Source organism: Neltuma alba, unplaced genomic scaffold (genome assembly GCF_004799145.2).
Source record: "Neltuma alba isolate B1F8T4 unplaced genomic scaffold, ASM479914v2 tig00010742_pilon, whole genome shotgun sequence".
NCBI classification, from domain to species: Eukaryota; Viridiplantae; Streptophyta; class Magnoliopsida; order Fabales; family Fabaceae; genus Neltuma; species Neltuma alba.
Window position 1 is genome coordinate 68,615 of NW_021635569.1, and position 143,451 is coordinate 212,065.

The 143,451-nt window shown below is 32.9% G+C and overlaps 12 protein-coding genes, 1 long non-coding RNA gene, 2 other non-coding genes and 1 pseudogene across 28 annotated transcripts; 9 read left to right on the plus strand and 7 right to left on the minus strand.

The window, feature by feature from the left end:
- Positions 1-5,730: 5,730 nt before the first annotated feature.
- Positions 5,731-9,757, minus strand: LOC114758683 (uncharacterized). Its single transcript, XM_028947756.1, has 4 exons — positions 9,633-9,757; positions 9,436-9,513; positions 7,459-8,910; positions 5,731-6,736 (listed from the first exon to the last, which is right to left on the minus strand). Exons 3-4 carry the CDS (start codon positions 8,877-8,879, stop codon positions 6,154-6,156), a joined length of 2,004 nt encoding a protein of 667 aa, XP_028803589.1. The 5' UTR covers positions 8,880-8,910; positions 9,436-9,513; positions 9,633-9,757; the 3' UTR covers positions 5,731-6,153.
- An 8,097-nt stretch (positions 9,758-17,854) lies between these two features.
- On the plus strand, positions 17,855-21,040 carry LOC114758685 (magnesium transporter MRS2-5). Its single transcript, XM_028947757.1, has 6 exons — positions 17,855-18,002; positions 18,766-19,353; positions 19,617-19,687; positions 20,290-20,418; positions 20,501-20,845; positions 20,975-21,040. The coding sequence occupies exons 2-6, from the start codon at positions 18,924-18,926 to the stop codon at positions 21,038-21,040; spliced, it is 1,041 nt and encodes a 346-aa protein (XP_028803590.1). The 5' UTR covers positions 17,855-18,002; positions 18,766-18,923.
- A 60-nt stretch (positions 21,041-21,100) lies between these two features.
- LOC114758691 (uncharacterized) lies at positions 21,101-21,916 on the plus strand. Its single transcript, XR_003741835.1, has 2 exons — positions 21,101-21,208; positions 21,312-21,916. It is a non-coding gene; the product is annotated as an uncharacterized LOC114758691 (long non-coding RNA).
- A 2,073-nt stretch (positions 21,917-23,989) lies between these two features.
- On the minus strand, positions 23,990-35,369 carry LOC114758686 (probable inactive purple acid phosphatase 1; annotated as a pseudogene).
- Positions 35,370-38,798: 3,429 nt separating this feature from the next.
- On the plus strand, positions 38,799-38,872 carry TRNAN-GUU (transfer RNA asparagine (anticodon GUU)). Its single transcript has one exon. It is a non-coding gene; the product is annotated as a tRNA-Asn (tRNA).
- A 385-nt stretch (positions 38,873-39,257) lies between these two features.
- LOC114758679 (ureide permease 1-like) lies at positions 39,258-43,647 on the minus strand. Its single transcript, XM_028947748.1, has 7 exons — positions 42,996-43,647; positions 42,037-42,175; positions 41,638-41,812; positions 41,062-41,096; positions 40,875-40,975; positions 40,328-40,702; positions 39,258-39,721 (listed from the first exon to the last, which is right to left on the minus strand). The coding sequence occupies exons 1-7, from the start codon at positions 43,230-43,232 to the stop codon at positions 39,569-39,571; spliced, it is 1,215 nt and encodes a 404-aa protein (XP_028803581.1). The 5' UTR covers positions 43,233-43,647; the 3' UTR covers positions 39,258-39,568.
- Positions 43,648-44,787: 1,140 nt separating this feature from the next.
- LOC114758687 (epoxide hydrolase A-like) lies at positions 44,788-53,464 on the minus strand. Its single transcript, XM_028947758.1, has 4 exons — positions 52,994-53,464; positions 51,043-51,284; positions 50,093-50,300; positions 44,788-44,844 (listed from the first exon to the last, which is right to left on the minus strand). Exons 1-4 carry the CDS (start codon positions 53,462-53,464, stop codon positions 44,788-44,790), a joined length of 978 nt encoding a protein of 325 aa, XP_028803591.1.
- An 8,324-nt stretch (positions 53,465-61,788) lies between these two features.
- On the plus strand, positions 61,789-63,103 carry LOC114758688 (G-type lectin S-receptor-like serine/threonine-protein kinase LECRK3). The gene is made up of 2 exons (XM_028947760.1): positions 61,789-62,014; positions 62,397-63,103. Exons 1-2 carry the CDS (start codon positions 61,789-61,791, stop codon positions 63,101-63,103), a joined length of 933 nt encoding a protein of 310 aa, XP_028803593.1.
- A 16,339-nt stretch (positions 63,104-79,442) lies between these two features.
- On the plus strand, positions 79,443-84,292 carry LOC114758681 (uncharacterized hydrolase YugF). 4 transcript variants are annotated; one of them, XM_028947751.1, is made up of 10 exons: positions 79,443-79,816; positions 80,586-80,680; positions 80,762-80,859; positions 80,960-81,009; positions 81,610-81,720; positions 81,859-81,948; positions 82,209-82,301; positions 82,581-82,676; positions 83,532-83,597; positions 83,795-84,292. In XM_028947751.1, exons 1-10 carry the CDS (start codon positions 79,619-79,621, stop codon positions 83,939-83,941), a joined length of 1,044 nt encoding a protein of 347 aa, XP_028803584.1. In that variant the 5' UTR covers positions 79,443-79,618; the 3' UTR covers positions 83,942-84,292. The 4 variants fall into 4 exon arrangements, with proteins under 4 accessions (XP_028803584.1, XP_028803585.1, XP_028803586.1 ...); XM_028947752.1 differs by having other exon boundaries at positions 81,622-81,720; XM_028947753.1 differs by having other exon boundaries at positions 81,625-81,720.
- Positions 84,293-85,688: 1,396 nt separating this feature from the next.
- Positions 85,689-87,827, minus strand: LOC114758673 (PLASMODESMATA CALLOSE-BINDING PROTEIN 3-like). Its single transcript, XM_028947741.1, has 4 exons — positions 87,509-87,827; positions 86,990-87,229; positions 86,815-86,851; positions 85,689-86,294 (listed from the first exon to the last, which is right to left on the minus strand). The coding sequence occupies exons 1-4, from the start codon at positions 87,558-87,560 to the stop codon at positions 86,015-86,017; spliced, it is 609 nt and encodes a 202-aa protein (XP_028803574.1). The 5' UTR covers positions 87,561-87,827; the 3' UTR covers positions 85,689-86,014.
- Positions 87,828-97,515: 9,688 nt separating this feature from the next.
- LOC114758697 (uncharacterized) lies at positions 97,516-99,862 on the plus strand. 2 transcript variants are annotated; one of them, XM_028947776.1, is made up of 6 exons: positions 97,516-97,562; positions 97,628-97,743; positions 97,827-97,899; positions 99,249-99,300; positions 99,414-99,483; positions 99,590-99,862. In XM_028947776.1, the coding sequence occupies exons 2-6, from the start codon at positions 97,636-97,638 to the stop codon at positions 99,677-99,679; spliced, it is 393 nt and encodes a 130-aa protein (XP_028803609.1). In that variant the 5' UTR covers positions 97,516-97,562; positions 97,628-97,635; the 3' UTR covers positions 99,680-99,862. The 2 variants fall into 2 exon arrangements, with proteins under 2 accessions (XP_028803609.1, XP_028803610.1); XM_028947777.1 differs by having other exon boundaries at positions 97,642-97,743.
- Positions 99,863-100,932: 1,070 nt separating this feature from the next.
- On the minus strand, positions 100,933-104,247 carry LOC114758695 (14-3-3-like protein GF14 iota). The gene is made up of 7 exons (XM_028947774.1): positions 104,104-104,247; positions 102,924-103,230; positions 102,431-102,518; positions 102,238-102,347; positions 101,993-102,141; positions 101,435-101,481; positions 100,933-101,320 (listed from the first exon to the last, which is right to left on the minus strand). Exons 1-7 carry the CDS (start codon positions 104,174-104,176, stop codon positions 101,312-101,314), a joined length of 783 nt encoding a protein of 260 aa, XP_028803607.1. The 5' UTR covers positions 104,177-104,247; the 3' UTR covers positions 100,933-101,311.
- An 8,144-nt stretch (positions 104,248-112,391) lies between these two features.
- Positions 112,392-114,485, plus strand: LOC114758689 (putative pentatricopeptide repeat-containing protein At3g01580). Its single transcript, XM_028947761.1, has one exon. The coding sequence runs from the start codon at positions 112,392-112,394 to the stop codon at positions 114,483-114,485; it is 2,094 nt and encodes a 697-aa protein (XP_028803594.1).
- Positions 114,486-122,984: 8,499 nt separating this feature from the next.
- LOC114758694 (putative pentatricopeptide repeat-containing protein At1g26500) lies at positions 122,985-126,644 on the plus strand. Of its 8 annotated transcripts, none has more exons than XM_028947771.1 (4): positions 122,985-124,695; positions 124,912-124,972; positions 125,659-126,017; positions 126,115-126,644. In XM_028947771.1, exon 1 carries the CDS (start codon positions 123,048-123,050, stop codon positions 124,554-124,556), a length of 1,509 nt encoding a protein of 502 aa, XP_028803604.1. In that variant the 5' UTR covers positions 122,985-123,047; the 3' UTR covers positions 124,557-124,695; positions 124,912-124,972; positions 125,659-126,017; positions 126,115-126,644. The 8 variants fall into 8 exon arrangements, with proteins under 8 accessions (XP_028803604.1, XP_028803602.1, XP_028803606.1 ...); XM_028947769.1 differs by lacking the exon at positions 126,115-126,644 and adding an exon at positions 125,133-125,198 and having other exon boundaries at positions 125,659-126,088; XM_028947773.1 differs by lacking the exon at positions 125,659-126,017.
- A 754-nt stretch (positions 126,645-127,398) lies between these two features.
- Positions 127,399-127,471, plus strand: TRNAA-UGC (transfer RNA alanine (anticodon UGC)). Its single transcript has one exon. It is a non-coding gene; the product is annotated as a tRNA-Ala (tRNA).
- A 535-nt stretch (positions 127,472-128,006) lies between these two features.
- On the minus strand, positions 128,007-133,554 carry LOC114758692 (probable methyltransferase PMT5). Of its 3 annotated transcripts, XM_028947763.1 has the most exons (9): positions 132,735-133,554; positions 132,430-132,565; positions 131,993-132,233; positions 130,979-131,210; positions 130,606-130,769; positions 130,188-130,491; positions 129,758-129,890; positions 129,199-129,407; positions 128,007-128,336 (listed from the first exon to the last, which is right to left on the minus strand). In XM_028947763.1, exons 1-8 carry the CDS (start codon positions 133,241-133,243, stop codon positions 129,258-129,260), a joined length of 1,869 nt encoding a protein of 622 aa, XP_028803596.1. In that variant the 5' UTR covers positions 133,244-133,554; the 3' UTR covers positions 128,007-128,336; positions 129,199-129,257. The 3 variants fall into 3 exon arrangements, with proteins under 3 accessions (XP_028803596.1, XP_028803597.1, XP_028803598.1); XM_028947764.1 differs by lacking the exon at positions 128,007-128,336 and having other exon boundaries at positions 129,327-129,407; positions 129,706-129,890; XM_028947765.1 differs by lacking the exons at positions 128,007-128,336; positions 129,199-129,407; positions 129,758-129,890 and adding an exon at positions 130,022-130,089.
- Between the last annotated feature and the right edge of the window lie 9,897 nt (positions 133,555-143,451).

The following is a 143,451-nucleotide window of genomic DNA, read 5'->3' on the forward strand; positions in this document are numbered from 1 at the left end:
TTTGATTATTGTTGAGAGAATATCAATAAGGTTTATTTGAAAAAAAATTCATAAACACATGAAATAGGTTTTAATCAAATCTCAAATTAGGTTCTACATTGTGGATGGGTATTATTATTATTTTTTTTAAGAGAATCTAATAGTAAATTATGGGGGGAAAAGGTCAAAATGCATGAGCTACGCAATCTATGCTATCTCCCTCAATGGTGATTACAATTTATGAATCCCATATACCTTAACTCGAGCAGCATTGGCCAAGCACATTTTAATATATCTTTGCTTGGGAAAAAATTTGTATTTTCTGTACTTCCTGTAATTTTAATAGAATTTAAACAATAAAATAAAAATTGCACGTAATTTTGGTAAAAATTGAGAAATAATTTATATTTGATTTCTGAAGAAATCTCTAACTTAATTTACTATAGTATATTATATAAAAAAAATTAAAGTTATTTTTGCCCTCAAAGTATTCACAAAAGAGTTGTAAGTATTTAGAAGTTATTTTTTTGTCTCAATGTTAAAGTGTTAAAAAAAGAGTTAAAAAAAAGAGAAAAATGTTTACTATTTCAAAAAAAAATTAACACTGACTATTTTTTTAAAATATATATATTTGGATGATACTGAGTATGAAAAATAAAATTTATTGTGAATACTTTGAAGGTAAAAGTGACCCTTAATTCTATGTAAGATTCATAACTGCAGTAAATTATGCTATTTTATTGACTATAAATGATGCAGTTTATTCGGATTTTGTGCAATGCTGAGGTTCATGTCTTATTAGTATTGAATTTTAGTCTATCTAACTATCGAAGACTAGCATCTAGATAGATGATAAGCTTTGGACCACTGAAAATCTAATATATAAAATCCAAAATAAATCCTATAGTGTAACTTAATTATCTGATTTTGTAATCTGTCATGGGACCTACACCTTATTTTTACCTAAAAGTTTTATAAGCTTTAACTTTACACGCGACCAAGAATATTTCTTTGCATATTAGGTACCAAGATTAAAAATTAATTAAAAAAAAAGAGATAAAGCATGTAATAGATCTTCACTTTGAAATATTCATATAATAAAGTATATATTCATAGAGTACATCAATTTTCAAAGTTCTCAAGTTGGAGAGCATATTTCATACACCTTCAATTCATTTTATAATACTTGCACTCTTGTCACTGAAATATTGAGACTTAGAGGTAGGTTTTAGGTTTACTTTTATTTTTGTTCTTTTGTCCTCACAAATACAAGAAGGAACTTTACTGTCAACTTACCTTAATGAATAGGATATATTATTACTTTAATATTTTTCTTACAAAAAATCACATTCAGTTTGTTTTATTTAAGCTGAATTACACTAAACTCTAATAAATTTTGAATTATCTTCAAATAAAGCCTCTAACTTTTAGAACTTAACAACTAATCCACCTAAGCTTTCAATTTGTATGGATAGTTATCCCCTTAATTTGTATTTTTGTGTGTATATAACCCTTCAAACTTTGGGTTATATGCATATAAACCCCTTAACCTTTAATTTATGTATAGATAAATAATGAATAAGGCTAATAATAGAGGTGTTATTTGTATAAATATAAAAGCTTAGGAGAATTTATTGTAAAGTGTCAAAACTTGAGAAAATTATCTATCTATATAACACAAAGTTTAGGAGATTTCATTTAATTGAGCTTTCTTGATTTCAAATCAATATCATCCTAAAATCTCCTCCACCCAAGCCGCATCTTTTCACACGGCTCCACAATGGCTCTAGACCCAATTAACTAATCATAAGAAGTTTGTGGCTTGAGTGCCCCAAAAAAAAAAAAAAGGCTATCTCAGCTTTTGGATGAGCTTATTGATATGAAAATATAAGGGTTAGGCTTTGTGCTAGCCAATAATCCTGAATCAGCCTAGTTCCTTGAACTAGGTTTTCTAATTGGTTCTATTGTATATCTTTCTCTGTTCTTTTTTCGAATGCCTACTTTCTTCCTTACGTATTCTCTTGGAAACATGCCCAAAAAAAAAAGAGTTAAAAATTTGTAAATACCAAATAAAAAATATTAACAAAAATTTGTTGTTATTTGCAAATTCAGTGGTATCGATATTAAATAAAATATTGTTACCAAACCTGATTGGGAATTTAGTAATTTTCAGCTTCCTTGTTTTGTCATTCTCCCTATTCTCTTTCCCTTTTCTTTTTTTGTGGTTGCAGCCAAATAGGAGGGGAAAGAAATTACAAAGAATAACAAGCAAGAAGAAAAATCATAGTAATCAACTGAGCCCATAATCAAAGCTCCTTATATCCTATTCAAGTCTTCTTCGTCTCCCTCTAATTCAAATTTAAAATTCAAACTCTCAAATAACTTTTTTCATAAGGCAAGATAGGAGCATTCTCATCTCAAACCCTAGTTCATTTTCTCCTTCCAAGATTCCGTTTTTTCTTTGTCTAGTCCCATTGTTTGCTGCTTCTTTAACTCACTCTTTATCTTCTCCTAAATAAGGCATTGGATTTTAGACGTCCAAGAACTCATGCCTTTTACTTTTTGGTAATGATTTTTGCTCTTTGAAACGTGAAGCCTTCTTTCCTTTCGTTGTTTTCTTCTCCTTCTGTTGGTTTAATTTGGGTTGGGATTTTGTTTCTTTTTTCAGTTACGGTTTAGTTCAAGAAGAGACCTGGCAATTCCTTAATGTTCAAGTAGCGACAACCTTGAGGAATACTAAATCCATAAAGCACATGTCATTTTCAAATAAATTATAATCATTTTTCATTAATGTATATACTATTTCTTGTTATACATAAGGAAAAGATACATTGTTAATCTCAAGTTTAGACTTGTTATTTCCAGTAAAGATGTATTATTTTCAAATAAATTATGGTCATTTTTAATTAATATACATGCTACTTCTTGTTATATATCAGGAAAAGTTACTTTGTTAATATCAAATTTAGACTTGTTATTTCTCAACTAAGACTTGTCATCCTCAGGTAAATTGTTGTCATGGGCTAGAGTCAAGTAAAAGAGTCAACTTATATTTTTGTTTGCATTATAAAGCTAAGAATTCTTTGATGGCCTAACGGTCATTTTTTTGGTTGGCCCAAATGACCAAGGGGTTGTGAAATCAAATTCTACCCCCGCCACTTTGAACCAATATTCTCCGATGCAAAAAAAAACTGTGACAAAAAAACTCTACCAACAGCCACCACACCGGTACCCAGCGGCTGCTGCAGGCCGCCAGCCATCAGTGAGGGGCTGAGCTTTTTTTTTTGAAAAAAGAAAAAGATAAAGAGCATTTTTGTTATTTCACAGAATTTCAAAATTCTAATTTGGGAAGGACTTCCCTCTCTGCCATTACATTTTCTTAGCTTTTCAAATTAAAATACTATCTCCGGTCCTAATTATAAAAGCTAGTTGACTAATTTGAAGAGATTAAGGAAAGAAGTTAAGTTAGTTATTCGTAATAAATAGGTAGTGTCTTTTCTAAAATATCCTTATTAATCAAGTGTATTGGTTAGAACTGTTATTGTTAGAAGGAATATCTTAGAAAGAAATCCATAAATATGAGAGATAAAGTGGATTTGGGTCTTATATTTAGGACTAAAATAAAAGTTAAACAAGGTCTTATATTTAGGATTGGAGGTAGTATCACATTTCCACCTTCTTTACCTATCATTTTTCCTATAATTTTTTGTCCTTCAAATTTGCTCTTATTTTGATTTTGATACATTAAGTTTTAAATAATGGGTTTTAGTCTCTCAAGTTTTTTTTATTTAAAACATTGGTTTCAAGAACCTATGTTTTAAATAAAAAGAAACTTGATGGACTAAAATCAAAATGAAGACAAATTTAAAAAATAAAAAAAAATATTAATCCTAAATTTTATATTAGACGTTGGATAATGGATACCAACATATTGCCTACAAAAAAGCACTTTTAAAGCATATTGACAAAAAGTTACGCAAGTTGCTTTTGGTGTATGCTTTGATGACATTATTAAATACTTATTATGATCTAATATGAAAAGGATATACAACTTTTATGAGGCCGTTCTCCTGGGATATGTCCATGATTAAAAGTTAAAATTCGCCACAAAAAAAAAAAACCAAAGTTAATATTTATGAAAAAAAAATTCAGTTGTGAAAAAAAAACTATGAAAATTGAATCTTTGAATAGTAAAACAAAAATTAAATGTTAAAATACTAAGTGATTGTTTATTGTAGGGATATTCACAAAATGGTTCAAGACTGCTCCATCTCAGTGAATAGTAACGAGACAGGATTTTTGTTCTATGTCCCGTCCTTTTCTGTGGCTGTTGGGATTGGAACAGGACGGGACGTTCTATCACTTTTTTTTTAAAAAAAAAAAGTATTGCAAATTGTGTTAAAATTATGGGTCTTTTTTTGTTTTTGAATGTTATAGTGTTTATTTTTATTGAGTTTTTGCAAGATAAAAACACTTAAAAAAATTATTATGCAAAAAGCCTAAATTACAAGGAAAAAAATCATACCTTTAACAATAAAAAAATCACTGGAAAAAAAGCATTAATATTAATTTAATAAGTAAATTTTTTTAAAATAAATAAATATCTTGGGATGAGAGGATCACGTCCCGCATCCTGTCCCATGCTAATTACTACCTCTAATTTTTAATATAAGATTTTATTTGACTTTTATTTTGATCCTAAATATAATATTCCAATTCACTTTGTCTCTCATATTTATATTTTTTTCTCAAAGTAATCCTTCCAACAATGGTAGTTCTAGCCAATACACTTGATTAGTAAGGATATTTTAGGAAAGACAATATCTATTTGTTATGAATAACTAACTTAACTTTTTTTCTTAATATTCTCAAATTAGTCAACTAGCTTTTATAATTAGGACCGGAAATAATATTATCTTGTTCTGTCCTGTAGCTATCCCATCTTGAATTGATCGGGACTGGAATGGGAAAATGGGGATAAGATAAGTTGAGCACTCCTGATTTATTGTTTTTTCCTTTTATTGATGTGCAATGCCACCTCAAACTTTATCTTAGTGCGTCTGGGATCAAATGCCTGCGTGCTTTTTAACAGCCAAAGGCTTCCTTTTCCATAATTTTCTAACTTGACGAGATGTTTTGAATTGGCCCCTTATAATAATTGTTATTTTCAAATTTGCCCCTTAACTTGACCCGTTTTTATCGGTTCTTTCCTGAACGATTGCTCAGTGGGCATTTGAGCTCCCCCACCCGTTCGCTCTTTTTTGTTTTCTGAGTTTGGTCATGTATTTATTATCTATAAGTATTCTGATATTAAATACAAGAACTAGTAAAAATAATTTTTTTAACATAAATATAATATTTTAATTCACTTTATCTTCCTTTTTTTTTTTCAATTTTTTCTTATCAATTATACATATTAAGAAAATTCTTCATTAAAAGAGTACTAACCGGTACACATAATTAAGAGAGGTTTTCTAAAAGAATTAATACTTTTTTTTTTTTACGAACAACCAACCTAATTAATTTTCTTAATTTCTACAAATTAGTTATCAAGTTCTTATATGCAGGACTGGAGAAAAAAGTTTTCATTGTAAGAAAATAGAAATATCCACAGAAAATAATAGAAACTAATGAGATATTTCATATTTCATCTGAACAAATGCACTTCATCTGAAGTCCTTCTTAGGCGTAAATGTATACACAGAGGGACAGCTCTGTAGTGAGCAGGCTATCCATGTGACAAAGATCAAATGAAGTAACAATGAATTGAGAGTTCTCACATAAAATCAGTTGTCTTTTGTTAATCTACAGTAATTTTACAATGAGAAGTAAAAGGATCTGAAAACTTCAGAAATTTTTTTTTACAAATTTAGTTCTACTTGCATCTCTACAAGAAATATCATTCACAGTTCCTTGTGGCGAATGGAGATCAGGGTCCGAAAGAAATCATCATCATCATCTCCATTTCCTCTTCAGAACAGCAAGAAAGTAGCAATTAAAAGACGAGGAAGAAAAGGTAGTTTCTAAAACGCAGGTGACACCCAGGATTCTCTTTTGATTACACAATCTAGAGATGAATCCTATGGGTATGGGAAATGGAATCTGATCAAACCTAAATACCTGAAGACGGTAACTAAACCAAAAACGTGTATGAAGTCTATGAAAGTCAGTCCCTCAACAACAGCAACAACAAAATTTGCCCGACGAAGTTTTCTCAGGGGTTTTATCAAATGATTGGTGTCTAGGACTATCTGTCTGTGAACAACAATTTTCTCCGGAACAGCAAGACCAAGAGCAACAGTGGAAACAATTGGAAGTTGAGCTGGATGTCTTTTCAGAGGCTTTATCAAGAGATTGGTGTCGAGTATTATCTGTCTCTGAACGGCAGCAGCAAAAGCAAGACCCAGAGAAACATTGGAACCAAATGCAACAATGGGAAGTTGAGCTGGAATTCTTTTCAGAGTCTTCATAAGATCGCTGTGGAGGACTGTATGTCAGTAAACTCGAACATTTGCCCCATGAACAGCAAGACCAAGAGCAACATTTGAAGCAACTGCAACAACTTGAAGTTGAGCTGGAAGTCTTTTCAGAGGCTTTATCATAAGATAGCTGACGAGGACTATCAGTATGTGAACAACAACGAGTACAACAAAGCCAAGAGAAGCACTGGCACAAATTGCAACAATTTGAAGTTGAATCTGAAGTCACTTGAGGACTATCTGTCTTCACAGAATTATGATATTTCACTTCTGATAAACTGAAACAATTTCAAACAAGTTAAATCAATGAGCTTAAATAGATTGAGGAGAAACTAAAAGGACTTCCTTGAGAATCGAAGGACAATTACACCCTATAAAGTATGTACAGGGATCAAATCAGATAACAAGGGCATAATATTGACCAAAAGGAGATAAAATTCCAAAATACGTTGAACAAAATGAAATAGAGAAGAGAGAAAAGCGAAGTGCTATAAAGGCTTTGAATTTGATGTTAAAAATGTCTCATAGGGTGGACCAAAAGAAACATACACAGGAGAAGCATGCCAACAACAGCAGAGCGCCAAACTACATTTCAGGCAGGAACAGCTAGGCCATGAAAGGCAGCAACTTGGCAACTTAAAGCGGCAGAATTCCTGACTAGAAATGAAACAGCAGCATAATGGTTCTTCCTGCTTCTTTTCTTTGCAATGCACAGAGGTTCTTGTTCTGTATTTTCGGCTGAAGAGGTTCTTGTTCTTAGATTATAGACATACAGTAATGCATGCACATTTTGTGGTATGGGAACAGATGCTCAACATAGAAACATAGTGACAAAATTGACATTTAGGTTCTATCTACTCTTATACTGTTGCAGGATAATAAAGGTATACAAGTTTCTATCAATTAGTGCAAATCACAACTACAGGAACGTGCATTACATGTTTATCACATATTTTGTGGAAGTGAAATATAATGTAAATGAAAAATGAAATAGGCTCACATTGGTAGAGCAGAGGACTGCGCTCCGATTCCATTGCCATGGGAGTTGTAACTTACGGCTGGATGTGAATTCTTTATCTTGTTTTTGTTTTTATCAAGGCTTCTTTCTAACTCGAAATCTTCATCTGACATTTCAGTTGTTTGTGAGCCCTCTATCTCAACGCTCTTTCTGCAGGTGTCTCTGTCCTCTATTAGAACCGAAGGCTGTGGGCTAAACATATTCAACTCACCAGATTTAGTCACTTCAACAGACTTGCGCAATTCAGGGGCTGTAAACAAATGATCTCTGGCAAGACTATGGTTCCCTAGTTGAATGCTAAACAATGACTCATCAGAATCATTGGTCCAATCCATAGGATTTGTATTGATTGCAAAAACTGAAGATGGAATCCTGTAGGAATCATGTCCTGATGATCGATCCATCACTTGGACAGGGGGGGCAATAGTTGGGGACATGCTCACATGACTACGGTTCAAATTGTAACTTGGAGATGTTGATGCACGAACTGTGAAGTCCTTGTCAGGTTCAGAATTGATAGAGCTCTGATGAGAGACATCACTTTCTTCATCTTTTGATGCAAATTTAGATGATGAAGATTCAGCAAAGGTACTTTTTCTAGTTTGGAAGAAATCATTTGATGATGATTCTGATGAAGAGGAAAAACTCGATGCTTCATCTGGAACCAATATGCTTTTAGTGTCATTGGGATCTGTTTTTAAGTAATCATTGTTGCCACTTCTTGATATTTCAAAGTTTTTTCTTTCACCTCCAGTGCTTTTAGACCTCCCATGAGAGACAACACTATCTTCATCTTTCAAAGCAGATTCAGATGCTGACCATTTGACCAAGTTAACTTTTCTAGCTTGTAAGGAATCATTTGATGCTGATTCTGATGAGGAGGAGGAACTTGATTTTCCATCAGGAAACAATATGCTTTTAGTGCCGTCGGTATCCATTATCAAGTAACCATTGTTATCATTTCTTGATATTTCTGGGTTACCTCTGTCACCTCCAATGCTTTTAGAGGTCCCATGAGATGCATCTATCTGTACACCTTTTGATGCAGATTCTGATGCCGAAGATTTGCCAAAGTTAACTTTTCTAGCTTGGAAGAAATCATTTGATGATATTTCCAACGAAAAGGAAGAACTTGAGGTTTCATCTGCAACCAATTTGGTTTTAGTGCCGTTGGTATCTGTTTTTGAGTAATCATTGTTAACACTTCTTGATATTCCTGGGTTTTCTCTTTCACCTCCAACCTCAACACCAATTAGCTCTTCTGAATCCACACTGCTCTCACGCCCATCACATGCCTCGTAATTTAAATCAGAAAGATTACCGGATCCTTTTCCATGGGGAGTTTCTGAAGATCCTTTTACATGCTTGTCATTTGTGTTCTCATTAAATGTCTCCGTAAGCATTACTGATCACTTTCTTGCCCTTTGATAACTCCTGCATGAGTGCATGAATGCATAAATTACTACTGGTCATGTTCCAAGTCCTCAATAAGTGAAATTTGCTGACCTTATTCTCACTTTTTAGGTCACATTAGTGTGAGGAAAAATGAAATAGACAACTGAAATTTCCAAGTTATGGGTAAAGGATCATTTTATTTGAAAAACAATAAAAGAAAATGAAAGAAAAGCAAAAGAAATAGGTTCAGTCTCAACAAAAAACTATGCAAACAACAATTCTTCATCCAATCGAAAGCAACCTCAAAAAAAAAAAAAATATCAGGAAATATCAGGGCTTCGCACACAAATCGTTTACGGCATCCCAGTATCCCATTGCAAACATTTCAATGGAGGAACGTAAAATCCCATCGGGTGGACGGTTGTTCCACCGCTTATATTTCATTTCTTCTCTAACGCAACTTCGTTCAATTTCAAATACATTTCCCTTATTTTCTCTCCCAGTTGTAAGAAGCAACAATCATAAAAGCAAAAGGGACCCATAATATATGTCAGAGTAACTTACTGAGCACGTCAAGCCGCAAAATTTCATTAGCCGGAAGCGGCACCGGCCAATCAGCAGTCTCCTTATACCAATTCCGATCTACAATTCGCAACACATTTCCCCAAATAAATTGGAAAACAAAGTTGAAGTGTCGAAATTCAACATGCATTAAAAATTTGGACAGCAATAACCCCGCAACTTCAAAACCCAAAACGTACCGGATAAAACACCTCCCTATTGGTTACGGAGATTCGTGGGAGATTGACGAATCGGATCAAGATCGATTGAGAAACTAAATTTCTGCTGAAGATATGTTCGAAGCTGTCTGCATACTTTCCTTTGTTGGCTGCATTTCACCCTCGTAACGAAATTGGTTGTGCAAAATTGGGCTAACATAGCAACGCCAGCTCGGAACTTAAGACCATGTGGAGGATTTGACGAGGAAAAGCCCCGCGGAATCATCGGAGTTTCTGATTCAGTTCTCTGAGTAACGGCTTCTGCGTTTGGCGCCATATCCACGACAAACCCACTCGGTCCGTCTTTGATCGGGGCCTGGGTGTCGTCGAACGGTCGAAGGAACACGCGCTCCCCCCCACCCCCTAACAATTTGTACACTCATTTCTATTTTATCAGAGAAAATCAATGGCCTGCCCTTGCTTGATTGGAAACTCGATCTAAAGATTGTAACTCAATTTTCATATTAAAATATTGATTCTTATATTTTAAAAATAAAATTATTAAGGAATTAATATTTTAAATGATTAAACATAATTGAATCAACTCCGCCTATATTGTATAGCCGGTCCCAAGCCCGGATAAAGAAGGAGAGTTGTGTTAGGCGCTCGACAGCCAACGTAAAAACCCGTCAAACATCATGAACATGGATCAACGAAGTAATTACGCTAATGCTAGGTCGTTGCCCAGAAGTGACGCGCTGTATGGCTCGAGTACAGTGAGAAATGAGCTAGAGTCGCTGCATCGTCGCCTGGATGTAGTGTTAAATGAGCGAGAGCTACCGCACTCTCTTGGACGGAGGCAGCTAAAGAAGTTAGTTCATGAGACTGAGATTAGATTTGGCACTTGGAATATTGGGATGCTGAATGAGAAATCTATGGAAGTAGCAGGAGTTATGAGGGACAGAAGGATTAATATCTTGTGCCTCCAAGAAACCAAATGGACTAGAGAAGCTGCCAAGGAACTTGGAGAGTATAAACTTTGGTATACAGGAAAGGTGAGTGCAAGGAATGGGGTTGGTATCATCGTTGATGGAACATGGAAAAGAAACGTGGTACAGGTTAAAAGGTTTGAGGACAGAATAATATCGTTAAGAGTAATTGTTGGAAAAGATACTATCAGTATTATTAGTGCCTATGCACCTCAGGTTGGGGCAGAGACACACCTTAAAGATAAGTTCTGGAAAGATATGGAGGGGTTGGTTCAAAGCATACCACTCGAAAAAAAAGTTTTTATCGGTGGGGACCTTAATGGATATGTTGGTAAGGAAGCAAGACAATTCAGCAGGGCTCATGGTGGTTTTGGTTTTGGGGAGCTTAATAGTGGAGGACGATCTATTCTCGACTTTTCTCTTGCATATAATCTTAAGATTTTCAACACTTGTTTTAAGAAGCGAGAGGAGCATTTAATCACGTACAAAAGTGGTGTCTCAAAATCACATATTGATTTCTTTTTGGTTAAGAATCCAAACAGAAGATTGTGTACTAATTGCAAAGTGATTCCAGGAAATGGGGTGACTGCCCAACATAGAGTACTTATTCTTGATGTACGTTTTAAGAGTACCAAGCAAAAGTACCATCTAGTGGTAAAACCCAGAATTAGGTGGTGGCAGTTAAAGGGTGAGAAACGAGAGTTATTCAAAAGGACCCTTTTGAAGGAAAGGATTTGGGAGTCGCAGGGAAATGCAAACATGATGTGGGAAGAGATAGCTACAAGGGTTCGTTTGGTAGGTAAAGAAATTTTGGGAGAATCCAAAGGTCCTGGTCAGAGAGATAAGGAGACTTGGTGGTAGGATAAGAGTGTGCAAGAGAAAGTCAAACAGAAAAGAGATTGTTTTAAGGCCATACACTCGTGCAATAGTGTAGAAAATCGGGAAAAGTATCAGTTGGCTAAAAAAGAGACGAAGAAAGCAGTGAGCGAAGCACGTACTAAAGCTTATGAAGGGTTTTATCAGGAGTTAGGAACAAAGACGGGAGAAAGAAAATTTACAAGATTGCGAAGCAAAGGGAGAGGAAAAAGAGAGATCTGGACCAAGTAAAGTGTATAAAGGATAAAGATGGTAAAGTGTTAGTTACTGATGGTGATATTAAGGACAGATGGAGGCTTATTTTTACAAGTTGTTTAATGAGGGAAGCAATTATGCGACTCAGGACTTACAGGACTTGCAAATTAACGAAGATGGTCGGAATTTGACTTTCTACCGCAGGATCCATATCGGAGAGGTTAAGGCAGCTCTTAAGAAAATGGACAATGAAAAAGCCGTTGGGTCTGATGGTATCCCTATTGAAGTTTGGAAGTGTCTAGGAGATGAGGATGAGGTGTGGCTAACCAAGCTTTTTAATGAAATTTTACGCTCTAAGAATATGTCGGATGAGTGGAGGAGAAGCATTTTAGTTCCTATTTACAAGAATAAAGGAGACATTCAAAACTGTGCAAGCTATAGAGGGATAAAACTTATGAGTCATACAATGAAGTTGTGGGAAAAAGTGATGAAATATAGGTTGAGGCTGGAGACTTCTACTTCAGAAAACCAATTTGGATTTATGCCAGGGAGATCCACTTCGGAAGCAATCTATTTACTAAGAGGGTTAATAGGAAGATATAGAAGTAAAAGAAGGGATTTACATATGGTCTTTATTGACCTGAAAAAGGCTTACGATCGTGTGCCAAGAGAAGTAATGTGGAAGGCTTTGAAAAAAAAGGTGTATGGGTTGCTTATATCAAAGCCATACAAGATATGTATGAGGGGGTAACTACCAGTGTAAGGTCGCCTGGAGGTGAGACAAATGACTTTCCTATTCAGATTGGCCTACATCAGGGATCTTCTTTGAGTCCGTACTTGTTCAATATTGTTCTGGATGGTCTAACTGAACCTATTCAAGAAAGAAGCCCTAAGTCCATGCTTTTTGCGGATGATATAGTTCTCATGGCGGAATCAAAAGAAGAGATTAATACTAGATTGGAGTTATGGAGAAGGACTTTGGAGTTAAAAGGTTTCCGCTTGAGCAGGAACAAAACAGAACATATGCATTGTGATTTTGGGGGGAGGCAAGGCAATGGGGATTTGGAGGTGAAGATGGGGGAGCAAATCATTCCTTAAGTATCAAAGTTTAAATACCTAGGATGCATTATACAAGAGGATGGGGAAATTGATGGAGACGTTTCTCATAGAATACAAACTGGCTGGTTAAAGTAGAGGAAAGCTACCGGAGTTATTTGCGATAAGAAGGTATTTGAGAAACTTAAAGGAAAATTTTATCGGACTGCTATAAGACCGGCTATGCTGTATGGTAGTGAATGTTGGGCAATAAAAAAAAAACAAGAGCACAAAGTTAGGATAGCAGAAATGAGGATGTTGAGATGGATGTGTGGTCATACAAGAAAAGATAGGATTCAAAATGAAAATATCAGAGCAAAAGTCGGGGTGGCACCTATCCAAGAGAAAATGGTTGAAAATTGCTTAAGATGGTTTGGACATGTGCAGAGAAGGCCATTGGAAGCCCCGGTGAGGAGGGTGGATCAGATAAGATGGAGTCCCATAAAAAGGAACAGAGGAAGACTAAGAAGAACGCTTAATGAGGTCATTGAACGAAACCTCCTAGTCAACAACATATCTAAGGACTGGGTTGTTGACAGAACACGATGGCGTCGTGTGATTTATGTAGCCAACCCCACCTAGTGGGATAAGGCTTGTTGTTGTTGTTGTTGTAAACATAATTGAATCTCAACTGAGTCAAAACTATCAGGATTAAGGAGCACTGAAATAAAATTTTGCACTGAAATAAAATTTGATTAATTTTTCTTTTTTATTATTACGAGGGGTATTTTAGAACCTTTCTTTTCATGACATAAGAGGTAAAGCAATGTTTTTTAATGGTTAAACATTTTTATCTCTAATTTTATTAACAAGTCTTTTAAAAAAGTGTATGTAATTATATATATTTTTAATATACGTAAACAATATTCAAAACACTTTATAATAAAAAAACTAGAGGAAGAGCCCATGTATATACGCCCTGTTTAAAATTATAAGTCATTTTTAACTAATTTACATTCTTAATAATTTAATTAATATCATTAAATATTTTTTTGTATTTATCCTCATATAATATAGTGTCTCATATAAGAAATATGAAAAGGTCTGATGCTCAATTTTTAAAACTCGAGTAATTTTTAAAAAATGTTATTAATTATATTTTGAAAATTCAAATATACCTTATTTTAAAATATAATACTTCACAATAAATGTCTTCTAATTTGGGAAAGTTGGTTAAATATCACTATTTGACAAATTAATTAGAGAATAGGACTTGTAATATGATAGTAAAATATCACTATTGTGTGGGGCCTTAAGTGTCAGCAAGTACGATAGTAAAAAAAATTACATTATCCTGAAGATGTTAATTACATGTGACGAGTGCTAAATATATACTACCTCTCGTTTTTAATATAAGTCCTAGTTTAATTTTTATTTTGATTTTAAATATAAGACTCTAATCCACTTTGTTTCTCATATTTATGTATTTTTTTTCAAGATAGTCTTTCTAATAATGATAATACTAACCAATATACTTGATTAGTAAGGATATTTTAGGAAAAACAACATCTATTTATTACAAATAACTAACTTAATTTATTTTCTTAATCTCCTCAAATTAGTCAATTAACTTTTATAATTAGAACCGGACATAGTATAATTGATGCTCATTTGAATATGACTAATTACATATTATGGATTTGTATATGACTTATTACATATAATTTAAATTAAATGTTGTATGCAAGTAAGCATTGGCCATATGCCTATTTACATATGGGTTTATTGTAACTTATTTGTAGAGGATGTAATTCTCTCTCAGTTTTGTGCTCTATATCTTCATCTATGTGTAAATATCTTCCACTTTGCCTATAAAAGAAGATGTATACAGCTCCCATTCAGTGGATGCAATTTTTTTTAGTTGCGTGAAATGTTTTCTCAACTATGTCCAAAAATGTTCAAAATGAAAGACAATTTGCGCACTGCTGAGCAGCTGAAAATGAGTTGCTTCTCCTTAATAACTTGGGTACAAAAACAAATTTTAAGCACCTTTGCAATAAATATTTTAATGGGTTTTCTTTTCAGCAATTTTTTATGGATTAACCTTTTTCTTTTACATATTAACCTTTTTGTGATTATGGGTGTGTTTGGGTGACACCCCAAACCATGGTTTGGAGACCCAAACCATGGTTTGGGGAATAATCTACCCAAACACCCCCTCCAAAAACCAAAACCATGGTTTTGGGTCAAAACCATGGTTTTGGAAAAAGCAAATTTTTTTTGCTTTTGGAAAAAGAAGGGAGAGTGTGAGGGCCTATATGATATGTATCTTGTTATTTTTTTTATAAACATATTTTTTTATAAATATATTTAAACTTATATTTTATAAATATATATACACATTAATTATTTATTAATTATATTATCTTATGTATTATTAATTATGTTGGTAAAAAACATATTATTAACAATTTTATTCCTTCAAATTAAAATATATCATAAAATCTATTTTTTTTTGTAATTATCATATTAACTTATGTCTTTTTTTTAGTAATTTGTATATATAAAAAGTGCTTCTGATAACAACTATCCAAACACTCTCACTTCTCAGAATCACTTTTTTACAAAATCTATTCTTCACAGAATCTATTTTTCCCAGAATCTATTCTCCAAAATCACTTTTCCAAACCACGGTTTGGTTTCATCCAAACACACCCATATTTAAAATATGGGTTAAGATGCAATCAGTATTCTAAAATATTTTCTCGAGTACAACCACTACCATAAAGTATTTTGTAATGTATTCAGCATCTTAAAATAATTTTTTAAGTGCATAGCACAGTGAATTATTTTTTGCTGCATTTAGCACCTTAAAGTAACTTTTAAAGATGCGTCCAACATTCAAAAATATTTTTTGGTACATTTAGCACCAAGACAAAAAAAAAATATTTCAGGGCCCTGGATGTACCTAAAAAATATTTCAGGGTGTTGGATGTATCACAAAATATTTCAGGGTGTTAAATACACTCTAAAAAATATTTCAGGACACTAGATGCACCTTAACCCTTTAAATATTTTATGTATTTTAATTATATTATATTATTTTAACTATGATTGGTTAATTTCAATTTAGTCACATTAAACCCTTGTCTTGATTGGATGGGGTTGGTTTCTAGTAGCCCAAAAATACTTGTAGTTTAATGATATAAATGTTTTTTTATATGCCTCTCGTCCTATTTCAATGAATATGTCATTTTATTATTTATTTATTATTGTGTTGACTATTAACTTTATTTTTCCTCTAATCCATAATATATTATAAGTTATAAAAAATAGTTTGGTCCAAAATATAAGTCATTATATTTGAAGAATAATTAATTAATATTTATTTGTTAATTTTGTATCTGTAATTAGTGTTTAAATGCAACTCTTTATGTTTCTCTCTCTTTCCTTTGCAGTTTCATTCAATGTAGGTAAAGTCACAAAAATTTTCAATTTAAAACGTATTTAATGAGTTAATTACCATTTTTCATTGTGACGAATTAGATGAAATATATTAAACAAGAATACACTCCTTTGATCTTATTTATAAGTCACTTTCAATATGTTTTACATTGACAAAAAAAAACTTAAACTGCATTAATCTTCATTTAAAATTTAACAACATTTTAACTTTATTTTCATTTAATATATGTTATACGACATGAAAATAAAGTCAATACAATAATAAATAAAGAATAAAATTATGAAAAAAATCACAAAAAAAGACCATCAAAATTGAAGAATTATAGATATGGACTCGTTTACAAAAATTGTTATCAAAACCTATACTATTATTGTCAAAACCTGAAGTAATATTGTAGCAGGTCCCTATTTAAAATTTTTCTATTTCAGCGGTCTTTTGTTATGATTTTTCTTAAAATTATTCATATGAAAATTTTTTTTCCCTACTTTATAATTAAGATCATTTTTTTTTGTCTTCCTCTCCTATTAGGACTAGAGGAGTAATTACAAAGTTATTGAATTTCAAAAAATGATAGAAGTGAATAAATTGGACCCGAGGACTAGATGACAAGTCACGGTTGGATTGTTCTTGGAAGCCCATATATCCCGGCGAATGCTTATGACCACCAAACCGTTTAAAAAAGCCAATGAGAGTTATTTTCATAACTCATAGAATCATAAATTCAAGTCCCATTACTAATATAAAGATCTTGTTAATAGACAATTTGTATGTTGCTTCTGTAGGCACTCTGTGAACCTAAAATGATATAGAAACGCAATTCACCTAAATATTTTGGTACAACAAAATACTTGTTTGAGAAAAATGCCATAGAAGTCATTTTAAAAAGGAGGGAAATGGACAAATTTACTTATTATAATATTAAAAAAAAACCAGACACTATAATACTATATAGGGAAAAATGCGTATAAATTTTTAAAAAAACGGAGCAAAAATGTCCACGCCATTAACTGCTTCAACACGGACTGTTTAAGGAGAATATATTAACTGAAAAATGCTTATGCTGGTGCATACATGTCATAATAGAACGCCTTCGAGAGATCAGCCCTAGTGAACTTTTTCGGCCATGGCGGAGATGGAGAAGTAGAGAGCGAGCGTGGTTGAGGAGACGAATGGCAGCAGCGAGGAGGGGAGGCTCCTGGAGGGTATGGCTGATTGGGGAGGAACATGAAGAGAGCTGGTTTTGCTCTTCAAAATTCAAAATCGAGCTGAAAGTGAAGTGGCATGTTTTTACTGGAGGACAAATTACGTTGACACGATATGGGACTTTAAATAAATAAATAAAAAAGTTAGGAGAAATTGTAAAAAAAGATTTTGAAATTGTAAAAACACAGATAGGGATCATTGACAACTTCACTATAGCTTTTCACAATAATAATACGTTATGAAGTTGTCAAAACTGAAAGTGAAGTTGTCAAGGGTTCCTATCTGTGTTTTTGTAATTTCAAAGTTTTTTTTTTGTAATTTTTCCAAAAAGTTGCTGTCATCTTTCAGAGTTAACGAAAATGACATTTTTACTTTGTTTTCAAACGTTGATGGACATTTTTGTCCTAACATTGATAAATCTGTCTTTCCACCCCATAAAAAAAATGACATGGGGTCTGTCTCCTCGAGGCTCGCTTCCTCACGCACGGCACGCGCGCAGTGGAGCCGATTCGCATTTCGCACACCATAATTTCAAAGCATCCAAACTGAGAGGTACACTGTGAGCTTTTGTGCGCTGCCAGATACTAATTATCAAGTTTGTTTTTATTATCGTCAAGGCAATTCCGTTTCGAAGTTCCATTTTGTAAGGTAATCCATTAGTACTTGTTGAGTGTTTATTAATATCAGTGACTATTTTGTAAGTTATGTTTCCTCTTTAAACTTTCCTCTGGGGTTTCTTTGATTTCTCGCTGCTTCACTGGTGCTCTTTTTTTTTTGACGGCGTTCTGTCTTTTGCTCTGCTTCCTTCATCGACGTTATGAAAGCATATAATTCTTGTCTGAAGCAATCAATCAGAGGAACTGGGTATCGAAATTGTGAAATTTAGGATTTGTTGGGTGTCGGAGGTTTCCTGCAACCACTGAGAATCGAACTTACTTCCTTAGTCTGACTTGTCCTTAAGCTGATTGTCAGTCTAGGTATAGAACATTGACGGTTAGTTGATGCTCATGAAATCAAATACGGGTTCCTTGTAGACGATAGGATTAATGTTTTTGTCTGCTTTCCCATAATCGCAGCCATTGTTAACTTTGTAACAACTCTAAAGAAATGGATGAGGTAACTCTGATCGTTAAGACTGAGTCTTGCTTATTTCTTCCTCCACTCTCGATGCACCCCTTCCCCCTTCCTCTACCGTTTTCGAGAAAATGGATTGACTAGGTAAACAGTGAAATGTTTCCTTAGATTATTCACCAGCTAGTAAAAGCAAAGCCCTACCCCCTCTTTCCTCATTTCAGCGGGGATTAAAAAGATTATGGTTCTTTGTTTCTTACATTTGGTAGTTATTTTAATATTTTAATATAATTCCTTGAACTAATTAGCTTATTGTTTCAATCCTATATTTCGATCTTAGGGGTCACTGAGAAATGCACAAGAGATGGGTCATATCAACTGGTAGTTTTGGGTAAAAATCATTTTGTGTTGCTAACTTTGTACTGACTAAAAATGGGCACTGCCATAGCCGAACACACATCAGATCAGCAGCGCAAGTAGTTGTGAAAGGAAACTCCAATGGAAGAAACACGAGGCCGGGCTTATCCATCCCGTCAATCTGAATCTACCTCATCTCATGATGGTGGTGCAAGATCTGACGTCATTGGGCATGTGAATCATGGGTCTAATGTAAGAGGACTGAAGAAAAGAGGTCATGGAAGTCGTTCTTGGATAAAAATTTATCAGGATGGAAATTCGAAGACTGTGACACTTGACAAAGCTACTATTATGAGATGTTGCTCATTGCCTTCCAGAGATCTCCGACTATTGGATCCTATGTTCATTTATCCATCTACCATATTAGGACGGGAGAAGGCTATTGTAGTCAGCCTTGAACAAATCCGATGTATTATAACTGCTGATGAGGTTTTTCTAATGAATTCCTTGGATGGAAGTGTTGGCCAGTACAAGTCAGAATTATGCAATCGGCTTCAAAAAGAAAAATCTGGTAAGGATGTAGTTCTTTCTGCTGCCAAATATTGACATTTGGATGAGGCGGACTGGTGGGAAAAATAATAGAACTCGAGACTAATAGAGTTATCCTGTGGTCATATCTGTTTTGGTATTATCAGGGATAGAAGTAAAATGATACTGGAAAATTTGATTTCTTGCCTAAAGACAATATGTTTCCAACAAACCAACCTATGATAATGGCTTTGGTGGAGGTAGCAAGTGCATGAAATTGCTTATCGTGTTGCCTTTTTGATACAGATGATCTGCCATTTGAACTCAGGGCACTGGAGCTGGCTCTGGAGTTGACATGCTCATCTTTGGATGCCCAGGTGAATTGACCTGTACCTCTAATTATTGAAGGGACACCCAGAATATAGACTTGATGAATAATTTCTACGTGTTTACTTTTTATATAAAAATAGCAGCAGAGTTGATAGGCCTGTTAGTCTTGTGGTTTTGTGACTATGGTCTATATCATGCATGGTAAAACATTTATTGGCGGGATTTTATTAACTGTCATATGAACATCCATTTCCTGAAAATTCTAGATGACCCAGAAAACCTAATATTGAATGCTCTCTTCTGTCGTTCTTGTTCCTTTTGCTTTATTCAAGATCTATGCTTTGTTTTCTGTCCTTGCCTGTTATGAGGTGCATAACACTGTACTGGCAAGAAGGGGCAGTCATACATGATCCCTGTCATGTTCCCCTGGTTACTATTGGTAGTCTTGTTGACTACTATCACTGCACCACTGTCTCAATCTTTACCACTGAGCTTACCCCGTTTTACCAAGTGAATCTATGGCCTCACTGGGTATAACTTGAGTTTCTTTGACTTGAATTTAGCATATAAGTGTTATCAGTTACCAGCTTTAGTTAAGTGACGATTTCATCTACATCTTCTCACGTTAAGAAGGCTCTGGATTTTATAGGTGAAGGAACTAGAAATGGAAATGTATCCTGTACTAGATGAGCTAACCTCATCCGTCAGTACTCTTAATCTAGAACGTGTTCGGAGATTTAAAGGCCACCTCCTTGCATTGACTCAACGAGTCCAAAAGGTTTATAAGGATAATTTTCTTGCCCTTGAATGTGATATTTTCTCCTATTGCCTGCAACTAGTAATCTGTGTTTGATTCATAGGTTCGTGATGAAATAGAGCATCTAATGGATGATGATGGGGACATGGCTGAGATGTGCCTGACTGAGAAGAAGAGACGATTGGATACATACCCTTTAAGTGATCTTTTCCTTCAGACGCATTTATCAGGATCTGGAACAGTGATTTCAAAATCAGCTCCTGCTTCACCAGAGCGGACCTTGAGTGGCGCTGAGGTGTTGCAAAGGGCTTTCAGCAACATTGGAAATTCAAGTAAATATGGCAGCTTAGCTGGTTCATCTGATAATGAGGAAAAGATTGGACCACTTGAAATGCTGCTTGAAGCGTACTTTATTGTCATTGATAACACTCTTAATAATTTATTTTCGGTAAGATATATCTGAGTTTCTTGTAGTTCTTAAGTTTGCCCATATCGTAAAATTACAGTATCTTTATGCTGGATTTTATAGCTTTTGTAATAAATAATGTACTTATAAAGCTTGACTTTGACCAATCAGCTGTTGGGTAAGAAAGTTGCTTGTGTGACTATCTTTGCTCTTGTGGCCTCTGAATTTTGCTACTGAATTTTTTTCCCCTGCACGTCATGGTTGATGCAAAAATAATCTGTCCATGAGATGCATAATTTATTATGTAGCGTGCTTTGTGTAGATGCTGAAAATATTTTTCTTTTGTTGGTGATGCAGCTCAAAGAATATATTGACGACACTGAAGATTTTATCAATATAAAATTGGTAAGCCGTGATTGACAAGTTTAGCATTCTGCTATCTATTCCTTTTCTCTTTCACAATATAAATTATCTACCAAATAAAATTCACACTCAATATATATGACAGGGCAATATTCAGAACCGCCTAATACAATTTGAGTTGCTTCTAACAGCAACTACATTGCTAGCCACAGTATTTGCTGCTGTCACAGCAGTTTTTGGAATGAATTTTGAAACCACTGTATTTGACCATCCCTCTGGATTTCACTGGGTTTTGGTAGTTACTGGAATTGGCTGTGCATTAGTATACTTCTCCTTCCTATTCTATTTTAGGAACAAGAAAGTGCTTCCAGCATAAATTGTAACCTGCTGTAAATAGTAAACACTATACTGGATTGTATATCTAGTAAAACCGAGTCGGTCGCAGAACTCCATGATGAACGATAGGACAGGACAGGTTACACCAGACTCATCTATCTGGTGTTGATGGAAGAAAATCTACCCACAGCTTTAACAAGTTGGAACATGGCATGTATGAATTGAAACTTTCAGCCATCTCACCCCATTCAAGTTGCTAGAGTTGTACTTTGGCAACTATCCTTTGTGCAGGCCAAGATGGCTCTGTAATCCCTTGATATGCTGAAGGAGTCATAGACTTTCCCATCCCTGCTCTTTCTGTACTCAAACAAGAGATTTCAACTGTCAAATGCAGTGAGTTTTACTAACCCATAATCATAGTCTTTAAAGATACTCCATTTGGTTTTGAGAGTAGTGAATGTTGAAAGGCTTGCTCCACCACCACCTGTATGGTCCCATTTAAGGGTCGTTTGCAAGAGAATGAGAGAATTCGCACTTGACTGAGGAACAAGTAATGTAATCAGTGACATGTAAAATGGTGCTTTCATACAATGTCAAGGTTCCAACATGTGCAGGAGTCAACTATGCATAAAATGTAGAGTATCACATATTCACTTGCTTCCTTTGAGGGCATGAAGAAATTTTTTTTGGGGGGGGGGGGGATTTTAATGAGCTTGATTTACAAAATCAAGAACCTGTTTGGTTGGGTGTTTAAAAGCCCAAAAGTAGCTTATTTGTGGCCATATGCCCGATCGAAAAATTTGGACCTATTTGTTTGAGCTGTTGAGCCATCTGACGTATGGCCAGAAAGGAGAGTGAAACGCAGAATCTCCATAAGCCAGTATGAGGAGTTTTTTCTTTGGCTTCATTGTCACACTATATTGACTTAGTTCCTTTCAAAACCATTTTAGACCATATTAGATGGTTTTAGGCTCACTTTTTACTACAAAAACGCTAAATTTTGGATTTTTACTGTTCATCGGGTAAAAATCTAGTTTTTCTAGCCCAATTTCAAAAATTCATAATTTATTCCACAAAAATCCAATTGTGGTGGTTCAAAATTCTACTTAAAACTCTTTAAGTCCTCTTTCAAGGAAAAATAATCTCATTATCCAATTCCTTATGAAAAAACGTCAGATTTTTGAGAAATGCAACACTGTCCATTTGCCAAAAATCCTTTTTCCCATATTCTGACCTTTAACTTTGAAAAATTATTATAAATCGTATACTGGGCCATTTTTAACGTATTAGCTATCAAATTGAAGCTCAAGATGTTATCTTTCATCATGTCAAATTTCGTGACTAAACGCGTTCGGGAGCATAATCAAAAAGTCGCGTGAACCAGACAGTGTCAGTGTGCTTACAGCACTATTAGTATAATATGTACATAGCCAAAATGAGTTCACGAATTTTTGTGGCTAAACCCCACAAATTATCCTTCAATTTGCAGCTTTCCCTTGGAGGATTCAGGCACTAAAATGTTAGGTTGCATTTGGGGAATGAGATTTCATTAAAATCCCAATAGCAAATTAACCAACTATAGCACCAACAAACATCATCAACATGCACAATTATATTAACTACTATTGGTGAACTAGCATGTTTATCATTTGGCAAACTCAAACATGTAAAGGCCAAAGTAAGAAAGTGCAAAGAGCAACCACATTATAATAAAAAAAGTCCAACCACATAATAGCAATTAATCATGCAATAATCAATAATGCTAAGTTAGTATTAGTAGCTAGGTTTAACTTGCTACCTTGCTCCAAAAGCATTAGCTTTCTTTCCTTCTCCTCTTTTCCTTCACAAATATCAAACCCTAATAATGCAATCCATCAAAAAGTGCAGCAAGAATCATTAACCAACTAAGAAAAAGCAAGAACATAAATAAAAATGATTCTTGATCCATAAAACTCCTTCTTTTGTTCATCATTTTTGGAGTTGTTTCTCTTTATTCCTACATAGTTTTTCATGTAGATTCCAAATATGTGCTTAGATCTAGGAAAATAAAACTTCTTCTTTTAGCTACCCTTTGACCGAACCACTAGAGGATTTGAACCAAAAATCACAACTTTGCTTTAAAGCTTCCAACACTTGTTCCTTTTAGTTTACCCTACACCATTTCTTATTTTAAGCACTATAGAAGCCTTAAAACATTGAAAAACTCATCTTATGGTTCAGTCATTAACTTGGCCGAAAAGAATACTCAAAAAAACAACCATGAAAAATGCTTTAAAACAACTTATAATCACTTGCAAACACTAAAAACTAGTTTGTGTTGTTGTGTCTTAACAAGTGTGATGAACAAAACTCCCTTCCCCTCTAAACAATCAGTTCGGCCAGCATCAAAAGGAGAGGAGAACAGATTTTTCAACCATAAAAGAGAAGGAAAACAAGGCAAGAACACATCTAGGATCAAGAACTCACCTTAAATCTTTGATTGTATGACCAAAGGTGCTTGCTTTTCCTTGCTTTTCCCTCAAGACTCTCTCTTTTCTCTCCTTTCCTCCCTTGGCCGAACAAGCATCTGAAAAGAGGGGAGAGAAGAGCTTGTTTAATGGTTCAAAATATCTCAACCACCATCTTTAATGAGAGTCCAAGTGTCATTATCCTCTTTAACCTTGTTTTCTCTTTCTTAATTAACAAAATCCAAAAGAAATTAATTATCAAAGTCAAGATCCTCTCCATTTGAGGAGTGACACTTGACAAATTCAAATCCTCTCTTCCAAGAGCTTGACACATGACTCAATATGATCCATCTGATTTGCAAGACACTAATCTTGCTTTATTAGTGTACTTTGGCTCTGGATTTAACTTTCTTTCTTTAATTACAGTAGCTTGGCCTCTGTAATTATTTTTTATCAGATCCATAAATTATTTTCTTTATTTTTTACCTTCCCAAATTGCCCTCTTTGTCTCAAATTTAATTTCTCAATAATTAAATAAAAAGGAAAACTATTTTCCTTCTCTTTAGTGATTTTTTCACTTTTCAAAGGAATTGGGAAAAATCTTAGATACTTGAGGGTCTTCATTTAATTCCATAATCCCTTATAATTTCTTGGGGTCTCATAGGAATTTTCTTGGAATTTTATTCTCCTTAAAAATATTTATTTGGAATTTTCCAAATAAAATCCCTTAATTAGCCTAAATCACTTTTAAATTCTCTTATAAATTATATAAGGGTAATTTGGTCATAAAACCAACTTTATAATTTCATATAACTCTCAAAAGATTTTATCCTCATTTTTCCTTAATTTTCCAAGGCTTGAAAATATTTTTCCTTATTTAAATTTTTGACCAATTTTCCTTAATTAGTCAAATTTCTATAATTGGCTTGGAAAATTATTGGAATTATTTTCCACCAAAATTCTCCTTATTACTTTTAATCCTCAATAATTTGAGAATATTTCTTATTTCTAATTATTATAATGCTGGATGTGACATTCATCATGCTTATGACTGTTAAAATAATTATTATTTGTGTTAGAAATATAATTTCTCTCTCTCCTTCCGTCATTATTAACACTCATACCTATTTTGATAATTTTACAAACTAAACTTTCTTTTATTCAATTATCATTCAAATAATTTTTTATCCAACCTAATTTTTACAAATTATAAAATCCAATCCAAGTACAAGTTATATTACCCAATTTAATTTTTACCCAATTTAACTTTTTTAAAAATCAAGTTGACAATAGATTATTTTTTTCAATCGCCAATCCAAATAGACCTTAAAGAAGTGGGATTAAAAGCTTTTAATTAATTTTTATTACTTTTTTATTTTACATCTTTTTTTATTAAAATTTTAAAATCTTACTTTTCCAATTTTTTAAATTCAGCACATCAAAATTTTCTCGTTCCTTCCCTAAATTTTTAAAATTGACTGACCCTTCTCTACTTATGTTTAAATTTAAATTGATGTTCTATCAAATAAGAAATACTGTTTTGGTTTGCATGAGTAAGAAATGCATTTATTTTAGAACGGCAAAAGCTTCATGAGCCAACTATTGTGCTTGAGAAGCTATTTCCGTCTAAAGTATATGACTAAAGAGTCATGAGTATAATTATATCAAGGGAGGTCAGGGTAATATATGGCAACATTTTTTTTTTCTCACTGGGGGAATAAAAATGGACTAAGAGCATGATGGAGAATCTAAATGTAGACCAATATATGGCCAATGGAAGATGAACATTTATTGGAACCAACTTCTGAAATATTTATCATAGTTATTGGTCGTGTTTGTAACTTATATATTAAATCCTACTAATATGATTTGAATCGTATTTAAATCTTTTCTTATTGAGAATTATAATTACATAACAGTCTGCCTTAACATTTGGCTTAACTCCACATGGCCACATCTACTTAATGCTTGATTTTGGCAACTATGTTCCCCAAGCCTAAAGGTCCTTTTCCATTCCCACAATCAGACTTTATAGCCTTAGATTTACCAAAATTTTAACAATACTTAGGGAAAATTGTTTTGCAAATATTTATACTCTTTTTAATTCTTAATTTGGTACTTGTACCTTTTTCTCTCTCTATTAAATTTTTTAACTTTGCTTTGTTAGTACTATTAGCTCCTGTAGAGGACCTAACAGAGAAAAAAAAAACAGCATAAATACTAAATTAAAAACTAAGAAGGGGAAATCACAAATAAAGACCCTCGAATTAGCAAAATCACTCTATGGTCACCTGAATATGCTAATTACTATGAAGGACCCGGTCTCAAATTGTAATTATGAAATCATGGCTAAATTACCAAAATACCCCTCTTTAATTTTTTTTTTTTTAAAAAAGAAAGCCACTGCCTCACTGGAATCCGGCCACCGGTGCCGGAGCTCCGGCGGCCGCTTCCGGCCACTGTCGGCGGCCGGACGCCGGGGTCCGGCCGCCGAAGCTCCGGCGCCGGCGGCCGCTTCCGGCGGTCTTCCTTTGTTTTTTTTTTTTTGAAACTGTTTTTTTTTTTAAATTGGGGGGAAGTGAGGTTGGGGGGATTTGATCCCCCAACCTAATGCTTCCCAAAATAAGGAATGACCATTGAGCCAACAAATTTTTGTTAACATTATGATGCAAAAAAAAAATATAAGTTAACTCATTTACTCTTGTTCCAGGTGATAACAACAATACATTTGGAAATAACAAGTTCTGATTGTAAAATAACACGTCTGGAATAAAAATTTAACAATATGTTTTTTTTATAACAATAAATTTTATTGCAGGGAATAACAACAATACATTGAAAAATAACAAGTTCTGATTATAAAATAACAAGTTTGGGATTAAAATTTAACAACACGTTTTTTTTGTAACAACACACTTTATTTCAAGTGATAACAACCATACATTTAAAAATAACAAGTTCTGATTATAAGATAATAAGTCTGGGATTAAAATTTAACAACATGTTTTTTTATAACAACACACTTTGTTTTAAGTGATAACAACAATACATTTGAAAATAACAAGTTTTGATTATAAAATAACAAGTCTGGAATTAAAATTCAACAGCACTTTTTTTTATAACAATTAATTATTTTATACTTTTGGAAAATAAATTATTTATAACTTATAAAAAGTACTTGTAATCTATTTAATTTGCTAAAAAAATAATTTTTATCTCCAATTTATAATCAGAACTTGAAGTATAATTTTTTATAGATTAAAAATACTTTTTTATTGTTTAAATTTATAAATAAAATTTAGGGAAAATGGCAACACACTTTTTTAATTTTTTTTAAAAAGTTTTTAATCTATATATCTATACAACTTATTATAAATCAAACTACTTCTTATAAATTATAAATAGTACAATTTATTGTGGATTAAAAATACTTTTTGACTACTTAAATTTATAAATGAAATTTATCTCTAATTTATAATTAAAAATACTATTTTATTCTTTAAATATAAAAACTATTTTTAATATTTAAAGAATGAAATAATATGAAATTTATACTATGATTAATAAATCAAAAATGCCTTATTATAAATACTTTATAATTTATAAGAAGTAGTTTGATTTATAATGAGTTGTATAGATATACAGATTAAAAAGTATTGTTTTAGAGAAATAAATATATTAAAAATATTTTTTATAAGTTATAAATAATTTATTTTTTAAAAGTATAAAATAATTAATTGTTATAAAAAAAACGTGTTAAATTTTAATCCTAGACTTATTATCTTATAATCAGAACTTGTTATTTTTAAATGTATTGTTGTTATCACTTGAAACAAAGTGTATTGTTATAAAAAAAACGTGTTATTAAATTTTAATCCCAAACTTGTTATTTTATAATCAGAACTTGTTATTTTTAAATGTATTGTTGTTATTACCTGCAATAAAATTTATTGTTATAAAAAAAACATATTGTTAAATTTTTATTCTAGACGTGTTATTTTACAATCAGAATTTGTTATTTCCAAATGTATTGTTGTTATCACCTGGAACAAGAGTAAATGAGTTAACTTATTTTTTTTTTTTTTGCATCATAATGTTAACAAAAATTTGTTGGCTCAATGGTCATTCCTTATTTTGGGAAGCATTAGGTTGGGGGATCAAATCCCCCCAACCTCACTTCCCTCCAATTTAAAAAAAAAAAACAGTTTCAAAAAAAAAAACAAAGGAAGACCGCCGGAAGCGGCCGCCGGCGCCGGAGCTCTGGCGGCCGGCCGCCAACAGTGGCCGGAAGCGGCCGCCGGAGCTCCGGCACCGGTGGCCGGATTCCGGTGAGGCAGTGGCTTTCTTTTTTTAAAAGAAAAAAATTAAAGAGGGGTATTTTGGTAATTTAGCCATGATTTCATAATTACAATTTGAGACCGGGTCCTTCATAGTAATTTAGCATATTCAGGTGACCATAGAGTGATTTTGCTAATTCGAGGGTCTTTATTTGTGATTTCCCCAACTAAGAAAGTATAGTTATTTATAAAATTGTTTTCTTATAATATTTATTAGATTTAGTTTGAAAAAAGACATGCCAAATCAGGTCAAGATATATAACTATGTTAAATGTAAGTTATACTAAATGTCTGCCAAACATGGTACCCTAATCCTTTGCTGACTAAATTTATTGAATACTACGTTCAGTCCTTAATATAAGAGTTAGTTTGACTTTTAATTTGATCCTAAATATAAGACCCAAGTCTACTTTGTTTCTTATATTTATCCTTTTCTCTTAAAGTAGTCTTTACAGTAGTTGCATATGTTAAAGATTCTATCAAATAGTAATTCTAATCAATATACATGATTAGCAAATGTATTTTAAAGAAGACAACACCTATTTATTACTAATAACTAACTTAACTAATTTTCTTAATATACTCAAATTAGCCAACTAGTATTTTGAAGTGCACAAGGATGAGCAAAACTTACCTGGCAAATGGGGCATGTCCTCTCATAGTTGTGGACATGGCCATAGATGGCAATGTCCGCCTTGTACTTCTGCCACAGCATTTGGAGGCTGTCTTTTCCCATCGGCTCTCCAAATGATCCCTCCATTGTATAACAGATACAAGAATAGTAACCAAGAACTCTATGTGCTAGGAACACAAGCCAAGGTTGTTTCTGTCTGTCCACTAATGCAAAACAATGTTCTATGAACTTGTACTGCTCTGTTCCCTCTCTCAAATCGTGCTCTGTGTCTGCGATACAGAAGCGGAACATCCCATAGTCAACTGAATACCTGGAAAAAAAACAGAAAGAAGTTCAACCTAAAGGCTTAAACAACCAAGGGGGAAGCCTAAGGATGGGTCAATTATAACTGGCGTTTCACATGAAGTCTCACTGGAATTGAAAAGCAGAGACTTGTAAGACCTGGTATTGGAACTCGATTGTTTTAGTCTAACATCATGTCAAGGATGAACCAAACTTAAAATCTTTAGTTCTTACGGCATGTGAATCATCATTTTATTTTAAGAATTCACTGGGCGTTTAAAGAAACACTGGTTCAACAGTTAGCCCAAAACTTGATCCCCAAGAACATTAGTAAATCTTCTTTTTTAAAATAAATAAATAAATAAAGGCTTGAAAGAAACAATGGTTCAACAATCTTATTACTTTTACCCAGGAAAATAAACCTCTTTTTTTCTTAAAAGAAAAAAACATTTCCTATCACTTTTGCATATGTCATCCTAGGCGTCTCTTGTCCATGGCAAAACCTCCTGAAATTAAGTTTCACTTCTCTCCTGACTCATATTATTATTACTTCAATCCCATTCTTTATCATTCTCTTGTTTCTTATAATACATTTTCAAAGAGTTCGTGTTTTACTGATTCATAAGAGAATCCATATTTTTTACTTCAAAAATTTCATTCAAAAATCTTTGTCATAGAAACACTTTGCCTAGTAAAGTACCTGTTGGGAGTTGATTCTACAAAAAAAAGACCTATGATTTGTTAAACTCACTATAATCATTATTCAGTGAATTTTTTTCTTTTGCCAACGATCATAATGCACTGCCAATGGCATCATGAGAGATTAATCTACTTGAACTTGAATGGACCTACCAACTGACATAGCAGAACTTAGCTCTGTTTGAAGCTGGAACATAGAACATAGTCTGTGCCAACACGCCACATTCTCCACCAGAGTCCATGTTCTGATAAAATGATCCTGTCCCGGGCCAGTCTCGCTCATGATTTCCACTGTAAGGACGTAAAACCAATGACTTCACAGCATAACCCTTTGAATAAAATAAGATACCTTCATTGGGAGTATGTTGGAAAAATCCTCGCAACCATGTAAGGCACTGCTGATGCAATTGGCTCCACCTGTGCTGTGAATTGATCCCACTGAGAAAGGTACCCATTTGCATAACATATATCTCCAATATGGAATACCATGTCAATTTTCTCTAAATCTTGGATGAGCTGCTTGGTAGTGTTAAGTAAGCCAGGCTGGAAATTGTTGTATTCATTGGAACCATCCGCTTCCTCCTGTGGGGTTAATTGTTAAATATGTCATATATTGGAAGCACTCAAAGGAGTGCACAATAAAAGAACAAAGGCTCACAGAGTTGATGAAGAATGAAGAAAACACGTGTTCATCACCTTTTTTCTGGTTAACAGTTATACTTTTTAATATGCAATTAGGTAAAACTTGGAACTGGCACTACTGAATAGCAACATTTGAAATGGCTGAACAAGATAAGCAAATATGGGCTATGAAGGGAAGAATGTGCTTGGAAAAAATATCTAGGAAAGAAGCGCAACATACGGATGCTGTTTAGGTAAAGATCTAGGAAAGGTTTGTTAAGAAAAGAGGAATGGGAAGGGGATGATAGCAGAGGGTGAAATAGGCTGAAAATTGGAGAATTTTTGGGCGAGGTCTATCCCCTGAAAGACTTTGTAAGTCTTTCTTTTTGCGTTTTATTATAGGTTTTATCCCCTCAAAGACTTTGTAAGTCTTTCTTTTTGTGTTTTACTATCTAATGCTGGAAACCCGGGTTTCCATCACGGGTCATAATTTGTACATTAAAACTACTGGGGTTTAAAATTACTTTATCAAATAAGGGATAGAAATTTAGCTATTGCATACAAACTAAGCCGTAATAAGGTAAGATTAACATACATTTTGTTGGGTTATCAAAACAAAAAAAAGCATACATTTTGTTGGGCCATAGTTCCCTCAAAAAACAGTGTGTATAAATCCAGGGTCACGCCATCCCACTGTTCTAGCTGGTGCACCTGGGCATGCATTGATAACGTAAGTATGTGATAAGCAGCATTTTTGAACGAATTTTCTACCAAACTAGCGATGCTGAACAAAAAGGAGGAATAAAAGGAACAGATATATAAATATATATATATATATATATATATATAAACTCAATATCAAAATCAATATTCTAATAATAATCAAGGATTGCAATATAGTGGACTATGAGCTAACATAACCATGGTCCCAAAAGGGTTTATTCAAATCCCTAATTAAATACCGAGTTACCCCCCTTATCCTATTACAAACCTTAATTCCCAATTAAAACCTACATTGTCACGTTAAGAAATAAACAGATATATCTTCTCATAGCGCCTTACCTAGGCTTTTGAGGAAAATGATGATGCTAATAATAGGGTATGCAGCCTGTAGAAAGGGAATTAGATGAACTTTCAAATGAAGGGTTCAAGCAAAGGAGATTTATCATGCCAGCACAAAAAAATTTCTACATTAAAGAAATAAAGCACAGAATGAATGTCTCATTTCCTTCTCTTCCGAGGCTTGCACCTAGGCTTAAGCTTTTGGCTCACTGCAATCTCAGGATTGGTCCTTCATTGAAATGAAGTTCACAGCAACGTAAGAGAGGGCTGGGATTTGCACAAGCTTCAATCCCTAAGGGCATTTGATGAAGGCAAGTGTTTAGAGATGAAAAGCTCTTCTTGAGCATGTGTTAACAGTTTAATCTTTAGGTAAATTTCTTCTTGACAGGGTCAATTTGGAGATGCAAAGATGTACAACTAATCAGAAAATCTCCCAATTATGAGATCGTGTAATAAATAACTTGAGTAGGCCTTTAATGAGAACATAACACACAAGATACTCATATAATGCAAGGGTAAAATTGAAAACTATAATTATTCTTTGCATGATACTTATTGATCCCTTGCTTGTGTTCAAAATTTAAGATTGATGGACCATTAACTACATATTCAATTAAATACTTGTACTTTTCCCACATATAGAATTAAAGATATAAAAAAAAAAAAAACAGGTTGTTTTCAATCTGGGCAACTCATTTTAGCGATGTTTAAGTTGTCTTCAATTTGAGCACTTTTGTTAGGAAAGGCATTGTTGCACATAGCCTGAAGCATTTGCAAACTGCAATGACATTGGAAAATTCCTAAACAAAATTTGTTTTCTTTGGTTATAATAGTGGAAAACATAAAATGAAGGTTTTCCAAAATACATAAAGTTGCCAAAATTTTCTTCTCCAGCAAACAAAATTGATTCCTCTCTACCTTAAGTAAGGATCTTCCAATTTTTGTAACATATGGCATGGTCACAATGTCAACTTTAAATCTTGAGTCATACACTTAGAGCAGAACCTCAACTAAGAAAGTCGAAAGGAAAAAGTTTCCTTACAACATAAGCTGTCACGTGTGAAAGTCAGTGTCCCAGCAGGTGAATGAATATGATCCCTCCCTTAGGACCCCACTGAACGAAAGGCACAGCTTCATTTGTCCCATATCCGCTTGTCCATGTAACAGTAATCTGGTTTTTAAGCACAATAAGTTTATACTACAATTTGATAGAAACCTTAGGAAGAATATGCCCCCCCCCCCAAAAAAAAAAAAAAAGTGAATGGAATATATGGGAAAAGATATGATTTCACTGAAACCAACAATAGGCAAGATATGGAATGCTTTCTTTCTTCATGTCTATTTTATAGAGTAGTGTACTTATCCTTTGTATATGATGAGTGTAAAATGGATTTTTACCTCATCCCATGACTTTCCTGGTGCCAGCCGAGGATAAACTGGTGCATTTGGATTCACAAAAGCCACTTTATCAGACACAGTTGGCTGTAATGCAATTTATAGAAACAATAACCCATTTAGCTATATTATGTTCACTGGGCATAAAATGTTAACAAGTTTCTAGAATTGAAGAATCCAATCCAAATGTTGGCTAGAAAATTCACAAGTCTAAACGAGTATATGACAGAAATAAAATTCTATAAATGCGTAAATCGTAATGGTTGGCTCCAAAGCAGCACTCAGAACAAAGAAATGTCATTTTGCATTCATGATCTACCATATATCAGTGAGATAACGTTAATTTTGATTCTTGAGTAATTAAAAGCCTTTGGAATCATGATATTAACGTTAATTTTGATTCTTGAGTAATTAAAAGCCTTTGGAATCATGATATTATCATTGTTAGTAATCTTGCTTCTATCAAGCTGCTTCAAAGTAAAAGATATTTATAACACGTTTGATTTGGTGACTGGTTCAACAGTTGCTAAACTCATAAATCCTGTAATTTATTGGCCTGAGGCAGGGGAGATGTTATTCAATTGATCCATATAGAAATCAGAAAGCTTCTGGAAAAAAATGAAAGAGTGTAAGAAAAGTCATTACGACTACATTATGTACAAAAAATAACATGCACTTGCAATTTGAACATATAACACAAATTCTGGCATTATTCAGAAATGTACGCCAAGCTAAAAAGAAGTCTACTTCGAATTAGTTGGTCCACAGATTATGGTTTGCAACAGAAACAACAACTCTTGTTGGTCAATGAAAACTTAAACTGAGGATGAGCTTACATTTGAGAAGCCACCAGAAAATATTGCAAATGAGAAATCTGATCTCTGGTTAATCAGCTGAAGCCTCAGAAATCCTTTCCCATTTATTTTATACTGGGGATTGGAGTAATTTGCATATTGGAACTGCAAAAAGGAGGATCTATCTTTTAAGATTATCAGAGATATTAACCAATCATGGTTCTTCACCTTATAGCTTAGACTTTGAGGTTGAAATTGTCTTTAACAAGGTATCGAAGCATTCATGAACAAGTAGTAGGCATGATAAGTCTCTATTTTGTCCACTCCTCAAACCCTAAATGATTAATAGTAATAGATGTTATGTGTACCTTAATGGGTGCAGAGCACGGTAGTGGTGGATAAACCCTACGATTTTCTTCTGGACATGCTGAAGCACTATAGGTTAAAGAACAATAATGATCAGTGGAAACACTTCACTGAAGAAAAGAAGAAGCTAAGATAATTACAAGGAATATTCAGGCTGAAGTTTAGAATTAGACGGATCCTGGTATACCTAAAATTTGCAGGAGAAAATACACCAACCCAATCATCATTTGATGGAATAGGAGAGCTATATGCCATGGTTACCCGTTCTGTAGTTTGCCCCTACAATATGATAAATTTGCACCAGCATTAAATGATATTTGAAATGGCACGCGGAAATATAGACAAAAAGTTGGTGATCGCCAAGAATACGCACAAAATGAACTGCCTCTAAAACTCCTGAAACTTACCTCTAATCCAAGAACTGCTGGAGATGCTTTGGTAAAAGCAGGGTCAAGAAGGGAAATTGTAGCTTTATGAACAGCAATTTTTGACAAAGGTTGATCTCCATGTGAAAATGCATAATGATGCATTGAACAAACTAGAAGAAGCGCCAAGAGGATTTTGGTACGTAAGTAAACCCGTTTAAGTATATATATCCGGGACTAAATAATACCTTGTGAATACCACATGGATTCTCCCATTCCACCCACTATCTGAAAAACAAACTTAAAGTGAACTACCAACTTGCTTTCCAAGTCAAAGTGGCTCATAAATACGTTAGGGTGGATTCTGGTACGTAAGTAAACCCGTTTATATATATATATATATATATATATATATATATATATTTTGGGGTCTCTCTCTCTCTCTCTCTCTATCTATCTATCTATCTATCTATCTATCATTATGTATATATAATGGTTAAGATGTGTGTGCTGGGTATGCGCTAAAACATACAAGGAATCGATTCCTCGAATATCTCATCGTCAAAACTTTTCTAATAAACAAGACTCCTCAAATCTGAATAGTCATATATAATCTAAACGCAACAGAAGTTTGCTTTCTCGTCATTATTTCTTATCAATTACTATAAACCACAACACCATTTGTAGTCAATATCTGGGTTTACAGAAGTCAAAACGATCATCTTCATGATGCAAATATAAACTCCAGTTCCAGAAACTTCACCTACACTTCAAGCTGTGACTATATCAAGCATCTTCTACTTCCTGCAATCCCTTACGACCTTATCCCACCAAAAAATTGGGTTCTTTTTGGGTGGTGTTTGAAAAAGTATATGACTGAACAAGCAGAGAGTAATGTGGATATGGAGAGAAACAGAGGAGGATGAGAGACGCTGGGGCGAAACTTCTCCTGTTTGTTCAGCCCAAATCCAAATGATGGCTTTGTCTTTTTCCCTAAGGACAAGACAAATACAATGGGGTATTTTTTTTTGTTTTTTGGCAAGAGGGAATCTTCGGGAAAAAGATACTGCATATGCCAACTCAGACCAAACAGTCCAGTTCCTGAACATTACGCCGCGCAATACACCTACTACAGCATATTCCAGTGATCCAGTAAGTTTAGAGTTACAACGGCGGGTGGTGAAAGTTTAAAGCAATACCGGAGTTATCAATTAAAGCCACCGATTGGTAAGAGTCTGATTTATTGCATACGTTTTTATTCTTTTTTTCCCATCAATGGCATGGAGTGATTTTCATGAAAGTACCTGTTTTGTGAAGAGTATAAAATGCCAACACAAATACTAATACGCACAACAATACGTTGCAGCTTATTTCTGAGAACTGTTCCATGTGTCTCCACATGGCTTTGTGGGATCCATTGATAAGAATGAGTGTCATTCCTTTTCTTATTCATGGAAACAGGAAGCTTCTCCCACCAAAATACAAATCGTGCGCTATAAAGGTACAAATTACATTCATAAGAGTTACAATTTATTTTTTTGCAATTACAAAAAATTAAATATCAACTCTGTTTAATTACAAACCAAATATTTTCAAGCTTCCCTCTAGAATTCATTGCTTTCCCATGATCTAGATATAGAGATTTTTTCAATGAAAATGTGTTTTTATTCCATGCACACAACTATCAAGCATGCTTTCTATTATAGAACGGATGCCTATCTTAGGATGGAATCCGGGACTAAATAATACCTTGTGAACATCATATGAAGTTGAACATCCAAGCCCCATCCTAATCCTATTGGCCCTTTTTTTTTGGGGCCCCAAAGTTGAGTGAGGTCACTTCATTTCTAAATTTGTTTAAAAAGGCAATAGCTCCGTCCTTAAAAAAAATTGTTTTCTTCAAGGTCAAGGTTTAGAATTCCTTTTCCAACTTTAGCAAACTTTATTTAAGGTTTGACACCGAATTTAAGGTTTACCCTTGCTTGTGTTAACTTTGTTTTTTCATATAGCACTTAGGACAAGTCAAATGTTTTAAGCAACATCATGGAAACACTAAGCTATAGTAATGCCACTCCATAACTTGTTTAGATTCCTCGATGGAAGAAATGAGCAGAATATCACATTGAATCCTACAAAAGTCTATCATTGATCATGACTCAAGTAATAACAACATCTCATACAATTTCATTCAAAAAGAAGCACATGATTATCAAAGTAGTAATAGTTGTTTCAATTACTTCACATTCGAGAATGGCATTAGCACCCTTTTTGAAAAACGTTGCTACACTTACTGAATCAACATTATGTGTAAGTGAAATAATATATATACAACAAACAAAACACTGCAGATCCCAGCCACAACAGTTGAAAAGGCACATTACGTTCAAGTTACTTTTCTGCAGCTAAGCCTTACAGAGGTGCCAAGGTGGGTCATAAGTATAGCATACAATGTAGAATACTTGTTTTCATATAATATGGACACATCTTTAAAGGTTTATATTTTCACAAGAAATTAGAGATTATTTCATGATATAACCAAGCTCCACTTCATTACTTAGAGCATTTAATTTCATTCAAATAAGTAAAGTTCACGTTGGGATTCCTTCTTGTCATGCAATATTCTTGTGGGTTTCGAAGCTTAGAAGGGACTTGAATATTTTATACTTAAAATTTTAGATCAAGAATTCAGTTAAACTGAAAAGAATTATGGGGACCATGCTTTCTCTCTAATGCTTGGAACCATGGAATTGCAAAGGGGAGTTCATGTATTTATCATCAAAGAGAGTGAATATATTATTAGATGAATACAGAAGTTTTCAAAAATTTTACTATGGACTTTCCAATTACTTTGAAGACAGTAATTTGTTCATTGTGTTGTTATTGCTAAGCAATAACTCTTGGCTGCTTTTCTCCTAGTTAGTGTTTGAAATCACTATAGTTAATAAGTCAAAATTTCCTCAAAGTAGAGCATTTTTTGGTAATGCGGTACCATCAGGGCCAATGTCACCAAAGTTCTATCTGCTTGATATTCTTCTTTAATTTTTCTCTGGCAGCCAAAATTAAGAGGAACTTAGCAGTAATTCAGGCTTCTGGTATAGAAACTAAGCAATCAATTTCTCATTGTCTCACCAATTAGTTAAGTGGATTGGGGGGGAAAAAAAGCAGAAGGAAAAGGAAGAATGGGAGAGAACAGGAAGGAAGGTAAGTATGCCGGAAAATTACAGACCTTTTTCATATTTTGGCAAAGAAGAGATCACTGCGAAGAGAAAAGGACTAGGAAATAGAAGACAGACAACTGAGAGAATGAGGCGTGATTACCAATGGCGATGCAATGAAGGCAAATATGAAGAACTGATAATAAAAAGTTGACAACATTTTCATGCAAAAAAGGAAATCAAAGAAACCAAAAACCGAAAGTAGAAAGTAAGAGAAACGGGTGAGAAGGATAGAAGGAGAGGATGGAGATCTATAATTCTATATCACCTTGCGATGCTTGAGAGAGAGATTTTGAATTTTGGATCTGAGGTGTGAGGAGGATGGAAATAGAAAGGGATTATGAGAGAAAGGAAAAGGTCTTGGGGAAGGGAAAAGAACAAAGGAGCATCAAAGACGCTGGAACCTGAAGAGAAATCAAAAAGTTATTTAGAAGCCCAACATTTGTAGGAAATACTACGACTTTCTGTCTTTCTTTCTGACAGCATTCGTTAGGAAACTTTTTTACAGGACAAAATATTTATGACGGGAAGATATTATGTGTTCTGAAATTTGAATATGAAGACATGCACAAAACCACATGCATGCATTAAATGAACTCACTTAAGCAGAAGCTCAAGGTCTATATTATTTTAATTAGACTGGCTTGTGAACAGTGATTTGTGTCTTAAGCTATTGATAAACCATTTTGGATATTAGCTTAGTGGAAGAAATTATATTAATATATTGATATCTATATACCGCGTGGTTGCTCATTCTTGTGTTCTTCCCTTTTTCTCTTGAGCCTGGTTGTTACTTTGTTTTTTCATAACATGACTCTCAAAGTGAAGATGCTAAACACCACCCTACTTTAGATCTTGCAAGCGATTTACCCCCATTTTAATGCCCATGTTTCATAAATAGGACAGTTCTGCTGATGCCATCTCTGTGAATGTGTAGCCCTTTTAACTGTGAGCCAGGAAAAACAGAAGGAAAAGGGTTTTTAAAAAAAAAGGGAAAAAAAGTAAGCTTTTAATAATTAGTGGCCTCGACTCCGAAGGAATTACTTTATATACTTACTTTGACGTACTCCCCCAGCAAAGCTGGAATAGCTCAGTTGGTTAGAGCGTGTGGCTGTTAACCACAAGGTCGGAGGTTCAAGCCCTCCTTCTAGCGTCTTTTCTATCTTTTAACCTTTTTTTACACAGTTCATCAATTTTGATCCCTGTTCTCTATTAATCCATAGTCCTGTTTTACCTAATGCTTTGAGACTACACGGCGGATTATATCACACATTGCTCTTAAAAACTCACTATCAAAGCATCTTCTCCATGATCGCCACTCCAAGTTTCCATTTTGTTTACTTTCACTATCATTTTATTCTTCATCGTCATCAATTCATCCGTGTCTCTTTCTCCTCCACTACCTCCCTCCATTGTACTCATATATCACTATTTCTTACCCCATTTCACATAAATCTAATTCCTTTCTCAACTATGTCTGCAAAGAAAGCCACTGATCGTGGAATAGCAAAAACATTATCTAAGGGCACCCAAAAAAAGAACGAACAAAACGAGAATAAAACATCAACATTGAATAAAATATTCCTGATGTTGCAACTACAACTAGAAACTTCCAGTCGCGCTATGTATAGATGAGCAGATCTCAACTTTGCTGTTCCCATTTCTGGTCAAGAAAGAACAAGAAAGAGAAAAATTTGCTTTTCTTTGTAGGATGTAATTTCTTCTAGTAATTAGCACCAGCAATCGTTGTGGATGCTTCTCCCTTGCCACAATGAAGCCTTGCAAAAACTCGTGGATATGAATATGTGTGTGTGTGTGTGTGTGCGCGCATGACATGTTGCCTGAATAATCATTTACGATGCCCTGAGGATGCCATGAGTACTCCAACAGCAGCGACAAACATGAACAACATGCTACCTAGCAGTATATACGTTCTTCGCGATGATTTGCGATATTCCCCAAACAGAACAATGCCCCAGAAAGTGCTCACAAGTGGAAGTGCCTGTTGTAACAACAACATACAGATTCATTATGTGAGGGTATATGAGTTGTAAGGCAAGCAAAAGCCTGCTTTATAAGTTACGGACGTAATCTTTAAGTTATGTACTTGACCATTTATGTCAAACACACTTTTTATCAGGATCCATCATGTATTGGCTTGGCATATTAATTTTTGAAGAGTATGATCTGCTTCAAGATATTCAATTGCCGTTTAAAGTATCACTGGAAATATGATAAGATTGGGCAGAATGAAAAGGAAGATAGAAATCAGGGTAAGATCCAGGCTCACATGTGGTTCCTTTGATAGAAATGAAATGAGATTCTTTGCATAAAATTCAAAGCATGCAATCTCTATCATATCAATCAATATTATCCCCATTTAATAATTTTTATTTTTATTTTTTTATCCAGGGACATAAAAGTTATTTCCCATCCAAAAAGTCACTTTTTTTCATTTCATTCCCTTTTTCACTCCATTTTATTCTTAAGAAACGAACAAGGTCTCATATTGACATAGGCAAATCCCACTTCTATTGCTATAACTTTCTTCACTTCATCTCTTCCCATGATTCAAAGAAAAGTGGGTCTGTGACAAACAGTATAATACCTGCACAGCATCTGCTGCAGCATATCCTGCAGCTTGACCTCCCATAAACTGGAGACCGTCCCCAAAACCACAAAGGAGACCAGCCAAGAAGGCCCAACCTCTTCCATTCCAGTCTCCTAGATAAGCCTTCAGTGATGACTTGGGTAAGTTCAAGACAGGGTAGTAAAGGAAGGTGATGTTCAGAACGATGGCAATCACGAAACAAGAAACTGAAAAATAGAAGAAGGCAGTGTAAACACTTAAATGGGAAACCCCTTTCTTCAAAGTGTGCCACTGATCATTTGTTGCCAAGTTGAAAGCCGGTGAGAACAAAGAGAAACAAACTCCAGCAAAGAATGTTATAGCCAATCCAACCACAGTGCTCTTCCCTAAAACCTGGAGGATGAAAGTTACAGATATGAGTGACATCTTACAAAATATAACCATGAATGTAAAAATAATGAATGAAACTTTAAGCTTGATTTGAGATGCTATGTGCCTTCTATGATGTAACTATATAAAGAAAAAAGGTTAGCTAATGCTGTTTTAACAAAACGTAGCCACCTGCCTTGATTGATCTCCTTTTCTCAAGCTCTATAAGGAAAGCTGCAGTTCCTGCTTTCACTTTGTTTGCAGAACCACTTCCTTTCTCTATATCATTTAATTTGGCTGTATATAATAATAAATAATATTTAGCATGTGTCAGATAAATGGAACCACAAAATTGATAAATTTGCTTCACCAATGCTTCTTACCTCCGGTTGCTGCTGACAATGACGAAGCAACATTCCTGGTAGAAGGACAAATTGTGGTAACATCAGCGCAATACTACCAACATCAGTTAAGAATTAACCAAAAAAAAAAAAAAAAAACAACAACAACACAGAGACAATGATGGCAACAACAGTTAAGAACAAGAAAAAAAACAACACAGACACATTTTAGCACAACTAAAAGAGCTGAAAAATTCTAGCCAAAAAAAAAAAAAGAGCTGGAATTAAGTGTTCCAATGATTAATATATCTTTGGCAAACAATACTGAATGACAATTGCCTACTAACCACTAAACCCATATTAAGATAAATGCTCCAAGTCTGCAACCAGTATTCTCAAAATCAGCTAAAGCACCTCGTCATATAATTTCCCCTAGAAAAAGCCTAACGCAAAGTATAGAACTTTTCCCCCTTTTTCTTTATATGTTCTTTTACCTGTCAAGAGGGGAAGTTATAAGGACGAAAAAGTGTAGGATGAAAAGAAACTTAAAAAGGTACTTATGAGCAAGCGAGAGGCATAAGTCACATCCCAATTAAAACTGCAAACAACAACACATACATAGCTCCGTCTTTTTGATCACTTGACAGACTATTGAGCTTGGCTTTATTATCAGCAGTGTTAGACGAATGAACAGCAGATCCTAGACAAACGGCAATCAGAAAGCAACCAACTCCAGGAAAAAGAATCTCAGCCTTATTGATTTTGTCATCCAAAAAGTAATTCAAAGTTGTTCCTGTTAAAATCGGAATAAAGACAGCATGGCAAAATTTAGTGTTATGGCAAACTGCCCATTGTTACTAATATTGAAAGGACAAAAAGTACAGTTTTGTCTATGTCATAACCTTCAGAGCCCACTAAGCCTCTCGTTCTTAAGAGACATGTTTGTGCATTTCATTTTACTTTCTTCTTTCTGTTTCTCATTTTTTTTCTTTTGAAGAGCTTATCAAAGTGAGATACCTATAACAACTGTTATGCTCGATGTGATCACTTCCACAACTGATAAACCGACGAAAGCCCAGGCATATTGTGTGGACAGATTTCCAAGGCTCAGTACAATACCACCTCCCATTGCAAACAAAACAGATGGCCAGTTGTCCTGCATCAAATCCCTTAGCAGATTCACAAACCAGTTGTAATCAATGATGGTGAACTTCAGATAAAGTTCAAGGATGAAAAAGTTGCTTTCTAACCCAATAGTTTTAAAGATTATTCATATTAAACTCAGTAGACATTTATGAGAAACTCATCTTAATAGCATCAATATGACAGCAATTATGTTTCTATGTAGGATTATAAAGTTACTTTCCCAATTAAACTTTTGTTATATGATACAGCTGCTGACATAGTGGTTGGTTTTCAGAAGACATATAAGAGGAAATTGAGGAAGCAACCAAGGGTAGATGAAGGGAAGCCCACTGGTCAAAACAATTATCCTAGAGTTCCAGAAAATGAGGAGCAACTCTGATTGACTGCTGGCTACCTATCTTTTGGGTCTGAAACCTTGTAGGGGGTGTAGGACTACTTTTGGGGACGTATAAGGTTTGTAATGGAAGGGGAATGCCCTTAGGACAGAATTGAGAAGAGAGTTGGTGAGGGAGAGACCTGGCCTCTCGAATGCCATGGGAGTGTCACTGAGCTAGCTGTGGTTACTTCTTTTTTTTATTCTGTGTAATCCTGTGTTGTAGAAGCTGTCATCGTTGTTGTGAGTCTATTTTGGGATTAGAGGGAAATAGGGCTTTGGCTTGAAGCATTGAAGCTTGTTGTATCTTTGATTCAGTTCTTGAATATTAATATCAAAGCCTCAGGATTTTCCCCATTTATTGTTCGCACTGTTGCATATTTTGGCTGGTTATTTCTGGTTTACTCAGTATTTGCAGCAGGGTCACAACATTATACAATATCCGATGGACACAAACCTGTGCAAGTTGATCTAAGAAATTCGGTTCATTGTGCGAACTCTGACCTATCTGACCGAACGTGAAAGCAATGATAACAGCAGCCAAGAGATTGGTGATGGAGTAATCAAGGTAAGTATGCTGAGGAAGACGACCTCTTCTCTCTAGAAGAGTCATAACAGCAGGCCATGTCCCCAAGAAGAGAAGGGCCAAAAGCATACACACTATGGCACCTCCCTTGCTCTCAACTAAATACATTGCTTCAAATTTCAAATTTTCCTCTCAGATGTTGAAGTTATCAAGCTGAGAAAAAACCAGAGAAATCCTTAACGCAACATGAATAAGCCTCACTTCAGCAAAATAGCAAAATAATAACAAGTTTTACTAGAACAGAATTGTGCCTAATAGGATCCCCAACAGCAAATTCACAAGTATATATTGGGCTCGAAATTCGACCAACATGCAAAACTAAAATAGAAAAATTCCAACCCCGATATAGAAATGAATCCGCTGAAACAGAAACAAAATCATGATTCATAACTGAGTTTTCCACAAATTAACGTTAACCACACAGGCATAAGTGGGACAGTGTAAATCACAGAAGCAATGTCTTCAGAAACGAACTCAAGCACGAGCACATACTATGATAGTTGTACAGAAAAACTTCGACGTAGAATTTGGAAAGCGGAAAAGAACCACGTAAGCCGGAACCCAAAATTTGAACCGAAAGAAACCAATAAAATCAAACTGAAAACACAGGCCGATCACACGATGAACCAAAATGGATCCCACATCCCAATCACAGCGAGAAAATCTCCAAGACTCCAACTTGCCCGGAAAAAATGAAAAAGGTTTCAGAATCTTACAGATACTGAGTGTGTATAAGGAATGATTCAAGTATTAAGCGGAGAAGAAAACTGTGAATGAAAATGAAAAGAGCGGACCCAGAATTCAGACAAAACCGCAAGTAACAATGGTGGCCGCGTAAAAGTCAACAAGACAGGACGAGCCCAAGAAGGTGGAATCAAAGGTTGGTTAGGAATCTCGAGGGTGGATTCCATGTGGATATGCAAGTGGGAATATCCTTTAATTAAAGAAAACAAAAGGAATAAGAAAATAATCCTTCTGTCTCTTATTCATTCACTCTCCACTCTCCAGGCTGTCATGGTTCATACAATTATGGAAAGTGCAAACTTCGGTGATAATTATTAAAGATTCCCTCGTAAAATAATAATGCTCCTTCTGATTATAAGTTTTGAATAATCAATTCACAAATAATAAATAATTAGTTAGAAAAATAAATAAGTTAAAAATATATTTTTATTTTTAAATATGTCGTTATAATAAATTAAAACAAGCATAAAAAAGAATGCATGAAAAATTATGATAAAAAATAAATAATTAGAAATAATATTAAAAAAAATCTATTAAATGTCAGGATCAACTTAAATTGAAACTTATAAAATGGATCACACTTCTTTTCAAATTTAAAAGGTAAAAATAAGACAGGAGGGAGTACCATATTACTATAAATAATCATTAATACTTTTAAAAAATGTCTAATATATTTTTCGATTATTAATCTCCAAATCAAAAGAAAAAACAATTGTGATTTGTAATTTCTGTAGGTTTTAATATTTAAAAGAGGATTCATAACAGAGTTAAGTAAAGTTTAGGTTAAATGATTAATAATCATCATTCAAATGAAAATATAAATACAAAAAAAATTTTTGGGGGCATTATGAGGCTTTGAACGCAAAATCTCTACTCTATCTCACTCCATTTTGATTAGCCAAAATTGAATCGATGAAATTTATTTTGGAGATACAAATTCTTTTGAATTCAAAAATTCTTTTAAATAATTTTCAACCTAACAATTCAAATTAACATGAATAATAAGAGTTTGATTCCCCTAAACCAGTGGTATTGGGAGTTTAGTTCCCAATTCTTATGCATGAGAATACTCCTAATCCTAAGTTTATAAAAACAAAAAAAAATACACCCAATCCCACACCAAAAAAAGGACATCTACTTTAAATGAGAATGTTGGCATTTATTTTTCCAAAATTTTTTTACGTTTTAAATCATTTATTATTCACTAGTTAGGAAGGTAACTGCGCTTGTTTTATACACACACATATATAGAGAATATATATATATATATATATATTCCGTCTGTTATATGTCAACATTGACAAAATGACTTGTGGACCAACACTCTCATACATATATACATGAGTTTGTCACCTTTGACATTTTATGCATAAATTTATTGGTTGGTTGGTTGGTTTTCAACTTAGAGACTCCCAAATTAGGACGTTTCTTTATATTATTAAAACAATCAAAATCATAGATTAGCTATTTTGGAGCAATGTTAGACCTGCCAATATGCCTGGAAGTCTTTGTTAGATTAATATCATCCTAAAAGTGTTTTAAAAAAAATAGCAATGTCCCTTTTAGCTGTTAAAAATTTAACGTTCAATATTAGGGTGATTTTGCTTCTTTTTTTTTTAATACTTTCACTATTGATTTTATAAAAATTTTCAGGGCAAAACTGCACCTTAACTCTCTTACTTAGCTTATTTTACAATATATATATATATATGCATATAGTTAACATAATTATACTTCTTTAGGGTGCCAAATGCCTTTTTGATATAATTAAAGAGTTTAAAAAAACGTGCATTAATGGCCTTCCAAATGTCTAGTGTTTCCTGTTAGCAAAGAATATTAATTAATTTTTTTGGACGCAGCACTTATTCCTCTTTTGCTCTAGGTATTAAAGCAATAAACGCGTTTAGAAAAGTCTCAAATCTGTGAGTTGGATATTATGAGTTTCATTAGGTTTAATTTGACAAGCTTGCTCAATTGATTGGTTTCCGACAAATATGCTGGACGCACGCAAATTCTGTTTTTAATACAACTTTTTTTTTCACCGGTGTTTTTCGTATAATACTTCAATTCATTTTGTTTTTAATATTTATTTATTTTGCCCCCTAATCCTTACAAATTGCCCATGTTAAGAAGTCTCCATCAATAAGTATTTCCTCGGCAAAACACTAAACTATAGGTTACAAATTGCTCATGTTCACTATAGGTATACCACTATAACTTATGTATATAGAATCCGAGACAATATATCAATGGATTTAGTCTTGAGGAAAGGATTAGTCTTTAACAACATGACGAATCAAAATTCAAATTTTTATTAGGAGATTTATTTACATTTAATGTCTAACAACATCTCAAACATAATTGCCTCCACTAAAAAAATACATGTGTAGGGAAAAAAGCGGACAGAATATGTACTGGTGTTTTGCCTATTCACTTTTTGATCTTAGAACTCACCAAACTTATGCAATGCCACCCCAACCACTCCCAATTGATTTGCATGCGCTTAACAAAAGTCATTCTCAAACGCTAATTAAGCGTGAAATTGGCTCACTTTACCTACCCATATCTTCAAAGGCATACTCCATCCCTAAAACAAAATGAAAAGACGAGAAGGGGTTATTTTGTCTCAATCTCCTAATTAACCAAAACGAGATACATATTTTGTATTAAGAACCAAATAAAAAATCCTTAAAATTAAGTAAATATAATAAATTGAAAAATCAATAAGAAAATTTACAAAATTACACATTTTGTAGATTTTTTTTTTTTTAACGTAAAGAGTAGTGCAAGATATGCAAGTGTGAGATATAAAGAAACTATGCAAGAAAGGTTATAAAATTAGAAAAAAGAAACTTACAAAATAAGCAATAGAACATGATGATATATATATATATATATATATATTGATAAGAAGAACATGCTGATATAATTAATCGATGCACAAAAAATATATACTAATCCATCTGCTCCTTATAATAAGGCACCTTTTAAAAGAAATAGATGGTTTTTATTGTTATAAGTCACCAAGTCGGATATTTTACATTTTTTTGGAAATTGCCCATATTTAAAATATCATTAATTTTGCAAGTGCTATAATTTCTCGGATGTAATTCATAGTATTAAATAAGAATAAATTTTTATATTTTTTTATTTTTCAAACAGTGTTATTGACTTAATCATCTTTTATTGATTTAGATAACATAATTAGAAGTGCCTGATAATAAAGATAATGAGAGTACACAACAAGAAAGAAGTCAAAGTTCTTGCCGTCAAAGTATCATATTACATGATACGGAAGAATTCGAAATTTTTTGTTTCAAAGAAACATGTGATTTAGACAGAGATAGCAAAGAACTAATTTTTGACCAAATGGGCAAAATATCTTGTGTAAATGTTGAAATTTGCGGCCATGATGAATTTATTAAATTATTTAGTTTTACACTCATGCAACTCAATTGATTATTTTTCATATGGCCATCTCATTGGGTTCTGCTAATTGGGAGTAGCTTTTTCAAAAGCATTTTTTAAAGGTCAGTTGACTTATTTTAATTTGATAAATTTAATTTCAATTTTTTTGTTTTAATAATTTTGTAAGTGTACAAAGAGGTATTGAATTACCCTATTTTAAAACATTTTTCCGCATACAATTTTATAAATAATTTATATTTAGGAAAAATTTAATGGTATCAGACTCGTACTTATATTAAATATACTCTTCTAGTCCTTAATGCAGCATCTAATTTGAAAGTTGATGTTATTCATATATGTAAGACCTATTTTATATTTTTTTTTTGTTTTTTTCCCAAAATTAACCCCATTGATATTCTCTTAAAAATAATCAAGTAACAAAGGAAAGAAGGAGATTAAGAAAGATAATCAAGATATTTTAGAGAAAAAAATATCGTATCAACTAATTTAATTAACATCCTTAATTTACTTAAATTGATTAATTAGATCTTATAAAGACAAGAAAAGTATTAAATATTGTGTCATTCAATCCCCATCGATTAGTCTAGTAAAAATAAAAAGCTCTATCTATCATTATTTTTTATGAATAAACATTAGACATATAAATGACGTAAAAATATTTAATGTCTTATTCTAAAGAAAGAATTATTGTAAAAGAAAATTAAACCCTCAAAAACAATACAAGTTGGCACAAGTAATTGTAAATATTTAAATAAGATTTAGGCAATGATAATTTTTTAGATCTGCCTCTGCCATTTGCTCTTATCTCCTGAATTTTTTTCGACAATATTTTCTCCATAATTTTCTCTGATATTTAAAGAAATAAACGTCCTTCCTTCTTTATAATTTATTTCCTTTGAGTAGTTGGGTTACTAATTTTGCTGATAATTTACAATTATATTATTTATTTTAGTATATATTAGAATTAATACGTCACCACTACTTTTATTTAAATCATAGTATAAAAATAAAAAACTTTGTCAAAGACATAGTACTTTTTTTTAGTACTTATATATTTAATAATGGATTTGATCAATGAAATCTAAACAGAGTTAATTATATCAAAATCACCGACATGAAAAAATGCCGAAATGAAAATTTTTCTTGCCCTGCTGATAGAGCTCTTAGCAACGTACGTAACCCTAACTTAATTTTTAAGCAAAAGAAATTATAGGAACAGAAAAATCTACTAAATAGGATTAAAACTATAGAAACAGGAAACTCTACTAAATAAAAAAAATAATCTCGTAAATCCAAATCAGTTATTATTTGATGGATGATTTGATTAATTGACCATTTTCTCATATTTTATCACTTTTCCAATCCAAACAGGTACTTGCACATCTTTTTAAACGTGGCCATGAATCTAACAATCCAATGTCTTCTGTTGATGGCACGTGTTTTTGAATCTAACAAGAAGCCATGTTGCACTTGACTTCTCACACGTAATCAACAAATAATTTCATAAGAAAATATTAATAATATATATTTAAAAATGAATAGTTTAATTATCATCTGGTTAAAAATGAATAATTTAATATCAACGGCACTTTGTATCCCCATATATATAATGGTAAGAGAGAAGCATCACGATCACATATACTTTTCTGTGCGTTGCAGGCTCAGAAGTCAGAGCAACAATGCAAATATTCTATTTGAAAGAGATAAAATATATTTATCTGATCCTAGAGTAGAGAGAAGCTTTTTTTAATCCTATTTATAAGTCACTTCATTAAATTTTTACTATAAATGTACCGTATTATCATTCATTTGTTATAGTATAGATAATTATTTTTTTTAAAAGGTGTATATATTAAATAGGGGTCAAGTTGGAAAGTTGCTATATTTTAATGAAGAGTTAATACAGTTTAAGGTTTTTCTTGGTCTGTGTAAAATATATTAGAAGTGCTTTATAAATAAGACTAAAGGAGTACTTCTCAAGCATGCAAAAATCAATGACTTATTCAAGCCTAATTTTCTGTATTATAATTATCTATAGAAAAAAGCCCAGGTTGTTTTTTTTTTTTTTTGGTTAATACAACTTTTAATTTCTTATGTTTGTCCTCATTTTGATTTGAATCCTTAAGTTTTTTTTTTCAATTTAAAACATTGTTGGTCTTTATGATTTAATAAAGATATGGATCATTTTATCTATTGAGAGAATAAAACCAAAATGCGTGCAAACTTTAATAACCAAAAATTATATTAACATTTTTTTCTTAACATAAAATATAAAAAGTGAATGGAATAAGAGAGAATTACAATGAAATCTCAGAAGGAATATAACCATCACAAAGTCCCAATAACATGTTAGATGTTGTTACTTCTCACTTTAGAATTTATTATTATAAGCCACTCAACTGTTATTAAGACTTTATAGTAACTACTACGTTCTTTTCTTAGGACTCTACTGTAATTCTCCCATGGAATGAACAATACATCTTAACCGAGATTAAGATAATTCTACAATTTTACTCAAGCACCATTTTATTAATGGAAGCTAAACCAAATAAAAACAGAAAGGGAGAAAACCAGTGATTGAAATTTAGAGATAAATAACTCCTGAATTCCATTGAACTGTTATTAATTTCCACAGGGTTCAGTATATAAATAGCATAAGGGTTTTATACATACACATAGCTTGTTTTATTTCTGGAATATAGAAGGCTTCATGCATGAATGTTTATGCTGGTGGATATATATATATATATATATCAGATGAAGTTGGTGAAGAAGTGAAGAATGTGAGAGGTAACGTCACTTGCAGCTTCTTGGTTATTGAAATGGGCGACGCCTGGCTGCACCACAACTTCCTGCAAGTTGGGAACGTCTTCTTTGAAACGGCCACTCTCTATATATTCCTTTGTGCCCAGAGAAGTGTACACTGAGTCCAACTCGCCTGTTATGTACTTCACTGGCACTCTCACTTTCGCCCCCGTCCATGCTCCTGTCAGTTCCCAGTTCCTGCATGTTTCAATTCAATTCATACTCCCACTTAAGAAACCTATCTAATAAACTTTTCTTTTTCTTTTTCTTTTTGTAAAATTGCTGAAAAATCTTTCGGTGCAAAATTTATTGCTGAAATGTACTTGAAATTTGGTTCAAGATTCATGTGCAACCTATCTTTTTTCCAGCTGTGTACGTGTCTTCAATTATGCGCAAAATGCAAGATACGTGCATAGTTGAATAAGAGAAAATTAATAACTGAGTCAAAACTGCATGGATGGACTGAATTTGGAAAGATTAAAAAAGTTAAATAAATTATTTTAAAGTATTTATTTTTATTTTTTTTGGAACTAATTTAATTTTCTTGACTTAAGCTGATACAGATAATCTAATGATATACTACCTCCAGTCCTAATTATAAGAGCTAGTTGACTAATTTGAGGAGATTAAGGAAATGAGTTAAATTAGTTATTTGTAATAAATAGGTATTGTCTTTCTTAAAATACCCTTAATAATCAAGTGTACTGGCTAGAACTACCATTGTTAAAAGGATTATCTTGAAAAAAATGCTTAAATATAAGAGACAAAATAGATTGGAGTCTTATATTTAGAATCAAAATAAAAGTCAAACAAAGTCTTATATTAAAAACCGGAGATAGTACATAACTATTTTAGAAAGATTATATGACGTGTGCTATAATCAAGTCAGGAATTATGAACGTAATGGAAAATAAATGGAAGAATGATAGGAATTACAAACCGGTCGAAATTTCGGTAATAGTTCAAGGGACCAGTAAAACCAGACTCATCAAACTTGGAAGCATAAAAAAGAAGGTCTTCTTGGGAGAGCCAAGGGGGTAAGTTAGGTGAGACATTTGATGAGTTATAACCAAACCCTTCTTTTGGAAGGATTGGGGGACCAGATTTGCGACTTGTAAGCACATTCCTCAGTACTTGCCCACTCCCAATTTTGGCCATCGCCTCTTCCATCTTCCCTGCCTCCTATATATACACACACACATATCAATAATAATCTACCTACCACTGACAATATATGTGTAATTAATTGGGATACTGGATAATGAATTATGAATTTGGAACTTAAAGTAAATTAAGGTCTTATATTGAGAACAAAATCCAACCATCGACTAACTTCTATATTAAGGACCGGAGGTGGTATATAAGAGCCAGATTAGAGGTTGGATTTAGTTCTAAATATAAAAAACCCCAATCTACTTTGTCTTTTACATTTATAATTTTTCTTCCAAAACATCCCATTGATTATAAAGTGTTTGCACCAAGGGATAGTTCCAATACATATTATTAGTTTAGAAAAGTCAACACACATTTGTTACAAATAATTAACTTAACTAATTTTTTTATATCCTCATATTAGTTAACTAAATCATATATTAAGGACCTAAGATAATATATATAATATCTAATCTGCATGGATTTAGATTATCCATGTAAGTCGTGAATAATATAACTCACCAAAATTTGTGCAAGACAATAGTCATCTGTCTAGTTGTAACATAAACCAGAGAATCATGATTCATGGCCCTTCTTTCATCCTATGTATAATAGTATTGTCTCTAGTTCTTGATATAGAAACTAAGTTAGTTGGCACTGTTTATTGAATTTATAAATTTTTTTTCTAAATTATTTCCATTGAGTGCATATATATATATATATATATATATATATGAGAGGAGTTTCATTGATAATTATTAAAGGAAATATTTTAGAAAAACTAATATATATTTATTACAGATAATTAATTTAACTAATTTTAAATCCGTACCTATTATGCAATAATGATACCACCACAATAAGCAGGGGAAATTGATTTCACATTTTATATGGTTTTTTTTTAATAATTGATAAGGAAACAAGTATATGCCGTTTACTCTTAGTTACAATATAATTAATATGAACATCACTTCAGTCAGTCACGTGCTATAAAATTTTCCCAAAACAACTTTGAACTTGAGATAACGTCGAGAAGATGGATATAGACTTTTTCCAATATATTCATAGCACGCTTCAAGAAATGGCATAAAAATTTTCATTGATTTTAGATTATATACTTATAAAAAGAAAAAAAAATTAAAAAAACAAAAATATAAAAAATTAAATCTCAACCGTCCATATTAAATTTGAACGATTAATATTTAGTAAGCATCATAGTGCTTATTACTGCAATAAGTACCGAAATTGGTTCTATTTTATGTTGTGTTTGATGATTGATAAGGAAAACAAGTATAGGAACACGTATAGGTCGCCTATGATTACTATATACTGCTTATATTTTTAATTATAAGATTTTATTTATACTCTACAAACGAGATCTTACCATTAAGATCGAAAGTAATAATTAATTAAAGTGAGCACTTCAGTCACATTTTATAAAATTTTCTCAAACAAGTTTAAGATAACATCATCAAAAAGATGAACGTAGACTACGTCCAATTTTATATATTTTTTCTGAATTCATAACGCGTTTTAGGAAATTGACATAAAAATCCCCACATGCAAAGTACCATAATGAAACTATTATTCTCTAGGTCTCCTCGTCGAGCATATTCACAAATCAAATAACATATCTACCATTAAGTTCGAGATCTGTTGAAATTAGCAAAGCAAAATAAGAAGAAGAAGAAGAAGAAGAAGAAGAAGATGAAGATGAAGATGAAGAAGAAGAGAAGAACCTGGAATCTGCAGATATAATAATCGTCTCCATACAAAGCTCGAAAAGCATCAAGAGGCTTAACTCGAGGGTTTCTGGGCATGCAAGGCACACTAAGGCACACATAGGCCTTCACTTTATCGGGACGAAACATGCACAGATACCAACCAATGATGGCTCCCCAATCGTGAGCCACCAGCAACACCTGATCCACGCCCAGAGAATCGATGAGGGCCACCACGTCGCCGACGATGTGGAAGCAGGTGTAGCTGGTGACGGAAGGCGGCGCCTCCGTGTCGCCGAAACCGCGGAGATCCGGAGCGACGGCACGGAACCCTAGGGAGCTGAGGGAGAGGATCTGGGAGCGCCAGGTGTACCAGAGCTCAGGGAAGCCATGGAGGAACAATATAACAGGACGACCTTCGTCTCCTTTCTCTGCGACGTGCATCTTGATGCCGTTCACTTCCACTGTTCTGTGCTTTATTGTTTCCATGTTTCTATTTGGTGCTGCTCTGAGATGATTACCAGTATGTTGATGGTAAGGGTGTGAGAAGAAAATGATTGGGAAGAAGACGAAGAAGAAGGAGAAGAAGGCTTTCTGAAGTAGTGAGAGGAACGCGCACGGTTACAGAAGAGGACGAAAATGGCAAATGCATGTGTTGTTGAAGAGAAGGACGTAAGGTTTTATTACCTTTGAAAGTACAAAGGAGGCCATTGTTGATTTTAGAAATGCTTTGATTTAACATTTTGGAAATGATTTTGGGACATTACTCGGTGTATAAAATAAACATGTGAAAAAAATTTTATCTTAACTTATAGAATGATTTGACTTTAACAGTTGAAATTTAAAATTTTCATGCTAAAGAACTCATGCGGCATGCACACGTTATGTGTACTCACCAAAAGTCGAACACGTAAACTCATATAACTTAATTATTAAAATTTGATATCGTGTCAAGTATCTGCTGAGCCAAATCATTTTGAGTACTGCCTTATGTTTTTAATATAAAAACTAGTTAGGGATTAAATTTGATTTTAGATATAAAAATTTAATCTATTTTATCTTTCAAATTTATAATTTTTTCCTCTATTGATTATGAGAAGAAGTAATTTCGATACACATGATTAAATATGATAGTTTAAGAAAATCAACACAAATTCATCACAAATAATCAACTCTTAATATTTTCAAATTAATTATCTATAGTATTACATAAATTACATCAGCAACAATTATTATGTCCATTTTCCAAAAATTAAAGAATCACGAATGTATATTTGATACATTTCAATGTTCCTGTACTTAATAGCTTGAATTCATAAATAGAGAAGGATGTATTAAAAACATGGTGCATGAAAGTCATAATTAAGTTCTTTGAATTTTGGAGACAATGCACATCTACAAAATATAATAATACGTACAATGAATAAATAACTCATTAAAATTATAAAAACAATTTCATTTCTTCCACACCATTATCTCTATTCAATTTTTTTCATTTTATTAATTAATTAATATTAATAAATAATAATTATAATTAATATTATTTATTTTTTATTATAATATATTATAATTATAATATAATCATATGAAACACATTAAATTCAATACACTACCTCTGGTCCTTAATGTAAGATCTCGTTTGATTTTTATTTTGGTCTTAATTATAAGACCCCAATTCACTTTATCTCTTATATTTATGCATTTTTTTTAATATAGTCTCTCTAATAATAGTAGTTCTAACCAATAAACTTGATTAGTAAGGATATTTTAGGAAAGACAACCCCTATTTATTACAAATAACTAATTTAACTTATTTTCTTAATCTCCTAAAAATAGTCAACTAGCTCTTATAATTAGGATCGGAGGTAGTAATATCAATTACAATGCATTAAAAGTAAGAGAAAGTCATCATATTACCTTTTCTATTATAAAGTAACAAGATTTCTAGAAAGCCTAAAAAATAAAATTTATGTAAGGAAAGTATTTAATAAAAATTATATTAGAGATTGTATTTAGTGGGTTTAAATTAAAATATTAGGGACATTTGTCAATTTTATTCATGTTCACAATGTGCCCCATGTTTTCCTTTATGAAAGGCCTCAAGAGGGTTTATTTTGAACTTGTTTGAGTTTTTTCCTTTTATAAATCAATTTGTAAAAATTATTTTTCAAAATAAAATAAAATAAAAGTATATTTGATTATATTGATTTGGAAGTAGTTTTAAGAGTTTAAAAAATTTATTTAAAATATTTTTTTACCATCAATCACCACGCATAGCTTATCATGAAACCATGGTTTGTTTCTATTCAAACACCTCCTGAGCAAAAGGCCTAAAAAAACCCTATTCAAACATTATGTAGGCCAAAAAAACCCATTTGCAAAATGCCAACCTAAACCTACCTTGGACAATTATTTATTTTTAAAATATTTTTTATATAATATACAAACAAATAATATAGGCTTTGTTTTAAAAAATAGGACATCACATAAAGTAATATAATTATAATAATTAATAAAATTTAAAATATAAATTAATGTGAGTTAACCCTTAAATTGATGGGCTAGCTCGACCGTGTGAATTAAAAAGACTTGGTTAATAAGGGTTGGACCCAATGATTAAAGAACCGGACCGAACCGGACGGTCGGACCGGTTGAACCGTCACCCGGACTCGTTAACGGCTCGGTTTGGACCAAAAAACCGTTCACATAGTTGAGCCGAATTGGACCGGAGTTGAGCCGTTATTAAGCCGGAAACCGGAGTTGGGCCAGAAACCGGAACGGTTTTCAGAAAACCGGACGGTTTTTTAGCCTGACTGAAAAATACTAAAAAAAATTTTAAAAATAGAAGAAAAATAAAAAATTGATCCCCTTAAATATCCTAATATATTTTTAGACTATTTATAACCATATAGTATTATTTCATTGAAAATTTCATATATTGTGGTGTTAAAATCGTGAGTCACTAGTCTTTTTATTCGATATTTGGTCTATCTTTTAAAAAAATATTTTGATTTGAATGAATTGATAATTTGTAATATCATTAAATATTTTAAACATACATAAATTTAAATATATAAGGTTTTAGTCCATTTTCAATGATTTCATTATAATTTTAGATTATTTAAATGCATTTCTAAATTATTTAATAATTTGATATTTTTCATATATACTAATTATATGTATATAATATTGTTTTAAATTAATTATTGCATCACCGGTCTAACCGAACGGTCCAACCGATCCGACCGATTGAACCATGACCCGTTGATCTTTCCGGTTTGATTTCCGGTCCGGCTTTTAAAACATTGGGTTGGACCTACGAGTCGGACCCACACTATCACCCCTGATCGCCACCGACCACCGTCACCAAGTGGTTTAGTCAGCATTGATTATTAATGACTGTGGTGATGGCGGATGGTGGCGAGTCGACCACGGCCAAAGGGCAATAATGATTGCCATTGTTGACATTTGATGGCCGTGGCCAATCGCGATGATTGGTGGTAAATGACAATACCCATCGGTGACGGCTGGGGGGCTGGTAGTGGCACAACAACTTCCGGTGGTTTTTTTTTTTTTGAATGATAACTGAGAGTCAATAAATAAAAACCAACGTACAATAACAGGCTAAACAAATCTACTGTCCTTCGTCACCGTCCGCCTCAAAACATAAAGGAGAAGAATGATCAGCAATACAAAAATTGCTGTCAATCCTATGAGAGAGTTTCGCTAATTGATCTTCCAAGGAAATCCTCTCCCTATCTACATGACAAAAAACAATATGCCAATCCCTATGTATTGCTATTTTAACATCATTCACCAAATCTTTGAAAGAGTAACTATCATTACACCTCCCTAGTAGTTAGATTAATTGCCTCAATACAGTCCGAGAATAAACAGATCTTTCTGAAACCTTTAGACCAGCAAAGATTTAGAAGTTTTTTTGGGTGCAAATATAGTGTATTTGAAAAAGGATTAAATAGTATTTTTACCCTGAAATTTTTTAAAAAGAAAGTTGTGGGTATGTAGAAGTTTTTTTTTTTAATGCAATTTTACTCTAAAAGTAGTAAAAACATAGCAATTTTACCCTGCTTTAACAGACCCAAACGATCTCCTTTAAAAAGCATTTTTGCCCCAAAAGTTTTCCAAAAGAAGTTGTGGATATCTGGAAGTTTTTTATGTAATTTTGCCACGGAAGTAGTAAAAATATAGCAACTTCATCCTACCCAAAATTGTCACTTGACTTTTTATACTCTTCTGGTCCTTAATATAGGACTCAATTCTTGAGTTGGTTTTGATCCTAAATATAAGACTCATTTATCATATTTATCAATTTTCTCTAAATTATCCCTATGGATACTCCCTCAACCATAATCAAGTAGAAGAGGGAGAGAGGGTATTAAAAAAGCTGATTATGGTATTTTAGGAAAAATATGTCGCTTTTCTTATAATTAACTAATTTACCTAACTTCCTTGATCTAATCAAATTAGTTAAAAGGGTCTTATATTAAGGATCAGAGGAGTATAATATATCAATTTATAGGTTAAGTAAATTAGTTTGAGAGAAAATGATAAATATGAAAAGCAAAATGGACTAAAATTTTATATTTAAGACCAAATCTATCTTCCAACTAACTTTTATATTAAAAGATGTTGTGGGTATATTAGTGACATATATTATATAATAAGAAAATACAAGAGATTGAGATGTTGTGGATGAAGACGACGAGAAAATTAAGGAGGAAATAAGGAGAAATTTTTAGGACCCATTCGATCTCATCATGATGATGACCACTAGGTGCTCAGTGTTATAATATAATCTAGATCATTCAACATCTACTATAAATGATGGCTAAGATTTAAAATTTGTAATCACAATTGTTTTAACAATAATTTTTGGAACCATCCAAAATCAATATGGATGCTTAGAGTAAGATGAACACATCATGCTCATATTTGGGATAAGTATGGAATGTGCTTTTGGAATTTTCGTTCACTTCATTATTTCAATAGTGTGTACATCACTTCTATTTATATGATCTCAATATTAAAGACTAATCCAAAAAGTTACATGTACATCATGAAGAATAGAATTAAACCGTTTAAATTGTACAATTGGAGGTTATAAAGTATAATGTAATTTTTTTATTAAGTACGGGTATCTTTCCATAGAAAACCTATTCGAACCATATCAATAACATCAAATGTAAGTATCTCTCACTAGAATTTGAAAGTTGAGATGGAAAGTTATAAAGTCTCATTCTTGAATGTTAAGAACATCCACTGGATTATAATATTGATAATATTTTATATTCATTTTTGTATAATGTAATGTATGTTGTATTCTTGTATAGCCAATCATTAATCATTGCGAGTCCTGCTTCTCCTCATTGCTTGTTGGGGAGATCTTTTCGAATCATAGTCAGAGAGAGAGGTTAACATATACAAATGCAACACGTTAATTCACATTAACTTTGGGAAATTTGTCTCCATTTCATGATGGGCAAGAAAGACTTAGCGTTAATTTGTTTGCAATTGCAGCATTTATATATATCAATATGTTAAACCATCACACTAGAACATATACTCTTCTAATCCTATTTATAAGATAGGGAGAAGAAATTTTTTTATTTTATCTATAAGGCGGAAAGACAAATTTTTCAAATAAAATATAATTTTATTCTTTATTTATTATTGTGTTGACTTTATTTTCATAAGGTATAATGTATATTATAGGGATAAAGTTAAAAAGTCATTGAATTTTAAATAATAGTAAAAAAGTGCAAGTTTTTTTATTTATTTATATGAAATATGTTGAAAGTAACTTATTAAAAAGACTCAAACCCCCTTTAAAGCTACCAGTATCGGTACCAGGTACCAATACTAATTCATCAAGTGATCTGAAGTGTCTGTGCTTCATACATGAGACATATATATAAACACCCGCTAAATCTGCTAAAAGCTGCGAGTGAAAATAACAATTATAAGATAGTTCAACACCATGATTTTCTATCAATGTTTTGAAAGCCAGATCACACATCAAATGGCAATGGTCTAACCAGTCAGATGGGTGATTGAATTGGTGATATAATAATTAAATAAAAATTTAACAACAATAATTATATGCATTGTCTATGTATATCTCAATAAATTCATAAAAAGTTTAGTTGTCAAGATATTAAGATAATAACATCAAAGTATATGAATTTTACTATTAAATAACACCATATGACAACAAGTAGTCTGAAAAATATATTGAATGTTGTTTGAGAGGGATCAATTTTCAATTTTTCATAGGTTTTTAAATATTTTTTAGCATTTTTGGATCAACTCAAAAAACTGCCTGGTTTTTTAAAAACCAATATAATTTTCAATCTAACTCCCAATTCTGACTCAATGGCAGTTCAACTCCCATCTAACATGGGTCAACTAGAAAAAATAATTTTTTAATCTAGATCAAGCCATTAATGAGAGTCTGATCAACAATCTAGATTTAAGGTTTTGATGATAATAAATTAAGGAATATGTGTTTTAGTAAGTTGATCAATCACCTGATCGATCAAGGGTTTATCGATCATTTGATAGATAAAGTTCCCGTGTTGACAAGAAACTTGTAGAAATGTTAATCGATAACCTGATAGATAAATCAAATTTGTATGTGTTCATCACTAATACTGTTTTGTATAAAAGTTTGTAGAAAATTATTGATCAATTGATCGATAATCTAGTGATCGAACAACTAACAGATAATAAGACACAAGTTTTGATAAGTGTTTATCGATCACTTGATTGATAAATGAGTTATCAATGAGAAGACAGATAAATGGTAAAACTTCCTACTCTCATTGTATTTTGTTTCAATCACCATTTATCGATCACTTTATCGATTATAGATTTATCGATAACTTATTCTATCATTGCATAATATCTCACCTGCTTATCGATATTTTTCTTCTGTTTAGGTTCTTTTGAAAATTACTTTATCGATCACTTGATCGATCAACGGTTTATTGATCAAATCATCGATCATCACCTTTTTACTTATTTAAACTGTTTAAGTCTTTCTTCGATCACTTGATCGATCATCAATTTATCAATAAAATGATCGATCATCCAATCTTCTGAATATTCTATTTTCACATAACATGATCGATCAAACATGCTTCTGGCATTTCAAAACTGAGTTTCTCAACTATATGATTATCGATCACTTGATCGATAAGTCTCTAATCAATCATTTACTCGATCATCTTAGGATTTGTGCTCTTTATGAAAATCTTTGATAAACTTTGTTTTATCGATCGAATTTTCTGTCATCTGTTTATCAATAAAGTATTCAATCAATGTATCTTGAAAATCAAATTCTCTCCTGCTTATCTTTATCAATAAATTGATCGATCAAACATTTCCTAATCACTTATTCGATCAATGATCCAACTCTTTCAATACCAGAAGCTTCGGGGAGACTTAAGAATCTTCTAAATATTTCTCTTCAAGCTTTTCTCAGCCTTACTATTTATCTTAATTCTTTATTTTAAGAGATTTAGAATCATAAGTGACCTTGAGCCTTCTCCTTCTGAAATCAATCTTTTCATTTATCGATCACTGGATCGATCATGTATTAATTTATAACTTGATCGATAAATATAGTTATCTGTTTCAAAATCTTTCATCTTTATTAATCGATAACGTAATTGACAAACCAGTTATCGATCATGTCTTCGATCAAGGTTGATCAGTTCATAGTTGTTGGATCCGATGTTTGATTGATTTACTTCTCTCCTACCATAAGAATATTACTATCATTTTATCAGTTATCTTCCTGAATTTCATTTTGAAGAAAGAACTTATTAGATTGAAGTATTATTACAGATTACGAAGAAAGTTCAACGGTTATTCAGTAGCCTGTAACCTATCATGTCAAAAGCATTAAATGGCGAAAATCGTTGCAGCTGGAAAAACACTCAACCAAACTCTCAAAAGCTAGAAGCTCTTTCGTCTAACGGTTATTAAACTTCCGCAATTATAAAAGGCACGAAGAAGCATTGAATGCGGATATTGAATACGTGAGCTACCTTCTGCAAATATTTTACTGTTGCATTCAATACTCTGTTTTCGTCTTTGCTGAGCTTCAGTGCTTCTCATCCATTTACTCTGTGAGAGAGACTAACATATCATCTTTAATCACTTTCTGAGTATAACTCAAGAATGTGGACCCTTGAGTGGGTTTGTAACCTTACGGGTAATAAGGAGGAGTGATTGAGAAGATCAATTGTTGTACTGAGGCACCAAGAACCCGGTTAATCTTGGATCATAGTGAAAATCTCAGAGGTGTTCTGAGAACTGGACGTAGGTCAAGCGGTTAAGACTGAACCAGTATAAATCTGGTGTCATTGATCTGCGGTGAAATCTTTCTAATTTTAAAGCCCTCTGTTTTATTAATTTCATTATTTTAATTCGGTTCAAATTTTTATAACTCATCCAATTCACCCTCATCTTAAGTGAGACTGCCACTAACAATCCAATCTAGTTTTTTTAATGATTATCCTCCACATAGGCAGCACATAAACTTGCCTCTTTTGTCTTCTTTGGCCACGCTAACTTGCCCCTTGTTACATATGTGATTAACAATTCTTATGAATAATATTGATTGTGATGAATTCGTTTCATTGTTTTAAAAACATTTATTTTCTTTAATAGTTCAAAGTTTGTTTTTTTTTTAATTATACCTACAATTTCATTTTAACATTTAAAAGTGTATGTAATACTATTTTCATTTTCCCGAACCTTTGATAGTAACCAAAATCTGTTCTGGAATGGTCATTTCTCTGAATCCCCTTCTACTTTGTGCACTTCTTCTGTTTCCGCCACCTACTTGTGTTTTTGCCCAAACCAGATTCACTCATTGCAGCAGACAGCAAATCCATATGGGTGCTTTCACCTTCTGGAGATTTTGCCTTTGGATTTCAACCACTGAAAGAATAATAATTCTTTCTTGCCCTTCATCTGGTATGCTAAGATTGCAAACACAACCATTGGCTGGTATGCCAATGGAGACAACCCGGCAGGTTAATATGATCTTTGATCCTTTAAGCTTGTTTTTATTTTGATTTTAGTTCTTTAAATTTCAAAACATAAGTTTTAGTTCCTCAACAAGAAAAATTGTTCAATTTTTTGTTGAATTATATTTCAAAACATAAGTTTTAGTTCCTCAACAAGAAAAATTGTTCAACTTTTTATTGAATTATAGGGACTGATATTTTAAATGAAAAAAATATTGAGGGACAAAAACTTATAATTTGAAATTTGAAGGAATAAAAATTGTATTAACCCCGATGCGGCTCCAAAGGGGTCAACAATTCAACTTACCTCTGCACAAGGTCTTAAGCTTACTTCTTTGATGGTGAGATTTTGTGGATTTCAGCTAACCTTTATGGTACTGTTCTTCATGGCCCCTTGAATGACTTCAGCAGCTCTGTTCTTAAAGATAGAAGCTTGAACTCTGTTTGGGATAACTTTAAGGATCCTACAGACACCATATTGCTCTCACAGATTTTAGGAAGAGGAGGAGTGCTTTCTACTAGAAAATCAGAGACAGATTTCGCCGGGGCAAAATTCCAACTTGTACTTCAAGATTATGGTAATCTAGTGATGCATTCCATAAGCTTACCATCTGGGTATCCTAATGAAAATTATTTTGAGACCTATATTGTTGAGTCTGAAACAAGTAGCCCTAGCATTGAACTAGTCTTCAACAAATCAGGAGAGTTGCATGTTTTAAGAGAGAATAATGATACGTATACCTTCTCAACATCCTCTCCCAATCAATTTTATGTTGGAGTTACTCTTGATTATGATGGAGTTTTCAGGTTCTATCGACATCCAAAGAATTCCTATTGCAATGAAACTTACATTACTCTCTGGTCCTGGCCAGATAATATCTGTCACGCATTAGTTAGTGAAGGAACAAGCGTTTGTGGATACAATAGCATTTGCTCTTCGGTTGATAATAATAGGCAAGTTTGTAGATGCCTAGAAGGTTATTCTCCTATAGATCCTCAAAATCCATATGATAACAGTAAACCAGATTTCATAAACAGTAAAGAAGATGAATCCAGTCAAAAGAAATAGGGTGTTCATGAGACCCAAATGTCAGCTATGCCTGCCCAAAATTGCAGAAAAAATGCCTTGCTAGTCAAATAAAAAGAGACCCGAATAAAAATAGGCCTTTTTTCGGCACGCCTTTCAATTTTATTTTTTGATATAAAAACTAGGCATATTTATTTTACATGTTACATTGAGTTTTTGAAATGATCACTCAAGTAAATAATGTATCAAAAAAGAATTTTTCATAAATTTTCTTATATTTTATGTTGATATATTTCTTATTATAAGACACCACATCATCATCACACTGGAAAAAAAAAAAAAAACCTCTTTCCCCTTTTATCATTATCAATGTTCATGAAAATATGGATAATAAAAAAAAATATAACCATAAAGCCATATCAACAACTACTGAATATGTGGACGCAAAAATAAATATGGAAAAAATAAAGCTTTCCCCTTTCATTATCATCATCCATGAATATTCAACAAAGAAAATAACAAGGAAGAATTAGAAAGAAGGACCAATAACGAGTGATATTTATAAGAGATTATCATAAAAATTAAAATTATTTAAACGGACCAAATATTCCAATATAAATCTAAAAATACCAAATTATCCCTATCCAAATGTTCTATTTCTCTTATATTCCCTCCTACATTTTATTTTTAAAACTAATACAAATTAATAAATTTTACTGAATTAAACCTGATTTCTCTTAAATTTTACAATATATGCAAAAAAATCAATTAAAAAAATATGCAGACATTGTTCAGTGATGAGAAAATTAATTTTTATTTTCTTTATAAAAATAAAAATATATTTTCAAAACCATCATAGATTTTTATTGAAAATAAAATTTATATAATTTTATTAAAATTTATATTATTATATAATTTATTGTATACACAATTTTAAAAATAAAAAATTTATAATTAATTTTTTATTTTATAATAAATTTATGTCAGATTTAAAATAACAAATTCATGTAATGATAAGAAATTTAAAGAATTCAAATAATTATTATAATTTTGTAAGACCCCTGCTCAAAATCATTTGACAAAAGTCACCTAAATATATGATATATTAATATAAATAACATATAAGATATAAAAAATTAACAAATATAAAAGAAATTTAATTTCACTTAAACGAATTACAACAAGGGGATATATCCTAAAAAATAATTTTTTGTAAAATAAATTAATTTAGTAAAATTTATTAATTCATATTATCTTTAAAAATAAAATGTAGGAGGAAATATAGAGAAAATATAGGAGGTTTAGATAGGGACAATATGGTATTTTTAAATTTATATTTGAATATTTGGTCTTTTAAAATAATTTTAATTTTTATGATTCTCTCTCATAAATATCCATTCCCATTGGTCCTTCTCTCTAATTCTCCCAAATAACAAACCAAATCAAACCAAAAATATCTTTAACCTTTTGGTTAATAAAAGGTACCAAAAATGGTAAGGTAATATATCACCATAAAAGATAAAAAAAAAAATTTATAGGTGGTAACTTTTTATAACTTATTATTTACTTGAGTGATCATTTCAAAAGCTCAATACAACTTGTAAAATAAACAGTCTAGTTTTTATATAACAAATAAAATTAAAAAATGTTATATCTAATCATAAATAAAAATATAAATAAATACTCCTTATCCTTAATATAAGAGTTAGTTGCGAATTAGATTTAGTTCTAAATATAAGATTTTAATTTACTTTGCTTCTCATATTTATCATTTTCTTTGAAACTAATTTACCTAACCTATAAATTGATATATTATATGAGAGTCAAGTGATAATTTAAGATAGAATGAGATTTCTTTATTTTTAGTACTTTCGGGCCAAAATTGCACAAAAAGAACTTTCTAACCCACACAGCTTCTTTTTGACAACTTTTGAAACAAAAATTCTTTGTAACCCGATCAATATTAGTTGACCATTTGGGTTTGTTAGAGTGAGATAAAATTGCTACTGTTTTACTACTTTTTGGACAAAATTGCGTAAAAAACTTTCGGATACTCACAGCTCCTTTTTTAAAAAAACTTTCAAGCCAAAAATACTATTTAGCCCATTTGAAAAAATCATATACAGATTTAAAATGCTTCTTTTTTTTTGTTTTTTAAAATTAAAATGATTATAGTTTCAGAAACATTTAGATGAAAACCCCTCAATCAAGCAAGATTTTTTCAAAAAAATTGAAAATATTATTTTTATCTGACCATCTAATTTGGTCAAATTTTAATATTGTCTAACTCAATTGTAGCAACTATTCCAAAGATATGTTCTACATTTGCACAGACTCAAACCCAAATATAGGACATTTCTTTGAAAAAGAATTTGAATTTTTTTCACCATATTGCTAAGGGTTAGTCCCTTTTTGCTTAAATCGAACTCCCTGTTAGCTTTTCTGCTTTGATGCTGTTCTTGGGGTGTGTTTCTTTTCCTTTTGGGGTTGAACCAATAATGCTTTTCTGTGTGTACACTTGCTCATGGTGATCATTCTCAACTTGAGCTTTTATTTACTTTTCTGTGTTCTGCCATACTTATCTTTCAATGGCATGTTAAACACCAACGTATTTCTCGTAAACAAGGTTGTACATGGTTTAGCAAAGAAGAGGTCTTGCAATATTCAGAGCTTTATGGCTTTAATCCTCAATACCTGAGGGTTGTGGAAAATAATTGTTTGGAATTTAATTCCCTCACTATTTGATTTCTAATGTATTTTTGAACTTAAGTTCCTCTTTTGTATTCGGGAAAAAAAAAAACATTTTTTTATTAGAGTCGAGACTCAATGAACAAAAAATTAAAAGATCAGGAGAAAAAAGAAATTTAGATTTTTTATTTAAAAAAGAAATTTAAATATAAAACATATTATAACCAAATTGTTATTTTTTTATACATTTTTATTATATACTTTTAATAGCTATTTATTCACAAAAAATAAATTCTTGTATGAGTTCATGGTCTAAATTTATTTTTTTAAAATGTAAACTGGAATTTATTACTCATAAGAAGTATTACAACAGCAAAAACAATCCATCTCGTTTATCAACATCCGTCTCTTGAATAAAACGATGAAGTTGATCAAGAAGTCAAAAATTCCCTTCAATCCTATCTGAGAACTTCACTAGCCTATCAGTAATAGTTATATCCTCTCTATACACAAGTTACTATAACCTACTAGTCCCTATGAAGGTCAAGCCTAACTCTATCACAACCACCTAAGGTCCAATTGGTATGAGGAAAAGTGAGAGGAAGAGAAGGGAAGCAAAATTTTATTAAGCCCGATTTAAAAAAAATTAAAAAATAAGGTTAAAAGTTTTTAATTAATTTTTATTATTCTTTTATATTACTTCTTCTTTTTATTAAAATTTCAAAAACCCCACGTCTCTAATTTTTGAAAATTCTTTGGATCAACACAAATTAAGACCATGTATAAAACCAATTATTCAGCAATAATAGGCAGAACTGTTGTTAATTTACAGTTGAAGCCACAGATCCAGCAGTCATTAACATTCCTTCCGTCTCGTTCCAAAACTGAACCATCCATAGCGACTTATTCAAGCATTGAACGACCCATGTGGACTAGAGTCTTGAGCACCATTCCTTAGCAGATCCTGATGAGAGCATGCCTTGAAAAGGCTACGTGTATTCTCATCATCACACAAACTTTGCAACGAGTAACCCAGATGTCTCAACAAATGTGGCCTAAGAGAGGAGCCCAAGAAATCTTGTTGGTGGAGGCTTTTGGGTTTTTGGAGTTAATGTGTAAATTTGTCTTAAAAATTTTTATTTAAGAGTGGTGGATATTTGATTTTTTTTTGGTGTAAATTTACTCTAAAAATTTAAAATTATAGCAATATTGCCTCATACTATTAAAAAACTAACATTAGTTATTAAAATAGTGACATTAATCGTTAACATTTTTTTATAGTAAGGGGCAATATTATTATGATTTTAAACTTTTAAGGCAAATTTACATACACAAAAAATTAGGTACCCAGTGATCTTGAATAAAAACTTTCAGGATAAATTTACATTTTAACCTCTTTTTTCCAGCTAAATACAGGTAGGTAATCTTATTTAGGGGGTGATTGGCAAACTTTAAAAATGCAATTTTGGGTCTCAACTATGATTTGGCTTGAAAACCATCCAAACACATTTGGAATGCTGTTGGGAGAAGAAAGCGCACCTTGGAAAGAGTGAAACTTCAACTGGTGGTATATTTAAGAGTGAGATATTATTCGGGTCTTTTGAGAAAACAGGTTGTTTAGAAAAAGTTAGGTTGAAGGAAAAGTCTCTTCAAATTTCCCCCTAAATTACGTTTTACATTGTCCAACACGCGTTCTGTAACGCCTTAACTTTAAACCTATTTTTATAGCAAATAGAAGTAAATGGAACCATTCATTAGGTTTTTAAGTTGGTAAATTTCAATTTTGACAACTTTTCTTCTCGAATTACTATTCACATAACCCTAAAATCTGACTAACTTTAAAAAATCATAACTAATTCTAAAAAAAATCAAAATGAAGTGGTTCTAAGTTCTATTTGAAACTTGTAAAGAGATATTTAGGGAAAAAATAATTCCAAGTTATGTTTCCCTCTCATGCATTCCCAGATTTCATAGAAAGGTACCCTATTCATCTGGTCATTTTTTCAATTTTTTAGAATTTATGTCTAATTTTGGAAAGCCATAACTTTTTATACAAAACTGCAAATCCTATAATTAATACTCATTTTAAAGCTAAAAATGAGATCTATTAGATTATTAAGTTTCAAATTTTGATTCATCTAATTGCCTAAAATCTCACAGGTCAAAGTTTAGGCACCCATTGGTCAAACTTCAATCATTTAATGTCAATTCTTGTATTATGGCATTTGATCAAACCAAAACCATTATCCAGCATACCAAACAGTCAAAAACTATACTTTTGTCAAGTTATACAGCACATAAAGTCATATAATCAATCATCCAATATTACAAGTTTTACAAAGCAAGTTTTCAAAATGATAAACATAAGTAAGATCTTCACATTCAAGCCACCTCATTGCTCTTTCCCTTGGAACTTCCATCTCCTAATGATTGTAATTCAAATATAATAGGGTACGATTCCAAAGAATCCCAGTAGTAATGAACATCAATTCAAGAATTAAAATGCCAAGTAAATTCATGTTATATGCAACCATTAACCAAGCCATAAACATGCCATTCATATGCCATGAAAAGGGAGTATAAATCATACCATTTAACAACTCAACTAAACATAATTGCCAAGGCATTAATACAAGGAGTTAATCACATTTCTACATATACAACTCAACCACATCATGATACACACATATAAACAACCAAAACAATTTAGTACTAAAATTAAAAGTTCTTGCTATCTCTTGTTAGCTTTGATTCTTGGTCCCTTTCTCTTGCTCTTGAGCCCTTTTTTTGCTCAATGTCAAAGCCTAATAATTAAGCAACACAATGGCATTGTCATTAACTTCAACAATCCTTATTAATACTTTAACCTAAGACCCTAACCTTTTTAATCTTTATTTAGGGATTTAGTATCCTCCTTTTCTAATTTAACTTTCACATACTTTTCCTACATGATTTTTTATGTAGAATCCAAATATGTACTTAGATTTATCAAAATCCATTTCCCCCTATTATTTCTTCACTTGGCCGAATAGGGTGTTTAGGGTTTCAAAATTTTTGTTTTTAATTTTAATCTTCCCAACACATACTCTTCGTATATTCCTTCACAATTTCACCTCTTAAACTCATTAGAAACATCAAATTAACAAAAATTAAACTCTATCATCAAGAACCCTAGTTGGTTGAATTGTCTCCCTTGATTCCACAAATTGAAATTCTTTCCAAAACAAAGTTTAAATACCATAATCCGTGCATTTTCTATCCCTTAATCCATAAACAACCTTTAAATTATTCATAGCTCAACATACATCAATTTGTACAGCACCAAACTCTAAATAATTCATACTTTAAATTCCATCAAAAATACAATTAAAACCATCAAACTACTAGGTAGCTTGAATTTGAAGAGAAATCTACGCGTTTGCCTTAACATGACACTTGATTTGACCTAAGTATAGCTTGATCCTCTTCTCCTCTTCTTCCTCCCTTGTTTGGCCAAAATATTCTCTCCCTCATACTCTTTGGATTTGGCCAAAAATGTATCAAGAAGGAAGAAGTGATCATATATATAGGAGGGTTTGATTTTATCCTTTGGTAAATATCTCTTTTACCTTATAATTTCACCTTAATACATGGAAAAATATTAGCCTCTCTTCCTTCATGATTTAGCCACATAACCCTACTTATGTGTCCCTTAATTAAATGCAAGAAGACACCTCACATGGGCACCTAATCTCACACATACACAAATTGTTATATTTTATTTCATAATTCATTTTTTCCAAGTTTATCCTTTAACAATTTGTATTGTTTCACTTAGGCCCTTCCCCCTCTATTTGGTGTCATTTTCACCAAAAAATTAGGGAGAAATTTTGTCTCACCAAGCTTATACTCATCACACTATATAATCTCCCATTATTGATTGAATTTTTCTCGGATCCTGTTAAATCCACTGTTTTCAAAACTTCATTTCTTTGTGCCAATATCTTCCTTTTGATGAGGAGAGATTCCTCAAATTTTTTCAGAATTTATTTCAACTCCTAACTCTTAAAATTAAATTTTTTTTCCAAAATTGGACTTCTATCGATATAAATTAAGTTTTAAATATTTTTAAAGCTATCTTCTGCATTTTTTGAGGCTAGGAACAATTTTAAAATTCATGATAATTTCCCAAGAAATTTTTCTAAATTTTTCATGCATTATTGAGGCCCCTAAGTATTTTAAATAATTCAATTTGACCAATTTTTTTAATTTGCCAAAATTCCAGGAAAATACTAAAAATTTCAAAATAAATTATTTTTATCTTTCAGGCCTCAATTACTTTTTCCTACATTTTATTATATTTTTTATGATTTTTTGAGAATTTCATATGTACCTTCCTCTATTGATCAATATTGACATGATATTTAAAAATGGCAGTCTAGTCCTAGATTTGATCTTAGTTCAAAATTTATTCTGTCTAAGTTTTCTCTATACTACTTGGCTTTTGACCAATTCTAATTTTTTCACTTCTCTAGTTAAAATTAACAGGTTATAACACATTCACCCCCTCCAAGCACTATACCAAAACACATGCAAAATTTGTAGCTTTTAGAATAAATGAATAATAGCCAGCATGGATAATAGCCATCATGGAGAGAGAAAAAGGATGACCATAAGTTAAGAGAGAAGTGTTTTAAAGTGGATCCTACTTTACTTTAACAAAAATGAAAAATTGCTCCAACAAAACTCAATAATTATATATTCTGTGCTCTTATTTATAATACAAAGAAAAAAAAAACTTTTCTTGGTCCTATTTATAAATAACTTCATTAAGATTTTTCTTGATATATGTGAAACAAGTTAAAAAGTGCCTTATAAATAAAACTAGAAAAGTATGTTTATAAAAGTATCCAAAAAAATTAAATAATAAATTTAGAGAAAATTGGAAAAAAAATCTTCATTAAAAATTTAATTGGTAATGAAGACTTAATAAATTGGTATACACATGTAGTAGTAGCACTTTGCAAATTAATTTTGTATACAAACCCTTTAATTTAAATCCTTTTTACCAATTTAAAACCCTTATTACAATTTTCTTACTAACAAATATTTTTATTTTATAATTATAATTTTAATGATTTTTTTAACAATTATCACATTAAAATCATATAATAAAACACTACTATTCAATAAAAATTATGTTCATTTTAGTCATTTTATATATAAATTTGCTCTTCTATTAATCATCCAAATAAGTTTTAACTTTTTCAACTGACTTTTTATAAATATCAATCTAAACACAAATCATATTATACTAACTGACTTTTACTCTAACTCAGGTTTATAAAAATCAATTAGAATAAAAATTAGTTTTACCACTACTAATCTAAATACATCTTACATATTTTATGAAAATCATAGTTTGGCTCAAAGTCATAGTTTCATAATGCGAAACCAATGTTTCAAAAAAAAAGTAAAAAAATTTCGCCTTTTTGTGACCATTAGGATAAAGTAGAGAGAGAAAATGTGATCAATATGCTTTTCTCTTAGTGCAGCAGCAAGATTCTGACACCCATGAAGAAGGAAGGGAAGGTTTAATGTCAGGTTCGTCATTTTATTTACGAGTGTTTATAATTTTGATATGAAATTATTAATTATTAATTTTCTAAAAATATTAATCTTATATTTTATACACAAACTAATTATTCATTAATTATATAACTAATAAATAGCTCTTACGCATGTTTATTCAATTTTTCAAAAAATACGGGATTTCATATTTAAAATCCTTACACACATCCGGACATAACAAGGCCAATAGGACCAACACTCGAAATAGCAATAAAAAAAGTCGCCGATATTGAGATTAGTATTTACAAATTTATTATTTTAAAAAAAAATATAAATCAAAATATATCTTTTATGTAATCTGTGCATGAAAAAAGTGCTTTTGATAATAACTACTCCTCCGGTCCTTAATATAGGATCTAATTCTTGAGTTGATTTTAATCCTAAATATAAGACTCATTTCTCATATTTATTAATTTTCTCTAAATTACTCTTATGGATATTCTCTCAACCATAATCAAGTAGAAAAAGGAGAAGGGGTATCAAAAAAGATGATTATGGTGTTTTAGGAAAAATGTATCATTTTTCTTATAATTAATTAACTTACCTAACTTTCTTAATCTAATCAAATTAGTTAAATGGGTCTTACATTAAAAACCGGAAGAGTATCTAAATACTCTCATTTTATCAAAATTATTTTTTTATTAAAATCAATTCTTCCAAATCTATTCCCAAAAGGTATAAAGGTCTTTTTTTTTCTTGGAAGTCTTCATTAAAAAGTAATAGCTGTCAAGAAGGTTCTTGAGTAATGTCACTCCGAAAGTTGTAAAATCGGAACATTGTCACCTTATGTTGACAGATCCTAACGGTCATACGTTTAGTGGACCAATTATGAGGTGGCTCTGCCACGTAGGCTGTTATGCCTCATGTTATGCCATGTCATTGCCACCCCCAGTGCTCCATTGAAACTTCCTTACTTCTCTCTCCTAAAATTGGAAATAACCATATGACTAGATATGCTCATCACAGGCCCCAAAAATCCACTTCCAATCGATTGAATCAAAATCCACCATCCGTTACTGTTATCTTCTTCTCCTTCGACGACCGCCCCTTCACCATTAGTCACCATTGTTCTCTTCTCTAAGAAAAATCCGCTTCTTCAAACTTCTGGTTCTTGATTCACGAGTCCCAAATCTTGAAAGTTCACGTTAGAAAAACAAACAACTTCCCCATTCATTTATCAACAAAATCAAAATAGATTGAAATAACCAAATCATGTCTGATTTTTTTTTTCCAGAAAAAAAGTTGCCAAAATAAGAATTCCCAGATCTAAGGGGAGAGGATAAACACGATTTGGGGGGTTCAAAAAATCGGTTCCCATTTGATGAGGAAAAGCCCATAGGCCCACAAGCAAGCTCATAGGACAAAGCTTGAAGCTCCAATGGCCGGCAAGGGTGCTTTCCTCTGAGGAGGTTAGAGGCTCCTTTCTCGATAAGTCGGAGGTCATTGATCACGTCATCTCCCTCACCAAAAACTTCCCATCGATACCCAGAACGAAGAACGCAGACTCGCTGAGTGAATGTAAACGAATCTGGTGAGTAATAGGCTCGATTCCTTTTATCAAGAAAAGTACAAGCATTAAATGAAAAGAAAAAATACAGAACAATATTAGATTTTTTTACCAAACAGAATCATATCAAATTGATCTTGCAAATCTGCAATGATTTAATTAAATAATCTAAACAAATAATAATAAAGGTAAGCTGACATAGAAGAACCCAATGGAGGGGATCGAGAGACTAGTGGCGGCGAGAGAGATCCCATTGATGCAAGACATTTTTCTTGCTTGAATGGTTAGAAGTGGAGGACGCTTTGTGCCTTTCCAATCGAAGATGAAAGGGTGGATGCTAGAGTAGCCCCACAAATGAACTTGGGGAGGTATCACTTTTCTTTTTTTAAAATCAGTTATACATTTCACTTGGTAAAAAAAAAAAGTGAGGTGGATGCCATGTCATTACCAATGTTGCATTTTAGAGTGACACCTTGTCACTTAACAGAAAATGTTAGGTTTCCATCGATGTAGGGTGATATTGCTCCGATTTTACAACTTTCAGGGTGACATTACTTTTTTTATAAAAAAAACTTCATGACAGCGAATGCTCTTTTGTAGAAACTTTTGAGACAAAAATGACCTTTATCTTTTCTCAAAATAACAGTTTTTCTAAAAATTATTCTCCAAAACATAGTTCAGTTTTATCCAAACATTCTCTCAAAAGTCAAGAGACTGTCAGGTACTAAGGTCTCGGTGACGATTGAGATTATCATTGATAAAATTTATTAAAAGAATGTTTAGTATGAAGAATTACTTGTCACTTGTGATAGGACAAAAGTATTTAATATGAGGGATTGCTTGTTACTATTTTCCAATCTTATCTATATAGATTTACCCAATCACAATTATAAGTAACAAGTAATTTCTCATACTAAACACTCTTTTAATGGGTTTTCTCAATCACTATTTTAATCATTATTTCTCATTATCAATGCTTCATATTAAATAGGATCAAAACATGAGCACCTCTTCTAGGTATAATTCGAGCCTCCTTTCCATTAGATCAAATCATGTTGGTTTTTAGGGAGTTCATCCCAACAACATCACGAGGGAGGCTCCTTTGACCCATTCAACACCTTGAAGTGAAAAGACATGGCTTTTATGCGAAAATGCTATCAACATAAACAGCAAAATAAAAATATCAAAATGTTACATGATGAAAAATATTTACCCACATAGAAAATATCAAGAAAAAATTTCATTTTAGGACCACTATAGGCAATTAATATCAATTAACCTCCAAAACATTTCAAAACTTCAGTCAACCTTCAAAGCCCAAAATAAAATTAAAATTTAAGGATAAAATTATAATAATACCCCTCCTTTTTAGAAAAAAATAAATATTAATTGTCACCGTAGCTCCTACTACTAATAGAGGTTGAAGGTCCTATTACCAACAATCAAGTGGTTGCCGCAGGAAGTTGGAGATGGCAAGAGGATTTTTTTTCAAATTAAGGTGGCCTGGGGGGGTTTGAACCCATGACCATGTGGCACACAGAAGATAATGTAACCACAAAGCCAACCAAGTTGTTTTGTGATATGATGCAAAGATATATCCAAATATAAATGAACAAATGAAATTCAATAATTTATAAGTGAAATTCAGTAATTTACAATAAAAATTCGGTGATTTACAAGTAACATAATAGAATTCAAAACACCAAATATAAGTGTTTAGATGTGAATGAGCAAGTGAAATTCGAAGATTTACAACCCAAATTCGGTAATTCATAAGAAATATAAAGAAATTCACAACCCTAAATGTAAGTGTTTGAATGTGACCAATAAGTAAAATTCAGTGATTTACAGTAAAAATTTAGCAATTTACAAGAAACATGAATACTAGTATTTGAGGTTGTGAATTATCTTATAAGTTTTGTAATGTTTATGTTTCTTATGAATCACCAAATTTGAGTTGTAAATTGCTAAATTTCACTTGTTCATTTACACTCAAACATTTACATTTGGAACTATGAATTCTCTTATATTTCTTGTGAATCGTCAAATTTGAGTTGTAAATATTTGATTTTCACTTGTTCATTCACACCTAAACACTTGTATTTTGGGTTATAAATTCCATTATGTTATTATAAATTGTCAAATTTTTATTGTAAATTATTGAATATTACTTGTAAATTTTCGAATTTCACTTGTTCATTTACACTTAGAGACTTGTATTTATTTGGTTATATATATATATTTTTTTTTCTTTGCATCATATAATTTAATGGTTTGGTTGGCTTGGTGGTCATATTATTTTTGGTGTGCCAAAAGGTCATGAGTTCAAAACCCCATTAGCCATCTTATTTTAAAAAAATATCCTAATCAAAGTTCAACCTTCAGTGGCAGCCACCTGATCACTGGTGGCCAAACCTCGGACTTCCGTTGGCCAGAACTCTATCGATGATTAATATGTATTTTAAAGAACAAAAGAAGGGGTATTATTGTAATTTTATCCTTAAATGTTAATTTCATTTTAGTCTTGAGGGTTGACTAACATTATGAAATGTTTTGAAGGCTTACTGATATTAATTGCCTACAATGATCCTAAAATAAAATGCTCTAAAAAATCAGATCAAGTTTTTTGTTGCCTGTCTGCCTCCTCGTAAGCCGTTTTTGAGCCTGTTTAGAATAATTTATAAATAGCTTTTTAATCATGATTTACAGAATATGAGATTAGTATGTGAGATAAATTTTATCTCAACTTATATGAAACATACTTATCAGTGTTTTTAAACGTTTTCATAAACAATTCCTCTCTTTCCCAATCTTCCCCATGGCCAGGCGCCCTCCAGGCCTTCACCTCTAAAGTCCAGCTTCCCCTTGTGTACACAGCATGTGCGTTTACTTGCTTTACGCCAGAGTCCCACTTTTAAACCAAAAAAAAAAACAAAAGAAAAATTTGCCAACCAATTTAATAAAATAATTTTATTAAATTCAACATAATGCTAATAAATATACATTACTTTCAATTTTTAATCATATTCCTGTTATTTTTCTTAATTTTATGTTTTCAAAAATGTAGGGCCTGTTTCTTTCTGTTTTTTTATTTTTTATTCTCAAAATAATTTTATAAAATTATTTTAGTAAGTTTTAGAAAAAAAATCAGGATATTTATTCTAAAAATTATATTTGAAAATAAAAATACTAAGATTGGAGGGCGAAACTTTGGTGAGAACTCAAGTCCTCAAACAGAGAAAAAGCCATCGAGAGGAGAAGAAATGATTTCCTAATTTTCCCCAAAAAATACAAAAATAAAAATAAAGAAGATACTAAGCTAATTTTTTAATTAATAAATTAAAAAAGTATACAAGTGTTTTTGTATACTCTAAGAAGTTAAGAATTTCAAAAAAAATTATCACCCACACCCAACAAAAGTAGTATGTGAAATGCTATCTAGGATTTCACCTTCACCGGTGGAAAAAAATTTCTTACGCCAGTTACAAATGACTTTTTAGATTGCGCCTGAAACCAGTTTTAATAAACGCGATTTAGAGTTATTATTGCGTATTTTGAGTGATTTCTAAGAGTCAATAAAAGAAGTTAAATTTGAGCACTGACTGGGGGTTTCTTTGTAAATATTTTAGTTTATAAAATAAAATAAAAGTGGTGAAAATAATTTGAAGTATTAAAAATATCTATTTAATTTAATTTTTTTATTTATTCTCTTTTATGCTCCTCTGTTCCAACTTCCACGAACTCAAAAACAGCAGTGTTTGGAGCTGGATTTTGAATCTCAAAGCCTGATCAGGTGCCGCACGAATTCATAGTAAAAAAAATAAAGAAAATATTAATTTTTTTAACGCCAGATTCCCACTTTTAAACCGAAAAATTACCTTAGTATTTTCTTTTTTTTTTATTTCTTAACTTTTTGAGAAAATTAGGAAATCCCCTTGATAGATTGTCCGCCGTTTGAAGACTTGAGTTCCGATCTTAGTATTTTTATTTTCAAATGTAATTTTGTAGAATAATTATCCAGAGTTTTTTAAAATTTATTTTAAAAAATGATTTTATAAACTTAATTTCAGAATAAAAAATAAAAAAATAGAAACAGACAGGCCTATATTTCTGGAAAAATAAAATTAAGAAAAATAACAGGAATATGATTGAGCATTGAAAGTAGTGTATATTTATTAGAATTACGTTGAATTAAATAAAATTATTTTATTGAACTGGTTGGTAAAAAATTTTTTTTTTTTGGTTTAAAAGTGGGAATCTTGCGTAAAGAAAATAAACACATATGGTGTCTGCACAGGAAAGAGCTAGACTTCAGGGATATGTTTGGTTAAATGAGAGAAATGGGAGGTGAGGGATTTTAATGAAGGGAAGAGGAGGGGAGAAGAGTAAAAGATTTTAATATTATTTTATTTGGATTTATAAAAAAAGAGGGGAGGGGAGGGGAAGGAAAAATATTTTAATATGAACAATTTTGTTCTTATTTCATTTAAGATATGAGCATAATACTCACAATACGACAAAATATAGACATAATGGTCACAATATGGCAAAATATTGCCATTTCCCTCCAAATCCTTTCATTTTTGGAGGGGAGGGGAGGGAAAATTTAAAAAAAATTTTCTTCCCCCATAAAATTTGTGTGTTGTCAAATAAGAAAAAAATAATTAAAATCCCTCTTCTTCCCTCCATTTCCTCCCAAATCCCTCATATCAAACACAGCCTAGAAGTGAAGGGCGAGGGGAGGATCGGGAAAGAGAAGAGTAGGCAGCAGGTGGAAGGATTTGTAAACTCGTTCTTGCAAATTCAATATTTTTCATTATATAGTATTTTACTCTTCCGGTCTTTAATATAGGACTTATTTGTTAAATTAATTTTGATCTTAAATATAAGATTTATTTTTTATATTTATCAATTTTTTTTAAATTACTCCTATAGATACTCTCTCAACTATAATCAAGTAAGTGAGGGAGGAGATATTAAAAAAAATAATTATGGTGTTTTAAAAAAATATATGTTATATTTCTTATAATTAACTAATTTATCTAATTTTTTTAATCTAATTAAATTGGTTAAATAAATTTTATATTAAAAACAGGAAGAATATTTTATCGTCCAAAGAGCATTTTGGTTAAAAAGCCGAACAGGCATCCTAGTACCATGGTCTGAATTTTCATTTAGGGGAATGCTTAGATGAAACCAAACTATGATTTAGAGAATAGTTTTTGGAGAATAGATTTTTGAGAGAATAGATTTTGTAAAGAATATATTTCGTAAAAAATTGATTCTGAGAAGTGAGAGTGTTTGGATAATTGTTATTAGAAGTACTTTTTATATGTACAAATTACTAAAAAGAACATAAGTTAATATGATAATTACATAAAAGATAAATTTTATGATATATTTTAATTTGAAGGAATAAAATTGTTAATAATATATTTTTATCAACATAATTAATAATACATAAAATAATATAATTAATAATTAATTAATATGTGTCTATACTTATAAAATATAAGATTAAATATGTTTATAAAAAATAATTGAATGGTGTTAAAGTTATATTATCGCTGAGATCTATTCTAACATGTACAATCATACTCTCTAATTTAAATCAGAAATAGAATAAATTTACTTTTTCTGAAACTATAATTTTGAGTCTAAAGTAAATTTGAGACCCAAACCATGGTTTGGTCTCAAAATCATGTTTTATCGTACTGCCGAACATCTTGGTCGGGAAAAAACAAAGGGTTAATTAATCCGCAAGTCCTTATAGTTTCAACCAATTTTGAATCAGGTCCCTATAGTTTTTTTTCTTTTTATTAGATCCTTATACTTTTACCTTTTTTAATTAGGTCCTTGTATTTATTTTTCTTTTAATTAAGTCCTTATAATTTCATTAAATTTTTAATCAGGTCCATGTAGTTTTAATTTTTATTTATTAATTAAATATAAGCTTAATTAAATAGATTAATAATGAAATATAAAATATTAATAAGTAAATTAAATTAATAATTATGTAATAAAAAATAATAGAATTAATTAATTCAGGAAAATTTTTTAGAACAATTAATTTTTTTGCTGAAAAATTTAAAATCATTATAATAATTCAATATCTTTAGAATATTATTGTTTATAAACTAATATTAAATAATATATACTATTTTATGTTTATATAATAATACTATTAGAATTCATAAAATAAAGAATAAAAAATTCAGAGACTTAATTAAAAATAAAATGAACTTATAAGGACTTGATAAAAAGAAAAATAAATACAAGGACCTAATTAAAAACAAGTGAAAGTATAAGGATCTGATAAAAAGAAAAAAAACTATAAAGACCTAGTTCAAAATTCGTTGAAACTATAAGGACTTGCGGATTAATTATCCCAAAAACAAAAGGGGAAAAAAGGATAATACGACCCTTTGGGGTGGGGACAGTAATCAATCCATGCCAGAGAAAAGCTCAGTGTTCCTGCAAAACCCAAAGTACCGTACAGATATGTGGTGGGTCTTTAATCGTCCCTCACCGTAAACAAAATATCGCAATTCCAAACACGAGGAGAATGCGTAAGGCGTTAATGGGGTGTTTTTGCTGACATTCCGTTCCGCTGTCGAACTCTCTGCTTGAAAACTCAACTTGATGGTGTTGGTGTGTTATCGCTCTCAATTCATTTCACTGTCTCAGCGCTTAAAACCTCAGCGTCTATTATTGCCAATGCTTAGCTCAGTTTGCGCTGTACAATCCCAAACATGCAAGTTTTCGCCCTCGGTTCTGTATCAGCATCAGCATCAGCATCAGCATTAGCAATGCCTACTAGGTGCACCATGCTAGGGCGTTTCCGGGTTGTGGCTGATGGGTTCCCTTCGTTTCTTCCCAAAGAGGTGGAGAAAATCAAAGACCCATTTGCTCGAAACCTCGCCAAGAGGATTCAGAGACTACCTGTTCCTGTAAGTTCCCACATTTCCCCTCTGTATTTCGCCTTTTCAGTGGAAATTTCGTGCGTTCTTGTTTATGAATTGCACATTAGATGTGGGCTTTGTCCTGTTTCATCACCCTTTTGTGTTTCTTTCAAGTTTCTACCATTGTGGCTGCTTGAAAACGGTAATGGCAAAAGCCTAATGTTGTTTAGCTTGGTGTCGGATGATAGCTGCCTCCCCGGACCTATCTAAACTCTGCTAGAAGGACTGTGCGCTATGGCGATGTACATATAGTTACTTTCGTGTCTCGACGAACATTTTGGACTTGAAACATAACCATTAGACTGGCCTACTATTAATTCGTGGCTTGAAATAACTAGGGATGTCATCGAAAGCTGGTCTTATGAGCAGAACTTGGTTAAACTATGAGTGTGACGCCATGGTCACTTGTAGTATGTGTCCCAATCGGTAACATCTTATTTTCCTGGAGAACGGACGTGCTTGTTTTAGTTGCCTGGATCTCTAGGCTGCCTCGATTTATTTTCATTTGAGATCTTGAAATAAGATTATATAGCTTGTCATAACTCACTTTCAGACTCTAATCCCCTGGAATATAATTCAACCGCCAAATTGCTTTGGTTTGGAAACATTTTGCCAAAATGGTTTCAGTTGGAAATTTTTATATTTATGATAAATATTATGTATGTGTAATTTCTGATTCTCCTCATTCCTCAGTTTAATATGGCACTCATCCCTTTCTGCTTATAAACTGCTGATCTAGTCCATGTGGCCAAAGCAGGTGAAGTTCTCCGAAAATCTCATAATGAGTAGCTGTGTGAAGCCACTGAAGCAGAGCAAGGAAAATCCAGTAGTTCTTCTGCATGGTTTTGACAGGTCCTTAAACTAAGAGACAGAACTAATTGGTATACTTTATGCTTAAATTGCTTTAGGATTTCACACTTTCTTAATATTCAGCTCATGTTTGGAATGGAGATATGCATATCCATTGCTTGAGGATGCTGGTTTTGAAGCTTGGGCTGTTGACATTCTTGGTTGGGGTTTCTCTGATTTAGGTCTGCTTTGTGGCTTCACCTTTCTTTTTCTCCATCTTTCTCTGCAACATTTTAGTTATGATTTTCTTCCTTTTTATTTTTTAACTTCTTTGTCTATCAGAAAAACTTCCACCATGCGATGTGGTATCAAAGCGCAATCACTTCTATCAGGTACCTACAGGTTGCTTAATATATTCATTAAATATTGTGCATTCTAAAGGAGTATTGCAGCTTACTTGCTAGTTGTTACAGTGTAGTTATGAAGTATTATATAATTTTGAAAGTTAAAACTGTTTTGAATTACTTACCTTTGTTGCTAATCATACGAAATGAAATTTTACCCCAAAAAAAAAAATCATGTGAAATTAAATGATAAATCAGTAACATATAGGTTTGGGCTTTTTCATCAACATTTCTTTTTCTTTCTTTTTTTTTTCCCTTTGTAAGAAAGGTCGCTATATAGAACCAATAAGGGCAAGTGTATCCTATTTGAAACAATATGATGCATGCCTAGGAAAATTTTCGAAAGTTTCAGGATAGAGTAGGGTATATATGGTGGTGGTACTGACTTAAAAAAAAAGGATAATAATAACCATCACAAACCTTGATTTTAGCCTAATTGTTACTCATTGTGCATGGCGCATCAATTTCTGCTAGAGATTGGTATGCTTGCAGGAAAGTCATATTGGTGCATCTAAATGGCCGTTCACTGTTTGTCAATTTTTTCCTCCTCTTTTGATTTCCTTCCATTCATTACTAATTGTGTTGAAGTTGTTCTGTCAACAGTTTTGGAACTCGTACATTAGAAGGCCTATGATATTAGTTGGACCAAGCCTTGGCTCTGCAGTTGCCATTGACTTTGCAGTCAATTATCCAGAAGCTGTATGTGTCATCCAATAATTTAACTTCGGAATATCTTCCATAAACCAAATTTGGGAAAACTTGCATAGTACAAAAAGGTGCTTCATTTAGTGACACAATGGGATGCACTGAGCCTTTGGTTGTAGTTCATCTTTTCAGGTGGAAAAGCTTGTTTTGATTGATGCAAGTGTATATGCTGAGGGGACAGGAAACCTAGCAACGTTACCTAGAGCTGTAGCTTATGCTGGGGTAATTATATGTTAAATACTGAAATGCTAAAGCCTTGACTGCTTAGCCCCGGCAATCATCCGGAAACTCATTTCAGAAAGTTTACTGCCTAAACATTTTTTTCTTTATATAATTTTTAAAATATTTTCTATGGTCTTTTTAATTTTAGTTTCATATTACATTATTCCTTTTCCCTTCCTATTCAATTTAACAAGGGTAGAATCGATAAGAATCTTAAACTACTTATTGTTATACTGACTACTGGCCCTCTTTTGATTCAGGCATATTTGTTGAAGAGCACTCCATTACGATTATATGCAAACTATTTGACATTTTCGGACATACCATTCAATACTAGTCTTGATTGGACCAATGTGAGTTGCACTACTTTTATTTATCATTCATGTCAGATAATGCAGTATTTGGATCTTTGAATCATTGAGCTTCATAGCTGAGGTATGTATCCTCGCATTTCATGTTCAGTAACCTAAAAAAGTGTGTATACAATAGTTGGGAATCCAAATTTCCTATGTGTGTAACAAATGTTCTCCTAGACTGCCTGTGGTGCCTTCTTACTGATCAGTTATCATGTACTTGGGCGCTTCAAATTTTGAAAAATTTGTTTGATCAGTGTTCATAAAAATATTTTCTAGGTGGGCCGCTTGCATTGTTTATTGCCTTGGTGGGAGGATGCTACAGTGGATTTTATGACTAGTGGTGGTTATAACGTTGCTTCCGAGATAGGAAAGGTACCTTAATAGGACAGGTTAATAAGCTTTACACACACACACACACATTTATTGACATTTGGAAAAGAGAAGCATGTTGACACTGATAAATGGGTCAAAATTTGAGTGCTCGGCATCGCCCGTGAAGTGTGTACGTTTTGATAATTGGTGATTACACGAGGCATTGTAACGATTCATCTTATTTAAGCTTGTTTGCTAAAAAATCCTTCCATATGTATGCTTCAATGTAGTTTCTTTGCTGTACAGCATTACATTTATTAATCACCTTCTAGTTGTGTTCAATTTCGCTGTACTGCAGACAATTCTTTTATCACTCAGAATGAAGCAACTATACACATTTCACAATTTTGAAGGAAAACTCAGCGACAAGATTATTTCCTCTTGCAGTTATTTATCTTGTACAGAAGTTTTTACAAATTATCATGACTAAATTACAATTGCAAAGTCTTATTAGTGCATAGTGAAAAAGTTATTAGTACTTCCATAACTGCTTATATTTTACGTATGGGGCATGAGGAAACTGTTTCATGATGGCTTTTCTGCCCATATTTACTTTCATGCTTAGAGAAAAAGTTTTGCTGTCGGCTACTTACACACCACGCCAAAAGCATAACGGTTTTTGCTTGAAAAACAATTATAAATTTGTTTATTTTAAATTAAGGATGAAGGGGAGGGGTGAAGTGAGGGGATTGATTCCCCCGAAAGCTAATAAATATGGAGTTGGTAAATGTCATAAATATGTCCAAATATTTAATTGGATCGATATATTCATGCTGATGAAAATTCCCTTATGCTTGAGTAAAGCAGTTTGCCATCCTCATTTCTCTGTATGACATTACAATTTATGCTTAACAGGTAAAGCAAAAAACACTAATCATTTGGGGTGAGAATGACCGTATCATCAGCAATAAGCTTGCCGTGGTTAGTTTCCATATTGTACTCTTCATCTTTCTCAAACGTGATGAACTAGATATCAGATTGCTTAGTGTATGGAAGTCATGTTTCTGAAGCATAATTTAATTTCTCCTTTGGGTTTTAGTTGAATTGTGAGGAAGTAGGGATGATATTCTGCTCCAACGCTGTGATTGAAGTCTATCTTGAACTTTTTACTTTTGCAGAGACTTCACTGTGAAGTACCTGATGCAATTATACGCCAAATATCGAATTGTGGCCACCTTCCTCATGTAGAAAAGCCAGATTCTGTTGTCAAATTGATAGTTGAGTTTGTTCAGAGAAAGTCCAGCAAGTTAAATCAGTTTGTTTGACGAATGTGGGTGTTAAGCTCCTATTACCCATTTACTTACAGAGAAAATAGCAATAGCAGTAGATATTTGGGAAAAGGAATCAGCAGGCGATGGAGCTAAGAAGCCTAAGGTCTGCTAAATATTAATTATAGTTATTTCCATTTATAAGAGTTGTATCCAAAATCTGAACTTGATTTATGAGATGATGATATAGTGTTCAGTGATCATATTTCTCACTGAGACTGGAATCGTACATTCTTTGCCTCATGAGGACAATGTACATGTGTCGCATTGAACAAGAATAAAAACTTAATGATATTAATGCCTTGGAAGCCACTTATTTACAAAATGAATATATTGGGTACATTTGGATAGAGATAGAAAAAGTAGAATCATGAGCCTCATTCTTAATAATGAGATGGGAGTTTCACACCTGATTCTCTGCATTCATTTTGTAAATAGAGAATACAAACGTGTTTTCTCAAGAACATGTTCTCTTTATGCCTCAAGCTCTATTCTAGTTGATGCTGCCTTTTGAAGGATCTACCATGACATGTCTTACTCTGGACAATAATAAAAAACTTCATACATGTACAGGTATAATGTTTAAGCCGTGAGATTCTCTAACCAAGCAAAAAAGCAGATATATTTTTAATATCCTTGAAAATAATCCCTCAGATATAATGTTTGGTTAGGTCTGTGGTCTCTCGTTTGATTATTCTCTCTCTGTGGTTGGCATATCATACATGTACAGGTTGGAAATCTCTCTTTTTCACTCTCTCTCTAGATATTTGTGTGTCTCAGCTGTGTGTACATATATTTATGTATATGTATATATATGGGCTTTATGTTGGGGCTTATTCATATCCGAATGAATTTGATTAAGCCCATCCAACCCGAATTACTAGCTCTACGTACCATGTTGGAAGCCCCTATAGTCAGTGGTTTGGATATTTTATTTCTATATGCTCAATAATAGGAAACTAAACACCATCATCCATTGATGAGAATGAAGCCGAGGTATAATATTTATTTTCCGTACACCTATTATAGTAAGCTTTTTAATTATAACTAAATGCCTTTTTTTAATGTGAGAAGTGTAGAGAATAAAATCATAATATTTATTGATAGTAGATTTTATGTGGGTTTAAATTGTATAAAATTAAAAGATAAAAAAAAAAAACGATAGCCAAATTTTCTGTTCAATGAATCAACGTTCTGGATACAAAGAAGAAAAGGGGGCTCAGGTGGGCGGTTCATGAATTACAATAATGTCAGCCGAACCCTTGATTATTTAATATTCGTCGGTGATTCATATCAGTCAAACTCCATTATTCTCTCACATTCTTGTCCATCAAAAATTGGTCCACGCAACACAAAGAAAGTCCCATATGGTGTCATTTCATCCTTCCATTATCATTATATTATTATTATTATTATTACTACTATTATTATTTATTAATTAAATTTCCAATAAAAGTTAAATAAATTGACGTGCAAAATCGACGTCCAATTGTATTAATTAATGAAAACCACACCTTATAATAAGAAATTAAAAATTGCAAGTACACTTTATGGCAGCCTCCTCTAATATTTACACGTACTTGCACTGACAAGAAGCGGAAAAGGACGACACCAATTAAAATAAACGACAACACAAACGTCTCCCCATCAACTCAAAACGACTTGTCATCCACTCATCCACATAAAGCAGATGGTACAAGGTTCGGATACCAAGTGAAAAGAAGGAGATCAGATAAGCGCGAGAGGGCATCTTGGAATGAAAATACCATTAAAAATTGACGGTGGGGAACAACAAATAGTGCTGCTCATAAATATACAAATGGAGAAAAGGTAAGAAAAAGAAAAATAATAACAACAACAATAAAGGAAACAAATTATATGCCATTCCTAGCTTATCCTAAGTGGGGTCCCTCCCTGCTTTCTGGATGATTCTCCTCAATTGGTAAATAAATTTACAAGACTACCCATCCTCTGTAATGCCAAAATCTCATCCAAAAATCCAACCCAACCACCAAGTATTTTCTCCTTTATAACAACACTAGCTTACTATTACAGCTAGCACTGTACCATTTAGACTCTGAGAAAAGATAGCCAGAAGGTAAGAACAAGGGGAATCAGTAATTTAGTGCCTTCCACAAGAATCTCCCCACCACTGCTACTATCATTGAATGGTGTTGTAGATGATGTTGGGCTAATTCCAAACACAGGACTTCCCATGGTGGTTCCAGTGCCAGTACCGGTGCCGGTACCAGTCCCAGTTCCGGTACCTGTTCCGGTTCCAGTACCGGAAGGTGGTACGATGGTGGAAGGAGATGTGCCTGGTGTGCCAATGGTTGGGCTGCCTGCGTTGCTGCAAGAAGAAGCAAACTAATTGATCAACCGAGATTAGATGAACTTTCAAGAAACCTAATTGATCAAACGTAATTTTAGTACAGATCTAGGGTCAACAACATTAGGAGGGTACAAGAGGACAAATATCTGATGAAACATCCAGATCACAAGCCAGTTAATTGATTTAATGTCAAGCAAGAAACATGATGGTATTTCCAAAAAGACCTTTTAGATGGACTATACTTCAGAATCTGGGAATGTGGATAGCTCAACCAAAAACGTCTTTATGGCTATCTACGCCAAAATATCAAACCTTCTTTACAAAACCAATCCCAGTTTGAGAGGCGTTCTTGCAAAGATTGAAACAAAAAAATTGTTATGAAATCCTTGTTGAAAATTAAAACAGGGTATGGAAAACAGAGGATTGGTTCTTGACGAAAGATATGAACTAAAAAATAACAGAAAGGAAAATAAAAAGAGGATTCCAGTTCCACCCAATTCACAGAACAAGTTTCAGGATTTAAAATCAGGAAACATACCTTGCACTTGAGGGATAAACACAAGAAGATGAAGTAGCTGCAGATCATTGAGAAAAAAGGCAAAAGAACATGAAAGAGCATTAGAAAGACTGAAATCCCTCAAGTTTGAGTCGAAAATAAAAAATAAAATAAAATAAATTGAAAGAAGTTTGGAAAATCAGGAAAATCTAGTTACATGGTGGATTAGCACTTGTGGTGGCAGTGCCTGAAAAATCACAGCTTCCCTGAGCTTGTCCTTTTCGCTGGAAGTAGCTATTAACAGCCCAGTTACAGTGATCTTTCACAGTGTTAGGGTTATAACAAACTCCATTTTGCATAATAGGAGTACAGTCAGCTCCAGCTCCACACGCATAATCTATATTTTTCTGAAGCACTTGATCAGCCACACCATCTTTGCATACACAGTAAAGAGCGCCTATTGAATACCCAAAAAAAGAGAGACATAAAACAAGCTAGTCTTAGTCCCCACAAGATCAAACCTTTTTCTTCCTCTTTTTAATCTTAAAGATGAAAAAGGTCACAGGAAAAACATGTCTCAGAATTATCTTTAATCAAAAACAGAAAAACCCATCTCACAAATTCCAAGCTTTCTCAGAAGGAAACAAAAACAAAAACATGAAAACCCATCTCATGATCAGAATCTGGCTGAGGAAAAAACACAAGCACCAGACAGGAAGAAACCAAGATTGCTTACTTGACCGGCCAATCAAAGCTGAGAGAACCAGTAAATACACCAAGAAAGCCATGATGATGGGTAATTCAATTTCAACAAGCTATCAGGCTGTATTAGTCTGATGAGGCGAGAGACAGAGAGAGTGAAGATCAGAGAAGAAAGAAGATTGATTTCTCAAGAAAAAGGCGAGTCCAGCGCTGATATAGTGGTGCGTCTGTATGTGAAACACTTTTTCAGCTCCACACTAATGCCTGGTTTCCTATCATGGACATGGATGATTAAGATAGGCGCGCTTCTTTATGTATACACGTAAAAAAGAATTAAAGAATATAGGTTTTATACTTCTATTACAGTGAGGGTCCGTAAGGATTGTTCTGGGGACTTGTGTATCTCATAAAGGCTGAAACTTTAGGGGAATATAATTCTGATGATTCATTGTCAAACGGTCCTAAACTCATGAGGATGGTCAAAAGTTAACCCAACCTGGTTCTGGTTAAGCTGGGAATCTAAAAGAAATAAATAAAATACTTTTTCGGTTAGTAATATATATGACCCAATTCTTAAGTTAATTTTGATTCTAAATATAGGACCCATTTCTTATATTTATCAATTTTCTCTAAATTATCTCTATGGATATTCCCTTAACCATAATCAAGTAGAAGAGGAAGGAGGGGTATTAAGAAAAATAATTATAGTGTTTTAGGAAAAATGGTCACTTTTTTTATAATTAACCAACTTACCTGACTTCTTTAATTTAATCAAGTTAGTTAAATTGATTTTATATTAAAAATTAGAGGAATAATAAATAAATAATGTCCATGGGGGGCCAAGAATGGGAAGGTCGGTTCCTTTGTATCTTTTGCTGTAAGCGTGAGCTGTCACCAAAGTACAGAAGCTCCAGCGAGCACTAATCTTCTTCTAGATAACTTCCAAATAAGGAGGTTAATGTAACAATAGGTATTTACAATCAGTGTAGGAGCATCAGAGTAAAATTGGATTATTCATAAATTTAAATAATACTACCTCCAGTCCTAATTATAAGAGACAGTTAACTAATTTGAGGAGATTAAGAAAATAAGTTGAATTAGTTATTTGTCCTAAATAAATATTGTTTTTCTTAAAATATCCTTACTAATCAAGTGTATTGATTAGAACCATTATTGTTAGAAGAGTTACTTTGAAATAAAATGTATAAATATGAGAGATAAAGTAGATTAGGGTCTTATATTTAGAACTAAAATAAAACTCAAATAGGGTCTTATATTAAGAATTGGAGGTATTATAACTTATTTTGGAACAGGGTGCATATAATTTTTTATTCTCAAGTTTATCTTCATTTCAGTTTTAATTCCTCGAGTTACTTAAATTTTCTTTCGTTTGAAATATTAATTCTCATAATTTAATAAAATTATAAATATTTTGTTCTTAAAGGACCAAAATTCATAGTTTCAAATCAAAATTTGTGTAAATTTAAAGGACTAAAAATAATATTCTTTCAGTCCTTAATATAAGATCTATTTAACTAATTTGATTAGATTGAGTAAGTTAGGTAAGTTGTTAATTATAAAAAATATAATATATTTTTCCTAAAATACTATAATCATCTTTTTAAAATATCCTGAACTATGGAATTGAGAACTCATATCTAGTTTAGTTTTGTTTTATTAATGAAATCTAGTTTAGGTTGTGATGTTGATATGGGACAATATTTTATTTTATTTTTATTTAATCTCTTAGTTAACTTCCTCCATCTCTTTGATTGCTCGTGTCACACGCATTATTTTCATGTGTTGGTGCGTGAATCATTCGCTTGGCAGGAGCCGAGACGCCTCATTTGAAGTTGGATTATGCCATCGTGTCATTTTTCAATTGGTAACAGTTTCTTAATTTCTTTTAAAGATCAGACAACAGTTTCTTAATTCTCTCTCTCTCTCTGCATATAAAGTAATAAATTACTTTCCAAAATATAAGACAAGTTAAAGACACTTCTAATGACTGGGAATTTATTCACTTCGAAACTAAAAAAGTGTTTGGATAATATCAAAATCATGATTTTAAAAATGTTTTTACAATATATGAGGTAAATATGTGAAAGAATTTGTCTTGATTTATAAAAAAGTGTTTCTGAAAGGTAATTATTAGGGTACCCAAACACCCCTTAAATGACCGATGGCTAGTGTTATATACTTGATGTGCAAAAAGCTTAACAATATATATATATGGGATTAAATAAGATTAGGAACAAAAAAAGTATCCAATTAGGCAACTCACATCTTAAACTAATTTTAAACAATGAAATAATTAAAGTAGATTATTATTTATAATTAACAATTAAATACTGTTAATTGATATTTTAAGGAAAAATAAAATTTGATAAGTAATTAACTAGATTCTATTCTGATAAACAAAATCTGAGAGTGAAAGTGAAAACTTGAAATTGACTATGGGCTTTGGACTTGGATAATGGGCTATCATGAGATTATTTGAAAATGAATTGTGATATTAATTTATTACAAAAAAGGGGAAAAAAACGAGTTGATCCAAATATTAAAAATCTAGATACTCAAATAAGGCTAGAAAGCTTTATTAACAATCCAAATTGTTCTTATCAATACCATGATGCTTGCTATAAAAATGAATATATTCCTATCATTATTATGATGCTTATTTAATAGTGATGCTTAATTTCTTTTTCTTTTTTTATAGGGAAAATCTACTTTTAATTAATCATTATTATTATTCAGGATAGGGTGGCACCAAATATCAACTTTTGGAGCATAATAATACTTGGTACATGAAGAAAATATTGCCACTTTTGACTTTACAGCTCCATTTAGCCCCTAAAGATTGAGTACTTCATCTTTTAAAAGATTAAAGTGTGGAATTCTTTTGATTCTTTTTTTATATAGCTATCTAATATTTAACATTATTAAATGATATTCAAATATAATCCAACTCCATTAGAACTAATTCTCTCAAAATGATTTTTTAAATTTATAAAATCTAAACTCTTGACCTAAACCAAATGTCTGATTAATAATTAAAATTTTCATCTCTTTGGCGGAACTTTTTTTATTTTAATACGTCATTCATGTGATTTTGTTTAGTAAAACGGGATTTTATATCTTCTAGTCTCTTATGGCTATATACATTCATAACATTTCATAACACTAATTGGCTAATAATTTATCGTTTGATAGTATTTATTTTTAATTATATTCTTAAAATAAAATGAAACTCATTTCATGATCAAAATAATTATTTTAGTTTCTTCTATCATAACACCCCTCTCCTATTTTGTATTTAGAACAGTAAACATATAATTATGCTTATATAGATTATTTTATGTATTATTAGCATTTAAAGGAAAAAGCATAAACATTTATGGCCGTATACTTCATTATATGTCTTATTTTTCTTTTAATTTTCTTCTCATTACATAACAAATCCTTACCAGCCCACACATTGATAAGCCTACCTACCTACTATTACATACTCCTCCGGTCCTTAATATAGAACCCAATTGTTGAGTTGGTTTTGATCCTAAATATAAGACCCATTATCATATTATCAATTTTCTCTAAATTACCCCTATGGATACTCCCTCAACCATAATCAAGTAGAAGAGAAAGAGGGTATTAAGGAAGATAATTATGGTATTTTAGGAAAAACGTGTCACATTTATTATAATTAACTAACTTACCTAACTTCCTTAATATAATCAAATTAGTTAAATGGGTCTTATATTAAGGACAGGAGGAGTATTAATTAAAAGAGTGCTTTTGTTAGCATAAACCTATCTAATTTTGTACGATCAAACCAATAGTCCAAATTCCTTCAAATTCCATTTGTATTTAATTTTGAATTATATTCAAATTTTAGAAAGAGATGAAAAGGGCATTATGGTCCACAAAAAAATTTAAAGAGACTAAACCTATTATTATTTGTTGATGAAAGTTTTATCAGACAATTAATTGAAAATGGGAACAAAGTGTGTTACAAGGTCTCAACTAAGTGTGGAATGCGTAAATCTATATGGTTGAACTTTGAATCTGGTTTAGGGTGACTGAAGTAAATTATTTATTTTTTATTTGTTTTATTAAAATACAAAATAAATTCTTTATTCAGAGTAGTTGGTTCAGGAAAAATTTGGTGCCTGCTACCTAACATCCTTTAACAAGGTCTCGTGTAGTATCGTGGATTGAAAAAAAAGGTTAAATTATTTAGTAAAATACTCTGACTATCTTTTTAGTTTGCATCAATTACACAAAACCTCTCATCTATTTTAAAAATATACAGTTTAGTCTAATTAGTTAACACATTAATGATATTCTAAAAATATTATAAAAATATAATTTTAATTAAAATTTATATTAAAATAAATTTTATTACTATTTTCATCCCTCATTCTAATAAATTTCTAAATTATATTTTTACAGTTACATGAATTTCATTCATTAAGACAAATATAAAAGACTCGATTAAAAATTTAACTAATTTTTTTAATAAATATTATTTGACCAAACATTTATAATTTTTGTAACAAAGATGTGTTAAAAATTTGAATCATAAATTTAAATAATTTTAAAAATCTTTCAAACTATATTATTTAAACTTTACAATAAACAAAAACTATGTATTTAAATATTTTTTTATAATTAAAAGAAATCAAAGCAAATAATTTCTAATGAATGTGAAAATATTAAAATTATAAAATTTTATGGCTTAGGTCAAAATTAATAAATTTTATTACATATTAGAAATTTTAAAAAGGGAAAATTCCAAAAAAGGTCTTTGGAATATGAAAAATGCCAGATTGGGCCCTTAAATTTCGAAAATGACAGAATGGGTCATTGACCCAATCTGTCATTTATGAAATTCAGGCGAATTGACAATTTTGCCCTCATTATTCATTCACACAATGATTCAAGGAATCACTATAAGAGTTAGGTGTTACATAGATTCGTATAGCGAATAAATATTCACTTTTTCATAGTCAGGTGTCTTGTTATTAAACTACAAACTAATGTTGTTAAACACTAGACAATGTAAGTATACCTAGATTGTGTAAAGAATAACTCTCATTTTTTCATAGTCAGGTATTTATTATGTCAGGTACTTATTATTAACTACAACGAATCTTGTAATCACTAGAACAGTATAAGCGTTACCTAGATTTGTTTAGAGAATAACTACTTCACTTTGCCAGGGGTAAAAATGTCAATTCGCCTGAATTTCACAAATGACAGATTGGGTTAATGACCCATTCTGTCATTTTCGAAATTAAGGGCCCAATCTGGGATTTGGTATATTTCAAGAGCTTTTTCTGGGATTTTCCTTTTAAAAATATACGTATTAGAATTATTTTTGATTTTATAAATTTTTTAGAAAATATAAATGTCTAAATAATTATTAAGTTAGAAAGGGATATTTTGATAAAAAAAATTAGTTTAAAGTCAACTTAATGGTTAATTAACAATTTGGGTGGATGGAAATTGAATATTAAATATAAAAAGGAAGTTTGTGTACATACATTTTAATTGTGAGGCAGGTTTATATACGTTTTCAAAACAGAGAAGATTTTTCTACAATTGAGATAGAATAGACGGGTGGTTGGTATATTTTGCTTTTCTTTTAATTAGAACTTAAAAAACATATAGTTTAATTTAAACAAATGAAAATATGTTAATTTGAATGGAATGTTTTGTTTGGGGGGAAAAAAAAACAGATATACATTGACAGAGAGAGTTAGGCTTGTTTGATTCTACTTTTTATTTTCTTGTTCCATGAGCAATTTTATGAAAGTGTTTTGTATTAATATAATTTTTAGTCTCTTCAATTTGTTCTTATTTTGGTTTTGGTTTCTTAAGTTTCAAACTATAGATTTTAGTATATTAACCCAATTTTTTTAAAATAAGTTGAGAACGAAAAAACAAAAAAACAAAATTTAAAAAAAAATACACTTCAAACAAAAAAAAAAACATAAAACTTGTTATCTAGAAAAATAAAGTTACAAATAGTAGTCAATCATACAACTGCTAAAGGAGACACTACAAGCCGTAATTTGACGACAATTAAATCTCATAAAACAGTTAAAAAAAAAATCTCATAAGACGCTATCCACATATCAAATAATTACATAGAAGAATACAAGACAAAATCATTCAATTTCGTCACTAATGTCCATCGAAAATTAGAGATGTAACTTACTAACTTTGTGTCCCTGATTTTTGTCCCTAAATTGCCTGCCAGTGAGAACATGTGGTGGATGATGATCATCGTTGGTGAAGGTCGACAACAACATACGACAGGAGGTGGGGCGATGGCGGCCAGCAGAGACACATGGTGAGTGGTGGTTATAGCTCGCGGTGAGGTGCCGACAACCGGTAGTAACACGTGGCACATGACGAGTGAGTAGAGAAGAAACAGTTTCCTCGATTTTTCCCAAAAAAAAAAGTTTTATTTTTTTAATTTTTAAGCTATTACCTTCGATCCTAATTGTAAAAACCCAGTTGAATAATTTGATAAGATTAAAAAATAAGTTAAGTTAGTTATTTGTAATAAATATGTGCTATCTTTTATAAAATATCTTTACTAATTAAGTATACTGGCTAGAACTATTATTATTAGAAGGACTATCTTGAAAAAAATATATAAATATAAAGGATAAAATGAATTGAAGTCTTATATTTATGATCAAAATAAAAGTCAAATGTGATCTTATGTTAAGAATGAGAGGTAGTATATTGTTTTTTTTTATTTTAAAACAACTAACAACCAATTATCAAACAAGTGTTTTTTTAAAAAAAATTGTGTTCAAAAGAGGAAGACAAACACGTCCTTAATTCTGGAGTGTAAAACTAGATCCAAAGTCCGTATGGAAAAATCCTTTTATAAAACTTTAAACAACAATAATTTGTAAGTCATAATTTTGTGGCCAAAAGTGACAAACACCATAAAGCGATGGTCGAAACTCATGACAGAGGTTGCTTGACGTGCGTGTTTCTACAAAGTGCTTCATTAAAGTTTTGAAATTCCAACTACGGCCAACAAATCAGAATCATTGGCCATCTGGACCACAAGGGCCCACCAAAAAAAAAAAATCCCCTCCACTGGCTGATGTATAATTTCATTTTCTTAAAACTAGATTATAGAATAATTAAAAAGAGAATTACAATAAAGTCTTAAAAAAATTACAAAATAAGTTTTTAAAAAAAATTTTATTTTAAAACTTATTACTACAGACTGCTTAGATTGTTATTGAGATTTCTTAGTAATTATTTTTTTTATTGGGAATTCATTATAATTCTCCAATAATTACAAACTAGAGAGATCGAACAACTTTGTGGGTGTTGCATAGCCACGGCTTATGGTGATGGAATAAGAGATTAGGCCTTGCCCCCTATTTTCACAAAAAAAAAAAAAAAACTACAGAGATCGAGTTGCAACGAGTTAAAGTTTAATGATTGAGTTACAATCGAATCAAACTTATAAAGATTGAGTTACACCAAGTCAAAATATAAGGATCGAGTCACAAATGAGTCAAAACTATAAGGATCAAAGATTAATTTCTTCAAGATTTTTTTAGTCTCTAATATAATATAACTCACTTTAATAATTATTGATAATTATTCGTGAATCTTGTCTCTGTAATTAATATTTAAATATATATTTTTTGTATTTTTTTCCTTTCTCTCAAGACATTATTAGTACGGATAAAGTTAAAATTTTTTTTATCAATTTAAGATAGAATGAATAAAGTTAACTGTCATTTTTTTTAATTTCGTGTGAATTAGTTTAATGTGTCCTGTAATGGGATCCGAGGAAGTAAAGAAAGACATATAAATGTCTTTGAAATATGAGAATTCCAAGATATCCCCCTGAGTAGCTTAATTCCTATGAAATTCTTAGAAACTACCATGAAATTAGGCTTTGTGAAATGTTGTCCTCAATAAAATTAGTTGGCATTGCTTGCTTTAGTTGTTATTTGATAAATTAAAATTGTTATTTATTAAACTATTATTGGCATTGATATTCAGTAAGAAATTTATCTAAAATTAATTATCATTGCCTTAATTTTTATTTGATAAGTTAAAGTTGTTACTTGTTATGCATTAGGGATATTTAAGTAATTTTGTTACAAAATTTAACCTCAAGCTAGTTCCTATAGTGTTCATATTGGGATTTACAAATTTGGGGAGATTTTTATTTCTTTCTAATACACGCACACGCGCGCACACCCACATATATATAGATTTTTTTTAAAAAAAACTTTTGAAAAGGCAAAATAAGTTACTACCTCCGGCCCTTAATTTATTTTGGTTTTAAATATAAAACTCTAATCCATTTTGTCTTTAATATTTATACATTTTTTCTAAAGTAGTTCTTTTAACAAAGATAGTTTTAGTCAATACACTTGATTAGTAAGGATCTTTTAGGAAAGAGAACACCTATTTAGGATAAATAACTAACTCAACTTATTTTTTTAATCTCCTCAAAATTAATCAACTGACTCTTATAATTAAGACCGGAATATTACATAATACCCAGCTAAGATCCTAAAAGTAGATAGCTCTAATTTCGTTGTTTCTCCGACACACATAACTTATGTGTGATTCTCTTCTTTTATTTGATCCCTTAAAAAGAGAGCACAAAAGTGGGCTTTCATTAAAGTGGGTTTTATTAAATAAGTTTTTGGTCGGAAAGAATAAAAAAAAGAAACATGTTTCAAATTGATAATAACTAACTTTTGAATTAATTGATGACATCTTTATGCTTCAAGCTTTCACCAAAATCAACACTGGTGTGTTTATGCAATGAAATAAACACACCTGTATGCAGTGTAGGTAATATCAAAAATTTAATTACTTTTTGAATTAATATTATTGTTAGTTCCTATAGTTTAATTCAATTTTGATTCTGGTGCCCATACTTTCAAATTATTTAGTTTTGATCTCTATAGTTTCATAAGAGCTTGATTTTGAGTTTAGGTATATGGACCAAAACCAATATTCTTTATTTCACCTAATTTTAGTTTTGATTCAGGAACACTGTTCTAAGGACAAGAAATATTTAAGATTATCAAAATAAGATTACATTTCAATTATCAAACTAGTTTTAAATTTTAAGAATTAAAACTAAAATAAGGTCAAATTTCACAGATTAAAGATAGTATTGACCTAGAAAAAATTATGCTAACAATTGTTTGTATATAAGAAGTGATTTGGTTAATTTTGATTTTATTTAGTTCTGTCTGAAAAGATTAACATGTTTTGAGTAAGAGTTACAAACTACTAACCTCACTTTTCTTATAAATTACTCTTCCGGTCCTTATTATAAGACCCAATTTGACTTTTTATTTGGTCCTAATTATAAGACCCAATTTGACTTTTTATTTGGTCCTAATTATAAGACCTAATCCATTTTCTCTCTTATATTTATGCATTTTTTCCAAGATAATCCTTCTAATAATGATAGTTTTAGCCAATATACTTAATTAGCAAGGATATTTTAGGAATAACAACACTTATTTATTATAAATAACCAACTTAACTTACTTTCTTAATCTCCTCAAATAAGTCAATTGGGTCTTATAATTAGGACCGGAGGAGTAACAAATTATGAGCATATAGACTAAAACCTATAATTCAGGAAACTGTAAGGATATAATAAAAGGAAAAAAATTACAGGGATCTGATTAAAAATGGGATGAAATTATAAGTATTTTTTTTTTTTTGGCCAGCGAAATTTTAAGTACTTTCATACTAATGTTTTCTCTATGGCTATATATATTATAGAAAAATGATAACACCTTGTTACCTTGGGCCTAGTGATGGCTAAACGGACTCAATGGCCCACATCACTTTGGGCCTTAAGTCCAACAGATAAGTCTAACCATTTTGAGCAGAAGCGCAAGAGATTAAACAAGCCTGCAAGGTTGTTTGTCTACCCCGATTAAAAAAGAAAAACAAGGTTTCTTCAAAAATTCGGTTTCTTTAGTAACCCAAAAAAAAAAAAAAATCGGTTTCTTTCCGATCGAACACCCAAAACCCTAGCGTACGACAAACTGGAAAAGGTATGGTCATTTTCCTTTTACAGTTTCCCGGATAATTTATACTCATCTTCGCTGAAATTACTCAGGTGCTTATATGAAGATGGGCAGTGGAGGCGGCAAACCCAAAGAAGAGGAACAAGATGGCGCATCTGTTCATTCTCCATGCAAAGCTCCTCCTTCCTCTGCTTCTTCTTTACCCAAGGTTAATCTTTCTTTGTACCTGTGATACGGGATCACAGTCGCGCATTTTGAATTAAACGTTGATTTATGATTCTGTGGTTATAGGAGCCAACGCAGGTCGAGTTGGAGCTGAGACTGTTACAGGGTCTTCAAATTTATTCTCCAAAAAAACTACAAGGCAAGTTGTTTATTTGCAATCATTTTATGTATTATTTTCTTTGAAAGAAAATTGTGCTTATATCGATGGCTCTTGGAAAACGTCATTTCTGATTTGTAAAATTATATAATGCTGATTATTTTTGTTAATTTGCTTTCAGCTTGAGATTCCAGTAACGATAATTGACGCCTTAAAGATAGTGATTTAGCATATGAGTGATGATTCCAACTCTTGTCTCGCAGAACGTAAAGTTATGTTTGATTGAATTGGTAAATAATGTCAGCAACGGTTCTTCTTGAAGACACAAGTATTACGAGGCAACTACTAGCTAGTCTGTATTATTAACTAAGGGAACAGTTCTGCAAACCATTTGACTTAAACACACACCTAGCTTTCATTGGGTTTGGATCCTAGCTATTACTAAGAGTGATAGAGAGGGGAGGGAGGGGGAGGGCCGGGAAAGCAGCAGGAGGTGGGCTCTAGGTAGTTAGTATTTTTATATTGGCAGAGTTTCAGTTACAGTCTATTTTACTTAAATTAGTTAGTATTTATATAATGGCAGAGTGTCAGTTACAGTCTATTTTGCTCTGATAGGACATAATTGCTTTCCTTTCTCCAATGGGGGTTGATGGTGTTTAGAATTTTATAATAATGAAGCACAAGAACAATCACAACTCCATAAAAACAGTTAATGAACCACAGATATACTCATGTCTGTCACATGTCATGAACATATTTGATTATGTAACCGGAGCCTCAAGATTCTTGATGTCTTGTTGGCATTTTCATTTGAAAATCTTGTGTTATTTTTTACTAAATCCTCCCAAAGGAATTGATAAAAGTATTTCTTATGCGCTAAGCTTAATATTTTCCCCTCTTTCTGTACTTCCTTCAGTAATCATCCAAATGATGGAATGGTAGTATTATTTCCCATTCGTTCCCTTCCCTTCCTAACACACGCTTTGTTTTCCATCTGGGGCTTGATTCCTAAAACATGAGATTTGACATCTTATGACTTACTTTATAGTGCGAGTCTGTGACAAATATGTAGTTTTGTCTTATTGCAATCTTAACTTCTGAGTACCAGGATGTGGTTGTAAAGAATCCTGGCGGAGGCAATTTGGTCTTATCCTGGGCAGTAATTTTGTATTAGCACGTATGAGCGTGTAAAGTTCTAGCTATTGGTTTTTCTTAGAAAGTTGTCCTATGAAAAGTTGTATTTTTATTGTATGAAGAGGAGCTACACTAAGACGGATGACCACTTGTAGCAATTTTACAGAGCTTTCCTAATGTCATCGTGCTGCCAAATAAAGGAGTTAATTGTTAGGTTTTCTTATGCTTGCTTAAATGGTCAATCCTTTTTAATGCAGGCATTCATCGCCACTTTGTTATATATGGTCTGATGGAATATCTGCGCAGGAGGTTAGGTCCTCTAACCACGACTATTTCCTTGTGGCATGTTTGATTGTCAAGAATAATCTACTAGGTCTGCTTCTCGTCACATAATTGAAGATCTCAGTATGGTACCTTAACAGTTTTGACCGATACTTCTCTTCTGAGGAAGTCCTGCAATTGCTGGATCGGTTTTACAATTTAGAAATGCTGGTACTTAATCATTAAGCCATGGTTCTTCTGTTTCTATTCATACTCATGAAATTATTTGAGCTTTATTTCAAAGCTGACGTTTTATCTCCTTATCTCCCCTCCCTAGAAACCAGATGATGAAGAGATGGAATTGCTAAACCGTGAACAAGTCTTCTCCTTGCCTCCAAGTTATCATGTCAAGGAAGATACGGACTAACATTTTTGGAGTATGTATATCTTTATATTTGGCAGTTGTTCGGCATTGGATGTGTACAGCTGGTTTTTCCATTCCCCTCAATTTTCGGCTATATCACATTTTGGGGACAAAGGCTCTTATAAAGTACAGGCTGCACTCTAGAGGCTAAAATGTAGAATAAATAACTGTTTTATGGAAATTTTTAATGGACATGATCTGTATATGATACTGGAAATATCATTAATGTAATCACCTGTACTTAAATTTTTAAGTGGTTTCTGTTTGTCTCGTCGCCCACCCCTCTTCTTTGTGAGCTTTTATTGGTCAATATTTCAGTATAATTTCAGGAGCTTATGGGGAGGGGAATGTTAATTCTTTCAATTTGGAGTGGATGAATCCCTTTGAATATTTGTGCTCCAGTGCAATATCTGAGGGTATCAAATTGAAATGTCGTCAGTATCGAAGCTTCTCCGAAGGGATTAGCTCTCAACTAGATTCTAGGAACTGGAATAAACGACATAAATGCATCAGGACATCATTGGAGTTGGGCCTTTAAAATGAATGAGGGAGGGAATTGAATTGGATAATGTTCCCAAGATATGAAATTTGGCTTGGAAAAGGAACCCGGACAGCCTGTTTGGTGTGCTGGAATTGGGACAAATGGAAATGTAATTTTGAGAGATGTTTGTTTGGTAGCATGGAATTGGGAGAAGAAAAAAAAAATCAATTCAACTTCCCCGTCTCCAACGAGCTCTTAACCAGTCTTGTGAAATCTGGTTCTTTTTCTGTAACTCCTACCTCAACCTCCATTTTATAAACATGCCCATGTCAATTTTGAGGCCATCTCAACCTCCATCGATGGCAACAACTAAGCTCAAAGGTTGGTGTTAGGCATAGGTTTGACAGTGGGTGGGTGGTTTCGACTTCCAATTAGTGAATCCCCATTGATGGAATGACTGAACTCAAACTCTGACAACACTAAATGGAGCTTATAGGAGAATGGTAGTTCTTTCAATTTCTAGATCGATTAATAGAGTTATGTGTAACAATAAAAGAAAAAGAAAAAACCAATGCAAGGACTTTAAAAAATGATAAATTTTGTAGTGTTTTAGGACCAGAAGTAGTACACAATATTTTCTTTTCTTATGCTAATTTCCGCTCCCCGCTGCTAATAAAATCTCACTCCTACATCTCAGCCTGGAATTCTTATTCCACTGAATCAATTAGCATGTTCTTCCGTACACAAGAATGGAAGCCGCACTACGGATGCCATATCCATCAATTTATTTGATCATTAAACTTAACATTATAGAAACTTTGCTACCAATTCCAAGTTGAAATGTATTAAGAACAAGAAACAAAACAGAATCATTCTGAAGAATCTAAGACAAGAAAATGCTTATAAAAGTAGATGCAAATCATCCATCGGCTTACTTAGAAAATAAAAATAAAAGGTAATAAATCCCCAAAAAACAAAATAAGACAGCGGTGGATGGCATTTCTAGCTTCGATCGGATATAAAACGAGAGCACAAGAACTATGAAGGCCGTCTGTATTGTCAGGTCCAACTCCATTGCAAGAAAAGCTTAAAAGTGCCCCCTTTGCAGAGTAACCTAGAGATATCAGACTCCCATGTCCAGCTTCGGAACTACCTTAGTTCTTCTGCAAAATAAACAATATCACAGTCCTGAAGTTAGAAACTTAAACGTGTATATATATAGCAGCCGTAGAAAAATCATGTGTGCATGGCAAAGAAATCATATTATCAAAACCAACCTCAGGTTCAGCTGGTTTGACTTCTTCATTTTTGGTACCATCTTCACCTGCATCGAAGCATTAATTATTCGGACCTCAACATTATAAGAATTTCAGTTGCACCACAAGATGCATAACAAGAAGCTTGATGCAGCCATCCAGCAAAGAGTTATTCAACTATAAATAATTGAAACCTTGTGACTTTGCTCCAAGGCAATAAATTCTATGGTGACAGGATGAGAAGATTTCTTCTTTCGAAAGAGCAGGTCAATCAAGTCATGGATAAATAGACATATAAGCATGCCACACATAATTATTGCTAAAGACAAGACTTAATTGCTTACATATCTCTTCAAGCTAGAGTAAAACTACTGATCTATTTGAAATCTTCCAACTTGATTTTATTAGGTAGTTGGGAAAGGAAGGGCCTAGGTCGGAAGAATGCTTCCAATTCACTGTACATCAGGCTTGTCTGATTGTTTTGGACAACATTTTTCAGTGATTTACAGAATGAGATTGTCCGAGGTGAAACTCAAATGCATCCTATAAGTCAATTCAGGGTTTCAATCAACACCCTACCTCCATCCTCTGGCAAATCGGAGGTCCACAGAGTCAGGTTGTCTCTCAACAACTGCATGATCAAAGTGCTGTCCTTGTATGACTCTTCACTCAATGTATCCAACTCTGCAATTGCCTCGTCAAAGGCTTGTTTAGCCAAATGACATGCCCTATAAGTTTCAGAGATAAATAACATTAGGATAACAGCTAGCAAAGTAGGCAGCTCAACACCCCCATGACTGTCATAGGAAGAATTAGAGAGATACCTTTCAGGAGAGTTCATTATCTCATAATAAAACACAGAGAAGTTAAGTGCAAGACCAAGACGGATCGGGTGTGTTGATGGAAGTTCTGTGTTAGCAGTGGCTGAAGCAGCCTAACATGAGAAATAGAGGACTGCATCAAGTAGCAACATGATAACGAATCAATTCAGCACTAAAATACAAGAAAGGCACATACTTCATATCCCTTGAGGGACTGCTCAGCTGCCTCTTTCCTTGCTTGGTCAGTCTTGAACTCAGCAAGATACCTATAGTAGTCACCTTTCCTGCATCAAGAAGATGCTGAGATCAGGGAGGGAGAGAAGTAACAGAAAATAAATTCATACACAGTTTCATGGCCTCTCCATGGCATCAAACACCTGTAGGGCCAAGGACAAACACACACACACACACACACACACAGAGACACACAGACACACAGAGACAACTATCACATAAACACCTGTAGGGCCAAGGACAAAAACACACACACACACAGAGACAGCTATCACATCTCATACAAACACCATATTTTTCTCACACTGTATCTAGTATTTTAATCAATTCAAAGAACTCAGATATGCAGTGAAGGAGAGGGTGAAAGAAGTAATTAGATGCGTGGAACGGAAAAGGAAATCAACTAATCTAGGGTGTAAAATGTTGGAATTAAGCAAAGAAGCAGCCTGGCTCACATCTTATAGTAAAAAACAGTGGCTTCTCCAGATGTGGAAGAGGGTATAAGATGCTCATCAATAATTGTCAGAATGTCACCACAAATCTTAGAGAGTTCCTCTTCAACCTTTTGGCGGTAACTCTTGATCAGTTTAACATTGTTCTCATTTCCCTTAGACTCTTCTTTCTGCTCAATTGAAGACATAATACGCCAAGATGCTCGCCTTGCACCAATGACGTTTTTATATCCAACAGAGAGGAGGTTCCTCTCTTCCACCGTAAGCTCAAGATTAAGTTTTGCCACTGTCTTCATATGCTCAACCATTTCTGCATGACAGATACAAATAATCAAATATTCATAATGTAGATTTCTGAGCACAAATCAGACTTTTAACCCGATGTTCTGCCTCCAACCCATAGCATAAGACCCCTTTTAGAACCTCTTCATGATCCATAATTTAAGACCATTTGCAAAATTCAGTGAAGCATTTGTGATGTATTATGAAAAATGCCCTTCATGTAATTAACCCTCAATTTTTTGGGAAGATGAAGTAAGTAATAACATGATAGAGGTCAATGAAAAGTAATTTTGGGATGTTTCGATAATTTTTTGCTCAAAAAGTCAAAGCGTTAACTAGTTGTAACTGCTTTCTTAAACTGTGTGATTCCTTCAAAAGGATCATAAACTGAAGGGAGTACCGTGTTTGGAGAAACAATACGAATTACATACCTGGTTCTAAGGGGTTTTTGGATGGAAACCAAATTAAAAGGGGTATACGAAATACTTTTTAAAAGTGCTTTTCGATGATACCAAACACCCCCACTCTTCATGGGGCTAGCAACACAACAAAAGAACATATATTTGAGTTAGACAATTGAAGAACATAAACGGGAAGGAGATGGATTAGAAAGGGGGAAAGAGTTGTTTCTCAATATGTGCCTCGCTTGCATTACAAACAACAATAGAAACCCAATTCATATAACAAAATTTTAGCATTTAGAGTGAGATATTCAACTAACTGAAACAAAAGTGACAGGAAAACTGCACTCTCAGTCTCACAAAGTGTGATGTGATCCAACAGAAGCACGATATAACCCAACAAACAGATCACTAACAACACTGACACATCAAAATCGAAAACGCAACAGAAGATACCTCAGGAAGATCAAAATGGGTAGAGGAAAAAAAAAACACGTTACCATCGTATCGCTCGGCCTGCTCAGAGAGCTTCGCCATGTAAACGTGGGTCTCTCTCTCCTTGTCCGAAGCCATTGTTGCAGAGAATAATCAGAGAAAAAGAGAAACAATAAAAAAGTGTGCCAGCAACTCCAAGTCGAATAATACAAAGAAGAGAACTGGGGGAAGGGTTGGGATGGGATCACGTCACGGGGAAGAAGATGAAGAACGCATAAATGGATGCGAAGAATGAGGAGTGAATAGTGATGTGCTGACTGCTGAATGATCGAGCAAGTTGTGGGGTAGAGTGAAGATCGGATCTGGACCGTGGGATTAAATGCTTTTAAAGAGGAGCGCGAAAATCGTGCGAACATTTTTCTCCTTTGAACTTTGAACTTTGAAGTGCGTCCTAAAAATTTGTTCACAAATTTAGTTACTCAAAAATTTAATTAATATAATTATTTAATATCTTATTAAATACTATTTATTCTTTTTGATATAATTCTCTAATATTATTTAATGCATAATTTGTATATGATATTATCGAATTAAAGTTGAGCATTGTTAAATTCGTATCAAAGTTGGTTCTTCGGGTATTAGTTTTTTTTAGACTTAACATAATTTTTGGTTCATGAAATTTAGATCTATTATAATTTTGGTCTATTTTAGTCTTTAAAATTTAATTCATCCTGAAATGTTAGTTTTTTGAGTTGCAATGATATCAAAATCTACTAAAAGATCATAAATAGCATTAAAAGTTATGTTGATGTGGACTAATCAAATAGCATTTAATTATATTTTGTGTGGTTACCCAAAAAAAAAAAAACATGTCCTCAAAATATACTCTTCTGGTCCTATTTATAAGATACTTTCAGTATGTTTTACACAGACCAAGAAAAATCTTAAACTTTATTAATTCTCATTTAAAATTTAATGACTTTCCAACTTTATCCCTATTTAATATACATTATACTACCTCCGATCCTAATTATAAGAGCTAGTTGACTAATTTGAGGAGATTAAGGAAAGAAGTTATGTTAGTTATTTGTAATAAATAGATGTTGTCTTTCCTAAAATATCCATGCTAATCAAGTATATTGGTTAGAATTACCATTATTAGAAGGATTACCTTGAGAAAAAATACATAAATATGAGAGACAAAGTGGATTGAGGCTTTATAATTAGGACCAAACTAAAAGTCAAACGAGGTCTTATATTAAGGACCGGAGGTAGTATCTCATATAAACAAAGTCAACACAATAATAAATAAGAGGTAAAATTGTACATCCATATAAAAAATTTCTCTCAGTGCCCTATAAATAGGACCAAAAAATATATTCTCTCTCTGTCCTGTAAATAGGACCAGAGGAGTAACACAGAACAATTATATAACAGGGATGAGATCTCAAAATGCAGCATAGAAACAGCTCTTGAAATGAACAAGAAGAAAGAAAAACTGAGGGCATAAACTACTGCTTTTTGAGGACCTATTTTTTCTTTTTGGTTATTCACACAAGATCCAACTAAGTGTTATTTTCTGAGTCAACATCATCATTCTAGCATTGTTTATGATAATTTAGTATATTCCAAAACCATTACACTTTCAGGGCCAAGCATTTTAAAATAGAATAAATTCTAAAGACTAAACCCGTAGGATTAAAATTTGAGAGATTAAAATTAAAATAAACTCAAATTTTAGAGACAAAAAATTATATTAGCCTTTTTTTATTCACAATATTTTAACACTAATTTTATTCCAAACCAAATAAAAAGATTACATAAAAAGGTTAGTCATTACATTCGGTTAAATTGAGAAAAGTGCAAATAAATTAAAAGGGAAGGCTGGTCCAACATAATTGTAATAAGTAGATAGAAATAACAAACGACAATAAAAAAAATTAATATAATAAAAACAGAGAAAGGAAATGCAACATCATGAAAACTAAAACAGACTTGTGTTTGATTGTAGTCCCAATTTTTACAGGCAGATTTGAGACAGCCCAAAGTTTAAATCCCTTGTTGTACCAATCATTTCTCTTCCATGCATGAATGCTCATTAGTACGCACCTATTTTTCTTGAAGTTGCATCACACGAAGAAACTGGTAGACCTTGCTTTCAAGAGATAATTCTACTGTGAAGCATTGAAACAACCCAATGACGACTCACAATGTCTGCCCCCTTTTGGGTGTTAAAAGAAGCTCTAGTATTAAAAACTAGAGATATACAATTGCGACAAAGATGAACATGGAAACTTGGTGATGGATCTAGAAGGCAAAAAATGAGAACAACATCAAAAGCGAACAGATCCAAAAGGTCTAAGGAAAACACCCATGGCAAACAACTGAAATGAAAAATAGGCGAAAGATAAACACAAGCATGTTGCAAGAAGCCTAAGAGCACGTTTGGTGAGAAAGATAAATACTTCTAAAGTGAAACTTGCTAATCGTTATATATAAAAATAGACTCAATAGCTTTTTGACAACATCTATCTCAATAAAAATGTTTCCATATAAAATAGATATGATTTTTCAAGTCTGATTCAAAATCTGGTGAGAAAACCGTTTTTGACCCTTACTTACAGTTTTGATCATAACTTTAAAATTACAAAGTGTTTTTGAATGAGTCTCATTGTATTAAAAACTAGACTCAGAGAACTTTTTAAAAATACCTCATTTGCTCAATTTGAATTTAAATTGAGAAAGTTATATCTAATCAAAAGTTACTCTATTTAAAACATTAAAAACAGAGATGTAATGAACTCAAACTTTATACGAAAAGTTGAAATGTGCCGTGTATAAATTAGAATTTGCATAAACAAATTCTAATTTATATTCATAAACCCATAGTTAGACTTTAAGCTGTGAGAAAGAAATAAGTATATTCAAAATTGATGTAAAAGAAGTTGAATTTGTTGCATTAAATTCAAATTTCCGAATAGATTCAAATTTGATATAAGAAAATTTAAATTTTCTACATCAAATTTTCTTGAAAATAAATTTCAAAATATAAAGAGTTTTTAAATGAGTCTTATTGCATTTAAAATTAAACTTAAAGAGTTTTTTTTAATTATAAATCATTTGACTCATTTAAATTTAAATTAACAAATGTATGTCATCTAAAAATTCACATTTTAATTGACTTTATTTATGTCCATTCAAATTTATAAATTGTTTGGTTATACTTTATTTCTTGTTTCTTTCTTGTGAATTTAATTTTATTCCAACTTCTGTGTTATATTTCATTTATATTTTGTTATTTAATTTTTTAAAATCATTTAGCATCTATAGTTATTTTTATATTTAATATTGAATATTTGTATTTATTCAAATTATAATATTTTTTTTACTTTTTGGAATTATTATTCTTTAATAATATTATTACTTCTATAAGGTAAAACAGCATTTTTATTTAATAATATTATTTTTAATTAAGGGTAACACGATAAAATTGCATAATTTTACAGCCTATTTTTACCCAACCAACCATAAAATTTTCTGTCAACCCGTTTTTCATTTCAGTACTTACCAAACATGCCATCACCCAAAAATTTTTCATTTCATTCCATTCCATTCCATTCTTTTCAGTTCTTTTTCACTCCAATCAAAATTTTTTTTTTTAACCAAACAGGTCTAAGTGAGTCAATAACAGGCACAACACTACCCATTTCATACCCGCAATTCCGCTAAAAACCCAGAGAGTCAAATGTTGATAACACGAGTCTTTTTGACTGAAGATTCATGAAAATGCAGAATTTAAAGAAAATTCATTTTTTCAAAAATTATTTTAATGCTGAATAATATTACTTTTTGCGCCTCTTTTAAAAGAGGCAATTTTTTAGTATGATTTTCATTTACTAATTAAATAAATTATTTATATGGTAAAATTTTTCTCTTATACTCTCCATATATGTAAGGTTATTTTTGAAAACAAAATATTACATTTTTTTTTGCATATGTATTATTTTTTTTCAACTATATATTTAGTGTCTCTATCTAATTCTAACAAATCTTTTTATCAATCCAATTCAACTAATTGTATGTTATAAAAAAAATAGCATCAACTCATCTGGTCCCAGGGTGTGATAAGATGGATATGTTATTACTGAAGTCTAGGGACTAGGCATTTTTTTTTTTAAAACATAACTTTTACAATCAATTTCACTAATTTTGAAATAGAAATTAATAAGTCATGATTCCAACTTAGGGCTTGTTTGTGACAACGTTTTGTCACCAAAACGTGCAATGAAAATCGCAATCGTGTGATGAGATGAAATTAAAGCGTTTCTATTGGCGGTTGGCAATTTAGCTTTTGGATGAAAAGTATGATAAAACTATAAAAGCAAAAATTTGATATTTATGGGTTTTGAAATGTGGAGAGAGAAGTTAAAAAAAAAATGCAAGCGTTGCAGTCTCATCTTTAAAAAATTTATCATAAATCATATTATACTATCTTATTTATATTGAAATTTATAATCCATCTGATTCAAAATATAAGTATCAAATTTTTGAAGGTGTTTGACCTTTTTATAAGCTATAATTTGTATTTGTCTAATTATTTAATGTATTTTTTACATTTTTATCCTGATTAATTACTTCTCTCTCATCTCTTTTTCTACTTATTCTTTCTCCTACCTACTCTCCCCATTTATTATTATTTTTTCATATTTGTATAATATGTATTATTTAATATATGCTCTTCTTTTGCCGTTTTACAACTTAGCTTGGCTTTCTAATAATAATGTAAACAATTTTATTGTTACAAACTTATTTATTTATAAAAATCAATCTAAACTTAAATCACATTAAATCACATTACTCAATTTAAACTTTATCCAATCTTAAATTTTCAAAAATCTGATTGAAAATAAATCACTTTTTGTACCGCTAATTGACACCACTGTCGAATAGCATCAAAATAATATAAAACTAGATTTTGCAGTAAAGCGCAACCTAGGTCGTCTCCCGATGAGCCAATGAGTTAATCACTTAAATTAAGAATTTCGATAAGAAAAAGATCACTCGAAAATGCTTTTAAAAAAAAAAAAAGGAGGAGTTTTGTAAACTGAAGATTAAAAGTCTAATTAACTAGTAAAAGAAAATGACAACAGAGCAAATTGACAACTAACACGAATTTATAATGGCGATGCAATTAACTACAAGTTCTTCCCTTGGGATGTAATGGTCCTTGTCCAGATAAAAGATTCAATTCCTTTGATTGAGATTCCTTAAGAAGATTTCCCAACTAAAATCCTTGAATTATCATTCAAGTTTTATGCTCTTGTTTAAATCAAAGTTCAATGACATCTCACTTAAACTCCAAATTAAACTTAAGCAACAATTAATTCTGAAATTTTAACAAACAGAGAAAATCAATCAATTTCCTCCTTTAATTTCCCTCTCAAACTTCCAATCAATCGATTAAGGGCTTATGACCTCTCAATAATTCAAGAAAAATAGCAAAGTAAACATATTCCAAATCTGGAAAATATAAACTTGCACAAATTAAATCCTAACAGTGAGGAATTGTAGAAACTATCAAATCTGAAATTTCAAAAGCCTACTAGTTCAAGTTATAAATCTATAATCAGGAATTTTCAGCACAAATCCTCATCGGATACACCACATATTATATTCAAATCTGAACACACATTGAGCACAGAAAAATTGCGTATAAAAGAGAGTCAAAAGAAAGGAAAATTAAATAAGAATCTCAACCAAAAGAGTTCCCATTACAAGTCTTGGACTCTTATTACAAACCCAAGGTTCAAACTTATAGTTAACTACAGATGAAATTAGAAGTTCATGGCAGAAAATAAGAGCACAACGTTACTGATCATGGAGAAAAGAAGGCGTCGCAGAACTTTGGAGAAGAATAAAAGTGAAGATCGCTCCTCTGGTCCTTTTTCTCCGTCTGCGTCTGCGTATGCGTATCTATTGATCTCCTCCCCACTTTTTTCCTCTAATGCTAACCGCCTCCTCCCCATTTTTTCTTTTTTTTTTTTTCCTTTAAAACTTCCGCCACTCCTCCTCTTTCAAACTAAAGTAATATAAAATAAAATAAAAATAATTAAATACCCTAAAACTATTTACACAATTTCACCCAAGAGAAAAATTAAAATCAAGATAGTAATTTTAATCAACTTCAGCCCAAATAATCTCCATCATCAATCTTCAATTTATCTCCCAAAATCTGCACAAGATAAGATAATAATCAATAGCCACATATGCAAAAATATTAAATGAAGATTTAACCATAAATTTCTAAGATTTAATCAATTAATTTCCATTAAGTGTAAAATGTCTATAAAATAAAATATGATCTAATTAAACTCAATTAGGCACAATTTCTCACTAAAAAGACCAAATGGAGAGGATAAAAAGTATGTAAAAATGTGATTTATCACTAATCTAAACATGCCCCTAAATACTTTAAAAAAATGGAAAAAACAAAAGTCATGTCTTCAAGAAATTTTCATTTCATTTCACCAAATGTGAACTAGAAATTTACACAGCAACAAATTTTACTCAACTTTTGTTATCATCAATTTATCATATGAAATTTAGGAATTGAGCGTTCCTTGAATATATGACTTTTTTTTTTCCTTAAGTGCTTAGGTTGAAATTACAATTTACTCGTTTCTATTCCAAAATTGATAAACTGAATTAAAAATTTGTCATTATCATCTACAGTTTAGGAATTGAGCATTTCCTCAAGATATGATATCTTTAATCCATTTTATCAAATTTAAAATAAAAATTAACAAGTCACAATTTCAACTTAAAATACTTGTGAAAATGGGAGCCAGCAACTTTTAAAGTTGAAATGCTATTAACAAAATTTCATTCCATTTTGTTAAAGTGGAACCAGAAATTTAAACAACAATGTTGACTTAAACATTCTATTTATCTAAATTATCAATAGTTGATAAAATGTAGACAATTAATATACAAAACAAAAGTTGTGAATAACTTATATTCAAAGCTAACTTGTGAATAATTTATATTCAAAGCTAAGTAAGTAAGTTAATTTATACATATTTGCATTAGTATGATACTATGATTGCAAATTATTGGCAATTAAGTTGTGCCTTTTAATTTTGGCACTAAGGGCCTGTTTGGCAATTTGCCCAAATCATGGTTTGGGCCAAAAAATTGCCAAGAGAAAAAAACACAAACTATCATTTTGGTTCAAAAACCATGGTTTGGGAAGAAGTGAAATTGATCTGTTTTTGGCTCAAAAATTAGAGTGTTAGAGCACATTCCAACGGATATGTGAATTTTTTTTTATGAGACAGATATACCCTTCAATTATTTATTTCATGTTTAAAATCTTTAAAGCAAATTAATATTTTTCTGAGATCAAATCTCACTTTCACTATTTTTTAGGAAAAAGAAAACTCCCACCGGTAACCGGCGCTAGTGGCTCTAGAAAGGAGGTTATAAACTTTTTCCGCCTTAAAATAAGGGCATTTGTGTCTTTTTATTTTTGAATTTGATAATCCCATTCTATGATGTTCTACCTTCATGGGATTATGCAAATTTAGCTTCCTTTTTGGCACTTCCAATTTTCAAATTCTTTTTAATAACTAATTTAATTAATTTTAGTAATTATTGGAGGAAAAAAAAAAAAGAAACAGAGATGACGACAAATTAATACGGGTCAGGTAATCGAAACGGGTCGGGGTGAAAAAAAAAAAAGAGAGTTGGGTACCGGCCTCCTCTTTCTCGATCCTCTGTCGCAGCTCGTTCGTCTCCGTTGTCCCTCCGTCCTCATGCGTGCTCTGACTTCTTCTTCGTCATTTCAAGCTTTCTACGGTGGGTCGCCCTTTTCCCTCTGGCTTCGTCTCCCCTGCTGAGCTTAATTCGTTTTCCCCGGCGTCGTCAACAGGATGGGTTAGTGAGATATCTATGAAGGCAAATTAAAGGTCGTGATTCATCAGTGTTGAACTGCCCGTAGCGTATATAATTGTTTATCGCTGCTTTGCTGAAAAGATGATTCCTTTGCAGGAACAAAAATTTATAGGGGATAGTCAGTTGGTAACAATCCATGTCTGGTTTAAAGATGTTGTGTATAGCCGCCTACTTGCCTTATTTAACAATCCATTTTTAGTGAGTTAAAGTGATTACCCAGTGGTGTGCGATGAAGAAACATGAGGCCATGCCTGATATGTATTCTTTTCAGCCGAGGCCGACTAAACAACTTTGAAGCTGCGGTGGGCAGTGGCAATAGCCAATATATTTGTTACTTTGTTTGCCTATTTGGTGCCAACTGAACTACTTCGGAATTTATGAAATTGACTATTCACTGTACATGAGAAGAAAAGAAATTTTAGTGAAGTTATTGGAAACTTGTTGCAGTGAGATATTAATTGAGCAGTTGCACTCGCAGTGTTTGAAATCGGGCCTTGCACATGATAGGTTCATTGCAACCAAACTTAGTGTACTGTATACTAAATATGCACCAATCAGGCATGCACGGTTACTGTTCGAAGAAACACCTTACAAAACTGCTTATCTATGGAATTCCATGCTTAGGGGCTTGTGTAGGAAGAGAGCATGGGAAGAGACCTTATGCCTATTTCGCCAAATGATTGTTAATTCTGTGTCCGCTAAGGACAGACCTGACAGCTTCACGTTGTCTGTTGCTCTGAAATCATGCACAGGTCTTTTGGAGCTTGAATTGGGAAAAACAATTCATGGATTTGTCAAGAAGAAGATGGATATGGACATGTTTGTGGGGTCGGCTTTAATTGAGCTGTATGCAAAATGTGGACAAATGAATGATGCTGCCAAAGTTTTTATGGAATATTCAAAACCAGATGTTGTTTTATGGACTTCGATGGTTACTGGGTATGAGCAGAATGGCAATCCTAGAGAAGCATTGTCTGTTTTTTCTTGTATGACCACGTTAGAGCATGTAAATCCTGACCCAGTGACACTTGTTAGTGCTGTTTCTGCTTGTGCTAAATTATCTGATTTTAAGCGTGGAAGTAGTATCCATGGGTATGTAATAAGAAGGGGCTTTACCATGAAATTAGCTCTGGTCAACTCATTCCTAAATTTATTTGCAAAAACAGGTGCGATCAAGATTGCAGCTAATTTGTTCAAGGAAATGCCTAATAAGGATATTATATCTTGGAGCACAATGGTTGCATGTTATGCCAATAATGGAGCTGGAAACAACGCATTAGATCTTTTCAATGAAATGATTGATAAAGGAGTTGAACCAAACTCAGTTACTGTAGTTAGTGCATTGCGTGCATGTGCATCCACTTCCAATTTGGAAGTAGGCATACAAATTCATAAGTTGGCAGTTGATAAAGGTTTTGAGCTGGATTTATCAGTCTCTACAGCTCTGATCGACATGTATATGAAGTGTTATTCACCTGAAAATGCCATTAGTATCTTCAGAAGAATGCCCAAGAAAGATGTGGTCGCATGGGCTGCTTTGATAAGTGGGTATGCTCAAATTGGAATGGCACACATATCAATGGAGGTTTTCTGCAACATGTTATCTCATGGAACCCGACCAGATGCAGTTGCCATAGTGAAGATTCTCACTGCTTCCTCTGAATTGGGGATTCTTCAGCAAGCTGCTTGTCTACATGGTTTTGTTCTTAAAAGTGGGTTCAATGGTAACGTATTTATTGGAGCAGCTCTCGTTGAGTTGTATGCAAAAAGTGGTAGCATATACAATGCCAACAAGGTTTTCAAAGTAATGATTGATAGAGATGTTGTTGCTTGGAGCTCAATCATTGCAGCATATGGACTCCATGGCCAAGGAGAAGAGGCTTTGAAATTATTTAATCACATGGTAAATATTTCAGATCTTAAGCCTAACAATATAACCTTCCTTTCCATTCTATCTGCTTGTAGTCATGCAGGTTTGGTTGAGGAGGGCTTAAAGATGTTTGATATGATGTTAAATAAGTACCAACTAAAGCCACAATCAGAGCATTATGGTATAATGGTTGATCTTCTTGGTCGCATGGGAGAACTGGATAGGGCAATGGACATAATTAATCATATGCCTATGCCAGCTGGGCCTCATGTTTGGGGAGCCTTACTTGGTGCGAGCCGGATACACCAAAATTTAAAGATGGGGGAGATTGCAGCAACGAATCTTTTCTCATTAGATCCTAATCATGCAGGATATTTTATACTTTTATCAAATATCTATGCTGGTGAGAAAAATTGGCATAATGCTGCAAGGCTTAGAACATTGATAAAGGAGAATAGGTTGAAAAAGATAGTGGGACAAAGCATGGTTGAAGTGAAAAATGAGGTTCACAGTTTTGTAACTAGTGATAAATTGCATGCCGAATCTGATCAGATTTATGATGTTCTGAGAAAATTAGAGGGAAAATTGAGGGAAGAAGGGCATGCTCCTCGGTTGCAGGAATAGGAAATTTCGTATGTTCTCCTCACAATTGGGTGTGATCCTATGTCCGATTTGCAAGTTCTGCTCAAATTTTTTGACTCGATAGTGTTTTAGTGCTGTTGCGATGTTGCCCATGTTTAATCTAACACTGTTACACACACAAAGCAAGGGCATATTTTACCTCCTTCTGCCGTTTCTGCTTTTGTTTTTTCCCCAGTCCCTGTTGTTATGAATCCTCTTACTCTATTTTGTTTCTTCTCTGAATTCTTATCCAGTCCCCCTTCTAACTGAATGTTGATTATTGAGCAAGTGTGTTCGTGCAAACATGCGCCCTTGCTCTCAGAGTTGTGTGGCTTTTCTGGATGACTCTCAGAATTTCACTGTTGTTTTAAGACATCCAAGAGAAATGAACTTTGTGCTGTACGTGTTAGTTCATTTCCTACTTGGATATGCATTATTTGTCTGTTAGATTTTCAAAGCTTTTCTAATACGCGAGAGGTGTTTTTACTTTTTGTGATAGAAGACTGCCACTGTAAGTGGACGTGCAATCGTGCAATGTATTGGGTGTTATTGTAATTTAGAACAAAATAATGTGTGAGGGTAATGAGATTTTATAAAGCACTAAATACAAGAATTGGATAACTGATTTTGATTTGGAGATATTAATAATTAATAATATTAGTTAAATTATTTTCCACAAATGTGTGTTGATCTCTCCAAACTATTTTTTTCTTTTTGAGTCTAAACTATCCTCTTTAATAATATATATTGGATCATTGGAATTATTTCTTAATGGGAATTTTTTATAATTAATGAGGATGTTTTGGAAAAAATAAGAAAAAAAATAGATTGAGATTTTATATTTAAAATCAAATTCAATTCCTCAGTTTATTTTTATATTAAGGATTGGGGGTAGTATTATAAATCAATATATATAATAAATGTTGCCCAAGCTGATTAACTTAAACTGACTAATTAAAAGTAACAATGTTACTTGCAATTACATTTTCAACTGGCTTGTTTGGGATCACGATTGGTGTTCCTAAAAATACTTGTTCAGATAATTTGAGATAAAACTGACTTATTGGCCTAGCACTTTGTTTTAATTTGAATTTTAAATAGCAAAAAGGGATTGAGTAAGATGCAATTTATTCTATCATTTTGAGTTTCCTCCCATTTTTTCACTCTTATTTTATTTCCCAAGGCAGCTGCATTTCTTCTTCACTCTCTGCAATTTCATTTTTTGGACACTCCTTCAATTTTTTTTCCTTCATTTTTTTTTCAATGGTTCTTCTTTCTTTATTTCCTTCTTACACTATCTTTATTCCTTTATCTTTTTCATTACTTTTCTTCTGCTCTTCTTACTTCATTTTGTTGTTCTTTAATTTTCTTTTTGTCTCTATTTCTTCATATTTGTCTATTTTATCCCTATCTATCTCTCTTACCCCTCCTTTTTGTTTCAATTTTTAAAATTGTATTTATTTCAAGAAATTAAATAATTGCATGGAATATATTGCACAGCGGGCTTGGTGTTTATTACCTTTCCTCAAAGTTATAAGGGAAATTCCCATATAAATACCATTTGAATTTTAAAATTCTAGATTAGTCATTCTAATTTTACAAAGGACAACTAGGTCTACAGGTATTAAATTGGGATTTACAAATTTTAACAAATTACCTCAATGCCCTTTCTCTCATCCTTTTTTGTCTTATCTCTCATTTTATGTTCAAAGAGCTCTTCTCTTTCTTCAGGTCCTCTTCTTCTTCGAAGGATGGCTGAACTGAAAGGCTAGACATGAGTTGTCATGGGTTAGGTGAAGAAGAAGAAGATGTGATCTTTCCTACAGCGTTCTGGTATGTTCCTAAGAGAGGAAGAAGAAGCACCCACAGAACCAAGACATTTTTATGCAAGGTATGAGAGTATATTAATTAACTTTCTACTATCTCCTAATAAGTTAGTTTTTAAAGTATGCTATTTTGTTAGTTTCTATTTTCTGCTATGTTCTGTTAAATCGGGAATGAGCAACAAATTTTGTTACCTAAGCAGTACATTTCAATACTTGAATAGTAAATAGCCCTGGTTGGTTTGTAGTGAAATGACAATACTTAATATGTGAATGACTATATTTGTATTAGTAATAACAACTTTTCCATAAAGCCAAGGAGACTGACTCGTTATTGAAGTTGAACTCATTTGTTAATGGAATTAATTAGATTTGTTATGGTAATGACTACATTGTTGTGAAGCAAATTAAGTTAAGTGGGTTGTGGGATTTACTACACTTTATAATGGAATTGACTATGTTTCTTTTGATAATAATAAGATTATTATGAAGAAAATATAGTATGGCAGATGACTATAAAGTGGTGTTTTTGCAAGAGGGAAAAATGGTATTAGAAGTAGAGCCAAGCACTAACGGGATTTGGATCTAACAGAAGGGGTTAGTCCCTTATAACGTGGCGAACCAAGGTTCAAATCTCCACTGGGAGAGGTGCCCACATTTAGTGCCCGACGGTGTTTCGAATAGGATTGTCTCTAATTAGAGGATACCTACGCTTTAGCCAAGAAAAAAAAGTAGAGCCAAGCAAAGAAGTGAAGAGGAGATGCATATTGTTTCGAAAAGAATCTTCTGGGTCGAGGAAGAAGTTTAAGAAGAGTGTTGTACACACAAATACATTATCCAACTATTGCTATGATATTTTACTTATGATTGTAGATAGAATTTGTTTATATATATAATCACTAATATTGCACATTTATTGATAACAAGTGCAAATTATGTTTACTATTGGGTGTCATTATAATGAAAGTAGCTTTTAACAGTATTTGCAAAGTGATTGACAACTTTCAAAATGAATATATCAATTTCCATAATGTGTTTCACAATCTCTTTATTTGTAACAATTTCTAATCCATTTGCACACATATAATGAAAATAATAACTTGTGAAATAAAAGTGACTATTTGCATAAAGAGTTTTACAATTTGTTATAAGCTATTTGTAGACAGTTTTACAAAGCAAGTAAAAAGAAGCACAACTTGTGTAATGAAAGTTGCCATTTGCATTGAAGGATTTGCAACTTGTTTATTTGCAACTATTTTTAATACTTTTGCCCTCAATTTTACTAAATATGTAATGAGAATAACAACTTACGAAATGAAAGTGACCATTTGCGTGATGAGTTTTGCAACATATTTTAATCAACGTGTTAGTATATGAAAATATTCAACTGCCTTTTCTTTTTCTTACTCCAGTGGCGTATTAGTCATTCTACCAAAATTTGTAAATCCCAAATTCATACCTCATGCCCATTTGATCATTTCATTTATTTGGATCACTTTTTTGTCTTTTTCAATTTCAGTCAGTATATTTTTGTCATTTTCCCAAGTTATAATATATCTTACTAGTTATTATATTATAAAATTTTATAATCATAAGTACGTAAAAGTGAAAATAAGTCTAATCTAAAAAGTGCTTGAAGCAATCATTTAATAGAAAATAAATATCTTACTTTTAACAAATATAAAAAAAATAATTTTTCATTGATTTTTTTAATTTACAAAATTATTTATATTTTTCACAAGATATAATGATTACTCAAATGTCACCCCAAAATAATAATGGGTCCATTTGGATTAGCGGTAGAAAAAGTAATTTATTTTCAATCTGACTTTTAGAAAAGTAAGATTGGATAAAAATTAGATTGAATAATGTGATTTATGTTTGGATAAACTTTTATAAAAGTTAGTTTATAAAGTAGAAAAGTTATTTGGATTATAGTTAGATAAGTAAGTTTAGTTTGTAGAATGATCAAAATAGATGTGACTTTTATTAAATAATGGAAAGCGATTAAAAATATGAATTTACAAAATAGTGATTTTAAATTATTATAATTGAAAGAAGTTATATTTAATAAATAAAAATATATTTAAATCAGAATTCATAGTAATGTGAAAATTTTTGAACCAAATAATATTAATATAATTAATTGGATAATATACTCTACACAATTTATGTAAATATAAAATGAAAGATAATATTAAAAATTAAAAATATTATAAAAGTTATGTTAAAAATTACTTCTACCTAAGAGAGTATTAAAAATAATAAGCAATTTGCAGATAGAAGCGCAAGAACAATATAAATATAAGGGTAAACATGTCTTTTAATTTCAAAAGGTTACTTTTATATAAGTCATGAGTAAGTTTTATATACTTCTGCAATCGTACTTAAAAAAGTAGTTGTTGGCCTACAAGTGAGATTGGCCAAAAGCTTCAACAAACAGCTTCCAAATTTACAAATCGACTTATTAAATTTTTAAGTTACTTTTGGCCCTGAAAACACTGCAACAAACAGGCACAATGCTTTTCCATTTCCTTGCTCTTCTACATTAGCTCTTCACACATATCAATTTGATTCAAAGGGAAAAGTGTCAAAACATGATTTTATTAGGGTACCAAAGGGGTAGTACATATGGGGTATTCAAATAGGCCCATCCCGATCCCGGCCATATTGGGACAACACGGGACAAAAAATGGGTTTTGTGTCTCGTCCTATCCCCGACAGTAATATTTGTTTTTATTTTTTTATCATGATATACTTATTAAATGTTAAAAAAACAAAATGTTTGAGGCATGTGTAATACAAAATGTTTATATTTATAGCTTTCAAGATATATGTAGTTGAATAGTTATTATTTATTTAAAGTTTTTATAGTTGCTTATGATTTTTGAAATGGTGAAAATGAATTTTGGAGTTATTATGTTACTGATTATTATTTATTTGGACTTTTTTTTTTAAGAGAGCTAAGCCCAAAGAAATAAAAAAGGAAAAAAAAGATGCTTTCAAAAAGACTAAGCCCAAAGAACTAAAAATAGAAGAAGAAAAACAACCAAAATCCATTGCAATAGGTCCAACCACAAAACAATTTTTTTTTTTTTTAAAAAGGGATGTCCTAGTCCCATCTCGGTCCCGGTGAGACAGGATGGGACACGAAACAAATTTCATATGCCATCTCTATTCATCAGGATGGGACTGGGAGGGCTTGTCCTGGTCTCGTCATGTCTCCTAAACAACTAGCAGTGGATGGAAAAAATAAGTTGAAATTAATATTATTTGAATATCCAAATAAGCTAATACGTCATTTCAGTTGAAAAATTAATATATTTACTGGATGCTAAAAAATACCATTCTGAGTCTAATACCATTTGTTAGGTTTGAAAGAATATCATCCCATGTGTTTAACACTATTTTGGATATGAGCTTCTTTTTTTCTTTTTTTGGGTCATAATAGAGTGTTGTAATGTATTCTTGAGGTTGACAAATTAATATGCTTATTGTTTATTTCTTCATTCTTATGTGACCTAATTTTGATACAATTTATTGGATTTAAGGAGGTATTATTTTGAGTATGATACCACTTAGAAGGCTGGAGAAAATATTACCCAATATATATGATATCAAATTGAATATGAGCTTCATTTTTCTTTGTCCTAGCATAATGTGACGATGTGACCATTATATTCTATTTTAGGAATACTTTACGAGGAGTCTACTAGCCAACAACTTAGTGAATGACATGGTGAATCTCACCTCTCTGAGGGTGAGCAAAACCAAGTTGTAATCGAAAACCAAATTGAACCAAATTCAATTTTGATTTTTCTGTTCATCTATTTCAGTTTTTAGTTAAATCTTCATTTTTTATTTTTTAACTATTTGGTTTTTAGTATTCGGTTTGGTTATTTAAGAAAAATTCCGTTAAAACCAAAAAACCAAAAAATATTTATATTTAATAAATATTGTTATAATATATATACGCGTGTGGTCTTCACACTTATCAATTTGATTCAAAGGAAAAGGCATTAAAACGTGGTTTCATTAGGGTGGTTGAGGGGCAGTGGATGGCAGAAACAACAAAAAAAAAAGCTGAACTTAATATTATGTGAATGTCCAAACAAGCTAATGCATCTTTTGAGTTGACAAATTAATATGTTTAATAGATTTTAAAAAGTACTGTTTTGAGTCTGATACCATTTATTGAGTTTAAGAGAATATCATCCTTTGTGTTTGACATCACTTTGGATATGAGCTTCCTTTTTTTGGTCATAATAGAGTGTGGTAATGCATTTTTTTAGTTGACAAATTAATATGCTTATTATTTATTTCTTCATATTTATGTAACCAAATTTTGATATAATTTATTGGATTTAAGGAGTATTATTTTGAGTATGATACCACTTATTAGGCTTGAGAAAATATTACCCAATGTGTCTTGTATTACTTTGAATATGAGCTTCATTTTTTTTGGGTCCTGACATAGTGTGATGAGGCAACCATTATCTTCTATTTTAGGAATACTTTATGAGGGGTCTACTAGCAGACACTTAGTGAATGACATGATAAATCCCATCTCTCTAGGGGTGAATGAAACTAAACTGTGATTGAAAACTAAACTGAACTGAATTTAATTTTAATTTCTTTTGTTATTTCAATTTTTGATTAAATATTTGGTTTTTATTTTTTAACAATTCAGTTTTCAGTGTTCAATTCGGTTATTTAAAAAAAATCAGTTAAAACCAAAAAACCAAAATATATTTATATTTAATAAATATTGTTATAATAAATATATATATTTGGGTGTATACAAGCTTCAACTATGTGTTTAAATACATTTTATTTAATAAATATGTTTATAATAAATATTATTACACTAAGAGTAAAATACTCTGACTACTCTTCTAGTTTGTATCAATTACACAGACCTCCCTTCTATTTTAAAAACATACAGTTTAGTCCAATTAGTCAACACCGTTAGGAATATTCTACAAATATTATTTTTAACTGAAATTCATATCAAAATAAAATTTATTTATTATTTTACTCCTCATTCTAATAAATTCCTAAATTATATTTTTACAGTTATATCAATTTCATTTAGTTAAGGCAAACATAAAATATTTGATTAAAAATTTGACTAATTTTATGATTTAAAGTAAAATATGGAAATTATAAAATCTTATAATTTAGATCAAAATTAATAATTTTTATCCATATTAGAAATTTTAAAGATAATTATTTTTTGGTTTTATAAAAACATTTTTTGGAAAATATAAATGTCTAAATAATTATTAATTTAAAAGGGGACATTTTGGTCAAAAAATAATTTGAAGTCAAACTTAACGGTCAACTAACGGTTTGGGTGAATAAAAATAAAATCTTAAATATACGAGGGAGGTTTGTGTAACATATGTTTTAACTGTAAAAGAGGTTTATATACGTTTTCAAAATAAAAAGAAAGTTTCTGTAATTGAGCTGAAATAGAAAGGTAATCAGTGTATTTTACTCTTACAATAAATCATCTTAAATAATAAAATATTATTAGTTAATGATTATGATTATGTTTTATTATGATTTTAATTTAAAATCACCTTTTACATTTATAAATTTTGGTTAAACTTGATTAACCAAAACAAAATATTTCAATTAATTTGGTTTTAGTTAATTAGTTTCAATTTGGTGTTTAAAATTGACTTTATTTGATTTTTTGATTAATTCAATTATTACTGAAAATCGAATCAAAAAAACTGGATGCTCACCCATGTACCTCTTCATAATATTAGAAAAGTGTTTTAACATATATAATCTAAAATGAAAATTGACTATTACTTTTCTAATCCTAGATATAAGATCTATTTTATATTATAAATGATTGGGTAGGCTTCGTATCAAGGCTCAATCCGGTTAGGTCCATAGCATCTACCAATCTCGTTGGGATTTTTTTTTCATTTAAATTATGAGAATTATTCCTATACAAAGTGTTTCTTTCTATTTGCATTAGATACACATATTTGGTCGAATAAAAAATGATTCTATTATTTCTATATTCGCAATTTAATATACATGCTCTTACATTTACGAGTATTTTTTAATATTTCAATTTAAAAAATGATAACAATAATTATGTGTTCCACTCCCACCCTGAACTCCCAGCAATATTGTGCTTCGCAATATGAAGTGACCGGCTGGTAACGATCATGTCTTACCTTACTTGGCAATCCAAATGATTGTTATTTGTTAATGCTGCATCTGCTAGCGAAAGACATAGCTTCACATTATGAGTTGGTCTGAAATCGTGTTAAGGTGTTTTAGAACTTGAATTGGGAAATGGATTTGTCAAGAAGACGATAATGGATCTGGAAATGTTCGTTGATTTTTAGTTGATTTTTGGATTGTTAATTTCTGAGTTTGATTGAGGAGGTGTTTGGCATTTTCAAAACTGCAGTTTTAGAAGTATTTTTTTGTAAAACGAAGTAATCTTCTCCACATATTTATTTCGTAATCTGTAAAAATACTTCTGAAACTATGATTTGGTTTCTATCCAAACACCACTGAATCGATTTGTGGGACAATCGTGTTAGATTAGAATTTGCCGTCGAAAATATTGTGCCGGTGGTCACGAATCACGATGTTCGGTCTTCTCTGTGGAAGGGTTTTTTTCTTCCCTGTGAGATTTTTGTACTTTCCTTTCACTTCCCCTCCCGCTCACTTCTATTATTGAAGTCCATCATCAAGTAAAAGCTCTAGAATGCTTCTTTGGAGAAGAACAACTCTCTCCTTCTTTAACAATAATTTTGTACGCCACCACCTCCGCTCGCTGGCAAGCGCCTCGCCGAAACCCCACCTTGCCAACCCCATCACGCCGGTGAACCCCCAACAACTCCTCCGAGTGTGCACCGTTCTCTACCAGCAGCAGGACTCGCCGGAGCCCAGACTCCACTCCAAGCTCTGGTCCTGCGAATTTGATCTCACCCACGAGTTCTTCATTCAGGTGTGCAACAAATTCCCTTATTCATGGCGACCTGTGTACCGCTTCTTCCATTACACCCAAACATATCCGTCTTTCGATCACACCTCCGTCTCGTTCAACAAGATGCTCGATGTCATCGGGAAATCCAGGAACATCGAGATTTTCTGGGAACTTCTACAAGAGATGGGACGGCGTCGTTTGGTGAACGACAAGACTTTTCGGATTGCATTGATGGTTTTAGGAGCTGCAAGAGAGCTAAAGAAGTGCGTGGATCTCTTCCACTTGATGAATTCCAATGGCTATGCGTACAATTTAGGGACCCTGAATAAGGTGGTTGAGGCTATGTGTGGACGTAAGCTAGTTGTGGAGGCTAGATTTGTTGTTTTCAAGTTAAAAGAATGGATTAAACCCAATGGGGATACTTACAAGTATTTGATTAGGGGTTTCTGTGACGGGGGTGATGTCATTGAAGCTTCAAAAATCTGGAATTTGATGGTGGATGAAGAGTTCAAGCCTGACGTGGAAGTGGTTGAGAAAATGATGGACACCTTTTTCAAGAAGAATCAGTATGACGAGGCTATCAAGCTCTTTCACACAATGAGGGTAAAGAGGATAGATGAACTTGGTCTCTCAGCTTACAGGCTTGTGATCAAATGGATGTGTAAGAAGGGAATGATCTCTCAAGCACAGGTAGTGTTCGAAGAAATGCGCCAGAGAGGTATTCATGCTGATAACTCAACAATGGGATTTCTTGCATATGGGCTTTTAGCAAGAAGGAGAGTTAGAGAGGCTTATAAGATTGTGGAAGGGATTGAAGAACCAGATATAAGTGTCTACCATGGCTTGATGAAAGGTCTTTTGAGGTTGAGAAGGGCAAATGAAGCAACTCAGGTGTTCAGGGAGATGATCAAAAGAGGTTGCGAACCAACTATGCATACCTATATAATGCTGTTGCAGGGGCATTTGGGGAAGAGAGGAAGAAAGGGGTCAGATCCACTTATCAATTTTGACACCATATTTGTGGGCGGATTAGTGAAAGCTGGGAAGTCATTGGAAGCAACCAAGTATGTAGAGAGGGTGATGAGCAGAGGGCTTGAGGTACCTAGGTTTGATTATAATAAATTTTTGCACTACTATTCAAATGAGGAAGGCGTCATTATGTTTGAGGAGGTTGGGAAAAAGTTTAGAGAGGTAGGGTTAGTTGACTTGGCAGACATATTTGAGAGATATGGGCAGAAGATGGCTACTAGAGATAGAAGAAGAAACAGAGATCCATTGCAGCTTTGAAGGTTCTACTGAGTAATGACTGAAAATGTCTGAAAACCTGAGGCTATCCTGAATTATGCGGTGACGTCAACGTAGAGCCCAATATTTATCATATAACTGATGAGAAAAGATAAGATTTTCTTGTGACCAATCTCACAAGGTACTTTCACCTGTGATTTTAAATTTTTTTTATCTGTTATTGTTTATGCTGTTTATTCCTTTATTTCTGCTATAGTCTGCTGGAATCATACTTTACTTTTTGATTTAGTCCACCTCAGTCGCACTTTATTTTCACTTTAGTTATAGAAAAACACAAAGATTCTTTTGGGAATAGTTTCTGCTGTGGTTCAAACTCTGTCTTTTTTTCTCTCTGAAGGAAAAAGAACTGAGGGAATTTTGTGGCATGAGCAAATGTGTCCCCGTTATATTGTAGAGAGGTGAGGTTCAATTCTGATACTTGTTGCCCCAATTTGATAATATGCTTCAATTCTGATACCTGTTGCCCCAATTTGATGATATGCTTAAAACATTTACGTGGTTGAGTTTCTGATGCATGATTCGGTGCAACTCTTGATGCATTTTGAGGTTATTATGCAGTTTATGGCATTCTGGAGTAATGGGTTGCAGTAGGTTGAAAGTATTTTTACAATTCTTTAATCAAGAGTGAGTTAATGAATTCGGCTGGTGCTTTGCTTGATGCTTATTTGTCATAGTCTGGGTGATATTTCTGATTGGTTGTTTCTCGTTTGTTAAGATGGTTTTAATTTAGGTTTATAGTCAGATTTAGAAGAAGTTTCTTGGTAAACATTATTTGTCAGCACTGGCCCTCTGCTTATTCTTTCTTATTTTGGACGGTCTACTTATTCTTTCTTATTTTGGACAAGTTATGGCATCATTTACTTCTAACTCACTGTCTCTGTCTTTACGGGGGGCATTGGCTCACTATTAAGTCGTCACGAATGTTTGTCAAGTGCGTTACAACTCACAGTTCTTCACACATAACTTTCTCTGGTTACACTTAAAACTAACCGTTTTAACTTTTATTTAGTTTGTCCCATAGATATTCCTAATTTGAAGTTATAAACCATTAATCAAAATTCATTGTTGCTTGTGTTCAATGCAGGAAGGTGGGGTTGTGGATATTATAACCAGCTGGATGGACACGCACCAAAACACACAGTTGAGCTGCTGAAGAGACAAGAAAATGAGATTGCTTCATTGAAGGAAAAGCAAAAATATCTCAACAAGGCTACTGGGGCACTTTTGACAGTGACAATTATGGTGCTGATTTGGAATTAAAGATGTAATAGCTGTGTTGGACTAGGTTCTGATGCATTATGTCTTGTCGGATTAGTACTACTAGTAGGATTAATGGATTATGTTATGTTGGATTAGGTTTTATTCATGTGGCTCTAATATGACTAAATGTGCCACAATTTCGGGTAGGTGACAAGTTAAGTGTCAGGGCTAACACTTAAAAAAGTCCGTGAGTGCTGTACTGATTTCTCTAAATGGGCATTTCTAAGAAGCTTTATAGATCCTCCTAATTGAAATGCTGCTTCTTGAACTTGTTCCACAGGAGCTTTGGAGCAATTGTGCCGCTACAAAAGAAGCTGTGTTTTTGTCACCTGGAAAATAAAGGAAGAAGCTGTATTTAAAGGGGGCAGTCCTATATGTAATAATGAACATGTGGGACACCATGCTGCGTCCTTGGGTTAATAAACTTTAACCACTGCAACCTTACAAGTTTTAGTGTTCTATGGTTGAAGGCAACTTCATTCTTCCAGACTCATTGCTTCTAGATTGGTTTCATGAAATTAACCAAGGGAAAGAGAGCAGAATCGGCCAACTATACGATAAGGAGGGAGTGAGAGGTTGAGGAGGCTGAGGTGGAGGAGCTTGAACCTTCAACCATTCGCTCGCCAAAACAACAATTTCAGGCTGGACCAATCTCCCCTCTTTTCCGGTGACGAAGGAGAAACTCACCAGCGACAATATTAAGGATGGATACAAAATAAAATGGAGATGCAGGGGATCGAGCTACATCCCCATTTAACTGTTTATATAAATTTTGAAATTTTCATCATTTGTATTAATAATGATGAGAACAATTTGTTTACTAGCCTTTTAATTAATGCAACTTGTAAAATTAATTGGGGTGAAAATGGTAAAATCACATTAAATGTTGAGACAATTTCAATTAGAATCTCATAAAAAGGGTTAGAGTAATTCAAATTTCATAATCTTATAAAAAGGACGAGGGGAAGTAATATTTAATAAATTTTTATTCTCATTCTTTTATGCTAAGATGCCCTTAGTATTGCAATCTTAATAGGATTACACTTCAATTTTAGCTTATGCATGCGTGCTTCTATTTTTTTCCTTAACAAATTTTAAAATAGTAATAAATACTTTAATATACCTCTATTGAAGGCATGTTCAAAGTATTTTTGGATCAAATTAATGACAAGAATATTAATGTATAGCTAGAATAGGGATACTCGTGGCACGGTGCATGCAAAATTTCGTGAATCATCATTATTATTAGGGAAAATCTTAAAAAATGATTATTAAATTTCAAAATTCTAAATAAAAAATCACTGTAAAAATGTTTTGTCATTTACTTTTCGAATGTAATCTTTTTTTTTTTTTACAAGTATAGGAACCAATATTCATTTAGAATTTTGAAATTCAATAATCATTTTTTTGGGATTTTTTCTTATTATTATAACAATAAAAAAATTTCAAAATTTATATGGATACCTCCTTTTTGATTGATTTGCTTATGCTTTTCTTTTTTTCTTTTTAAAAAGACGTTGAATACTATGAAGCTACAATAATTATGCACATGAACATGTCAGTTGGGGATGTAGCTCAAATGGTAGAGCGCTCGCTTTGCATGCGAGAGGTACAGGGTTCGATCCCCTGCATCTCCATTTTTCTTTTTCTCAAATCTTATCCGCATATTAGGTATTCTTCGCAGTGGTCCCTTCTTTTTCGACACTCATCAAGCTTTTACCATAATTTAATTTTCTATCCTCCTTTCTCCGTTAAATAAGCAGCCTACTCATGCTATTTGCTTTACTCATTTTCAAATGCGCCAGTAATGAGTCTCCCCTACCCAAGATAGTCCCAATCTCCTGCCTTGTCTCCATTCTTCCCTCCAGATTCTCATTTCAAATTTAATATTTTAGACTTCAAATCCTTTCAAAATCACCGATTATGACTGAAAATGTCCGAGAACCTGAGGCTATCCCGAATTATGCGGTGACTTCAATGTACACCCCAATATTTTTCAGATAACTGATGAGAAGATTAAACCAAGATCAAGAAAAAGTAGTATTATTTGATAGAAAAGAGACATTCTTCAGTGTTGCAAGGCTATTTGTTCACTGGTGTTTGATTTGTGCTTAGATGATACTCAATATTCACACGAAAGTAAGGGAGGAGGATCATGCCAAGTCGTAGATATGTTGAACGAATATTTCAGAGTTGCAATATCAAAATTTCATTCCTGAACTCTCAGACCAATCAGATCTCTTCATAAAAAATTAGTGCTTGTTTGGAAGATGCCTCAAGTCCAGTGGTGACCAATGAATAAATCATACAGAAGAAATCGCTAAAACATATTGGATGAATGAATTACAACAAAAGGCTTTGAAAAAATAAAAAATAAAAAATCTGTTGCTAGCTTGCAAAGAACTTGTCATCCTCATTCCTGATCCAGTTGTGGACAAGGGGGAACACATCAAGGCTCCGGGTGCTATATACATTTGCTGTGCCGACCAAACAATCCATCCTCTGAAATTGTACAACTAATTTCATCAGTGCTGCAACAAATAACTGCAGGTAAGTCAATGCATCCTTTTGTTATGCTCGAAATGAGATAATTTCATAGCTACAAGCCTACAGCTATCATGAATTGGCAATTTTCAACCTGACATCATTGTCCAAACCTACAATATTACAAAAGGGTATTGCAGTGCTTCATGCATAATTTGCAGTGAGTGCTTCGTTTACAATTTCTGATATGGTACCCGATAGGCGAGAACAGTTCAGAGAGCAATCGGACTAAGATCAATCCAGATCCTAAGTCTCACTGGTCCAAATCAAAGTTCTTCTCCTCTTAATGCATCCTTTCAATTTAATTTTAGAGAAAATTGTTTTTTTAAACACAACAATCAGACCAAAACCTAGTAAGCCCTCTATGGCTTTAAGTTTAAGCTAATCATATTTCTCAGTTTCTCCAATTACCGCTTAATCACCTTGTAATATTTTGTCTTAATTTTAAGATAAGTTAGGAATGTTTTTCATGTGTTGTACGGAATCTAATTTGAACTGTATAATTATTCCCAAGTGATGAACAATATAGCTTTCTATAAATTTTAGATTACATATATTGATAATCTAAGTGAACGCTAAAATTACAAATTAATTCATTATTTTTCACACATGCCTTGACAGTCATTAAAGGCTATTATGGAGATTAAGCTGATGTTTCAAATTGAAACCATATGCTTAATTCCAACCTCATATCACTGAAGAAGTTCCATTATTCGCACTTAGTTATGTTAATAACAGAACAGTCCGCGTAAGTGTTTAACCCTTAATGTTGCACCAGACAATATGCTACTATCAAACTGACAAGCATAGAATATTTTACCAGAGCAAAAAAGATATTGGGTTCTTCTGCCATGGTGAAACGTATTGGCGCTCAATCAATCATTTTTTCACAAATGGTTTCTGGCAAACAAGCAACTGCAATTCACTGCCATCCTGAAGGTCAATCACCCTTCCTTCCCAGCGCACCTGCGTTGCAACCGTGCGGGCCATCTCTATAGCTCCCTTGTTATCAGAAAGAATGATCCAACCCTATCAAGCAATGAAACCAGAAGTTCAATGTCAGGATATGTTGGACTATTCCAGTATACTTAGGGTCTGACACCTGCGCTACCACAGCATTCTAATTTCTAAACAAAAAGTATTTGCAGGGTGCATAACAATAAACGGTCATGCATCGTTAAGGATAAGGTCAAATAAATGAAAGAAAACAGTCTTAGTCTTAGATGTGACCACCTGGAAATGATAAAAAAGGAAGAGTTGGGATTGGAAGGGGACAAAATTAATGTTTTGCTTAAGAAAATTGCTGATAAAATTCGATTCAACTTACCACAACATAAAATTTTCTGCAGTCATGATAATGGATAAAGGGACGTGATTACCTCTGGACGCAGTATTCTATCCATCTCCACAAATAAGTCTTTCATACTGCAACTCTCTGAAGCTAGATGAGAGAGAAGTCCATTTGCATGAAGCATATCATATGTCCGGGGGTAGGTTGGGAAAGGCTCGCACCTGCACATCAATAAATGGGTTACATAAAACAGAATTTTCCTTAAGCTCACGAGAGTTTATTTTAGATGAACGCCAAAGATATTGAAAAGCGCATAAAATGCGGATTTTTTTTTTTTTAGTTAGATTTCCCATAGACTTTCAGGGTAACAAATTGGGTGCCTCAGGACTGCTTCTTCTCCAACTATCAAGCAACACCGATCTATTGTTTGACAAACCAGTGTGCTAATAAAGATGTTCTCCACCACCCCCCCTTCTCAAAAGAAAAGGAAAAGCAGACTCAAAAGAACAAGAGCATACCAGTCATGAAGAACGCCGGCAAAACCTCTATCCAGTATAAGAGGAAGTGTATTAGAAGCCTGGACAGGAACAACGTTCATTACCCACACTGATTTTCTTCGCTCCAGGAGAGCATGATTCAAGCCCCCATATTTAGCACTCATGTCCATCACATTGCGTATCATGTTAAATGGAGGCAGAGGATCTTCATCTCCTGGCCTTTTTGGATGGTCGGAGAAAATTAAGGGTGTAAGCAAAGACCAAAAGTTGCTGATAGCTGATCTCCAAAATTGCATGTCTTGATAGAAATCTGCAGGCTGAACTCCTGCAATGCTATAAAGAAATAAGCGCAAAGGCAAAAACCATGCAAATTGAGAATGAAAATTGAGAGGTGAAGAAAGAAGAAGATAATCAGAATCTGTTTAAAAAAGACACTTTCCATGAAGTCTAAGCTCAGCCACACTCAATCCAGATCCAGATCCAGATCTGTTCTGTATTGGTATCCAGCGCTTGCTAGAGGTCCCGCTTATACATGGCACCAAAGGCTTATAATATGACTGAGCAGCATCCCCTTCTTTACAAAGTGGTATAGAGTCCTGCTTGCTACAAAATTAGAGGGGGAAAAAACAGAAAAAGAAAAACACATACATCAATAAAATCTCTCAAGTTATAGTACTCCACGAAGGACAATTGTTCAGTGGAGCAAGGAAAGAGCACAACTAATAGTTAGCTCAATATCAATAATCTTCCGTAAACATCTAATTACTATAATTAAACAAAGAAAACATTCATATTGTTTCAATTGCCCTTACCGTGATGTATAGCATTTAGTATCAGCAGTCTTCTGCCAGATAAAAGTCTCATCCTGCTGAGCTAGAAGAGTCCAACAGATTTTTTGGGTCAGCCCTTCCAGTGCGTTCAACATGATTCTCTTTTTCAGGTTTACCTGTGATGAACTTCCCATTGGCCTGCTTGTGGGTGAAGTTAAAACAAAGTATCCTCCAGGTTTAAGAACACGGTCAACCTCTATAAGGAGTAGACCATCTGTAGAATAAAGTCATTGTCAGAAAGAAAAACTGTTCGCAGAACTTCCTGCAGAAGATAAATAATGAACTATTAAATTGAAGTGAAGTATTCATAAAGCATTGGCAAGATGGATACTGCCAAAGACATTAGAAAGTAAGGGAAGGTGTCACTTCTTCATGACAACAATTCAGGTTTCCATTCCAACGTTTGATACTAAAACCAAGATATGAATTCACTTCTAAAATACAAACAACACCAAGAGACTACAGGCCAAAAGCTGTCAAGATTTAAAATGTCAGCCAGAAAGTGACCCAGTACATGGGTCAGCGATTTCCGCTTTCTGGCAGGTTACTGCAGATACAAAATCATAATAACGTATAAAGGCTACTGGGGAAGTTGTCAAAAAATGACCAAGAGATTACTAATTTCTTGACTAAAGGGGTTCCTGTACCTGTTGGCCTTTATCTATTTTATGTAATAATTCCACCTCCCTTGTCAACTTTTATCCTTTACCCCTTAATTGCATTCACCAGACCATGACATAATAAATTCCAGAAAGACCAGGCACCAATACCCCAAACTCAGTGCATTGACAGTGGACCCAGTGAGCAAATACTTGTACCCTAAGTAAAGACAGTGACACTGACATGGGCAACTAATACCAATACCAGCTGGAACATAAACACAGCTAATATGATAGCAAAGGAGATCTAAGGGGTCAGGTCCCTTTTGAATAGCCACATCGGGCCTAAAACTAGGAATCCAGCATGGGCCATACAAAGAAATAACTCAGTAATTACCTTTTTGGTCCCACATGATACCACTCTGAGCACAGTGAATCATATCAAATGATAACAAAGGATATGGAAGCTGTCTTGTAATAAAGTTGCCAATCACTGCAGGAAGACCCCTCTCAAGGGTCAATTGAACCTGGCTGCCAGTTGCCTCATAAGCAGCAATACAAATTGCCATGAGATTCAATGTGGCTAAATGAGCTCCAAAGCTACCAAATCCACAATCAATGTCTAGTATGGTCCGGATCTGTCATAATGCCACCAATATAAATCATTCACAATATATGATGCAACAAAATTACATGGTCCTGGATGACAATTGAAAATAGAATATAGAAAGTCGAATATTCCTGTTTTGCTACAGACAGAACTGTTTTGAACAGATCCCGTGCCCATCAGACACTATTGTTCACCAAAGAACTATTTGCAGACAGAAAACTTACACCAGCTTGAGAAAACTCAGTGTCACTTCCTAGCCCTATCATCTCTGCCAGCTGACGAGAGTAGTCTTTCACACCGCCAAAGATCAAGCCATCATCCGAATGAAAAGCAATTTGATTCTCCTCTAATAGCATCAACCTAGATAATGTTTTACGAGAGTTTTACATAATGAAAGCATACTCACTGTAAAACCACAACGGAGAAAGACATTGTAAAAATTGTGGTACTTTAATTGATAGTCATTTTTAAATGCCTAAAGAATGTGTTTTGATCATTTCCCCACCCTAGCAGCTATATAAAGAAATACCTTTTGGTCAAACTTCCAGATGAAAGAAATTGGTCTTTGGATATCTTCACATTTCCACTCCATATAATATCCCTACCAGCTGGCCATCTCAGGGGAATCTTATAGTCCTTAGGAGTTCGAACCAGACATCTCTCAGCCTCTCTTGAAAATTCACAATGCCGATCAAACTCCTCACCTGCTCCGAAGCCCTCTAGTAAGTTTGCCGAAACATTGTAGCAAGGCACAAAATTTTCTCTTTCCTTTCCACAAAAGCCGATTTCTTCCCTGGTGGCACCCAATGTCACTGCACTTAACTCCAAATAATCAACTGCTACTTGCTCTTTTATCCTTCTATAGTTTGAATAAATGGAAGACACAGGAAAGTGATGTGCTGGTTCAATATAATTTGAAGAAGATGAACTCAGGACAAAAATTAGTGCAACCAGGCTCATTAGGCACAAGACTAACCAGCTCCCCAGCGGTCTGGCGCCAAAATTTATTGACAATTTATTATGCCAGGGTCTTCTCATGTCCAAATCGTGAAACTGTTTTGACAAATAGATTTAAAACCACCAAATTTCAAATTCTGTCATGATATGGAAGCTTCTATTTATGTTACTTGATAACGTGCATTTCATTCGCCAAATGGCGTTACCTTTTCACTGACATGATCAAGAAAAAAAGCTCAGTTTGTTCATCATGAACCCATCAAGACTGTACTTAAACAAGTAGTTCAATGTGATGCTCAAAAACCGATACACAACTATGAATTAACAGTTCAGAAGCAGCCCAAGGGCATGCAGTAACGGAAAATTCCCGAATTCCCGGATGTGTCTGAATTGATCCACTGGGAATGATTGGCCGTTGCAAATTCTCCTAACATCGATATTCCACAACCAATAGATTAATACGATCGCCTGCAACAAAAAATCAAGAAAATTCACTCCAAGAATCTCCCACAATTAAGCGGCCGCCCATTTCGTTCCTAAGAACGTTTAGCTGAATCCCACAACCCATTCTTTTTGAAATCCGCGTCCAAAAATCTCTACCCATTTGTCATTTCCAAGTTTCATACAATTCCCGTGGAGCAAACGGGAAAATTTCAATTTCCAGAATGCATTAAAATGTCAAAAGGAAGAAAATGTAATGAGATCCGATCGAAGCCACGTCACGTAAACATGGAAAGAACACTGAGCTTGAATTCAGTGAGGAAAACTGAAGAAAGAAAGATATATGGAATTAGGGTTTTATTCGTACCAGTTATGATCGTTAGAGAGTGAGATTCAAGAAGCAACATGTTGAATGGAAAGAGCGCTAATTGCGGTTGTGTCCAAATTATTTGGATGTTTCCGCTGTTCACATTAGTCGTTCATCTGCCAGTGATTAACCGATTAACAAAATATAACAGAAAAAGTTAATTACTCAATCTGAAAACTAACCAGAATAGGCAGAAAACTACATTCGAAGATCAAGAGCTTGTGTCAGGCCAAAAATGAAAAGAAAAAAGGATCATCAGATTGTAATGGGTTAATTTAAAAATAATTTTATAATATATAAAATAAATATATAAATAAATTTATCTCGATTTATGAAAAAATATTCTATTAAAAGTATTTTTACAATTTGCCAAACACCCTTTAAGAAAATCACAAGTTCATAGAGTTAAAAGCTTTAAAAAAGGGTTATATCAATACTAATTATTAAAATAAAATTTTAAAACGTTAATGAATTTATAAATTTCTTTCTGATACCACTCAAGAGTGTTAGCTGAACCAGACCAAGCTAACACAGTCTGATATCCAAGGCTTTAGTCCAGGTAAGGCCACTCATTCTCAACTCATCGACGGGCCACGTTAGGACTCTCAGCTTTAAATACCAGATCTATGATAACTGGAAAGATTGTCACTAAACACTCCTTCATGGATCGTGGTCAGATTCTATTTTCTGATGCACAAGATCCTCTTAAAGAGGCAAGTGCAGAGCATACTCAGAATCTCTAGTGACAGAAGAAAAATATTATAAATGAGGCTTTCAGAAGAAGAGAAATTTAGAGAGAGCTCATGAGGAAAGCACACTAGTATTATACAAGAAAATCGATACAACTCCTTCTGCCCATAACTGATGGCAAAGTGGGGTTTATATAAAGGCACGGGGCCACTACATGACAAAGTCCTAATAGTACACATTATTATGACGGGTAGATGTAATAGTAGACGTCATTATGACCTGACATTTAATAATCACGACTACTCACAACTACTAACCACTCTCATAATGATACCTAATAATGACAACCACTCCATTTATTACAAGAGGACAAAATAGACTACAGGACAAAATACTTTGATAAAGTAAAAGTAGATGGTGACATAAAGTAGGAATCTGACAGGTCCTGCTTTATCTTTAGAGTATCCCAAAAGGAGATTTTCTGATGATGATGTTCCCTAGTCTTTATAGATAGGCTCATGGCTGAGGGATAGGTTCATGATGCCTTCTGGGTCAAGGTCATCTGAGTCATAGTGTCTCCTTATGCAGTAGTAGTCTTCGAGCTTTGGATTAGGGTCATCTTGGTTAGGATCCTGGGATTCTCCTGCAAGGAATGGGAGTTGTGACTGGAAACTTAGCTGAGGGAGATAGAGTCTTTCAGGCTGAGTGAGTTGAATTTGTGAGTCTTTGTCATAAGGGTCTTCAAAGGCTTCTATCTGTGAAGGGACTTGTGACCTGTTTGGTGGAGGTTTGACAGCACTCATGATGAAATCTCTCTGGAATTCTTCAAGTGTTGTGTTGCTGGCTGACGGTGAGCTTGGCGGGAAAGGTCCAAGAGATAGACATGAAGTGTCTTCTCCCGCGTCAGGCTGATTAAGTGCAGTTAATGTCTTCCCAATTTTTTCCATTAATAATGCTTCCTTTCTTGGCTATGAGGGGGTGGTGACTTGAAGGATCAGACGGTTGTCTGTGTAGAGCCTCTGGTCAACACTTATACCATAGTTCTTGAAAAAGGTATACAGACAGAAAATCTTTTTTGTTTGGGAGTTGGTAAGTCCCAGATATTATGTTATTTGAGAATTTTCCAAAGTTTTCCTCTCCAGTAGGGAAGAGGAGCAAGCATCTCAAAGAGTGTGGTAAGAGGAGAATTTTCATTTCTGAAGTCATTCAGGTGATCATGGACGACTACAGCTGAGAAGGCTATGACACAAGTATAATTGGCTGAGACAGACCAGATGTACCATAAGAGTTCCTCTGGTATGGGTCCTTTGATGATGGGAACAATGAGGTAAGGGGCATCGGCATCAAAGTGTTGAGGATAAGGGTGAATTCCAGTGTCTACAAAAACACGGTGAAGCCAGTAGAACATAGTGCTTCTGGCAAGGTTTTGGACATCTGCTGGAGATTCAGGACGGGATCTAGGAGGGAAAATGGTGGCTCTCATTCTGTGAGGCATTTCTGGTTCAGAGATGGTTAGGATGAAAAGAGGTTGATGTCTGGAGAGTGACAGGAGTTTCGGAGGCTGGGAAACTTTCTGAGGTCTTATGAGGAAATCTGCTATGATGTTCTGGTGACCTTTGAGATGATGGACGGTGAATTTATAGTGCGAGAACCAGTCCTTCCATCAGAGTAACTGGCTGTCTGGCAAAGTCTTTCCCTTGGGATTAAGCATTCTGGGAAAAGACGTATTGTCCATTTCTACTCTGAATTGATAAGGATTGAGATGGAAACTGAACTTCTTGATTCCTCTTTTGACTACAAGGATCTCCTTGCAGGTAGCATGATAATGCTTTTCTGACTCTTTGAATTGCCCACCTGCATGTCCACAGTAAAATCTCTTTCCATCTATCTCTTCAATTAAGATAGTTCCCCAAAAGTCATCACTGGCATCAGTCTGGAGGATTCGTATCCCTCTGTCAGGAATCTTTAAAGGAAGTGGTTGCTGTGCAATTCTTTTGAGGGTCTTGACAGCTAAGGTCTGCTCTGTCCCCTATGCGGGAGGATTCTTTTTGAGAAGTTTGGACAGCTGGCTGGTATGATTTGACACATGAGGGATAAAATCCCGAAGATAATTAATAATCCCCAGAAATTGTTGGATTTGCTTTGTTGTCAGATTATCGTCTGGGAATTTGAGCAATTCTTCTGCAATGTGTGGTCCAGGATAATACTGACCATTTTCAAAATGCATTCCAAGAAACTCTATGCTTTTGACACCTATTTCTCCTTTCTTTGCTGACAACATAATCCCATATTTTTCAATTATTTTCCCGAATTGGGTCAATAAAAGTTTATGGGAATCCTTATCTTTTGAGAAAAGTAAAAGGTCATCAATGTAAATGAGGAGGTTATCAAGCATAGGTTCAAAGATTCTGGTAATGGCCTTTTGGAACAGTGATGGGGCGACTTTAAGCCCCAATGGCATGATAGTCCATTGGTACTGGGCATTTGGAATACAGAAAGCAGTTTTGGGTCGATCTTCTGGGTGGATACCCAATTGCCAAAATCCTGCTTTGAAGTCAAACTTGGAAAAGATTTTTGCGTTTTTAAGATGGACTGTAAGTGAACTGGGCTTTGGTAAAGGGAATTTGTCATCTTGAAGGAAAATATTAAGGGGCTTATAGTCAATGACTAACCTTTTCTTCCCTCTTTTGATTTCTGACCTTTTTTCAACATAGAATGCCTGGCAAGCCCAATTAGATTTTGTTGGTTCAATAAGGCCTTGCTTGAGTAGGGCAGCACATTCTTCTTTAGCGAGCTTGAGATCTTCTGGATTCATTCCTGGATGAGAGGCTTTTGTAGGACTGATATCTTCATTTTTCTTGAAGGGGAGTTTTATAAAAAACTCTTGATTTTTCCATAATGGAAATGGATGAGAAAACTGTTGATGACTATCAGCGCAAAACTTGAGAAGATGATCGCGAATATCTTCATATCCTGGTGGTGCTTGTTGGATTTCAAAGAGATTAGGAATTTTAGTATATGCACTAAAGAAATTTTTATATCTAATTCCTTTAGGCAGTACTTGAAGATTCTTAGTATGATAATAAGCATCGAATCCAATAAGAATATCTTTCCCCGGGAGATCACTACCAAGAACTTTCATCCATAGAACACATCCTGGAAAGAATTGAATACCAATCTTCCTACAAGTAATCCATTCAATCTTGAATGGTTTTGAATCAGTAGTAAGAAAAAATGGATCACAAGGGATCCATGCTTCAGAAGGAAGAATATTAGGATTCATGATGGTTCTGCATGCTCCAGAGTCAATAAAAGCAATAACAGGGATTGGCTTTTCATTCCTTCCCGGAAGGATATGAATTTTGACATTTGGCTTGGGAGTGACTTTGTTGTGATCTGGCTGAGAAGCCAGGGAACCAAGGAAAGACGGATGCACAGGTTGTTCAAGGAAATATAAATACCCTTGAGAATCATCATCTTCTTGGGATAAGGATTCAGAATCAATTTCCTCTTCTTCAGAGAAAGGAAGAACATATTGTGTTTCTTCATCCTAAGCGTCTTGTTCTTCAATGACAGATTCAATATCTTCATCTTCATTGATCATTAGAACAGTCTGCAAGTGTTCCAGTATCTTCACATCCTTTTTTTTCTTGTTAGGACAATTTTTTGCAAAATGTCCTTTTTTCTTCCATATGTAGCACCTATCAGATTTCTTTGAATAAGGTCTACGCCTTTTGAAATATCTCAGAAAAGGCTTTCTGGATCTTCTCTTGGAGTAAGAACCCTTTGGATATCTGAATCGATGATAATGAGATTTTCTCTTGGTAGAACAAGAGCAATCTTTATCATCTTTGCACTTTATCTTCAGATGTGGTTTCTTGCAAGCATGCCTGAGCTTTGACTGTCCTTTGAAGAACTTTTGTTGTTCACAGAGCTTATCCACAGTTGCTAATGCCAACTGATATATTTCTCCGATAGAAATGTCAGACATATTTCTATGGAGTGCATTGATAGCTCTATAAAGTTCTGGTTGCAGTTCGTCTGGAAGAGAGGCAATAAAAGTATGCCTGAGATTGACATCATTGACTCCTCTAAGCATGTAATATTTTTCAGACATTCTCTGGAAATGTTTCTGCAAGTCTCTTTTGTCCAAAGAACAGCATTTCATCTCAAAGTATTCTTAGCGATACCTTTTGTCAATGATTTGGAAATCACCAATGAATTCCTTGTGAATGAGTCCTAGAAGAGTTCCTGCATTATCAACTCTGGCTGCTGCTATCTTTTGGTAATCACTAAGACTTTGATACCATTCTCTTAATGTTCCTGTTAGTCTTGAGAGAAATTCTATGAGAACTTCCTCAAGAGTTGCATCATGCCTAACAAGCTGTAAGTCAATCCATGCTCCAAACTCATGGAGTCTGTCTCTCCATTTTTCCGGAGGAAGGTCATCAAAAGTGAACCATGGACCTGTAGTAGGTTTATAGTCTGCTCTTCTTGGCTCAGACATATGAGGGATAGATGGTTCTTCATCAATAGGATCTTCAACTGTAGGATCTGGTTGGACCATTGCTACCTTAGAGATATTAGCATGATATGTCTTATAATCAGAGTTGGAACTATATTTAATAGAGGAATCAGACTCAGTTTCAGAGGTTCCATCTGTTGATGATTGATCTTTATTCATAGATTGAAAAGTGGCTATGGTTTTGTTTGGATCAACAACTTCTTTTCCTTTTTCTCTGTCTGGAAGAGAAGTTTGTTTTGGTGGAGATGATGGTGGAGTTCTTATTACAACTCCTTGAGAGGATGGTGTTGGTTCAATAGGTTTAGTGTATGAGGATGATGGGTAGAAAAGTCTTTCAGATGAAGGGAAGTGAGGTGGTCTTACTAGAGGTCTGGGAGTAGGATTTGGTTGGATAGGTGAAAAAGTTGGTTGTCGATATTTTCTCAACTGTCTTAAAATAGGATAAGACATTTTGAAAACCTTACTGTAATCAGATTCTCTGGGGTAAGAAGGAGGTGATGTTGGATATGTAGGACGTTGGAAACTAGAGGGGTAAGACGGATAAGGGTCATAGATGGTTTGTGAATGATCCTTTGCGATGTCTGACTCGATTCTTTGCAAATCCTTTCGGATTTGTGACAGTTCTTGCTCTTTCCTGGTAAACTCTGGTCCAATGTATCCTTTTTCGATAAATCGCTTCAGATCTGCATCCAATTGATAAGCCTGAGAAGTCAGAGTCATATAAAGTTGTTTGACTTGATCAGAGACTTGGTCAAGCCTGCTTGTCAGAGTAAGAGTCAGCAGGTCAAGCTTTGAATCAATCTTGGTCAAAGTTTTATTCTGGTTGATCGCGTTCTGGGTCTGCCAGTTGAGAACTTCTTCTGCTGCTGAAACTGGTCTAGCTTCGCCAGTAGGAGAGATTTCTGTTGGAATAGAGAAAGGTCTTGCTATAACCTTTGTTTCTCTGTTAGTTCTTCTTTCAAGGGGAGGGAAATCCTGCTCATAAGGATCCATCATTGCTATACACGGGATGGATTGTTGGATGACAGGAATCATTGGGTCCGACCTTTGTTTAGGCAGGAGGTATTCATGACCTGTTTCTTTAAGCAGATCATATAGAGATAATATGCTAGAAGGAACAGTAGGGACAAGAGCCTTCCAGTCTCTAGCTTTCTGCTTCGGACTGTGATCATCATCTTCTCCTTTTTCTTCTTTTTTATGGCATATCTGATGGGGTAAGACCATCCATCTTCATCTTTATCATCTGATGCTTCCCACCAGTAAGGTGTATCATACTCACAGTCAGGATCACATTCTTCTGGTGCATGATCCCAAATGAAATGGCCATTTATATGAGACACATAACATGGCTTGGCATTCTGATCTACCCAAGCAATCGGAGGGTCTCGCTTGGATGGAACATAGGCTGGAGTGATGGTCAAAATATGTCCAGAAGGTACAGAAGAACCTTCCTAGCCTAGCTTGGTGAAGACAGTTTTGACTGTGCTATCTGGAAGCCTTTTTATTTCAAGAGGAGTAGAAGTATGGACATCCCTTTGAACACCATGAAAGTGTTTCTCATAGTTGGTGATCCACTCAAGAGGCATCAACTGAGCAAGTTTCTCTTTTGGGATCTATCGAGGAATCTGGATGATGGAGGTATCATCAGCTCTATCAGAAACTACATAAAGAGCATCTTTAGTGGAGTTTGGAAAATGAAGATCAAGAGCATGATTCTGGAGTCTATAGATGACTTGATGATGAAGAGTTGCGGCGATAGTTTTGGGATCTTGCTCTGCTCCAACTATCTGGACTTGGATTTTTAGTTTGTCTGTCAAAGTTGGATCTGAAAGCTTGATGTTGAAGTCTAGGGCCATGGTAAGGATGACACTACCGTTGCTAAGAGTGGTCAAGATAGCACCAATTAAAGCATTACTGTAGGTAGTATAGGTAGTATCAACTAGAGCAATTTTAGCAGTGGCTGGGATTCCTTTTCTCATAGAGTGTAAGAATAAGACGTACAGCACCAATATGGAGATGGGTATAACCTTGAGCTATCCACTCATTGATCAAAGGTTGAGGTATGTCAATATTGACATATTGTTCAGAGGAAGAGGCAGGAAGACCATAGTTTTCTAGTCTGGTAGACTGGACAATTTCTTTAACATGGGGTCTTCGGATGGAGATCAGGTTTCTAACATTTCTGGTGACACGGTTGGTACGGTGATAAAGACTGTAAGGGCTGAGAAGAGGTAGATCACCCTTTTCTTGGTAGAATCTAATACATCACTCTTTAATGCCTCTTAAAATGTCTCAAGCCTCTAAAATGTTTACTTTTTATTATTAAATTCTACATAAAATAAATAACATTTTAATATCTTATAAGTTAGAAATGGTGTAATTTTAAATTTTTTATAACTTTTAAAAAATACTCTAAAATTTTGCATTTTCAATTTATTTTTTAAAAAATTATAACAAATTCAAAACTGCATCATATCAATCAAAATATTATTCACTTTATATAAAATATAACGACAAAAATAAGAAAAAAAATTTGGGAATTTGAGGCATTTCAAGAGGCATTAAAGCCCTTAATAAAGGGGAAAAAACAAATAAATATTCTTGAATTAGTAAAAAATCAAATTAGTGCTCCAAAAAATGTAACATTATATATACATGATTAAAGAAGAACAACAAAAGGTAAAATTGCTAGTAAAAAAACAAAAAGTAAAATTAAGAAAAAAAATAGAAGACAAAGGGATCAATATAATAGCAACAACATCTAAACTACAAAATAATTTATACTCCTCCGGTCCTTAATATAGGACCCAATTGTTGAGTTGGTTTTAGTTCTAAATATAAAACTCATTTATCATATTTATCAGTTTTCTCCAAATTACCCCTATGGACACTTCCTCAACCATAATCAAGTAGAAGAGAGAGAGTGGGTAAAAAGAAAGATGATTATGATATTTTAGGAAAAAAATTTCATTTCATATTTCTTATAATTAACTAACTTACCTAACTTTCTTAATCTAATCAAATTAAATGGGTCTTATATTAAGGACCGGAGGAGTAGTAAATAAGGATATCTCTAGTAATGATTCCAATTGCTCCTTCTATTGAATTGCTTATTTTTGCCGATTGCTTGATGAAAATCAAACTTTGTAGCGATTAATTACTAGAAGAGAAGAATGGATAATTAGTATTTTGAGAAAAAAAAGACTACAAACATTTATAATTGAGAAAAGACAAATTTACCTATTATAATATTCAAAAGGAGCACCAGGCACCATATTAAAAAGTTGGGCCCAAAATTGCCTATGATGTTCCAAAAGGAGCCCAAAATTGCTACCCCTGTTAGTTTGGGCTAACGATCGTTTAGTTTAGCTTGCGTGGATTATCTACCTTGAATATTTGGCAGCGAGACATTCCGTGATATGGCAGGTGAGGAAGAGTGATCTTCATGTGGCACGACACCATTATAGCAAAAAGATTAGTCTGGTTTGCCCTCCTGCAATCAAATTTATTAAAGGTCGAAGGTGCGTTAAATGCGCAGAAAAAGGGATCTAAGTTGAGTACAGAAAGCATACGTGAGGAAAGGAAGGAGATGGCATCTTCGTCTTGCTCGATGACAGGAAGAACGAGAAAAAGGGTGTCGATGATAAGATCACCTAGTCGCGAGGACCAATACGAAGGTCATTTGAGGTATTGTCACCACTGAATGGTGGCTCCTCATTGGATGTTGTGGATAGAAGGCAACCTAGGAAGGAGATTTTATGGATGTCAAAACTATTATCAGGTAAGAATGTGATGCCTATGATAGAGTTCACGCTTATCGGGTGACTAAATGGTGAACATGACAATTGACAAGATGGTGGTTGTGGGTTTTTTGCCTAGCACGACGGAGAGTTTGGGGAAAGGGCAAATGCTGTGATAAGGCAACTACTTGATGATATAGATAAATTGTACGATAAAAATTTGATGCTTCAAAGACGTAATAAGGGTCAAAGGTTATTTGAAGAGGATGAAGTGAGAGCCAGCAAAGAGAGAAGACGAAGTGAAGTAAGAAAGTGGGAGCTGAAGTACAAAGTTACAATTGCCACATTAATCATGACTTGGGTGTGGTTGTTTTTTCTGTATATGGGATAGTGAAGATGAGGGATTTAATGTCAATGTGTGTTGTTTTGTCTTGTTGTTGCATCTGAGATAATGAAAATGACATGTGTTTAGTTGGTTTTTGTGTACATGGTCCCAAAAATGAAAATGACATTTTACTTACTATTT

Coding starts and splice junctions, on each gene's coding strand:
- LOC114758673 (XM_028947741.1), bottom strand. CDS start 87,560: ATGGCTTTCTTGGTGTATTTACTGGTTCTCTCAGCTTTGATTGGCCGG. Junction 86,852..86,989: donor CACAAGTGCTAATCCACCAT/GTAACTAGATTT, acceptor AATGATCTGCAG/CTACTTCATCTTCTTGTGTT. Junction 86,295..86,814: donor GTTTATCCCTCAAGTGCAAG/GTATGTTTCCTG, acceptor TTCTTCTTGCAG/CAACGCAGGCAGCCCAACCA.
- LOC114758687 (XM_028947758.1), bottom strand. CDS start 53,464: ATGGAAACAATAAAGCACAGAACAGTGGAAGTGAACGGCATCAAGATG. Junction 51,285..52,993: donor ATTATATCTGCAGATTCCAG/GTTCTTCTCTTC, acceptor GTGTATATATAG/GAGGCAGGGAAGATGGAAGA. Junction 44,845..50,092: donor ACCAAGAAGCTGCAAGTGAC/GTTACCTCTCAC, acceptor TTGAATTGTTAG/GTTGAAAATTATTTAAAAGA.
- LOC114758688 (XM_028947760.1), top strand. CDS start 61,789: ATGGTCATTTCTCTGAATCCCCTTCTACTTTGTGCACTTCTTCTGTTT. Junction 62,015..62,396: donor GCAAACACAACCATTGGCTG/GTATGCCAATGG, acceptor TGTGGATTTCAG/CTAACCTTTATGGTACTGTT.
- LOC114758697 (XM_028947776.1), top strand. CDS start 97,636: ATGAAGATGGGCAGTGGAGGCGGCAAACCCAAAGAAGAGGAACAAGAT. Junction 99,301..99,413: donor ATGGAATATCTGCGCAGGAG/GTTAGGTCCTCT, acceptor GTACCTTAACAG/TTTTGACCGATACTTCTCTT. Junction 99,484..99,589: donor TTTACAATTTAGAAATGCTG/GTACTTAATCAT, acceptor TCCCCTCCCTAG/AAACCAGATGATGAAGAGAT.
- LOC114758695 (XM_028947774.1), bottom strand. CDS start 104,176: ATGGCTTCGGACAAGGAGAGAGAGACCCACGTTTACATGGCGAAGCTC. Junction 103,231..104,103: donor GCAGGCCGAGCGATACGATG/GTAACGTGTTTT, acceptor TCTGTCATGCAG/AAATGGTTGAGCATATGAAG. Junction 102,142..102,237: donor ATAATGAACTCTCCTGAAAG/GTATCTCTCTAA, acceptor TGAAACTTATAG/GGCATGTCATTTGGCTAAAC.
- LOC114758685 (XM_028947757.1), top strand. CDS start 18,924: ATGGAAGAAACACGAGGCCGGGCTTATCCATCCCGTCAATCTGAATCT. Junction 19,688..20,289: donor GCTCATCTTTGGATGCCCAG/GTGAATTGACCT, acceptor TGGATTTTATAG/GTGAAGGAACTAGAAATGGA. Junction 20,846..20,974: donor CTCTTAATAATTTATTTTCG/GTAAGATATATC, acceptor TTGACCAATCAG/CTGTTGGGTAAGAAAGTTGC.
- LOC114758681 (XM_028947751.1), top strand. CDS start 79,619: ATGCAAGTTTTCGCCCTCGGTTCTGTATCAGCATCAGCATCAGCATCA. Junction 81,949..82,208: donor GAGCTGTAGCTTATGCTGGG/GTAATTATATGT, acceptor CTTTTGATTCAG/GCATATTTGTTGAAGAGCAC. Junction 82,677..83,531: donor TTGCTTCCGAGATAGGAAAG/GTACCTTAATAG, acceptor TATGCTTAACAG/GTAAAGCAAAAAACACTAAT.
- LOC114758692 (XM_028947763.1), bottom strand. CDS start 133,243: ATGAGAAGACCCTGGCATAATAAATTGTCAATAAATTTTGGCGCCAGA. Junction 129,891..130,187: donor GCCGGCGTTCTTCATGACTG/GTATGCTCTTGT, acceptor ATTGATGTGCAG/GTGCGAGCCTTTCCCAACCT. Junction 129,408..129,757: donor ATAGAATACTGCGTCCAGAG/GTAATCACGTCC, acceptor ATTGCTTGATAG/GGTTGGATCATTCTTTCTGA.
- LOC114758694 (XM_028947771.1), top strand. CDS start 123,048: ATGCTTCTTTGGAGAAGAACAACTCTCTCCTTCTTTAACAATAATTTT.
- LOC114758679 (XM_028947748.1), bottom strand. CDS start 43,232: ATGTATTTAGTTGAGAGCAAGGGAGGTGCCATAGTGTGTATGCTTTTG. Junction 42,176..42,995: donor TCTTAGATCAACTTGCACAG/GTTTGTGTCCAT, acceptor GATTTGATGCAG/GACAACTGGCCATCTGTTTT. Junction 39,722..40,327: donor CTGCAGCAGATGCTGTGCAG/GTATTATACTGT, acceptor TTGTTACAACAG/GCACTTCCACTTGTGAGCAC.
- LOC114758683 (XM_028947756.1), bottom strand. CDS start 8,879: ATGCTTACGGAGACATTTAATGAGAACACAAATGACAAGCATGTAAAA. Junction 6,737..7,458: donor CAGTCCTCTGCTCTACCAAT/GTGAGCCTATTT, acceptor AAATTGTTTCAG/TTTATCAGAAGTGAAATATC.
- LOC114758689 (XM_028947761.1), top strand. CDS start 112,392: ATGAGAAGAAAAGAAATTTTAGTGAAGTTATTGGAAACTTGTTGCAGT.